Genomic DNA, 129,831 nt, shown 5'->3' with positions numbered 1-129,831 from the left:
CAGCCTCCCGCCTCCCGCCTCCCACTTTCGATTTTCAGCCTCCCGACTCCCGGCTCCCGGTTCAGCCTCCCGCCTCCCGGCTCCCAGTTTTCCTGTATGCCATTTTAGGATGATTTTCCCAAAAATGTTAAAAATATCCATGGTGAAATGGATTTGCACCATTCTTATATAAAAAAAGTGTGCACTAGGTTCAACTCTACCTACGAACGAGACGATCCTATCGTCTACACATGGTCACCAAAATGAGGTGGGATGAATTTGAAAACGGAAGTTAGGCCAGGGCGGAGTAAGTAGTGGCGGAAGTGCTCATAGTGTATTTGTTGCAAACTTTACCGCCTTTATTTGTTCCCGTGAACCACCGTATTGGTTGCAAATTCTGCGCATATATCTTTTTCCGTGTTTATTACCCCTCTAACGGACGATAGCTTTGTCAAAAATGCACCAAAAATTACCCCCATTTTTCCACGTGAAATCGGAATCAGCACCCAAAAAATATCAAAAAAAAATACAAATCGATATTCCACTTTTCTTTCAAACGAACTTCAGGATCAAATGAAAAGCTATATCTATAAAGATTCAGAGTGTAGATTTCAAAAAAGCCGATTTATGTTAGAATTATCGATGTCTGCATAAAAGATCTGCTACTAGGAGGAATGTCCTGACAGGTCAAATGATTATCATTGACGACCCTAAAACGACATTTTATTAACACATACCCAGCACCTATTCTGTCTAAGTCCCCCCTAAGTACCTCTCCTGGGTAGAATTTTACCCGGTGGTTAGTTATTATGCTTATTGATACTCCCCCGGGGAGTAGTGGGGTTGTCTAGCAAAGGGAAAAAATAAGATCCAACTGAAACTTTCTGCAGACCTTCTCTATAGGATGGTTATGCCTCAGGAAAAAATCCCACTGGTGGAACATCCTTTTTTTGGGACATTCCTAAGGGCAAAATTTTTTGAAAATTTCAAACTCATTTTCAGACATTATCAAGTATACCATTCGAAAGCTCTCGAAAAACTATATAGAAGACTTTTAAACGGGTATAGCCGATTTCATTACCTAACTCAAGATAATTCACGCAGAAGATGCTATATATGGTCAATTTTAGACCAAAATGTGGCGAAAAGTGGAACTTGCGCATGAAATATCTCGAGTTAGGTAACCGTTTAAAAGTCTTCTATATAGTTTTTCGAGAGCTTTCGAATGGTATACTTGATAATGTCTAAAAATGAGTTTGAAATTTTCAAAAGATTTCGCCCTTGGGATTTTGCCTGGGGAAAATAGAAATTGCCCAAAAAAGGAATGTTCCACCAGTGTACCAGTGGGATTTTAGGGGATTTTTTTCTGAGATATAAGCATCCTATAGAGAAGGTCTGGAGAAAGTTTCAGCTAGATCTTATTTTTTTCCTACAAACAGCCTGTATTTTTGTAACACGACCACACTAGAGTCGTAGTCAATATCACGCAATTCCGAGCAAATAAGAGCCAAAAAGGGATTTTTGACAGCTTTAGTTAAGACGCAGAGTAAAATATCCAGTAAAGTTTACATTTCAATATAATGTCTGCATTAAAGATCTGCTACTCGAAAAATTGTCCTGACAGGTCCTGACCGACAAATGATATTCTAATTATTCACGTCTTAAAACGTCTATGTAGTATTTATTTCAATCTTACATTACATAAGTGTATATTGACTGCCAAAAACTAATTTCTCGAGTTTCCAATTACGTTTATTAAATTTTGACAAAGATATAATGTGAAAGAATAAGGGAACTACTTTGGAACTGAACAAGTAGCATGGTGACTAAAATTCGAATCAACTGGGGAGGCAATTTTAGTAAATTTTGGTCCCCCCCCCCCCTAAACACGAAAATTTTGGGGTGTTTTCTCTCTCTTTGGCCGAAAACTGCTAAATCTAAGCTGTAAAAGAGCAAATGGGCGCCGAAATTCGGAAGCGTTGTTTTGCGCCCTTTGTATTCTGGCGCCCCCAAGCAAATCAGCTGCTGGGGGGGCACATGACCGTATGTGCAGACAAAACTTGCGGCTCGAATTATATCTGGTACCAGATGTGGAAATTTGCTACGATGATACGCTTTACTCTGAAGGTCAGGCAAATTTTATGTTAGTCTGAATCGCAGACCTCTATAGATATACTTCCTATATCTATAAGAAACTCTTTTCGCTAGAGGATGTGCAGAAGCCTAATTTCATATTGGCCCGCTCCTTTAGAACTTTAGCGTAAATCAGATAACATTTCGAAACGGGATCCTTATTTTGTTTGTCTCACTTTTCACACCTTAATGGTGCGCTGTCTCTCTAAGGCCTATTCGTGTTCGCCTATCGCCCTTTGCAGTTAAATGAAAAGCTGTCCCGTCTAAAACATTTAGAGGCTAAGCTCCAATAATTCACGAAGCGAAAGTATTTTTCAAGTTTGATTTGTATCCGCTGACGCTCTCTAATTCGAGATTCTACTTTTCAATAAGTTCCATCATTCGATAATATTGAAAGTTACCGTGAAAAGCACAGGTCGAAATCATATATCGACGCTGTGCCGACGAATCGAGATTCTATTCAGAGCGCAATCAACGAAGACAAAAGTAACCATGACGACCATTCAAAATTATGGATGAAGTTCAAAGTTGATATTTTTATTCCCGTCGTTGAAAACACAACTAAAAAATATCATCAATGCTTTTTAAAAAGAGTCAGTGATAGAGAATCATAACATAAAGTCTGTCTATTATTTCGATTCAATTAAAGTGACATTTCCATAATTAACAGTTTAGTAATTACTGTTATACATTTGAGGATCATGTAAAAGATTTCTTTCGAAAGAAACTCACTTCGATTACACTTGGAGGTTTCTGGGGAATTCGTAAATAGTAAACTGCATACTGATACAGTCTGCTAGACATTAATAAGGTAATATTTGCTCTTCATCTTTGATCTTTTTACAGTGTATATTGACACATGCGCGATACAATTTCTATTATTGGTCTTCAGAGGTTAATATATTCTTTGAAAACTTTACCTCTGATACTCAGGGTAATTGAAAGTCATCGTCAACAAGAAACTCATAAACGACGCTCAACTATTCCCTAACTCGATGAAAATCCAATTCCCTCTGAAAATCGAATTAGAGAGTGTCAGCTGTACATAAATTAAGACGTGAGATATCGAACGTCCGAACATATTCTGGCTAATATACAATTAATTGGAAACTTAATGATTGTAATACTTTATTACGTCGATACGATAATTAATTCTAATTAAAAGTCTCGCGTCATATTCTTTATGTTTTAAAATTTATGACTAGTGGTCCAACCTTTAAGATAACTTGCTATTATTGCAAGTATATGACAGAATGCACGAGCTTTGTCTTTCCTAGATCGATTTACATTTAGAATTCATAGTGTGGTACAGTGGAGTCTCTATAATTCGAACCTCTACAACCCGAATGTCTCTTTAAATCGAACAAGTTTTCTCGTGGTTCCTTCAGTTAAAAATGCCTTATAAGCCAATGTCCATGACTCGAAATTTTCTTAACTCGAACAAGTAGAAGTATGTGTTATCCCCGTGCTTGTTCAAGTTATGAAGATTCAACAGCGTGTATGCGTACTTTGCCAACTTGATCATTGCTCATACACGTTTTTTATAAGAACATCCAAAATTTTTGAAGCTTTCGAATGTTCTTAACTTTTTATTTTTTTAGCCTAAAATTGTTCTTAACATGTTCTTATTTTCACCATTTTTGAGTATTTTTTGTCCATTTTCCTAAGAAAATAGGTGTTTTAGGGCCCACAAAGCCTTAAAATGTTCTGATCGAAACCTTTACAATTTTTTTACCACTTTCTGATTGTTTCTCTTTATTTTTCTAAGAAGTTTTATAGTCTGCAAAGCATTAAAATATTCTTAACTTGATATTGTTATTTTGCCCATCGAAGCCTTATGTAATTATAAGGTTTGCTCTTATAAAAAAACGTGTAATCACGATTTAGTCGATCCCGAATTTGCTGCAATCTATCAAGCATCTATACTCTAGAAAAATTAGGTCCCTGTCAAATCAACTCTGAACAGTGGTAAAAATGACCAAAAGTCGACCCTGTCAGATATTTCCGAGGCCTCTCCGTACCCCATTTATCCTGATTAACCTAACAAGCACTTTATAAAGAAAAATAACATTTGCGCATATTATTTTAGCCATGATTTCTAAACGAAGATTGTTATGGTGATTTTATGAATCACATGCCAAACCATCAAACGCAGATCATTTAGTAAGTATTATACGCTATAAAGCAAAATCCTTAGAAAGATTACTCTTAGGTTCCAAATAAACAGGGGGATTTCAATAAACGGGGGAAGGATTGTAAAATTTTCGAAATTCAATTAAACGGCGGTGACCTATTTGCCAGGGGGGTTGGAAATTGTACTTCTGAAAACCGAAAACCCATAAATAAATTAAGGCTAAAATCAAGCTATTTAGAGCAAAATAAGGGGTCTTCTTATTGACAGCTGAAAATATTCTTAAAAATTAATAAAAGTCCTAATAAGGTCCGGGGGGTTGGAAAAATTTCAAAATATTAATTGTCATAATTTAATGATCTCATAGACTTTCAAAGGCTATAAATGTCCAATATTTACTAAATTTTACCAAAAATCAAGCCTGTTTGAATTTTTTGCATTTCTTGCTAACGCCATTAAAATCCTATTGAAAGATGGCCACCGAAAATTGGATTCCCGAAAGCCCCCTCCTTATTTTAGTCCCCCAATCGTGAGTAATTTTTCACCGTTCGACTTTCAACATTTACTTTTGATATCATATACTTCTAGTACGGTAGTTCCTTGTTATTGTTGGGTGGGGAAAATTTAAACGAAAAAAGGATCATATTTTTATGAGAAACCACTAAAAATTGACAATATTTTATTGCCTGTAAATGACTGTTATGACAAAACTAATGCATTTGATCACGAGAGAAGATGATGATTTTGCAGAATATATCGAGATGAAAAAATTCCCAGAATAATTACAAAAATGATGATACTGTAAGATTTTTTTCTTATCTCTTAAATACCCTTTTAAATGTACCAACCCTTTTAAATGGAGAGGTAATCCAAAACTCCAACCTCAATAGATCTATTGATAATAATACTTTTATTACATCAGTAAAGAAAACCATTAAATCAATAAATTACGAACTTAAGTACTTGAGACAAGAACGGAATTACTCATCGTATACAAAGAATTAAAAAAAAACCATTCTGGAAGCCTCGTTCTCAAGTGACAATAACGTAATAGTCAATTTTATGCATTACAAAAGGCAAGTCTCTTCCTCGAACAAAAATTCCGAAGCCTCATTTCTATGTAGGAATGACGTTATCCTATTATTGTCTGCTTTACAAATGGTATGGCTTTTCTTTGATTGGAGATTCTATAGCCTCGTTTTCAAACAAGAATGACGTAAGGATTACCTCAATCAAGGAGTATAAATTTGGGTCCTCGTACTGCTCAAATCATTACAGAGATAGATCGATTCTGAAGAAACTAAGAAGTCAAAAAGATAAACAAACAAATTCGAAGAAAAGGAGGAGTTTGTATGAACAAAAAACTTTTCGAAGTTGAAGCTGAATAAATAATCTTTGTTGTCAGAACATTTCGCTGCATCTAAGATATTGAACGTTTTTATTTGGATACTAACTAAATCAAGCGACAGAAAACAAGGTAATATTTCGACTCTAATTTTGAATTTTGAATTGACTCCAAACTATGGGATTGAATTCAGATTACACCCGGGGGGGGTACTAGGACAAAATGGATTACGGGGCTGCGCCGCTGGTCAGGGTACCTTTTTCAACCTCCACGGGTCCCAGGTAGGGTTAAAATTCTGCATTTTAGAGGTGAAAGTGTTGACAAAATATATTCTAAACTTGTGAAAAAAATCAAGAATAATTATTTTTGTGCATTGGAACTAATGTTCAAGCTCTATCAATCCTTTTACCTAAGTAATCCAAAGAAATAAAATTATGACGGATTATTGTCGTTTATATGTTCATGTTTTTCTAATGGTCACACTTCTCCTTTGAAGTACAGGACCGAACAATTATCATTGATAATCATAGAACTGTTATAAATTACAGCTAATTGAATTGTCAAAATACAATTCCAAATTAATTTAACAATAATTTTTAGGAGTTTTTGAAAGCTTCCAAGTCTGTTGTTGTATCATAAAGCAACCGTAGCACAAAGATAGTGTTAGCTTCTGCTCATCCTCTTACGAAAAAGTTTTTTATATAAGGAATTAAGCTTATATAAGGTCTGCAAATTAGACTAAGGTACTAGATGCTACTATGCGCAAACCAGTGCATACCATCAAAAAGACTTGTTGATTGTATATTCAACTGAACAAGTATGTATATGCATACAGTTAGTATATTGAAAATTAATGTAAATGTAAATTCATGTTTTACACCATATTCATGTATACCGTAGATAATTTTATTTTTCGTTTGATTTCCAGATAAAATGGGAAGCGACAAGGATGCAAAAAAGGAGCCAACTGAAGCACAAAAACGTGCCGCGAAAGCGAAGAAAGAAAAACAAATGAAAGGTTTCATCGCCCAATGTGTTCAACAAAACCAAAACGTGGAGGACGAGGAGAGACGTATCCTGTCAATATTACGTCAAGGTGGACTCGATTATCAACCGAATCCTGATAACTTACACGAAGCGGCGAAAAAAGGACTGGATCATCAAGTCATTGCGATGTTGAAGAAAGGATTTGGCGTTGATACGTTAGATAAAGACGGGAATACGCCGTTGTTTTACGCAAGCGAAAATGACCGTTTCCAAACAGCCGTTATCTTGCTTGATTATAAAGCTAACGTAAACCATAAGTCAAAACATGGCTTCACGCCGTTAATGTACGCCGCATGGAAAGGCCACGTCGATTTAGTATCATTACTTATAAAACACGGCGCTGACGTTAAAGCCGTCAACGCAAACAACGATACGGCGCTACATTTCGCCGCTTTATGTGGGTTTTCTATGGTAAGCTTGATTTTACGTCAAGCGGGAGCTGAGACAGACCCTAAGAACAGTAAAAAGAAGAAACCATTGGATCAAGGAGAAACATTTGTTAAAGAACTTGAATTAACTCTGACAGAAAAAATCCCGAAGGACAGTTCGATTGAATTTCAAGAATCGAAAAGTCTTTTTGGTATCAGAAGGGTAGCACGGGAAGTAGCAAAATATGCTGACTCATGAATGAAAAAAACTTTATAGATTTTTTGATGCTACAAACTACTGTAAACTTCTTGTATGCATTGTACTACTGTAGTATATTTTATTTTCACCCAATTTCTTGTTAATATTTATTTTTAAAATATTTTCGTCGGAATGCGGGTGAAGGAAAAATTTTTTTTCTTTCTATTTTTGATAACTTAAGATCATTGAAATGAAATTTTAAAGATAACTTTAATGTACAAACAGTATGAAGTAAGCCCTGAATACTAATACTAATAAAGACTATTGAACCCTAACGATCCTTTTCCCGAAGCACCCCCTGCCCGAAGTTACGGATCGCTTTAATAAAGATTAAAGTTTAAGATTAGAAGAAATTAAGCCGTCAATCCGTCCAATCGTCAAGACATTCTTAACTTAAAGGACAATAACATAGTGAACATTCTTTAAGTACACGTTTTTTATAAGAACATCCAAAATTTCTGAAGCCTTTAGATGTCCTTAACTTTTCCAGTTTCAAGCCTAAAAATGTTTTTTTAACACGTTCCTATTTTCAGCATTTTTCCAGTATTTTTGTCTATTTTCCTAAGAAAACAGGAGTTTTAGAGCGCACAACGCCTTATTAAAATGTTCTTAAGATTTTGGCCATGGAAGTTCTTTCTTATAAAAACACGTGTAGGCTCTACATGGAACACCGGGGGCATCCCAGCTGACACACAACGTTGTTTCAACGTTCATCTAACGTTATATAGACGTTGTGAACGTTAGATAAACGTTTAAACAACGTTGTGTGCCAGTTGGGATGCTACTCTACACGTTTTTTTTTATTAGAACACCTAATATTTGGCTGAGCCTGGATGTGCTTATTTTTTTAGAAATTTTCAGCCTAAAATGTTCTTAAATGCGTTCTTAATTTTTCAGACTACTCTAAATCGACAATATCATGCAAAATAAAGAGCACTTAAATTGGTAAAATTTGAACAATACATATTTGACTCTTGATTTTAGAAAATTCATTCCTAAGTTCAGTTAAAACCGCGTGAAAAGAGGAAAGAATTGTAGTTTCTTGTCATTTTTTTCCAAACTGAGGCTGGGCATGTTCTTAAGATGTTCTTAATTTTTGGACGAATTTCAGCCTCAATGTTCTTATAAACTAGGTTCTAATAAAAAAAAAACGTCTACCCTACTTTTCTAAGTCACAAATCTTATATCCAATGAGATAGGGTTTAAAGGTGTTTAGAAAGTGCATATTGCGAAGAATTTTCTTCTGGTGGGTGACAATTTTTTCTCCAATTTTTTGCCCCCTCCCTTCAAACGGCACGCCGGTGCCCCATGTTATCGAAGAAAAAATTGGGTTTCTGAAAGATTAAACTCATAGTAAAAAATAAGGGTACAAAAATTTTAATAAATCAAATTGTCCCAAAAACAAAAGCATACATATCAAGGACAGGTCTGCCATCATTCAGATTAGGTAAAAACAATTTCGAGGTAATTACTTATGTATCTATCAGTGATATTAAGCCAAACAAGAAATTTGAAATATGAAATTTATTGCCACTTCTTCATCGATACTATATTTTCACAAAAGTCGTCCACCAATATAAACTTCACCTCGACAAGAAATTTTAGCCAATTTCTTTTTAATTTTTGAAGGAAACCGATAAAAAAAGTTAGGTGGAGGTTTACCAATTTTTTCTATAGCTAGATTTTTTGACCAGGTTAACCTAGTCTAGGGTGGCCTAAAATGTTGTTTCTAAACTTTGACTTGGGGCACGGTCAATATATTCTTCCACTGAGGACTAAATTAGACCATTTTGGATTATTTTTCCAACGGGGAGAATCTAGTGACACAGGGATGTTGTTAGCAAGAGGGATAGTTTTTATTCCGAAACACAAGTGATCGCGTGTCACAAATTGGCACGTAATAAAGTTAATCCGGATTGAAATACCGTTCATACCACCTAGGCTTGAAATGAAAAAGAATGGACAGTATAATATGACACAAACAATTAACTGAAAGCCTATTTGACGGGGGTAACCAAGGAGATTCAAATACAAAATAAAAAGTGATAATTTTGAGAACTTTTGAAATATTCGGTTTCATTTCACTTTAAAACATTATCACAGTATTATCACAGTGAGACAAGTTTTTAGATCACGTAGGCGGCAAAAAAGACAAGATTTGCGGCAACAGGAAAAATTTAATCTTTTTATCATTCTACTTATAACCTTTCTCAGAAAAGTCTTTAGAGGTTTTTTTCTTTCACTGATGATGTAAGCACATTCCTTGTATATCAAAGATCAAGAAATTGGACTACGGGATTAAGTTTGAAGTTTGAAACGCAATGAATTTTCAAATGGGGGGGGGGTGGTTGGTGCATACATATCATGGAACCTAAATCGACACATAAATGATTTTCTTTTACCTTACATTTGCCGTTCTTGCACATCGCAACTTGTCTTTTGTTTGTAACAAAGGAAAATTGAACAAAAAGCTAAAACAATACATTGCCAGACCGGGGTTTTTTATAATGACTATGGATAAACCCCTTAAATAATACTTTTCTCTGAAATAAATACTCTCTATCAAACACGCAAAATGTAATTAAATATGAAAATATATTTACAAACCCAATTTATAATTTCATATATGAAAATTAAATATTATCTGCATTTTAAGCCTTATTATTATGGTGATAAATCATTTTAAGCCACTGATCATGATTAGCTCTGGTAATAATTAAATATTTTGCCCCTAACAATGTGATAACCTAACGACACTGTGTCTTGAAAATCATTGGAAACTTTTGGAATTCCTTTGAGAAAATACTAGTCTCAATTCTACCTTAGCAGAAGCAGAGACGCTAAAAATTGCGAGCACGTCGAAGGTTTCTGTCTTAAAAAGTAAAGCTTACATTGGGTTCTTCCAGAAAATGTCCGTACATGGGGGGTGGAGGTTATAGTGTCCAGGGGTAGTGAAAAATTATCAAAATTTGCCTTGTCCGGGGGGGGGGGGTAAATTTGCTCTATCCGGGGGTAATTTGGGTTGTCCGGGGGGTCAACTGATGCTTGTCCGGGGGGTAAACCCGTTGTCCAGGGGCCAAAAGTCACTTTGTCCGGGGAGGGTAAATCACGCCGAGGCCTCGGTACCTAGTGGAGATGGTTTTGGAGTGCAATTTTTACATTGAAATTTGAATGGGGATGAAATCAAAGTCATTTCTCAGTGGGGCTGAAATTGTAGGGTATTTTCCCACCGGGGACTAAATGTTGGCCAAATTTTCCAAGTAGGTTTAGGGTTTCAGCGGGTTTGCGACACAGGGGTGTGAGATATGTTATGAAAACCTGAAAAGATTATAGCAAAAAAATGCCTTGAATGATAAGTGCGTATCGAATCGGAATTGGAATTTTTTTATTTATTTTTGAAAAATCTGTCAACGGAGAAATAAATCGTAACGAGGGATTTTCTTTTCTAAGGCACTATGATCACAAAATCTTAAAATTACAAAACATTTTCTTTCTCATTTTCTTTTCGACCGTAGTCACGCGGTCAGGCGCATGCCACTAAATTATTTAATTATCCCCTAAACTCGACCTAATCCTTTTATTGACACATTTTCTATTGTCTATAGGTGCGAAAAAAAGGACTGGGACGGTTTTTCCGCGCGGCAATTGGCGGCTACGGTCGCATCATTCTCGATTCGAACAATACCGTGATTTCATCTTCAATTTTCTAGACTGCAACTGCAACTGATGTATTTGAAACAAAAAGACAGATTGAAAACCCCAACTGCAGTATAAAGATTCACTGAAAGGAACTTTACACCACAATTGCGCTATTCCCGCTATTGAAAGTTATCCTCAAATAACATATATTATAAAATTTACCTAACACAATAATTAAAATCTTACTCTTCGTTTGGAAGAGTCGCCCCGTCAGGGCGGTCAAACGCCACTAACACAATATTATCACCCCTCACAAAAAGTTGATTGACATGTCGTCTCTTGTAAATAATACCTTTCGTTGTCAAACGCCCTTGAATGGAGGGTGTAAAAGTCTCTCCACGGACCTTATTGATAAGTTCCCTTTGGCGTCGTTTCGCGACCTCTTGGCGCCACATTAAACGTTCTTTATTCTGTAATTTACTCTCAGAGTCCGCCCCTCCATCGCTGTTATTCTCATCCAGAAAGTTTTCCTCCGTATGAATATCTTCAGTGTCTTTTGTTTCAATTCGTAGCTTAGCGTTAGTCTCGTCGGTAGATAGGGTTTTAGTCTCTTTCTGACCTAATGGTAGAGCACCTTTCTCTTGATGTTCATCGCGCTCAAGCCAACCGTACATACGTTTGACGCGCGTTTTCAAGAATACTTCATTACTTTGTTGTCTTCGTTTTTGAAAAATATTGAGCTCAGAAACTGGTCGCTGTTTCTCTTTTTCGTTTATATCATTATCTTCGTCCTCGCTATCTTGTTGAGACGGTTTTAGAGACTTGAAGCTAGTCTTTGTTTCGTAAATTTTCGTCATACAGGCGGCGAGTGAATCGAAATCGATTTTACGTTCGTGTTTCGAATCTGTTGATTTTACAGCGATGGAATTCTGTTCTTGCGCAACATTTTGAACAGTCTCACCTTTCGATGAATCCGTAAACGAATCTTTCTTACCTTCAGTTAGATGGTCTATTTCCTTATCGTCACAACATGCCGAATCTTGCGCTTCTTTGTTGTTTATCTTGTTTCCACTAGCAACCTTCACGCTCGTTTGAGGTCTATCCATACTTAGTCCTGTAGAAACAATGATGGTAGAAAAAATGTGACGTGCCGAGTGCCCTCTATTCGTGAACATTACTTAATGTTTTATACTGAAACACCCAAAAAAGACCTGGTGATTGCCATTAATTTTGAAGTTAATCAATTAAGACTAAAGTCTGTATCAAAAGTATGTGGACGCTTTAGTTTTTTGACATTCATGCTATGTTAGAAAGTTATACATCGTTGGCAAAAAGTAAGGTAGACACACCAGCAAGATATACCTGGAGGCTAGATTTCAAGCCGCAGTAAAGAGGGGAGAGGAGGTTGTTTAGCGAAAGCATATGTCTATTGTTTCAATGACGTTATCTTTATTGCTTACTGTGTACAAGGGGAAAAGGTGGAGTTTCGAGAAGTTTTAAAAAATCATTTAGCAGTTATTGTATCTCACCTAGTTTTTGAAAGTCGCTTTTTCGTTGAAGGTTTGTCAGCTTCTTTTTCATCAAATCTGAAAGAAAGTATCCGTCTTGTTGGTAATGTCTGGGTACAGTAAAAGCTTTTGAAAAGTCGTTAACATATGATATTCATGACGTAATGTTTTATACGGAAGCGCCTAAAAAGGACCGGGTGTTTGCCACGAGTTTTATTGTCTAAATTCAAGATTAGTGGCAAACACCCGGTTTTCTTTGGGTGCTCCCGTACAAAACATTACGCCATGAATTTCACGAATTACCAAATTCCTCAAATAACCGCCGCCAAGCTCTTTAAAATTTTCAAGACTTAAGATGGGGAGCTATTTAGAGATCGGTACCTACTACGAAAGGTACGATATGTTATCTATGAATCCCCGCATTCTGACCGAGTTCCAACAAAACGCTTTAAAATCATGCAGAATTTAGAAGCTGTACTTACACGCTAGAACGGAAATTGATCTATTTTCACTACTTAAGATAATCAACAAAGCTAAAAAGCAACATTGTAAAATACCTTTCTTGGATTCATTTCGCTCTTCAAGTAAATCACTTTGAACTTTCTTCCCTTCTCCAAAACCAATATTTCTTTCTGTTTTGCGACTTTCCGATTTCATCGAGGCGTTTTCCACTTTTTTCGAAGAATTCGATTTCTGGTTACCCGATTCCTTCGTGAAGTGATGCGGATTTAGAATTTCTCGAGATTCGTCAATCATCGATGTGAGGTTCGTTACTTCTCGATTACTGGACGAATGCGATTTTCGATTGTCCTGCTCACTCGCTCTACTAAGAGAACTTCTATGAGGCTTTATAATATGTGATGATCTCGATTCCTGGTTTGTCGGTACCTTCTGTGCCTCGTGGCTTTTTGAGCTTTTCCGAGTCGCTGTTTCAGCATTTTCGTTTCTATTTGACGTTAAAGTAGCGGCAGCTGTTTCAGGTGTTTTATCTTTCACTTTAGGTTGTACGAAGAATTGTTCCATCACATTGATGATGTTTTCTGGTTCCATTTCAGTGGCTTTCTCTGCTGATGGTTTTGGTTCTGATGAGGGCTCTAAATAAATATGGAACATTAGCAATTTGTTCATTTTGTTGATAATTATCGTCTAGCCCTCGAAGGTATAAGACAGGGCAGCTACTCCTGAACACAATGGTACTAACTGATTTTGAGGTCGAAGAAATAAAATAGTTATAAACTTCTCAAGTTCAATGGATTTTTAGACAGTCAGAGCTTTTCATTATAAAGAAGAAAGATAGACTTGAATTTAGATAAATCATTTATAAAATGTGGTCCATTAGATAAAAAGTTCTGGCTAGCTCTTGATATATAAAAAAAGAGCTGACTGCAACTAAAGAACGAGTCCATTTTGAAAATTTTGTTTCTAAATTACAGAATAAATCTTGGATAAGAAATTTTCCATCGATAATTATCAAAATTATTTATCAACAAGTACTACTCACCTTGAATAGGTAAATCCTTTTTCCTGGAATCATCAGTTCTTTCCTCCTCTGAGTGTCTCCTTTGTTTTCGTTCACTTTCTTTCAAGTTAGCATTGGATTCGGAATCTGATTTTGATCGACGTCTCCGATTTTTCATTTCCCTTTGTTTTTCTTTCTCCATTTCAGCCTCAGATTGTGTAGAACGATTTTTTGAGGGAATCCTTGTGTCTCGTGGTCTAGAGGGTTGCTTTAGCGTTTTCGATTCTCTCCTTGACTCACAATGCTTCTCCGGGTTTATTGTAGATCTGCTATGTCGCGACTTGTTATTTTCTGTTTCAGATTTGGTTTCGCGCGATTTGGAGGACTTGTCAATTTCGCATTTCGAATCTCGTCTATTTTTTGTCTCTCGAGATATTAAACTTTTGCTTTCGGACCTCGAATAATTTGTCGTTGCGCGACTGGTATCCATATCAGATTTTGAAGGACGTCTGCTTTTCAAGTCCTTTGATTTCTCTGGTTCAAGCTTAGACTGTGCTCGGTGGCAGCTTTCATTGGACTTTTCAGCATTCGTTTTTAAGCTTCGTCGACTTTTCCTGGTTTCTCTGAAATCTTCACTTTCAGTTTTAGATCGTTTATGAAGATTGGAGTTGGATTCAGATTTTGAGGTCCTTGATTTTTCTGGTTTACTTTCGTTCTTAATAGATGATTTTGTTCTTTCCCTTTTTTCTCCATCCACAGTGCACTCTGGGCTTGGTTTTTCTATAAGAAAGCAATAGTGAAAAATCAATTTAAGAATTCACATAGAATTTGAAATTAGAAAAGTCTTGGAAGTCGTAAAACTCATCTTTTGGTTAAATTTCATCTGCTCTAATGATATTTTTCGACTAATCGAGAGATAAAGAAATAACTTAAAATTGCTACGGTTATTCATGATTGCGTAAATCTTCCGGCAATGCTGTGTATTTTAGATTTTATTTCTATTTCTCTACTAATAATACTTACCTCTTTTTGAGCGTGTAGATTTCACTTCATCTTTATTTTGGTCTTTTTCCTTATTCTCTCCCCGTCGAAGCCGTAACTTCTCCCGTAAATCTATCGGGGCTGAAGTGAGAAATAAAGTTATTTGTATACATCAGCCTCACGCTAATGCAAAAGGGAAATCACAGGGGTGAAAGAACCATCTCAATCTTGTCATGACAAGAGCAACAAATTCGAGATTGGTCGACCTTTATAAACCCTACATTCTGATAAATAACGAGATTGCTCACGAGAATTTTTAACCCGCGCGAGCAAACCCGCACTTGTCAATCATTTTTTAGACCTGTCAATCATTTTTTAGCTGCTTTTCTTTTCACTTGTGGTTCTGAAAAAAGTGATAATAGTTTAAAAAAACGAAAGTCGATTTTAATGCATTTTTTTTTGTTTAAAGTTTTGGAATACTGGATTTTCAAGAGAAGGGAAAGTCACGACTCTTGACTCTTGACTCTCCACCCACTAATAACCAACCTGATCTTTGAAATACTGTACTTAAGTCAAACTGCACTGAGGTGACACATTTTTGTTTCTTAAAAATATAACGGGAATTTTCATAAATATCAATAAGACCTCGAAAAAAACAAGAAAAAGTTTGGTCAATGCTGACAAAATAACACAAACTCCAACGCACCGTATAGGATTCGAACTCTCGAAAACGACTTTCACGGACCTACCAGTCCACCGCCTTCTCCACTCGCCCACTAAAGACACTTGAGGATGGATGAATGATAAAAGATATTATATCTTTATTTGCCATGACCTGTATAATTTTATTTACCCTGTCAAGGTATTAACTTCTTAAACAAATGATTTTAGATCATTTCCAATATGCGGAAGCAGATCGCTGATTCTCAGGTGATTTACAGGACTCTTTAGTGTGGGGCTGCTGCAAACGGGCTGTAAACCCTGTTAGTGCCTGTAAAATTAGAATTTCCATCTGGGGGGTTAGGACACTCTCCAATCTCCTTCAAGTCTCAAAAGACTGATGAGGAGAGGAGCTTTTTCTAGCATACAGTACCCATATACAGCAGACAGAATTCACAGAGCGTACACGCGCGGGCGATTAAACACGATCGCGCGGAATGCAGGTCAAAAAATTCCCGTGAGCAATCTCGTTATTTATCAAAAAGTTGGACCAAGCCATATCCACCATCTTTGATCGGCGTTTTTTTTAAAGGGGTACCCGCAAAGAAGCCTCTGTAGTGTAAAGACAAACGTCGCTACATCACTAGTGTACAAGCAAAGTAGATCTAGCGCTCTCGACGCGGGTACCACTTTGATAAAAATTCCGATAAAAAGATTTTTCTTGAGCGGGATTGAGAAACTGCCTCAAGGATTTATATTAAGCTCATTCATTGGTTGAACCCCTAGTTCAAGTAGGTAGACCGACATTTTAATACATGTAGCAATTTTTGTTTAGAAATAAATGTGATTCTTGCTCAGCCCCCAGGATCAAATAAATAACTTCCATAAATTTTAGTGTCCAGCTAATTAAAGGAAAGTGGAGGAAACTATATGAATGATAAAATTTTATAAATGTTTAATCAGTTTTAATCAGAATAGAAAATCTTTTTTTAAAGAGCACTTCAAAGTCAAAATAAACCACGAAAAGTAGGCACAGAAGCCCCCTTAAAACATATTTTGAAGGAAAGGAGTTTTGAAGAAGATTAAGTAAATCCTACCAAGTAAATAGTAAAAAGATCACAAGAGTCTTAACAAAAGTAATTACAGCTCTCAAGACTTTCTCATCCACTCTGTTCAAGTTAGCTTTTAATTCATGATATCCATGACGTAATGTCACGACACCCGATGTTTGCCACTAACTTTGAATTTAAACAATAACAGTGACAAACGACCGGACTATTTTGGCTGCTTCCGTATCAAATACTAAGTCATGAATATCATGAATAGAAGAGTTTCCCTTGAAAATATTGTAACCTCACTTACCTTTTCTTGCGTTTTCTCGTTTTTCGTTACTCCGTTCTTTCTTTACATCTCTCTTTCGCTCTTCCGTTTTCTCCTCCTTTTCACCACTCGCTGTTTTCGCTTCTTCCTTCTCAAACTCATTCTCATTAACTATAATTTCGATTTCCATTGAATCATTACGTAATGTTTCTTTACTGTTAGCCAATGAACTTGCCTTATTTCGGTCACACGGTTTTGATTCGTCAGTTTGATTGGTTCCTTTATGATTATCATCCAATGAGAAGGTTTCCTTTTGACCACGTGGTATAGATTCAGCAATCTGATTGGCTCCTTTATGAGAACTATCCAATGAGATCGATTCCTTTTGATCACATGATATCGATTCTTTAATCTCATTGGCGAAATCAAAATCAGTCTCGATTCCTTTATAAATATCATCCGCATCAAGAGTTTCCTCGTTCAAAGCGATCCCGGGTACATTAAACACCTCCTCGTCCAATATCATGTCTTCATTCTGGTCACATGACGTCTTTCGACCAATCGGAGGTAGGGGAGGCAACTCATCATCCAAAAATACTACCTCATTTTGATCACGTGATTCTAAATCGGAATCTTCGCTCGTCAGTTCCCCTTCTACTTTACTTTGTTCAATAATTCCGATTTCTTCTAGTTCAGGATCACCTGTTAACAAAATCTCTTTCTCGATGCTTCCGTCGATCTCCTCGATATTTTGCAGCGATTCGGAAACCATTGTTTCTCTTTTTGGACAAGTTTCATTTGATGTTGGAGTCTCTGTTTGTTGTAGAATAGCGTGAGCTTCGGTAAATAAACTTTCCCTTTGGTTCTCGTTGCTTTCAAATTTGATTTGAGAATCGTCCAATAAAAAAGCTTCCTTTTGATCACGTGGCACTGTAGATTGATCGAAAACCTCAGTTTCGTTTACATGTTTATCTTTGAGGTTTCCGTGTTCGGAGTTGAAACTTTCATTCTCGGAATCAAAATTTTCATCGCTATCTGAAGGCGAGCCTGGTCTACTGGTTGCAAGAAGTAGAAGCGTATTTGCTGCTTCATAAGAATGCTCAAATGAGAGGGAGTCATCTTCGTCACGTGACCTCTCTCCACCAATCAGATTTGACGATTTTCCAGTATGATGTGATTCTATTGGTTCACATTGGTCACGTGTTCTCTCCTGACCAATCTGACTCGATGATGACTGGCTAAACTGTAAATCCATTGGTTTAGAAGTGTCACATGCCCAGCCTTGACCAATCGTGTTTGGTGTTGATGCGAGTCCAACTAATCCAGGTTCTTGAATTTTGTCACGTGACTGATGCTGGCCAATAGTATTCCTTGATGGTTTTTTGACAGGAGAAACGAATGTTTGATCAGGGGAAGTCGATCTTTTTATCTCATACTCCGGAGTGAGCTTCTGAATATCTGATCTTAATTGTCTATTCTCCAGACCAGATATTGATTTTTCTTTTTCATTCAAGCTTTTCAGGCGATTTGCGATTGAATGGAATAAGAATTTACAATGTGTCTTGCTGACTTTTGATGACGAATCTTTTGGATTCTCTTGTTGTAGCTCTGTAGAATCTTTGACGTCAATTTCGTTGGAATTCTCTTGAAATATTGTCCTTGGAGGGATAGATGCTTTTTTAGGCTCACCATGATCGCTTTCAGTCTTATCAATAGATAATGGAATATTGATTACCTCTTGCAGTTTAATTTTTTCGCTTTCGATTTTGATTTCTGGACCGATTTTACTTTGAGGTCGATTTGAAATGTTTTCAGTGCTCTTTATGGATGATGGGCTATCGATTCGATCTTTAGATTTGTCAAGTGTAGATTCTCTCTCAAGTTTAAGTTTTTGGCAGGTATCATTTTGAATCGGACCAATGATCTTTTCAGTGTTTTCAATTGATGGCGGTACATCCATTTGATTTTCAGATTCAATATGCTTAGATTTTTCCTCAAGTTTGTGATCTAGATCATTTCGAGTTAATTCGGTTTTCTCGATAGACGGGCTTGTTTCTTTTCCTTCTTCAGTACTTTTGTTATGGACGGAATCGAGAATATTTTGAATGCTTTCGGAGGAGAGTCGATTCTTTTTCGATTTCTTCTTTTTCTTTTTCGGTTTTTTAATTTGGGTGGTTTCCTTTGAGTCTTCTTGGTTTAATAAAGGAGGTTTATCGCCTGACAAATCTAAAGACAAAACAAGAATACAGCAATAATATTTAACCCCCTTCCTCTCTTGTCCAGCAAGGTGGTGTGAGATATGAGAATTGGAATTATTGGAAATCCACAAAAATGCTCTTGATCAGTATAAAAACTTTAAAAAATCTTATCATACGTCACTGCCAACCCCTGTAGTAAAGCAAATTTAGTTAAAAAAGTAAGAATTATTGGCGAGGTTAACCACGAGGCAAGGAGATGGCTACATCTGTGCTGTGAGATTTCCCAATGTCAAAAATTTTCATTTTCACATTTTGCCTTTTAAAGGGTATTTTTTATCAAATTCGTAAAGTAGCGGAAAATTAGCAGTAATGGAAGTAAAAAGCCCGTTTTGAGAATTTAAGATTATGCAGTAAAAGTGTTTTCGCATGGACTTGATTCATTAGGCTGTAAAAAACAGTTGTAAAGAAACTGAGGTCGCTATTAATATTCTCATGTTGAAATCTATTACTTTAAATGAAGAAATTTTGGTGGGAATTTCATTTGCCGAATGACTGGACAAAGTAAATTTGATGGAAATTTTTGGCCACACAAAACGCGTTTAATGAACCTCTTTTAAGCCTGAAATAGCACAAATTTCGTGAATGCATGGACATTTTTCAGAAATTCTATTAGGCGGATAGCGCAAAAAGTAAATTTTGGCGGGATCTTAATTTAGCAGATTTCAGCTAAGTCCGCCAAATCCACCAGACTTTTTTCCGCAAAAATTTCTTCCTTTAAATGTATTGATAACGAATTCGACAACGAATGTGATACCTAGCTGTAGTAAGTTTCTGTTCTCATCCTTCTCGACTGCTGGACTAACCAATGAAACTTCTTGTTTTGGATCACGTGATGTCACATCTTCAACGTCATTGGTCGTTTTCTGTGGCTTGTCCAATGGAAATGTGTCCTTTTGATCAAGTGGTCTCGTATCAATTTTTTCATTGATAACCTTTTGAGACTCGACCAATTCTGTCGTTAATATCGATTTGTTTTCACATGGTTCCTTTAATACACTTTCACTGGACGTTTTAAGCGGTTTAACCAGTAGAATTGTTTCTTTTTGATCAGATGTCATTTTTGCTGGGTTTTCATTGGTCACATCATGAGATTTGTCCAATAGAATAACTTCATTTTCAACACGTGATTCTTGAGAGTCATCAGAAAATAGGCTCAAATCGAGTTTCGAAGGTAAAGGAATATCGAGAAGTTCTTTACTATCGAAGGATGCTTTGATTAGTTTGACTGGTTGCAGTTTTTGTTTGTTGGCTCGTCGTTCAGGTTTCTCAAGTTGCAATGTTCTCGTTTCCTTAGGTTGCAATGTTCTCGTTTCCTCAGGTTGCAATGTTCTATCGTCGGGTAATTTTTGAGTTGTTACGGATGGTTTAATACTACGTTCTATAGCTATTCTCGATTGTTCGAACAATCCCTTGGGATGAAGTGGTTCATCATTTTCTACTTTTTGTTTTCCATCTTCTAAAGTTTGTTGTTTTTCTTCTAAAGGTGTCTTATCAATGAATGACTTCGATTTATCTAGAGTTCCTTGTTCGTTCGGTCGTTTGTCATCAAGTACTCGTTGCTCCTTGGTAGAAGTTCGTTCCTCGCAGAGTGGTCGTTTTTTGTCCAATGAAAGTCCTTTACTTTTTAATGGTCGTTTTTCCTTTGGAAGTGATACTTTATCCTCGTTCGACAGTTGTTTCTCAGTATCACACGGTCGTTCTTTTAAATTTTCTTCTAGCTGTGGCTTGTTAGAATGTTCCATGTGTTTCTTTTTGTTAGATTGGTGTGCTTGAATTGAGAAAGGCATGTCAGTATTTTTTTTCTCCGTAGTACTATCTTTCTTTGGTTTCAATTTCGAAGTCTGAGAATATTTCTTAAACACTTCTCTTGGTCTTAGCCTCGGATCAGGATGAAGAGGATCCAGGCTCAATCCCCGTGTAAAATCCATTGCTTGAAGTTCAAGCGGTATTTTGTGGAAAATCCCTTTTGAATTCTTTAAATTTGCTTCATTAGAGCAATCTGTTTTATATGTTTTCTGAAGGTTCGAGTTTCCCGTTTCAGTGTCCAAGTTAACTTCCTTGTTGGAAGGTATTGTCACACTGTCCTCAACTTTTGTTTCTTTGTTAACCGTTAAAACTTTTTTCGTCAACGAATCAAAGTCTATGCCCTTTAAAACAGACCATATATCATTATTAGGTTTAGCTTCTTGCGAAGGATCGATTTCTGAAGGTTGTTTCGCGAGTTTATCGACATTCTTGTCCTTTCTATGACTCCGCGGATCTGATAAGATGTTTTTGGTAACATTTTGGCATTTGTTAGAAGCGTCTTCATCTAAAGGTTGAAGAACAACGGAACTTCTATTCTCTTGCGAACTTTTATCAATGTTTCGGTTGGTAAGAGTGTCATTCGATGTGTGTAAGCGTGGACCAGTAACAATTTCTGGTTTGGCTGATTTAACTATGTGAGAAGTTTTAACAGCAATATTAGAATCCTTATCTATGGTGGAGTCTGGGTTTTTATCGACTGTTGGCCCACTTACGATTTTTCGTTCTTGTTCTAATGGCTTATTGGTTGTCATTGCTGAGTTTCGGTGAAGGTTGGCAAACAATGTAGGAGATGATGTATTTTGTCGCAAAGACTGCGTTAGTTTCTTCAGATAATCCTTGACACCTCCACCAGAACAAGGTTTCTTTGTAGCGCCTGTAGACGGTTTGATAGGCTGAGCTGTTTCAGCGAACGATTTTAGTTGACACTTTTCTTCACGTTTTTTTAAGACTTTTTTTTGGTATTTCTTCAACGGTTCGCCAACCATCCATGTTTCTAATGTATAGACTTCTTCCACGTCAATCAAAGCCTAAAACACATAAAACTCTTTGATAAAATCTATATGTGTACATAAACATACTGTACTCACGGATGACTAAACAAAAGTTTACTCAAATATCAAACGCGCCAAAATCGTAAAATTTCGGATACCTTAAAGGGCTCTGACCATAGTGAATTTTTAATATTTGCCACTTACAAAATATAAAGTTCTAGAAAAGAAAATGAAGACTTTTGCGAAGAAGAGTATTTCAACTTTGAAGAGCTTAGTTTCGGCAAAGAAAAAATATTTTGAATTTTTTTTTTGCTGTATATGGTGTATCTTTTATCGAACTAAAACTATTTCTTCGGAAAATTTTTCTAAAAGCTTATTTGCTTCAAAATCTTGAAAATAGTGCTTTTTGACCCGTTTTCCATCCCAATTTTTCATAGTTCAACAGCCATAACTTTTGATGCATTAATTTAGAAAATTTTTCCAAAAAATGTAAAACAGTTCAATTCTTTGCGGACAGTTTTAAAAAAAATTCGAAACAAAAAAGTTAATTACCCAACACTTTTTATAAAAGAAGGTGATGCAACGATGCAACATATTATTAACGTCTTTTTAAAGTTCATAACGTCATTTTTGCAATTAAATTCTTAATTACTCTTAAGGGATTTGATTAAAAAGCAATTTATAAAGGCAATTCCAAGTGTTAAAGAACCTAAAACATAACTTTTATGTTTACATACTAAAATCAATTTTTCGACTATGGTCAGAGCCCTTTAAATGGATTAATTTTGGCGGGGATCAAATTTGGCCAAAATTTCTCAAAAATCGGCCACTCGCCAAATTAAATTCCCGCTAAATTTAACAAAAAGAACATTATGTGAATAATCAAACCTTTTTAGTATATTTTATAGTAACTTTCATCCATTTTAGTGTCACCAAATTCCCAATTCGCCAAATTTTAAAAAATCCCCAGCAATTTTTACAGAATTGATCAATCGGAATTAAATCCCCGCCGAAGTTAATCCACTTAAGGAAGTTCTGCGGTACAGCCACTTTAAAATAAGTTAAAAACCAAACTGGCAAAAAAAGGTTTTGTTGAACAGTTTTTATGAGTAACCAGATTGGTTCATATCTCGAAATATTCGGTAATTTGCTTTTTCAGCAAAAATATTTTCATTTGACTGTTGAGCGAGCATTAGAATTATAATAACTGTAAGTAAAGGTTTCCATCCGCAGCCGAGGGCGACCTTTAAACCCCTCCTTTCCTTAGCTATCTTCCCAAATTAGGAAAGAGTGCGTCTCCTCCCCTAGTTTACCATTGAACCCACCTTAACTTCAAGCGTTTAGTATTAAGATGAGACACCAAGTGTCATTTTCTAAGATTTGGCACGAGTCGCAGAACCAACACTCTCTTAACTTTATGCGACAGCATAAAGGAAATTTTCAATTCATACATAGCCTGTTAATAAGTACTCCCGGGTACCTAATAGACAGTGTATTAGAAAAAGCGTGGGCTTGGAAAAAATCTCAAAACTTAATAAGTGGGGTTGGAATTAAACGCTTTTTTTTTATAAGAATGGTGTTTTTTCATTTCATCATGGATATTCTTAACTTTTTGGCAAAAATCATCCAAAAATATTCTTACGGTATTCTTAGGTTAAGATCGAAATTGCCAATCTACAGGTTAAAATGCCTTTAAAATGGCATTCTTAGGTTCAGTTGCTAAATTCCATGATGGTGATATTCTTACCATATTCTTAATTTTTTGGCCATTTTCATCATGGACATTCTTATAAAGTGTATTCTTATAAAAAAAAAAGCGTGTAGCAGGGGGTGTTGAGTTACACATCCTGGACTAAAAAAAAGAGCTCTATGTTTTAAAATCTTACCAGGTTCATATGATGGTCAAAAGCAGCAATATATCCAGTCAAACAACCACGTAAACCCTTGTAACGCCTGACCCAAACTTTCGCTTTGATACCATATTGCATGCAATCGTGAAGGACACTCAATGGACCATTTGTGGCACCTACAAGAAAGAAAGAAATCCTGGGGGTACTGGGTTTGCCAGGTGACGCGTTGGCGCCTCCTGACCCTGAGTTTTAAAAATCTGGAAATTTTGGGTCAAAAATCGAGGCAAAGGGGATTTTAGGACCCTTTTAGGGATTTCTTTCTAGCATTTTAGCTTCTTCAGGGACAAAAATCGAAATAATCACCTTCCATTTTTTGTAGAACATTTTTCCCTCTTCCTCTCAATTTCTGATTAGTATCAATTTGAGCTGAAACATCTTCTTTAATAATTTTCTGGAAGGCTTCCCTTCTTTTGGCCTGTTTGCCAGTCTTCTTTCGCTGTACACCACTTGGAGGTTTCTTCGGAGGTTGTACTCGTGCACCAAGATTGGTCTCAGTTGTTTCCAGATTTTGTACCTTATTTCCAAAGGTTAAATCCTGTGCATAAAAAATATTTAGTTTTTAGCAACAAAAATCTAGAGTGAGATTCAGTCTAGTCTGTCCAATACTTTTTTGGTATAACTTTGATTCAACAGCCCCCAAACCGCTTGTATTATTCACTCTATAATAAATAATAAACATAAAATAGAGCCAAATATTCCAAAGCTATAGTTACAACATTTTTAAAATAGGATTTGGGTCAATTCTCTTCTCATAAATAACCAAACCTATAGCATATGGAAAATCAAAAGCTTCTATAGAAATTTCAGGCCTTCTAGCACATACCATCAAGGATGGAATATTTGATTGTTTTGTCCCTCGTTGAGATATTTCATCATCTTTATTCACTGCCACTTTTTGACGCTTTGCATTAGGCATCATTTTGTTAACTTTTTTATTTTCTGAGTTCTGATTCAAAGCAAAAATATTATCAAAAGAATTACGTTTTAAGCTGGTTTTTAATTGAACTTATTTTCCAAGCAGGATGAATTTTTCTTGAGCTGAATTTTGACTTGACGTAAAAAATACAGTGAGCATGCGTATTGCCTGAAAAATTAATCCTGTGTCGGTGGAAAGTAGGCTCAATGAAAAACCAGCTTAATGTAAGTGTACTTCAGCTGAGGGTGAGGTATTTTAAGAAATACATATTTTATTATTATTTAAATCAAAATTCTCCCACACCATTGGAAAATATAAAATTTTGCCCTTTCAGAAAAATTAAAATTGAGCAAGCTACGTGCTAAATGGACCCTCCTGATAGAAAATAGAAATAAAAACATAGAAAACATGACAATAGTAATAAGGAAAATACAAATTAGAACATCAGATAAAATATGAAGCTAATCACGAGAAATGCTCATTTTCCCTAACAATGATAAAAAGGGAATTCCCCCAAATAAAAAAGCCGATTTTTACGGCGAAAAGATTTTTCCAAGGGTGTATGAGAAAAATCTAGAAATGTAAATAAAATCTTTTAAGGCTGACCCAACGCATAGTGTGCGAAGGGGTTCAAGGTCTGTAATTTGGAGGCTCGGAAAACACGAGTTAAAAAACACGAGTTAAAAAACACAAGTTACAAAAAACACGAGTTACGTTAAATGTGACGTCATCAATGGGAAATTATGACGTCACAAGTAGATAATTTAACTCGTCAATTTATGGTGCACCTTAAACTGACGAGTTAAATTTTCATGAAACCAAGTTGGTCAAAAATTCTAAAATTCAGATTAAAATAGGCATACATTCAATATATTATTGAATTGAAAATTATATCTCAGAGAAGAAGTCATTGCATTGTTTTTTCGCGCGCGTTCTATTTTGTGCCAATCAAATTGCGTCACGCATTCGAAAGATTCGAAAATGTTGCAATCAAAATCAGAACAAAAAGTTATTTGTGACTTTGGCAGACTTTGGCAGTTTGGCTTTTGAAAAGAACACATTGAGCTTTTCAAAAAATAAAACCTATAATTTTTACTCTCATTCTTGAAAATAAAACTTGGGAATGAAGAAAAGTTGTAAAATTAATTAAATTGAGATTCGATTGGAAAGAGGTATGTATGTAGAGGAATGGAATGCTTTGTTTGCTTCAGTTTTCGCTGTAGACTTTCCTACCCTCGAAATTCAGTTTTCGAAGGCAGCCTTTATTTATCTAAACTTTATTCTTATCAAATGGTGATTCAATTTTGGATATCAAAAACTCCCAAGGATGACCAGTAAGTTTTTATTTGATTGAAGATGAAAAATGGTAAAAAAAGAATAAGTAGGAGTAGCTATAGCCCTAGACAATTGTCGGCCATTTGTACGAAAAAGGGATTTCTTTTTCAAAGTTTTTCTGATGCTATTTATGGTCAACTTTTACCAAAGTGTGGCGAAAAGTGGAACTTGCGCATGAAATATCTCGAGTTAGGTAAGGAAATCAGCTATAACCGTTTAAAAGTCTTCTATATAGTTTTTCGAGAGCTTTCGAATGGTATACATGATATTGTCTGGAAATGAGTCTGAAATTTTCAAAAAATTTTGCCCTTGGGATTTTACCTGGGGAAAAAAGAAATTACCCAAAAAAAGGATGTTCCACCAGTGGGATTTTAGGGGAATTTTTCCTGAGGTATAACATCCTATAGAGAAGGTCTGGAGAAAGTTTCAGCTAGATCTTATTTTTCTCCTACAAACAGCCTGTATTTTTGTAACACGACCACACGACAACTTCTGTCTCAGTTAAAGACTATAGAATATTATGAGAGAAAATTACCATTCCAATAGTTTTAAACTAAAAATAGGCACAAAAAATAATTTAACCACCATTTTAGAATTTTTGACCAACTTGGTTTCATGAAAATTTAACTCGTCAATTTAAGGTGCACCATAAATTGACGAGTTAAATTATCTACTTGTGACGTCATAATTTCCCATTGATGACGTCACATTTAACGTAACTCGTGTTTTTTGTAACTCGTGTTTTTTAACTCGTGTTTTCCGAGCCTCTGTAATTTGGTGCGCATCTTGCCAATGTATGGCAAGCTCTTTTTAATTGGAAAAAAATCAAAAATTAAAAATAGAATATAAAGAAAATAACTTGAACAAAAAAAAGTCAAAATTGACACGTCTCTTTGTGAAAAAACCTAAGTATAAAAAGAAAATCGATAATGAGTAAAGGCAAACTGAACAATTGAAGCTGAATTAAGTTTTTAAAAAATATTTGTCTAGTTTGAAAGAAAAATGTAAAAAATTATCTATTGCAATAAGTAATAGTACCGAGTCTAAAAAAGAAATTGAAAAGATAGAAACATTGAAAACATTTTGTAGGCGTTTTTAGCTAATCAGATTGCTCATATTTTCATGTTGACGATAAGTCTTCTATTTACCAGCATGCCAGAAAATTGATATGGTCTTTAACAAAGTACAAAGCAAAGTGATGAGCTTGACTCAAATATTTCAATTGAGAGTGTGTATTTAACTTGAATGCTTTTATGATGTTCCCAACCTAGCATGAAAATGATGGTTTCATCTTAAATTTGTTAAGATTTTTAAACTCCTAACAAACTAGATGTTGAATGAACCTGCCTGATGATGAAAGTTAGATAGCAATAGGGAGAAAAATGAAAACAATCAGTCAGAGAATATCTAGCAGTATAGCCCTAACTACTCTTCATATAAAATTTACAAGATAGACATATTTGGACTTTGTACCCAAGGCTGCACACAAGCACTTTTAAACTTTGTATTTTTCCTTTTTCTTGCAAAAGTTCCCACTGAAGAATCAGATTCTAGTTTTCATGTTATTAGATGCTGTTTTAGAGCTTTAGAGCAAGCCTGTAAAGTGTTAAGCAAAAATGTATAACACATTAAATTTCATCATTAATTGTTGATTATCACATAGAAAGTTCTGGTTGCAAAAATCAGTTTTATTGACAATTGAATCATGCTTGAAAAAAACTAATGTTAACAGGGGGGTCAGTACTAAAATGTAAGACATACATGAGTACTAAAAGGATTTTCGCTAATTTTTGACATACCCCCACCTATTTTCCGAAAATGTTATTTTAGTACACATGTACTAAAATTATTTTGAGCAATTTAACATAGATACCAATTTTTTGCCCTTTTACGGCTTTAAATTTACCAAAATGGGGTCATTGTTACAAACCTAGTCGAATTTCGTGCATCAATCTGCAAAATACTATAATTTTATTACTAAACCTGTGCTGAACTGTACATAAAAATATTTTTAAAAAATATTTAAAAAATTGGAAAAATTCTGAAAGATTTCTGAAGATTTTTTCGTCCCACAAGCGAAAGCGCTATATCCTTTACTTGACTCACAAGCAAAAAAATGTGCCACAAAACTTCTAAAGGGATTCATGAAAAAATAACCCGGCACTTTTTAATAAAATTAACATTTTCAAAACCTATAATATGAGAAATTGCCTAAAATTTGAGCCATAGATGAAAAAAATTGAGCCAAGTCAACCTTGAAAACTAATTTAAAGATCAACTTCTCAAGGAAAAGATCTACGGAGAAGACGGAACCCACCTAGATCTGCACATTGCTGTATAGACTACACAGACTCATTTACATGTGAGGAATTATTTTTACTTTAGTGTATAAACTAGCCCTTAAAAAATCGAAGTGCTCTCTTGGGAATTGAATGACAAAGTTTGGTTGGTTGATATTCTGGCTGCTGCACGTTCGCATTGGGTTATTTTGTCTCATTTTAAGTTTACAAGTTTTAATTGATGTCTTGGGAACTACTTGAACTTGACAATTAGTGGAAGTACTTCGATTTGCAAAGCGTGTGACTTTACGTCACCACAGAACAAAAGAAAATAGCAAAAGAACAAAAGAACTACCCATTGCTACCATTTCGTATCCATGGGGAATCGTGATTTTACGGAATGGGGATCCTCATATCGAATAAAGCATCTTCTGAAAATTTTATTCTTCTCCATAAATGCGAAAATGAAAAACAAAAAAACTTTCGTTTTCTAATTGTCTTTTTAATTTGCCATGAAGTGTTATAAAATTCCTTATTGAACGACACACGTGTTCTCCTACTAAGAGGTTTAAAAATAACGTAGAAAAAAGAAAATGTGAAAATCGATTACAAAACCTACGTTACAACCACGGAGTGCTGACTTTTAGTTTTAATGACTTGTTCTCACTTGTTAGGTTTCCGTTATAAAAAGAAAGTCGTTATTGTGAACTTTGAACAGGCTTAAAATGGAGGTGTATTTCCACTAACTGCTTGATTCAGGTAACTCTCATCCTTGTTGTTGCAAATACATCCTGTAGATGACTGGTGTTGGTTGTTTTTTTCTGAAAGCTTCCTAGTGTGACTAACTGGCTAATACGCATCTTTGTGCTTGTGTTTTTCCAGCATATTTCGAAACTTTTTTTTTTAATTTGGGCTCTGTCACATTGAGCATTTACTACTGTGAGTGGTCCTAAATCTGACAGCCTTGCCTAAATCCGACCCCCCCCCCCAAATAACTGCTATAAAAAAAAAGGTTCTATGTTTACAAACATTCCCTCTTCAAGTTGAACAATAAACTATTGCAAGCACTCTCGAAACAAAACATCTACTGGGTGACCCACGAAAAAGTATAAGAGTTTGGAGGGTAACTGTGTCCGAAAAAAATTGAATTTTAACTAAATTCTTTTTTCGTGGTAAAGAGGAAAGGCAAACTTAAATTTTGATGTATCATTTTTTTATTTTGGAAAAGTAGTTATCGAGATATGGAGGTATAAAGTCAAAAGTCATTATAAAAAACTGTTAAAAAAACGTCAAAAAAGACATTATCAAATTAATTAATTAACAAATAAAAAGAGACATCGAGTGAGGAGCATATTTTGATTTCTTTTACCGGGAGGATTCAGAAAAGAATAACAAAGGTTGACAATTCTTTTTGCTACTTTTGGTACTTTTTATTTATTCTTAAAAGATATTACTTATTTTTTTTTTCAAAGAAATAAGCAAATGATCAAAGGAAAGATGTTTGTTCTGATACAAATTTGATACTGTCTTTTTTGACGTTTTTTGACTGTTTTTTATAATGACTTTTGACTTTATACCTCCATATCTCGATAACTACCTTTCCAAAATTAAAAAATGATACATCAAAATTTAAGTTTGCCTTTCCTCTTAACCATGAAAAAAGAATTTAGTTAAAATTCAATTTTTTTAGGACAGTTCCCCTCCAAACTCTTATACTTTTTCGTGGGTCACCCGGTAGTAACAAGATGACTATAATGTCAAGATGTCAATTATAATGTGATCAAAAAAGTGTCAGTTGTAAAAATAATTACCGTCAACTGCTCCAACTTGGGACTATCTTACGCAACATGGGACGGCCATTCCATCACCATTTCACTGAACCTCCAAAGTCATTTGATTTGAGTTCAATGAACCGGGTATTAAAAAATACACGATTTCTCTTTCACACCGAGTAGGCTTTTAAATCGAAATATGAAAAAAATCCGTAGTAGTGGAAAACACACGCGAATGTGAGCGTTTGACGTCACTCGCGCGGCAAGTTACACACTCGCTATTTGTTAATCTCATCGGGCGGTAGACGGTTAGGCGGCGGGCGTTCTCTGAGTCTCCATTCGGCGTCCGGTCATTTTGAATGAAAACAAAAGTTAAAAAGGGTGCGCTATCAGTGAAAGTTATCGTGACATGTTATGACAGAAAGTATGATTGATAAACTTGGTGGAGTTATCAAAACAAATTTGTTGTCAAAGAGATTTAACAGTAAGTGAAATATACAGGCCAGATATCAACAAGTCCCATGTTGCGTACACTTGTCCCAAGTTGGAGCAGTTGACGGTACCTCTATTATTCTGAATCTGTCTGAATCTGTTGCTCCTGTTTAAAACATTAACAATTTTGTAATAAAAAATTATGTTTTGTATAAGAAGCAATTATTGTTATTTGGTTCAATTGGTTCAGTGTATAAAATTTCGCAGTTTAGTTGACACTTTGGTATCTTCATTGCATCACAGCGAAAGATTTGTTTTTATTTTAGTTTGTATCTACGAAAGACCCCATCAGATTTAGGCAGGGCTGTCGGATTTAGGACCACTCACGGTATTTTGTTCCAAGAGCCAATCTCGAGAAAAGCTGTATTAGACTACTCTGTACCACAGTGTATCTCACGTTTTTCGCTTTGTAGTACGTTCTGTGTGCATTGTCTGTTTGATAAAATTTTTCCCGTACGGAGACCTCTGCGATGAAGTATAATTTTAAAATAAAATGCCAGCGAAAGCTACAAATATTGTAAACAAAGGGATGGAGTCCATGATTGGGGGCCACTTTCTAAGCATGTTTTGGCTGTTTTATTAATGTTTTTGAACCAAACTAAATTGTCTAAAAGCTGAGAAGTAAGGAAGACATATTCAAAATTGTCTAACAAATTTTTTTTCCCATAAACCCTGTATTTTCCATGTAGTCCGCCAAAGAAAAATATAAACATTTTTTACAAAAGTTATGCCAAGAAAACAAACTATATCCACTCTACATAGATCAAATACCGTAAAGGTAATACTAAATTTGAACATGAAAACATACCGAGATACTGTGAGTATATTTTTTTGCAAAGAACTGAAGTTAAAACCACTTTAAAAACAAGATTCCAATCAAACAACTTCTCTCTCACGTTCGTGAACTCAAAGATCCAAAATATAAACAAAAAACATTCGATTTGTGCAAAAAGAGTTATTTTGCAATGGAATGTCTTCATTTAGAGCTCTCTTTCATTTCAATTATCAAGAAGCCAGTTTTGTTATGCTTGTTATGCCACTATTTTTCAACAAATTTCTATACTTTCTGACAATTCTGACGGCCATTTTCTCTTATCGCCTCCGATTTCTTGCAAAACTTCAACAACACCCCATCGCAGCGGTTGGTTTGAAAAATCTCAAACGAGAAAAGACAAGGAGAAAAGACAATGACAACAGATCCTCTACGGCAATGAATTTTGAAATTAGTCGTAGATATTGGGTCAGATTGGGTCTGTGTACAGACAACTATCAGACAGACAGACGGACACAGGTTAATTTATAGGACACTAAAAACTACCATAACTTGGTCTAATGTCAACACCCCTCCTCTAATTCTGACAACCTTTTTATCAGCTGAAATTTATAGAAATGTTAAAATTTTTTTTCTTTGCTTAGTGGTCAGAGGAATAATCCTTTTTCAATCAGTGATTTAAGCTTTCATATTATTCCTTGCTCTAAAGAAGGGTGTCGAAATTAGACGAGGGATGTTGATATTAGACCAACTTACGGTAGTTGACAACTGATAAAAAAAGGCAAATTGCAACTGCTCCCTAGCAGTATTGAGTTGTTCCAGAAAAAAATTTGATATAGGGGGGTGAATGATAAAGAATTTTCAGATAAAAAAAACCTATGGAAATCCTGTCAATTTTTTAAAGTGCTATGGAAATTCCACTCCATTTTTTATTCAAACCCCCGGGGGGTACTAGGATTGATGGGTGTCGGGTATGTGCGTGCCAGACCTCTGGACCCTTACCCTTAGAGAGACTGAATTTTGGTGAAAAGGTGACCCTTAGAGAGACTCAGTGTAGAAAAACCCAACCCTTAGAGAGACTTTTTCACAAAAAACTTCTATAATGGGCCAAAGAAATACGATTTTTAAAAGAATTTCTCCAATTTTCGAAAAATTTCTCTAATTTTTTAAAAATGTTCTCACTTTTTGGACTTTTCACTTTTCTTTGACCCGAGTTTGTGAAAAAACTGACCCTTAGAGAGACTGATTTTGACTTTTATTGTTTTGGTAACCCTTAAGGAGACTTTGGGAGGGTGAAAAACCCTACCCTTAAGGCACGCACATACCCAGCACCCATTTTTGCCTAAGTACCCCCCCCCCCCCGGGTTCAAACCCTCCTTGAAAATTCTAGCTACCTTAAAGGAAGAAATTTTGGCGGGAACTTAATTTGGCGGATGACCAAAAAAGTTTTTTCGGAGGGAATTAAATTTGGCGGATAGCTAGAAAAATTAAACTTGAAGGGAATTTAATTTGGTGGTTGCAGGATAGTTTTGGCAAAAATGAATATGCAAATTACGTAAAAAACTGCAGGTTTTCCAGCTTTAGAACATTCAAATCATGAAGTAGCACCCCAAAATTAAATTGTCAAAGCTTATTATTCACATCATCACCAACATTTTTAAAGCGTTTTGAGGGGGCATAAAAAGGGGGCGGACGACCCTGCCTATGCCCCGGACAGTCCGGGGTTTTTTTGATGCGTGCCCGGGCAAGAGCAGCCACCGGCTAGGAAGAATGAAATATCTGTTCTTGAGGTCCCTTTCTCCTGGAAAAAACTATCTGTTCTGTATCCTGGGCTCTCCTGGATTATATCATCTGTTCTGGGGAAAAATGGGACTCCTGGAAAATATATATCTGTTCTCTAGAAATATTATGCTCCTGGAAAAATATAACAGCTATTCTCTAGTAAAGTTAAAATGCTCCTAGAAAAGTAGACCTTTTAAGAAAATTATAAAGCTCCCTGGAAAAAAATCTGGCATCTGGTTGTGTTTTTCACAATTTAGCTCCTGGATATTTTGAACGGATTGTCCGCTGGAAAATTGTATGTGTTTTTCTTTAAAATGTGCTCCTGGATTTTAAAAACAGATGTCTTTAAGGCAACCCCTGGATTTTACCTGTGTGTTTTGAGGAAAGTCTCGCCTAGATTTATCCATAAAATTTTCTTTCCTGGAGAAAAAGAACAGATATTTCAAAAAAATCTGCCGGCGGCTGCTCTTGCCCGGGGTCCGTATTATTTGTTTTTGAGAGACTACCCCGGACGCCCCAGACAGCCTGCGCGGTCGCTTTTTATAGAATCGCTGACCGCGCGGGCTTTTTTCTAATTCATTGAAATATTCTTCCGTGGACAAACGCCGTCTTCCAAAAGATCTTGTAATGTCCTGATTTTGGCGTTTCGTGTGTGAGGCCTGTATTTGAACCTTAAATCTCAAGCGTGGTTTGTTCAGCAATCACATTCTAAAATCTAACCGAAAGCTGAAAAATGGATCCTGATCAGACAGAGAAAGGTAAGTAAGGTAAGATTTACCGTCATCCTCAGCTGGTCAGGATCTAGTCAAATTAGAACGTTACCGTCTCCGTCGCTGAAAAACACATATACATAATCTCGGAATTTGGGCGTGAGGGCGTGAGTTTTAGACCTGGATAAAATGTCAGGGGGTTTAAAGTGTGCTCGGCGATATACGTCCGGGGTAAATTTATGGCGCAAAAATTGGAGCCCCGGACGTAGGTCCGGGGAAAAAGTTATTTTTTTCAGACCCCAGACATTTGCCCCGGACTGTCCGGGGCATAGGCAGGGTCGTGGGGGCGGGGGCATGGGGGCTGGCTGACATGCTAAAAAGCAAGAGAAGGATGAACCCCTTGTGGATCACATTTTGATATACATCACAAGATTGTTTTTTAATAGATTGATTCGAATAGAAAGTGAAGTTGAGGTTATCAAAATTACTTTTCTATTTAAATTTACAAAACAAAACCAAATTTTTGTTTTGATATGAAGAAATCACATGATTGACTTTGGAACAACTTCTTCTTTATTTTTGCTGTGTTGCTGCTTTCCCAATCTGCTGTTACCTGAGGAATGTACGAGTGGTTTTTGTTTCTTGGGCCATCCTTTATCCTCTCTGCTTGTTGCTTGAACCATCCATTTTCTTGAACCTCCAACGCGACTAATGCGGGAATGCTGATTTCCCGCCATTATATATGTTCACGTGACCATTTTGGGAGGGCGTTAAGTACGGAGTTGCAAATCATACTTAACAGTTCAAATTATGTATCACGTATAAAGGCCAACTCTGCTTTCGCATCAAAACATTTTTTTGTGGCGGGATGGGCGCAGATGGGCGTTTTCAAAATGGCAGTTTTCATCAGCAGAAACTTTTGAAATTTTTGTAGGTACCTCACATCATCATCCTTCTTCACAAGTCTTTGGTTTGCATACTTTCAACTTTAACCACACAGATTGACAGGTTTAGTCCCGTTCAGTAGTATGGTGGGTCGACCAAAATTCGGGCAAACTAGGGAGGCAATTCTAGAAGATTTAGATTTTTTTTACACCCCTGTTTCAACCTGCTGCCTGTTATTGTATTAAACCAGACCCGATCAATCGAACTTGTCGAACAATCAAACTAATCGAACTCCATCGAACAGTTAAAGTTCTATTAAAAAAAATAATCGAACTCTAAGATTTTTTAAAAGATTGTGAGTGTTCGATTAAGTAGTTCGATCAATGGGTTTCGGTTGTTCGATCCAGATCAGTTCGATAAATCAGACGCCCGCGCTCGATAGGATCGATCATCAGAACGGCTCGATGACGGATCGATATGTGATCAATGAATGTATTACTTACCGTGAGAGTGGGTAACTTGCATCAGTGGAGGCTAACATCAGTTTTTAGGAACATTTGGCGAGTTCCTGTACGCGGCCGCAATCAAAAAAATCATAACAACACTCATTTAGCTCGTTGGTTATCCAGTGTCTATAATAAATTCTTGATTTCACATATGCCAATATCTGATTAATTTATTAGTATTTATTTTACAGACTTAATAATATAAAACGAGGACCAGATAATTGTGGGGGGCGTACGAGGTTTTGAATTACCGCCATCCCGACCATTTTTTTGAAAATTACCGTTATCTCGTCCAAAATTTTCGAAAATACCGGTCCCGCTGTTTTTCCCATAAAATTCTAAGGACTAGAAGTAAAAAAATCGGCAAAATGGAATAGGATGTGTATGAGGTAGATCACTATTTTCGTATTTTGTTTCGATTGCGAAAATTTACATTACATTTACTACCTTTCTAAAGAAAAAAATGCACCGGGTGTCCCAGAAAAAAGTCCGGACGTTTGATACGATCCTTCATCCAGAGTATTTTCGATGTTGTGGGTTCCGGATTCAGCTATCTTTCAACGTTTTCTTCATCATCATCATCATTGAAGATCAAATTGTCGGGTTGCTCGATGTTTCTGCATCTTGACAGATGCGCCGGGTTTGGCCATTGTCAGATGTGCTTGTTTCGTCTGGGTCCCAACTCTTTGTATACACTATGACTTCGCGATCTTGCATCTGCTTGCGTGAGATAATGTGCAAGTTACCATCTTCGCCATAGTTTTTCTGAGTACAGTTCTCTGACTACAGCTCTCGGTAAAGTAGCCCAAGTTTGCAACGATTTTCGTTTTTTTTATTGATAGAAACGAGGGATCTTTTTGAAGAATGGAAAAAGTGAAATTGAACTGCTTCAGGAGGTGGATACCAACTACCTTTTCGACTTGTAACGTTTCAAATAAGGTTTTTTTATGAAATGGTGTAAGATCCTTATTTTTTTGGGAGTTTTTCGCGTTTTTTCACCTTTTTGCTGACTCCTGTGACAAGCTTTTTTTATAGTCAGTAAAATTTTATGTACACTCTACGTATGACTTTACCGAAATACCGTTGTTTTTTATAACAATTATCTCATCCCGGACGAAAAATCAGGTGTTTTACCGTCACCGTGAATCTTGCAAAATACCGTTTCCCGAACACATTTTATCGTTTTTACCGCTTCCCGGCCCTAAATTAGGCCTTATCCCGAGTACCGCCAGATCGTACGCCCCCATAATTAAGCACAGAATTTAACAATATTTTAACGACGACCTCGACGTTTTCCACGACGACCCATGTTTTCAACCACGACGTGTCTAGAGGAAATCTCTTTGATATGGAACGACGGCCTCGATGCTTCGGATTTTCGACCCCAATCCCTCCTGATAGTGAACATAGTCTAATTTGAAATATATCTTGACTGTGCAATTTGTGAATTGAGTTGAGGTGGAGTCTGCGTAGTCTGGATCGCTTTGCAGCACCCTCATACGGCTTGTTCCAGCTCGCACGAAAAGAAGAAATAGAACACGCATGCTCGGATTCCACAGGCTTGGAAAACAAAAATGGTAGACAAAGCTACGGATAAATTTATCAACTGAGGGACTCTGCTCTGCGAGGTATTCCGCTCTGCGATGGCTCTTTTTGCTTTGGTTAGTATTGGTTATACCATTTAATGGTGTTTAGTTCGACTTCAATAGTTAAGTTCGTGCTCTAAAGATTCAAAAGGTGAGGTGCTGTGGTATAGTGGTCATTGAACTTGGTTGCTGCACAGAGGCATCGCAGCAGACCAGCAGCGGCCGACTTGGCAAGTGAATAGACCTTCGCGCCCGGGTCAACCCATGCCATGTGAGGGGAATTAGGTAGTCAGTTTAAGGTGCTGACGGGGCGCTAATAGTAAGCGTCTATAGTTGCGAAAATGGGCCTCAAAGCCTCCTGCGCGACTCAACCAAATAGAAACAGAAATACACCGTTTAGGAGTCACGCTTATCTTCACGGTATTGCAGAGGCCGGTAAAAATGGTAGGTAAAAATGCGCACTTTTTTAGTACTGTGAAAGGTTAGAGGAATGTAAACATTGTGAATTTTTTTCTCTCCTTTAAAGATAATGATATGATTTAGATATTTGAACATGATATCAATGATAATTTTATACAGTAAGTCTCTCTTGAAAATTTCTCAAAAATTCATCAAGAGGAAAAGAAGTTATGATTAAAAGGAGTTCTTTACCTACCGTTTTTCTGCTATGTTTCCTTATGAGAACCAGATGTTTACCTACCGTTTTTTTACGGAGGAGAGTGAATTTTCCGTGGTCGCTAAAATCAAAACAATGGAAAATTGGCTGGATTGACGCGTGCGCAGTAGACACTCCTAAACGGTGTATTGAAAAGACAACTGAAGACGAAAAGAAAAATTCCTTATGAAACCAGACATCCATCTACTCGTGGCTGGATACAATCGATAACTTTTCCAATCGATGATGACAACCATGATCAAACAAAAGTCCAATGCAACAATGTGCAATGATACGATGGGTGGATTGGAAATCAAATTGATATCTAGATTCATCACAATTCATCATTTAGCCTGGATATCCAGCCCGTAAACTTTTTTTTGATTTTGATATTTCTTATGTTTACGGTCTGGTTTACCTAGATCGTCTGCATTCTCATCTGAGGATGATTATGCGGATATATTCTGATTGGTTGGTCCAAGCGAATTAGAGATCTGAATGGTGGCGCGCGTATAAAAAATTATGCAAGCCGACTTGAAGTGTACGCCTAAATATTTAGGTGGACCGCGCGGGCGATCAGCAAGGCGCATACGCTGCTTTGCAAATCTCCCTGACTTTTCTTCTTCGAAGCAAATAACAATAGAATATCTAATTATCTCCCTTGGGTGTTTGACCACGCATCCTTAATAAAAATAACAATAATGGTAGGGAAGAAGTGGGAAGATCAAAACATGGGAATTTTTAGATGTTCTGGTTGTTTTCTTTTCAATTACTTGCTTAGATATTCTTGTTTTAATCTTCTTAATGACTTGGTTGCATCGTGTAAAGAACTAAAAAGGTATATCTTTATTTTGCTTCAATTCTTCTTTTCTGTTTGGCAATTTGGTATTGCTGTTTTGGGTTGGATTTTGAAAAAAAAATTTCTCCAAAATTCACTTTGCCGACTTTGCACTTTTTGTCTAAACAGACTTTCCACCACACTGTCTATATTTTATGTTCAATGCTGCCATTCTAAATTGATTTATCACTGCAGGGGTACCATCTTGAAATTATGCATGTCATTATGTGCATATATTTATTTGCAGCCATGGGATTCATGCAGGAAAATCTGTCAACAGGGGTTCACCTGATTTCTAGGTGAACCAAGCTCTATAATTTTAGAACTTTGTCTGGCTGAGGTAAAACTTATTTTTTCTAAAATTTTGAGCTTGGATATCCAGGCTATTCATCATTCGGTGAAGGACCCTGCCGACGCACCGGACTGTCCGGTGGCAAAAAGTATATTTTCGCTACACCGGACGCAATAAGTCCGGTGTCAGTCCGGCGTTGCATAGAGGGAATTTTGGATGCCGGACATTTATGAAACAAAAAATTAAGAAACACCGGACGCACCGGACTGGTGGTCATGTCCTGTGTTTTGATTGTCCGGTGGGAAAAAATATCCTTCCCCGACACCTGACATCCGACTTCCTTAAGTCCGGTGTAGAAATTGTCCGGTAGTTAAAAAAATTCTCATTTTACACCGCCACCAGACTTTCACGTGTCCGGTGCTCGTTAAGTTTGGTGCGTCAGCAGGGTCCTTTCGGTGAAGGCTTCTTCATAAAGACGAAAGACATGTACAGTATCTATTTTTCGGATCCAGCATGCGGGAATAGTGTCAGGACCTGCAGATGACCTGGTAGGGTTGGGTATGGATGTGGTTACATATCAGATTGGCTAGGAATTGGGTTATTATCAGTTAGGGTTAGAGTTGGAGCTCGAAACAAACACTCTTTTGGTAAGTCATTCAGTAAGTTAGAAAACATAGAAAATAACTCACAAAGAACCAGAAAGTCAAAAAAACTATGAACAATCAGTGTAGCTGGAACCTCGATATTCCAGGATTAGAAAAAGCTATACCTGTTATCTTTTTTCTTTAAAGAATCAACAAGCCATCAACATTGATAAATTACACACATTTCCTTAGAAACTTTTAAAATTATCTGCCATTATGACTTTCTTGAAGCCGTTCCAAAATTAACCAGTCGGGTTAGGTATCGGAACTCCTATGGGAGTTCTTTTCCGAGATTTGTAAAATAGCTAAGTCGGCAAAAAAAACTTTTCCCGGGGGTGTGAGGAATAAACAGAACTGTTATCATTTGTTTTTTATTTAACCATATTTAAATTTGCGCTCCAAAATTTTAATAAATAAGTTAATAATATTCAATATACTATTTGTGACCTCCAAAGCGATTTGGAGTACATTAAAAATGAGACCGGTCTTGGTGCGGACAGATCGATAAAATGTGCGGCAAAAAAGCGGCGAAACGATTTAAAAATGATACCTTTGTATCGGCCAGAAATCATCCAAAAATCTTCTAAAAATCCATTCAAACGCACTCGATCGGTCACTAAAGAGCACCATTTGAATAAGTGCGGTCATGGTGCGGACATTTTGCTGTTCGAAACGTTTGCTGGCAAACGAAAAATCGTAACAAACAGCATACATTTTACGGAAGGGTTTTTTACATGACTGTTCGCCGATTTTATAACATTCGGCAAAATAAACAAAGTTGAACTCAAGAATTCACATGTGAGCATCGAACATTGAACATCGCAAGTTCTTTTTGTGTGTCCAGAAACAAGTTGTTGTTTTGCTTGCTTGAACTCGAGGCTGAAATTCTTACGGCAACTGGAAAAAATATAAACAAACGGCGGGGACCGCACCATCGTCTGCTTCAGTCGGCGGGGACCGCACCATCGTCCGCTTTAGTCGGCGTTTTGTACGCACGGACCATACGGTACTGTGCGGTCTTCTGGCTGCTTTTTTCAACTTTTACACGCACAATTAACCAGTCGGAAAGCGGCACGAGCACGACCGCACCAAGATCGGTCTCGTTTTTAATGTACTCCAAATCGTTTGGAGGGTCACATTTGTATCTCTCAGAAAATAAACACTTACAGAACGACATAGTTTTGCACTTGGACTACCCCCGTGTTTGGACCATTCTATCGTGGGCGCAAAATAGGGCGAAAACTAAGTAGCACCCTCAGTGCAAGATTGCCGCCTCATCTTTATTCGCCCGCACGAAAACGAGCTAATCATTTTTTTCTTGCGCGCTCAAGGGGAAAAGGAAAGTGATCGATATTCTTTGAAGAAAAAACATCAGAAACAAACCGAAAGACCAAAAGATTTATTTTGTTGTTGAGAATCGATCCTGTGAAGATGAAAAAATTTCTGCTATGAGTTTTTTTCGGAACGCTGAAAAACTCTAATTTCGATCTTCCTTAAGGTAAAGAGGTTGCGAGATTTGGGCTAGCGAGGCAAAAATCGCTAAAAAACTGGTAAAATCGTAATCCTCAAAAATCGAAGTTCCAGCCTCAATGACAAGAGACTGGAAAGTACGAAATAAGTCCAGATCTGTCTTTCGTCTTTTATGAAGAAGCCACAACCTCATCATTTGGCACATTCATGGTTATTGAATGACTATGGTTATTTGACGCTTGGAAAAAGTTATCAATTGTATCATGTGGCCAAGCAATTCAGTCAGGAGTAAACTGCCTTAGATGGGAACAAAGTTTTGATTTTAACCCTTGGTCTTGGCACATAATTTGTCAACATTTTGAAAAACATATTGGAAATTTCAGATTTTTCCACCAAAAATCTAACTCTTGCATCAAATTCTCGCTTTCTTCAGAAAATTGAAGATGGAAAAGCCTAAGCTATGATTACGGATTGAAACAAATGAAGCTGAAGGGTGAGATTTTACAGCTGCCCGTTGTGCACACGCTTCGACTCCAGAAGTCAGGCAACTTTCGTTGACGTCAAACCAAATGTTTAATTTTTTCGTGAACTTTGAAACCTTCGAACTTTTTTTCTATGTATGCTAAAGCGTTCCGGTTTTTACTAAAAGAAAGCCGATGATCTTAGCTTTCCAGGGGTATACAGAGGGGGTTTATCTAAAGAATCCTGCATTACAAAAAGAACAACATATTTCGTCGTCCACAACCCCGACCGAAAGTGACCGTACCCCCCATAGCGATTCATTCCCCTTCATTCATCAGGGGAATTAACTGCACGTGGTCTAAAAGAACAACAAATTACACAAATGTGTGTTACAATGCAGGATTCTTTAGAGGAACAGACTGATAACACTGTGGACTCGGGCTAGACAGCCAATTGGTAAAGTGCCAAACGTTTTTGCAACATTTTCAAAATTATTTTACGACGAGAGAAAAAAATTGCGACTATCGATGAACAAATGTTTCTGGAAATGTAGGGAAATGTAGTTGAAGGCTGAAACTTTGTATGTTTATTAGAAAAAGGTTGAGGAATTCAAAAATCACAATCGCTAATTTTAGTTCTTTGATATAGTTTTTTTCACTTTTTTGCTTCCTTAGCATGGGAATGTCCCAAAAAGAAGTTTATATTTCTGCCAAAATGGATTTTCTTTTCATTTGGGGTTTCTCCTTTCAGAAAAACTTATTCTTTACTTATAACTTTTTGGACCTACCTTGGAGGTCCTATAAATTAACTGATGTCCGTCCGTCTGTTCGTCCGTCTGTTACCAGCTTTTCTCAGGATTGGCTCATTAGTTTTTTCTAATTTTTGGCACAATGATGCAAAATGGTAATGCCCAAAATGTGACGTAGCCTGATTTTCAAAAAAAAAATTTCCCTGCCGAAAAAACAGTTTTTTGGCATTTTCGCGAGATTTTATCATTAGTTTTTTCTGATTTTTTGCTTAAAGATGCGTATTAACAATGCCCAAAACATGGTTTAGTCCGATTTTTGAGGAAAATTTTTTTCCGGCTTAAAATGTCATAAATATGCTGGAAATCGTTGTTTTTCTGGATTTTCATTGGACTTTTTCCTTATAATTAGTTGTTTTTTCATTCAAAAACATTATTAATAGCAATGCCCACCATCAAGCATGTTTTATTTTCAATAAAATATAACCATTTTTGAACCTGGAACTATTTAAAAATTGCCGGAACAACCTATTTTCGCCCGAAAGACAGTATTTCTTGAATTTCTTGAGCTGTACTTTACATTTTTTTATGAAATTTTGCACACTGATGCAAAATAACAATACCTAACCTGATTTTTTGCAGAAAGATGCGTATTCGCAATGCTCAAAACATGACCGAGTTTGATTTTTCATGGTGTCAGCCCCCCCAGAAATCTGAAGGGCATCTAGGCCAGGTTAGTAGAGGGGGGCTAATGCCTTGCAATTCTTTGGGGTTACCTATTCATTAAGGGTACCTAGCTGTCTTGATGGAGGCTCTGGAGGCTGGTTATATTTTCCAAATCAAATATTTCAAAATATTTCAAATTATTGATTTTTTTTTACCCCAGCACCTAGTTTCCCATCCAATTTCTTTTTTGTTTCCCATCACGCCATCTTTTGCTATATTTTTCTAATGTGGTTGTTTTGATTTACAGCCGCCATCTTTATAGCATAACAAGAAAGCTTATTAGCAGGCGTTCATGCGTGAGCGCTTTCCACGCTATCATAAGATTTTAGGAATGACAAAAGAACAAAAAGTGTCAATTCAAACATTTTTTTTGGCTGAATGGGGGTACCTAACTCAAAGCAATTTTTCAAGGGGACCTAAATTGCTGGGGGCACCATGCTCAATGGGGGCACCTGAAAAGTGGGCTGAAACCATGTTTTTGAGAAAACATTTTTTCCGGTTGAAAATGCCGGAAATCGCCGTTTTTGCAGATTTTCATTGGATTTTTTCCTGATATTTCTTTGTTTTTTCACGCAAAATCATTATTGATAACAATGCCAACCATCAAATATGGTTCAATTGTCAATAAAACTGATTTTTGATGCCGGGACTTTCTAAAATCGCCGGAACAGCCGGATATTGCCGGAAAAACGGTTTTTCTTGAATTTCTCGAGCTTTACTTTATTTTTTTTCATGAAATTTTGTACACTGATGCAAAATGGCAATACCTAAAATGTGAGTAGCCTGATTTTGGAAAAAAAATATTTCGGCCAAAAATGCTGATAATATGCCGTCAAAACCGGTTTGTTGCCATTTTGTTGAGATTTCATTAATCGTTTTTCCCGACTTTTGCACAAAGATGTGTATCAGCAATGCCCTAAGTGTGGCTGATTTGGATTTTTGAGAATCATGTTTTTCCGGCCAAAAATGCCGGAAGTATGCCGGAAATCGCCGTTTTTGCAGATTTGAATTGGGCTTTTTCCATATATTTCTTTGTTTTTTCACTTTAAAAAATTATTGATAACAATGCCACCATCAAGCATGATTCAATTGTCAAGAAAAGTTTTGCAATTTTGCAACTAGAACTTTCTATTTCTTTTTCCCTAAACCCCTCCCCCCCATCAACAATCAACGATGAAATTTGAAAAATCTTCTGGAGTTGCTATGTTCCAAAAAATATAACAATGGAAATGGGTCAATCCGTTCAGCTGACCAAAATGACACAAAAATAACTAAATGGCCTGTCTAGTTTAAATCTCAAAAAGGAACCGTCAACTGCTCTAACTTGGGATTGTTTGATATCTGGCCTGTAACTTCACTTACTGTTAAATCTCTTTTACAACAAATTTGTTTTAATGACTCCACCAAGTCTACTGTATCAATCATACTTTCTGTCATAACATGTCACAATAACTTTCACTGATAGCGCGCCCTTTTTAACCTTTTTGTTTTCATTCAAAATGACCGGACTCCGATTGGAGAATTAGAGAACACCTGGCACCTAATCGCCTATTGCTCAATGGGATTATAACAAATAACGAGTGTGTAACTTGCCGCGCTAGTGACGTCAAACGCTCCATCATTTTGCCACTAATTTGATCTTCTTCGTTCCAGCCATCAGCGTATGTGTTTCACTACTGATTTTTTGCATATTTCGATTTAAAAGCCTACTCGGTGCGAAAAAGAAATCGTGTATTTTTTAATACACCGTTTATTAACTCAAATCAAATGACTTTGGAGGTTCGGTGAGATGGTGGCCGAATTGCTGTCCCATGTTTTGTCAGATATTCTCAAGTTAGAGCAGTGTTGACGGAATAGATGAGCTTTTCATGGTAGCCAAACAGAATTGCCATAGTTTTTACCAAAAAAAAATATATTAAAGGTCCAATTCCAACTTACTATGATGTAAGGAGCGGATATAAAGTAAGATATTGGCGTAAGTCAAAGCTTTTCAAGAAGAGTGGAGCCACCGCCATTCGAGCGCCCGATTTCATTACGTCAGGTTTAAACGCACCACCTCGCTCTCCCTTTTGACCACCATATAATGACGTAGAGTGTAAATAGAATATAAAGTGCTTTTAATTCATTATTAATCAAATTTGTCAGCTTCATTTGCAATATTCCAACAATTTTTTTTTTAAATATTTATCCAATTTAAAAGGAAATGGTTTATAATTGCATCACTTCATAACATTATGAGAAGGGGCGTGTAGGTGTTATCTGCTGCACTTTCCACCAGTATAACAGAAAAGAATGTTACCAAGCTTTTAAAACCTGCAGTTTTTGCATAATTATTTACTTTTGCACTTTTTTGGGTTTCCAGGTTTGCTAACCCTCATCCATCTTTTTTTAATTTTGAAAGCTATATCCAAAACATTAAGAGGGGCTTGGCCAAGATGACACTATATCTGGCTTATAATCATATTGCCTTGGCTAGAAACACCAATGATTTCAAAATATACGTTATGTTAGTGTTAACTCATTGATATCTTATGCAAGTTTAAGCATAAAACATATTTTTCTTTACTTTCAGTCATAAAAAATAACATTGAAATAAAAATGATAGAAGGAAAACAATTATTATGTTAAAGGTAAACTCATTTTAAATATATCCTTATTATTTATCGCTTCACCAAAATTGAAAAAGAATTTATTAAGAATATTTCAATCTTTTTTGAGACTCATTACTAATAATTTTTCAGGTATTAGTACTAGTAATTGCACTTTTTGTTGTTTAATGACAATGGACAATTAATCGTAATCTAAACCAACATAACGAGAAAATTGTAATTTGTTTGGGTCCTAGGATGTGGTTCAAATTACAATTTTATCCTTTTTACGAGTATTGTAAAAATTGTACAAGCAAATTGTGACAATTCCTAGGTAATTGTCAACTATTATTGGATGCAAGTTGGTTGTCCAAGGGAAGGTAAAGTGTAACCTTGAAAAAATGAGAAATCACTTCTTACAAAACTTAAATTTAGAAAAACTATTGACTTCAAAAAGTAGCAATGTCTTCTTTTTGTGATTTGTTTGAAAATCAGATAAATACATCAACATTGTATGGACTTGTTAGGAAACTTTTTTACAAATTAATCCTTCTCGTCCAATTGACGATTATCTCAATACAGTACAGCAAATAGAAGTAACTTTGCCTAATGGTTTTATTTTCTAATTGCGGATTATAATCATTATGTATGTATAATATAAGACTGCTGGTTACAGCAGACAATCTTTTATTAATATGAAAAAGGTTTAATAACATTCATTTTTCAAGGTTAAAAGTATGTGTAATAAAGAACTACTGGTTACATTTGTTTAAAGTAAACCTTCTTATTATTAAAAGTTAAAAGATTTAAATATTCATTTTTCAAGGTTTTCATATCCTGTTTATTGATGCAATATCACAAATATGCCACTGAGTGATCCAACAGGTTATGTAATTTTCGAAGCAGCCTATGCTTATGACCCAGACCATGCTGATGAAATCCAGTTGCGTATTGGTGACAGATGTTGGGTCCAGAAGCCATGTGCAGAACCTAGAGGGTGGCTTTATGGTTTTAATCTGAGCACAAGAGAGACTGGTCAGTTCCCAGGGACATATTGTCATATTTTTTCAGCAGATGCTGGGCCGCCACCCATTCCTCCAAAGCCCCAAGGTAAAATTTATATCAAAGTTATTTCTATCCATGTCTATCAAAATTTGAAAATAAGTGAAATTATTTTACTTAAAAGCAAAAAAATTAAGTCTTCTTTACATTGATTAGTCTGAGTATATCTTTACTTATTTAGCAATAATTTAGTTTTAGATCCTCAATTTTCTTTCTAGACAAAGGATTATTTTCTTCATTGTTTGTTAATCAAAAATCAGGAAGGGGGGGGGGGTTGGTACTAAGTTGTGGGGGCCAGTGTCGGGTGGTGGTCTGATAATGTAAGTAAAAAACAACTTTAATTGAAAAAACATTTTTACAACTTTGTATCAAGGGACTAAATGGTGGTCTCAATACCGAATATGAGGCATTAAGTTAGTATCTGGTATACTCAAAATCCTGCAAAATCACAAAAGATTTTCTTTAACTTTCTCTAGACTTATCCAATTTTTAAGAAAATGCAAGAAAATAAGTTGAACTTGAAGAGAATTTTAATCCAATAGTTATACTTCAGTAGCTTCAAATTATTTATAGGCCCAATTGTAGACATCCAGATATTCATTCATCTAAGGAATAAGTGTGTCAAAAATTTCAGCCAGATTCAGGCTGCCCCAAAGTTTTAGCCTCGTTTTGGCGAAAAACTCATCTCCAGGCCCCAAAAATCAAAATTTTTGAAAAATGGAAAAAACAACACATATATTCACCCAAGGAACATGTCCAAATTTCAGCTAAATAGGACAATTTTTTAAGTCTTGAGGCTGCCCCAAAGCTTTAGCCTTGTTTTGGCAAAAAACTTGTCACCAGGCCCCATAAATCAAAATCTTTGAAAAATGAAAAAATACCCCAGATATTCACTCAATGAACAAGTTTGCCAAATTTCAGCCAAATCCGACAATTTTTGAAGTCCCCAGGTTGCCCCGAAGTTTTATCTCCTAGCTATTCTTATTTTTTATTTTTTCGAGACTAGTTTATGGTAGTTCTTTTGATTTCTGTGACAAGCTTGTTATAAATTAATTTTTATTTGAAACTTTATTTATTTTGATTTAAAAAAAAATTGGCTTGAAAATGATATTTGACTTGACCTAACTTGACAGGAATTTTTCCTGAGATATTAAGGGTGGTACAGAGTGGTGTGGTATGTTTTTTAATACAGTGTTGTAAAGTTTTTTAGAAAATTTAAAGGAGGTGTACCAGAAAGTACCATTACTAAAAATTAAAGGGTGGTATAACTATTTTGAGGGCAAAAATCAACTTAGTAGAGGGTACTTCATGGTGGTGTGTCATTTCTCAATGGTGATATCAAGATTTTTCCGGGTATTAAGGGGTGGTATACCTATTTAAAGGGGTAGATTCAACTTAGTACCAGGGTACTAAGTGGTGGTGGTCTCAGATAAATTTTAAAAAACAAGAAAGTACAACTTTTCGGCACTGGTCCAGTACCACAACTTGGTACCCCCCCCCCCTGAATCAGGTTATCATTTTTGCACAAAATGATTTTCCCACATTATTAACTATTTTTTGGCATTGATAAGCATAATTTTTTCTTTTCTTTTTCAGCTCGACAAAACAAGATTGTGTTAAATGGACACATGCTCCAAAGGTTCCACAACACTATGCCAATATTTTGCGAAAATTGTAAGTCTTATTTTTTTAATTTCACATGGTTTTATGTCTAGAGTTGTATTGCCTTAAAGTGCAACACTTGAGATATCTCTTACTATTTGCTGACACATCGTTGATTATTTTTTTTGCAAATCTAGGAAGCTGAAATAAAATGTAATAAAATTGAAGATTTTCTAAACTAACTATGTTTTAATCACTCATTTTTTAGGTTACGATTACATTTGGGGGTCCAGTTTTGATTGTATTATCTGTACAGGTAAGCTTTGTAACATGTTTTCTCTGACCTAGCAGGACGTTGGTTAAATCCACCTTGGGCTCTGTAGCTAGATGTTTTACTTTAATGTACAGCCACTATCTGAAAAATACTTACAAACAAGTGTTGCGTGTTTGAAACATTAAAAAACAATACACCTTTTCGATACAACACGTAGTCGTGCGGTCAGGCGCCTGCCACTTAAATTATTTAATTATCCCCCTAAACTGGAAATCCAATCTTTTTTTGACACATTGTTCTATTGTCTATAGGTGCAAAAAAAGGACTGGGGACGGTTTTAGTGGGATAAAGCAGACAAAAAATGCTCGTGCGCGTGGCAATTGGCAGCTACGGTTGAAAAGGTGTATTAATTTTGTGTTAATTTCATCTTTTTATTGAAAAATTGATTAAAGAAAGTTCATTCATTTATTTTTAGGGTGTCACTTAGCATCACATACTAATTGTCATAAGTTATTTGAAGGAGGTGCTGGGTGCCCTAAAACAGATGCACAAGTCAGAAGGGTTCCCGACGAATACAAGAAGGTAATAATTTGAGAAATGAAAACAAAACCTAAGCAGGGAGCTGCTTCCTTTTTTCTTATCTTACTAGTACTACACCCTTGCCTCACTGCCCCAGTGAAACTTTTTCTCCTACAGACAAATCTTGATGGGGTATTCAATCCAAGGTTTAAAAAAATATGGCACCAGTGGGATGGTTTTGGAGCGTAATTTTTAAACATTGAATTTCAAATCGGAATAATAATCAAAGTTAATTTTTTAGTGGGGCCGAAATTCTAGGGTATTTTTCCCATCGAGATAAGATTTTTGCCAAATTTTCCAGTGGGGTTGGAAAGGGGGTCAGTCAATTTTACATGAAGCTCTTAAGTTCCGTTCCTCCATTTTGATTATTTACGTTTCCATCAGTTGTTTAGCCATTCTAGGCCCTAAAATCGATTGTTCTCAAATAATGACATTCCTTTCTATCTTGCAGCCTTTTCATGATTGGACCAACAATGATATTCTAGTATGGGTACTTGCAGCCCATCTGCATCCGTACCTACTTCAGATAAAAGCAAGCAACATTGATGGTTTTCGACTTTTGAACATGAATCGTTCTCAACTCCAGGTATGCATTTATTATGATAAAATATTTTTACAATTTGCTAAGACCTTATTAGTTACTTGAAATATTTTTTGCTATCATAACTTTAAATGATTTGAAACTTTTAATTCTCAGAGAGCTTTCTTCCGGAAGTTCACTGGGAGTGTTCATAGTTCTTCAGTTCAGATTCCCCCCTAAGTATAAAAAGGGAGTTTTAAGCAAAATATCGAAAAATCTGGGAGAATTTGTCATCCTTAGACTATTTTCTCACTGAGATGTAAAACCTGGCTGTGACCACTTACACTGGAGATGAAAATCACTGTTAACAAATTTCTCTTTTTTTCTAGACATACGGAGTTGAATTTGAGCCACATCAAGTGTCATTCTTGGAATGTATAACAGAACTAAAGACACAACCGAAAGAGGTAATAGTGAATATATAAACTACCATACATATCTAACTGAAGACTGCCTGTAATGGCATGGAACTCTGAGTATCGGATGAATAAATAAGTTTGTCTTTATTCTTGAATGATGTATAAACTATACCTACCATATTACAAAAACGTCTCCTTCTTTTCGCTCAAAATCCGCCAAATATAATTTTTCCCGCCATCCACCAAATTAATTCTCGCCAAAATTTAAATTGCTGTATTATTTCCCCGAATGTTTTTAAATTTACATTTAGGGCCTTTAAAAATAGGTTTTTTCTTAATTCAATGGCTTTTTTTAGACAAAAATGTCCTTCATGCCCCAAATTGAATTCCCGCCAAATTTAATTTTTCAAGCCATTCGCCCAATTGAATTCCTGCCAAAAATCCTTCCCCTCAAGGTAATAAAAGGGTAATGCGGAAGAAAGGTATGCTTGTACGGGTTATTTAGAAGATAAAGTTTTGTTAAAAGAGCAGTCTTGAAACACAACCTTTTTTCTTTTTTTAGAATTTCACGAATATCGATCTAAGGGAACCACCTCAACACATTGGAACACACAAAATGATTGAACACACCTTTACAACGAGACAACAGTGTAATTACTGCTACAAAAATATGTTCGGTATTATTCGACAAGGCATCATGTGTCTGGGTGAGTTTGTTTTGGTTTTGATGCTGAATGCCGATTTTTATCAACTTTCTTTACAAGAAATTATGTGTATGTATGTGAATTCGTTTTGAAGGCAAACGCCGATTTTATCAACTTTCTCTGAGAAAACTCAGGCAAATATCAGAAAAAACAAATGATAAATGCATATAAGCAATTCCCAAAACATGGCCAAGTCCGACTTTCGAGGAAAATTTTTTTCCGGCCGAAAATGACGGAAATATGGCGGAAATCGCCGTTTTTGCAGATTTTCATTGGATTTTTTCGTTACTGAAGTTATTCAAAGTCGTGAACAAGACAAAGATTATTGTAAATCTTTTCTTTTCTTCTTCTTCTTCAGATTGTGGTGTTCAATATCATCGATCATGTGCAGTATATTGTGCTCACCCGTGTCCTGGAAATGACGTCACTAGGTCCAGGAGGGCCTCACATTCACACGGTAAGAAATTTTATGAAGTTTATAGCTTTACAGCTCAGTAAAAACGTTGACCCCAACAAACATTAGGAGAAATGAAAATGATACTTTTAATTTACAGTTTCTTCTTAAGGCCGCTACCCACTCAGCATTTTATGTTCGGCGAACAAGGCGCATGGCTCGGGCGCTTTGGTTGCTGAACGCTTTTCTCATTCCACTGATCCAAAATAAAGGGGAGATGTGCTGCGCCTTTAAAGAATGGTAGAATGTTTGATGGACACTCTGATTTTTAATTTGGGTTACATCCTCAAAAGAATAACATGACATCTCCTTAACGACCCTGCCGACGCACGGGAATTTACGAACACCGGACACGCAAAGCCCGGTGTTGGACTTGAGTCCGGTGGGTCCGGTGCGCAATATTTTTGAAACACACTATAGCCCGGTGTCTAGAAGTTCGAAAAATTACCACCGGACTAACACCGGACAAAAGGTTTCCAGTGTGGCTGAGGAATACTTTTTGGCACCGGACAAAACACCGGACTGTCCGGTGCGTCGGCAGGGTCATTCTCCTTAACCTTGAATATTCAAGGCTACTAAAGACACAAGACTCTTTTAAAATAACATAGAGGAATAACAATGGTCGATGTTTGTCCTTCAAAAACATTCAGTACCTCTTTTTGACGCCAACAAATCAAACAGAAATTTTTCATTTTAACGTCATTTGAATAATTTTACTCGAATAATGATTTTTATAATGATAATGATAATAATAATATATTTCCGGCATTTCCTAAATTTACATTTGGCACTTCGCCTGAAGAGTCTGTTTATAATATATATGGAATTTCTAGAAAAATTATGAAAAATAACCTGCTGGTATACTGAGGAATAATATTGAAGGGCCGTATAAGACTTAACAGGTAGAAACAAAGTGCTATGCTATGCTAGTATGATGGAAAAAGTTACTATGATGGGGAAGTACTATGGATTGAAAGTATTGTAAGGTAAAGCTAAAAAAATCGGTAGCTAGGCAAAAAAACATGTATGAAATCGATTGAGCGTGCTAGCTGAGGCCATCTAATGTGTGATAACAATAAAACTTTTTTTTTACTAACATGAATTGAAAATTGATTGATTGATTAATTAACATATACTATAAATGCTAGACTGAACTAAAGGTTCCGATATATTGGACAAGGAAAAGGTGATTATGGGCAATAGAATATGGAGAGTTTTTCAAACAGATTATATTGCTTCTAGTATAGATCCTCAAAATATCCTACAATTAATATATCATGTATACATGGTCAAACTTCAGGATTTACTTTTATTTTGGATTCTTCAGTGTTCAATTGAAGTTAAAACAAAACAATGAGTATTTATTTATATTGTGAAGATCAGAGATCGGACCTCAATGAAAACAAGTGTTGGAAATACTAAATAAAATAAAAATGAAACATAAAAGAGACTAACACATAGAAAAAGTGTCTACTTAAATTGATTTGATTTTACTCTCGTTCAAATTCTCTAATTTTTCAAAATCGATACATGTGTCGAATACTCAATAACTTTCTTAAATAGAGTCGATACGCGGATAGCCCAGTTATCTAGATCTTTTAGACAGTCTTTGGATTTCCAGCCGGCCTGACTATCTATGGTTTGAACAGAATTTTTGATGGGACTCGAACCACGAAGCCTTGGATTGCGGCGCTGACGCCTTTGACCACTTGGCCATCGCTCCTTATCCAACGTTTTCTAAGCGTTTTTTGTTGAATGCTTCTTTAGTGTTCAAACGAGGTCGAAATAAAATGACGAATAATTTGTATCCATACAATAAAAGGAAATGCGTCATGTTATACAAGACAGTAACAATTAGGATGATAAAGCTACGGTTGACCATAGAGCGTTGCGAAAAATAAGATGCCGTGGCTGCAACGAAAACAATGAACGATATGAAGGACGAATAAATGACGTGGTTTGTTTCTTGAAGACGTGACGGCATGTTACGTGCACGAAATCCTTGTATACCGTTGCATAAAGAGAGAACAGCGGCTATCAATAGCTGTATGTAAATCATTATATTGTTACTACAGTACGTTTCCTTGGTTAGCGTTTGATCAAAATATTGCTGTTTTACGGTCACTTCAGCATTGCCAAAAGACGTGATGTGCAACAGGGCGTTTATGATTAAAGCTACTAGAATAATGATCCATTCGGAGGCTTTAGTCATTAGAATCTCCGTGCTGGACATTCTAAGTTTACTGTTAACAATCATGTATAGTTTCTGAGATTTTGAAATGTTGATCGAAAGTGTAAGACTGAAAGCCATGCCAAGGAAGATTTGCCCTAACAAACAATTTGTTGATGTCTTCTTGACGAAGATGGGGAGATTAGGTAGTAGGAAAAGTGACAAATGACTGAACAACTGGATAGCGGTCATTGTTCGATTGGCAAGTTTCACTATTGGTGTATCGCGTTTGACCAAAAATGTAACCATGGTTACCAATGTCAACAGTGTTAATAAACCTGAAGGGATTAGTACTAAAAGCATGACTGGGTTTCTATAGTCCAGTTTGACTTCGGTGAATGGATCAAAGCAGGTTGTATGGTTCTTGTTAACTGTATTAGGGTACAAACACGGGATACATTTTTCATCATTTCCTGGGAGTGGTTTGTAAGTGGATACCGAGCATTTTTGGCAATTCCAACCATAGCTTTCCGTCCATTCAGGTTCTGTATAAAACGAATGGACTAACTGATGACCAGGTTTGCAATACGGTTTAGTATATTCACATTGTCGATTATACTTCAGAGCCTCCGAAGGGTCGAACGTTTGGCCTACTTTTAATGACTCGAGGTTGATGTTTGAGATGTAGTACAGTCGTTTTCCAAAAGGAGATCAACTGTAATAACGTTTCTTCTCGGTCCATTATATCGATCATAGTCTTTTCAAACAGTTGTTTGTAGAATGGATGATTCACGACAAATTTCACAATGTCGTACGTCAAAGATTGGCCCGGCAAATTCATTTGAATGAGTTCCTGAAAGGCTTCGTTTTTGAAGATGAAATTATCGAAAAAAAACTTCCATCCGTCATCCAAATAATCCTTTTGCGCCTCCTCTATTATTATGCTCGGTAATCGGAAAGCATACCTGAACAGGGAGTTCAATTGCAAAGCGCCTTGGAAATTGGTTAAAATGTTTTCACTGTGATATTTGAAGGTCGAATCCCAGGGATTTCGATTTAATTCCATATCATCAGATATGGCAATCATTGGGAGATGGAAGAATCCTCCTGAGTTGAAAGATGGTAGATCAGATTCGACTGTAAAGGTATGATAGGAGTTCTGGTAGCTAGGCAAGACAAAGAAAGTAATTTCGAACTGACGAAGTAGCGTCATAGCGTTATGGATTGCGCTGCTATTGGTAACGTCAATGTCTAATCTTTTGTAACAGTCGTGTGGATTCAAATTGATGTATAAACACCATTTCTGCGAGGATGGTTTCAATTCACACAACTCCCTAGTTGATTTTCCTTCACTCGTCAATGTTAGATTCCCCATATTGAGATTCAAGAATGCCGCATATGTGACGTTCATCTCTTTTTTAATTTCAATAATGTCCTTATGCATTTCGAGACCGAAGCCAGCCTCGTAACTGTAAATTGAGTGTGAATTTTCACCGTAGTATGCAGGGTAAATGGGTTTATCTGTAACACTTATCAATATGATTGATTCTAAAGGGAGAATCAGGGCGCTTAGGAATCTGGTCAAATGATAGCTGAGATAGCTAAATATAATGATCCTTTTGGTTGGTGTTTGCCAAACTTCTCCAACGTTTTCACAATTGATTTGATAATATGTTCTTTCATCTGTTGTCAGTGGTAAAAAACAATGTCGGCTAGTATTCTTGTGCTGTTTTGAATGTCTTTAAAGCAAGTATGGACTGCTGCTGAGAATCTGTTTTGCTCATTGCGGTGTAACTCAAGCATCGTATCTCTGTTTATCTTGGCATTGTGACATTCGAATTCGTACCCCTTTTGGCAGTTCGTTGTTGTGAATAAGCCTAGAAGTTGGATCTTGTAACTATCACAAAAAACTCCAGACCGCCGTGTTTGTAACCAGTATGAAACCAAAATGATTAAAAACCAATGTTTTAATTCCATCTTTGTTTGTTCACTATGTCGATTTAATCAGGTTACAAAACTCGGGTCTGATGAAATGACAAGCACGTTTTTATGATGAGCGTACTAACACCATATACCAAAATATGTATGTTTTCAACTGCCTGCACACAAGCCGAAACAAATTTTATTGATCCATACGAGTCATAAAAATGATAAGTTTTTGATAACGCTGAGTCAATGATAATGCAGATTTGTACCTTTGCTTTACGGAGTATTGTTACAGTTCAATCTACCTTTTCTTTCTTTCATGTTTTTGTAAGTGAAGTTAATCCAACTGCAATCACTGCAAAAAATCATTTCGAGTTCAGACAAGTAAAACTTTCTTAAAATTCTTTTAAGATTATTTTTCTAATGTCAAGTATTTATAAAGAAATATTTTCTTGTGATGATAAAATATCTTCTTTAGTTTTCTGGAATCAAGAAAGAGTTCATCATAAGTTATCGGTAACAAAAAACGCTACTATTTATAAGAACATAATTTACTTTGGGGAAAAAAAGAAAAAAAAATCACTATAAAAACATATCATTTAGAATTTTAAAAACATTATCAGAGCATTAGTAGAGTAAAAGTACTTGGGAGTAGACCACGCCCATAGATCTTCTTTAAATACCACTGTCTCATTCTTTCCCATATTCCTCCATTCATCTAAGTTAAAATCGTTAGGCTTATGATACTTTGCGCAAAGTAACGAAATTCCGTTGAAAAGTAAAACCCCCTTTAAATTTGACACATCCTTGAAGATTTATTCCCAGACGACACATAGAAGTGTTATTTTGTATAAATACACATTTAAATTTTAGAATTTTTTTAAAATTGTAGAAAAGGTATACTTATACATTTTCATGCACTAAACTTGACTTTTCTTCAACACGGGGGTCACAACGGGAAGTTTCTAAACATCGACCAGAAATGGTGACCAGATAAATTAGGGTTGTGGAGTTTATCTGCCCTCTCCACCGTAGAGAATGTCTTAATCAAGTCCTCAGTATACTAAAAAGTGACCTTTGAAGTAACCAGTCATTTTCTTGACAAAGTGACACTATTTGACAAAAATATTGACAGGGTCATTAAATATGATGTCTGTAAGTTTTGTTATACCGAATATTTTAATTATGTCCCTTAGTATGAATAGATAGAACTTGTCAGTAGGAAAAAATTGGGAAGGCCAGTTTTAGAGATATGAATCTAATCAATTATTCTATTGAATGCTGACAAAATGACTAATTTCGACGGAAATAACAATCTGATGATGAAATACAAAGCTTCTGAAAACAATGCGTACCTGTATAAATTAGATTGTTTCGTAGAGGTCAATAGACCTGTGAAATACACATCTATAAATTAAAAAAATTAAATTAAATCAATGTTAAAAATTGTCGCTGATTATTTTGGGTGCTGATAATACAAAAGGATAGAAATTGGCACCATAATCAAGCTCCAAGAGAGTCGAAATGGTTGTTTTACGCACTGGGCATGCGTCTCTAAATTGATGAGGCAGGGGTGAGCTTACTCTTCAATATAGTATATTCAAATGACAAGGTGAGACACTCTACGTTGGAGAAAGGGAAAAAAAACTCGATAACACAAATTAATTTGGTCGCAGTAGAAAGTGCGAACGTGTTTGAAAAGGACACGCGAACACGCATCTGCTTGTAATGGGCCATTCCATTTTATATCCATACAGGGGGGTGGACGAACATTTCCAGGGGGTAATTCGAGCAGAATTTCCAGGGAGTCTAAAAGAGTTTTTTTCATTTTTTCAAAGGGTAGAAAAATATTTTAAAGTTTCCGGGGGGCTAAAAGACTGATTTTTGTTCGTCCAACATCACTTTAAGGTATGAAAATAAATTTTCCAAGTGTATTTTTGCAAATTATGCCATTTTCCAGGGGTTATCAACACAATTCCAAAAATTGTTTTTTGACTTGAAAAGGTTCGTCCACCCCCTGTATGAAAATTTAATGGAATGGCCCAATGAACACTTCGATGGCTGTCACAAGCACTCAAACACCAGCTTATACTAGACCTCACTCTCTACACACGCAGTAACGTCTCTTCCACTTTTTCGAATGTTTTGAACCCAGGTTTGTTTTCGGGCTCCAAACATTCGATTTTTTGACGTCACTTTTAACTTTCCAAGCTCCTGCAGTAGCTAAAATAATCGAATTTGCGTCAAAGCACTTGAAAGTCTTCTATTTTTCAGAAATCGTCAAAGTGGAACTCACTATGAAACAGGATGAAAAATCCCGTTTTTTTTTCAAATTCATGTTATGCACCATTGCAATGTCTTCTAACATTACGTCATGGACCCAATAGCTGATTGGTTGCAAATGACGTAAAATCAATCAATACGTCACTTTGAACCAATCAGCTGTTGCGTCCATGGAAGACATTGCAATGGTGCATATCATGAATACACGAAACAAACATATTTTAAGCGTATATAGCGATTAAAAATCAATCGCACAGATTAAAATATATTCGAGACTATTATCAGAATGTTCAGAATGTTCGAAGCGATTAAAAAATGTTTCGATTAAAAAATGTTCCGATTAAAAAATGTTCACAGTGATTAAAAATGTTGCAGGGTATTAAAAAATGTTCGATGTAACCAAAAAGTTTTGAGGCGATCAAAAAATGTTTGAGGTGATTAAGAAATGTTCGAGGCGATTGAAAAATGTTCGAGGCGATTGAAAAATATTCGATGCGAGTCTGTTTAAAGCAATTAAAAAATGCTTCAAGCAATAGAAAAATGTTCAACGCGATGGATAACTACTCCGTACGTACCCCTCTCTCATCAACTCTCCATCGCAGCAGTCGGTTTGAAAAATCTCAAATGAGAAAAGACAATGAAAACAGACCCTCTACGACAATGAATTTTGAAGTTAGCCGTATATACTGTGTACAGACACCTCTAAAACTGGATTTAAAAAAGTTGAAGAATGCAAGTCTGTGCTTCATGTCAGATTTATAGGTTATAGACACTGAAATGGAGGTGAATTTTATCTTGGCGTAGTTTTTAACAAGGACATGACCTAGAACGAGTAAGCCAAAAGAGTCAGAAGCAAAGCTTTTCTTGTCTTAAATAGAGTAGAACGAATTTCATCTCTTCTATTAGATGATACTAAAAAGTTGTTAGCCAACGTTCTTGTCATTCCTTATTTCAATTACTGCTCAAGCTCTTGGAGTGCTATGTCAGGGGTTTGTACCTTTACGGTGTGACAGGATTGGCCGTTTTTTAGTACGGTTACTGGAACAAAAGTCATTCGTCGTGAGCACGCGAACGGTCAGTCATTTGTCACGAATGGTCTACCCGTTCGTCGCGAACGCTTTTCGAGAGACTTTCCCTCAAAGCGTTCGTCACAAACGCTTTTTAGATTTTGACTCATTCGCGAGGAACGCTTTATTAGGGAGGCGTTTGTCACGAATGCTTTATGATTTATGACGAATGCCTATAAGCGTTCACAATGAAAGCTTTGCTTCTGAACGAATGTGCGAGCTCAAGCAATGGCCTGTTATGCCTGTAAATGCTAATATTTCCCCAACTATATCCTGAGTAGCCTGAGTGTGTTTCCACTCTGGATTTGATACTCTTTTCATTTTTTACTTAAAGGGCTACATACAATTCACAATATATATTGTCAGGTAATATATTGACACTATGTTGCTGAGTGCCGACAATATAATGAAAAGGAATCCGCAATATATTGTCAGCTTCTAACAATATATAGTTGGGAGAAAGAAAATTCCCTTTTGTAATATAGCACTTGTTGTTCGCTACGTGCATTACGGTCCGCAAAATATATTGTCGAATATTGCTCGTTAATATATTGTGTAGTCTATGTAGGCCTTTACAGCCTCTCCATCGCAATTCTGAATATAAACTTACACACAGGGATGCTTTAAAAAAATATTTTCAAACTGATTATTCTAATTTTTCAGATCCTTCGTTCTGTTGCAACTTCAACAGTGTCGAAATACCACCCGTCATGGCCAATTGTATCACTGCCGTCACCAATGCGGGACTTCACACTAAAAACATATACAAATCGAGCGGGCCATATGAAGGTTACAGAAGTTTAAGAGTGGCTCTCAATCAAGGTTTGTTATTTATGAACAATAGTCAGTAGCGTAGCCAAGAGGAGCGTAAAATTTGTGTAGGAAAGCAGATTTTTATGACACTATATCTTTTTGGACCTACCCCGGTGGGGTGGAGGTCCTATAAATTAACCCATGTTCGTTCGTTCGTTAGTGTGTTAGTTACCAGCTTTTCTCGAGATTGGTTCATTAGTTTTTTCTGATTTTTGGCACAAAGGTGCATGACCATAAACCCTCGAATGTGACGGAGCCCGATTTTCGAAAAAAAAAATTTTTGGGCAAATTTGGGCCAAAAAACGGCTTAAAAATGGGTTTTTTGGACTTTGTGAAAAATTGGATCATTAATTTTTTCTGATTTTTAGCATGAAAGTAGGGTACAATCATAGTTAAAGCTTGGCTCAAGCAGATTTTTGCAAAAAAATTTTTTTGGCTCAAAAAGCGCATTTTTATCTATAAGAACCACTTTTAATAAGAAAACATCAATGTTCTTAGCCATATTATTATTATTATTTTTATTAGTTTTTTTTACGATGAAAATGTCACGGTGGAGGGTAATGATTTGAGTTTTCTGTAAACACTTATTATTTTTTTGGCTGAAAAACGAATCTTTATCTATAAGAATCACTATTTATGAGCATATATCAATGTTATCAGCCAAATTGTTTTATTATTATTTTTTCTAACAGAAGAAAATGTCACGGTAGAGTGCGACGGTTTGAGTTTTCTGGAAACCTTATTTATTAAGCTGTGCATTTTTCTGATAGTGGTTTTTATAAAGAAAAGCGCTTAATAGCTTTTTTATTTCTTTTTCAAAAATCTTTTTCAATAGTGTTGATAGTTTCTCTCAATAGATATGCTTTCATTTTCTTTATTTTTTTTTGTATTTTGACCAGTTATGTCTTATGTGTTTCAATGTTCACTGATTAGTTTGATAACCAGGTAGGTCCATAAAAGTCGCTTGTTATATTATGAATAGATAATTACAGTCTCATAAAAATCTGCTCTCATACACAAATTTTGCGCCCCTCTTGGCTACGCTACTGATATTTCAGGCCACCAATAGTGGTGTTTTGCCAAAGTTATGTTTTATATTTTTTATGGTGAGCCACAGGGTAGGACATAATGTCCCTTGGGTCTCAGAAGTAGACCAGGTTTCCAACCAATAACATCCTGCATTTTTAAACAAAAGAAAAACTTTCTTCACTGCTTCGCTGCGGGATCACAAATTCTGAGAAATTCCTCTGCTTAGTCAGGATAAAAGCACGTTCCCTTTCTATATTAAAAGATATTAAAAGAGAATTGTTTTCATTGTATCTTTTCATCTTTCTATCTCTTCATCAACAGACTCAAGGAAAGTGAACATGACGAATTGGAGTGACCCACTTTCTGCAGCGTCCGTGTTGAAAACGTTTCTTTTGGAGCTTCCTGAACCTCTCATCCCTTTCGATTCTTATCCTTCCTTCCTTAACCTAGCTTGTAAGTATCACTGATCTCTAACTACTTGACTGGATCGGGCTTCCGATATAAAATAAAGCATGTCCAGTTTTAGAGCTGACTAAATCTCCGGCTTCTTTTAAATTCTGGTCGCCAAAAGCGATTTAAATGTTTTGAAATTCGAACGTTCGAAGATCACTTCCGCTTGGTATATTCTTTTTGTGGTATGCCTCTTTTCTATTTAAATTTGTGTCACGTAAAGGAATAAGAAAGCAAACTTACGGTCTTGTGTACCGTAATATCCAATTACGAGTCGACAATTCCCATTTCAAACATTTTTTCTAAGAATATACTAAGCTGAAGTGGATCTTGAGGTCGATTCCCGTCCCATTATAACAAACCAAACCTGACCATGGGAAAGGCTGACAGCCTAGTAAATATTTCAAAACTACATCATTTCATAACGTCACGAGAAGGGATTTGTAGGGGTTGCGATTCTGACTTGCATTAGATAAACTGTTTGGCTTGCAAAGTTTACCTTATTACTTTGAATGAACGCCCCGGGCGCTTATTAAGTTTTTGGATTTTTAGGAAGGAGCGTTTATTGAATAATTTAGAACCGAGGTCACTTTAAAAATGTGAATTGGAACCTTATTTTGCCTTTTAATTAATATTTGACTATAAATATGTCAATTTAGGGATATCTAGAAACGGGTCGTCATCAGTTCGAATACTAAAAGAAAACGATTATTATCGTATATCTAAGTTGTTTCTTTTATGTTATTCTTCGTTACACAGAATTTGTTTCAAATAATTGCCTCTCCTAGAGGGGGTGTTTATTTGAGGGGCCGTTCTTTAAAAAGTTTTCCTCGAAGGAGAGGTGGTTATTCGAGGGCGGTGGTTATTCAAAATAATACGGGAAAAAAACGTGCTACACAGGCAAATACTTCCAAAACGTACTACACTATATTTAATTTAGACCTAGTAGAAAATAAAGCAAAAAGTAATGGAGGGAACAATTATATACAAACGAAATCCCGTAACAATAATCGCATTATCATATAACGCCAATACTACTGTATTACACGCATTATAAACGACTCCAGTCTAGTGTCACACAGGCAAACACTTCATGGCGTAAGCTTTAAAACCATTCTTTCTTCCTTTCTTGTTTAGATTATGAGCAGTGTGCAGATGACGATGTTATGGACATGATTCACCGACAACTACCACCCTCCAACAGGGAACATCTCAAACACCTCATACAGCATCTTATCAAGTACGTACTGGGTTGTCTCTTACAGTGGTTTACAGGCCCGCAAATGAAACTCCGGCGAATTAATTTCCGTGAATTCTAGATTGCACTTTACTATAATTGTCCTTTATTCGATGAAAATCCAATTCCCCTTAAAATAAGAGAAGGTAAACTGTATTATTAAAAAGGCGTGTAAGTTAAAAGCACTACCGTATTACTTCGAATAAACGCCCCCTTCTTTTAAACGCACCCCCCCTCGAATAAACGCCCCTCCTAAAGGGAAAATTATTTAATAAACGCCCCCTCCTTAAATAAACGCCCCCTTTGAATGAACGCCCCCTAGGGGAGGGGCGCTTATCAGAAACTTGTGACTTTAATACTTTAGTACCAGTATTGATTGGGTTTGAAAAGGAAGATTTTAGTCATTTCTTGTAACCAGAGCAGTTTTCCATGCAATTTTAGCCGTTGAGCCAAAGAAATTTTGCACTAAAATCCTGACAAAGAACTAATCCAAAGGGAATATTTGCTCTAAATATTCGACTTTAAGCTAAAATAATTTAATAAACGCCCCCTTCTTTTAAACGCCCCCTCGAATAAACGCCCCTCCTAAAATCGAAAAAAATTAATAAACGCCCCGGGCGTTTATTCGAAGTAATGCGGTATCTGTTCTGTTTTTATAGTGTGGCACAATACAGCAATGAAAACGGAATGACAATAGAGGAACTCGCCAAAGTGTTCAGCTATCTCGTTCTCAGACCTCGCGAGAAAGATGGAAAGTAAGTCTCCATTATTGATTGTAACTGGCCACCGATTAGCCCCTGTGGATAGAATTTTGATTAATGCTGCTTTATAATCTCATAAACTAAAACAAGACTCTAACGTTCAGTCTACAAAAATGTTTTCGGAAGTCTATTTCAAAGAATGGGTCTTTCTTTAATTTGAAGAATGTAGTATAATTATCATTTATTGCTCACATCATACTTTGTCTGTATATTTTCTGTTGGCATTTTGACGCCATTTTCAGCAATTCCAATATTTTCCATAGTTTGGTCAATATTTTTAGTCGGTTGCCTTCTAAGTCTGTCTCAATGATTTATCGTAGCTCGAAGGGCTAGATCTGCGGCCTTTATCGAAAAGTGAAGCAAGTTTTGGTAGGATTTCATACCAAAGAAATCACGTGACAACAAGCAATTTCACTGGTTTGAGAGATGCAAAACAGCGTTTGCCGCCTATTTTTTTTATCTCGCTCTCCGAAAACAATTAAAATGCTAGATCCTATCCATCGGCGCGAAATTTTAAAAAAGTCAAATTTTTGCTTCACTTTTTTTTGCTGGAGAAAGCTTAAAAAGTTGCCTATCTAGCCCGTCGGGCTTTAAAGATCTGTGGTCTGAGACTTCCTAAGAAATTGGTGGGTTTAGAGTCCGCGAAGCCTAAAAATATTCTTAACTTGCTCTTATAATTTGTTCTTTATATTTTGGCCATCGCAGGCTTATGCTCTTATATCATTTTTTCTTATATGAAAAAAGTATTATAATTCAGATTTAGTGTATTTCATTTGATCCGTGTTCATTTAGTTTCAAAACCATTTATAAGTAAAGTAATAATTTTTTGACCTACTTATTAATGGGTTGATAATACTTTTAATGGAGTTTTGATTAATTACTCACGGTTTCTGCTAGAAGCATTTTATCATTAAGATATGTAATACCTTTTTAATGGAGTTTTAATTGCTTTCGCTTTCTAATAGAAGTATGGTATAGATACCATTAGCATAAAACTTTAATCTACTTATGAATTCTGTAATCGATTAAAGAGTATGTTTGAAATCATACAAACTCTGGTTGTTTTTTCATCGGTTGACTCAAAAAAACTTTGATTTGAACATATTTACTAAGCGATCCTCAAGGCCAAACAGTTGAGTCCAATGTTATTTATCTTCCATTGGGTCTTATTAGAAAGTAGTCAGACTCTAACTTAAAACTTTGAGGTTTATTTGTTAATTTCGCTTAGCGAAAGTATTACGATAGCCTTCCGTGTGTCTGGCTGGCGAGACATTTTTTAGGGCGCAAATTATGGCGTGGGCGTTTGGCTGCGGGCGTACTACGGTAAATATTCTAAAGGTGGACTCACTCCCAAAGATAAAAAGTGATAAAAAACAGGGCTTTTCTTAATAAATAAAATACGCTAGTGCAAGAAGTGTAACCAAGCCTTTGTAAACATTCATTGTGAGAACTTTTTTTAATGGCTGCTTGATTTTGAAACTTGCTGCTGCTGTATAAATTTTTATCATATTTTCTGGTCTTTTGTAGAGTGTTTAAAGAGGTTTAATATTTGTTTACTACTAAGTATTTTATGTTTGTGTAGTTAGTGAATGCACCAATAAATTGATCATGCTCAGTATCCAGTAAGTAGTACAAAAAGAGTTAATTTTCCAAACAAACAACAACATTATTAACCCTCTCTTCTCTTCTTCACCAAAACTACAAACAGCACAGGTATGATCTTTTTTACCTTTTTTCACCAGATAGTTATGTGTTAATAGTGAAACTAGTTGTGACAAACAGTCAGTTTTAGCAAGTACCGTGAAGTCGGGTAACTTGCATCAGTGGTGGGTAACTGGCACAGCCATCAAATGACTGACCAATCAAAGCAGCAAAATTTCAAAACAAATGAACTACGCAGCTCCGCTTGCAGCTCTAGCCTACCATTTTTGTTTTGGTTTAACTTTGTATTTTAATGACCAAATGGGTCATTCATTCATTTGAGGGCTATGCGTATGCAAGTTACCCGATCTCACGCTATTTCTTAGAAATCATGTCAATTGAAATTCAGCAACCATTTTTGTATGATCGAAACGACCCTGTCTAGACACTGCCGTACATTGTCATTGTACGGTGATTTACGGTGGGTAAGGTGGGGTGTACAGATAATACAGCAGATTTCAAATTAACCTATTTTCATCGCCGCAGATCAGATCGCCGTACAAAGGACATTTAGATCCAGCCCCACCGTACACCACCGCACAATGTACAGCGGTCCCTCGTTAATGATGACAGTTTTTTATCCGATGAAGTTTGATTGGTGTTCGATGAGTTTGATTAGTAAAAGTTCCAGCTTTTCCTCCCCGATGGGATGATAGATATTGGCTCGCTCTTTAAGCTTTAGCGCGGGTGTCTGCTAATAAGCCTTCGGAATGTAAAAAGAATGGGCAACAAGGTAATAAATCAAACTAATTGAGCTTCAATCAAACTTCACCGATCTTGATACACCTTTTGCTAAGGATTTTCATTTTGAACCATGGTACGTTGTCTGTATAAGATTCCCATTTCCGCACTAAGATTCTTGTTACTTTTCTGGAATCTTTCCCCTATATATTTTTCACAGGATAATCGGCAAGAGATTGGGGAGGGTTTGTTTAATGGGATGCAGTTTAAAGCAGTTATAAAGGAGTCAAAGTTTAATCTCAAGGAGTATTATTTCTTTAAAGCTTAAAGTTGGCTAGTTTTTACCCTGCAATTTTCTAGTCCAGAAGCTGGAGCTAGAGCTCAACTTCACTCATTTTTTTATAAGCATAACGTTTATAAGCATACTGAAGCTCAAATTTCCAGAAAAATTAAGCATATGCTAAGCATACCTTGAGGCTCACCCAAAGAAATTTTTAGAATCATAATTTCCCAAACTTCAGAAAATAACACAAGAATGAAGAAGAGAGTTACAAACAAAATTCGAAAAATTGGTGATTTTATTTTGTTTAATCTCTTATAAATAACACAACTTGGTCTCTTGAGAATGTACACTATCTAAACTTACATAATTTTTTTACCAAGCATAGGGTTAAGCATAATTTGAGTCTCAATATTGAGATTTACTTAAGCATAGTGAGCTTCAGCCGAAATTTACCGTATGCTTATAAAAAAATGAGTGTCCTCAACTGCTTTTTGCCTTTAATGGGCTCTTCCAGAAAATGTCTGTACATGGGGGTGGGGGAGGGTAGTAAAAGATCTACAAAATTTGTCCTGGGCCTTGTCCTGGGGGGGAGTAAACTTGCTCTCGATGGGATCAACTGATGCTTGTCCGGGGCGGGGAGGTTAGACCTGCTGTCCGGGGGATCAAAAGTCACAATGTCCAGGGGGGGGGGTTCCAAAAAATGTTATATCCTTCACCCCCCCCCATATTCAATTTTTTTCTGGAAAAGTCCAATGATTTTGATGGTGGTGGGCCATCATTCATATCAGAAAGCGAAGATAGTATACAACAGATTTTTCTGACTAGCCATTTTTCTCAATTTTAGATAAATTCTACTGTTTATAAAAAGAAGTTGATATACACGTTTTTTTTTTATAAGAACGTCAAAAATTTTTGAAGCCTTCGGATGTTCTTAGTTTTTTGGATTTGAAGCCTAAAAATGTTCTTAAAATGTTCTTATTTTCAGCATTTTTTGAGCATTTTGATGTAATTTCTTAAGAAAATGCATGTTTTTAAGTCTCCAAAGCCTTAGAATGTTCTTAGAATGTTCTTAAATTTTTGGGCCTCGAAGCCTTATGTTCTTATATAGTTTGTTCTTATAAAAAAAAAACGTGTAAACTTTACGCAAGTAAGAAGTCTTTATCACAAGTTCCTTCAAAGCACAAAATGAGGTTTCTGGCATCAAAGAATGAAAAGTTCATTTTTTCTTCTTTGTTTTTAAAAAAATTTACAAATTATTTTTCTCAAGTATATTGCAGTTCTCTGAATTATTCTGAATTGAAAGATTTTGTTTACGCTTTATAGAATAGAATTCTTTAGTCGCATTTTTAAAGGAATCTTTTTTTTAATGGATTGAGATTTTTCATTAAAAAAACAGGGTATCTATGACCTGTGTGTACAATACATTGTGTATATTTTGTGTAACGCTTCATTCAAAATGCATAATGCTGCAGGAGTCACGTATCACGCGTCTTCGTCGTTGATGTTCAAGTATTATGCGAAATTTTCGACTTTAAGTCGTCTTGTTTTAGTTTGAATAAGTAGATGCAAAGTTGCAATGTTGCAAACTGTTGAGATGTTATAACTTATTATTAAAAACTTTTACAGAGAGGTTATTCAATGAATTAGCTTTTAGTTCAACCTGGTTCAACCAAGATTATGTTTGGCTTTAATGAGGAGAGTCAAATGTCCGAAGTTTCTTTCTTAGTCATCTGTTACTTAAATTAATGAATATGGAAAAGGACTAGTCCCGGAAATATAATATTTTATACGCATGTTGTTCTGTTTTTTTTTTCTCATATGAGTGCTTTTTATTTCATGAGACATTTTTTTTCGTCTCTTTTTTAACGCGATCTTGCAGCAAAATACAATCTGTGACTAAAATTGTGGACTTTCCTTGGAAAATCCCTCCCCCTCCTAACATCAATGTTGATGAGAGGATTTTGTGGGTCCGGTGGCAGCCCTCAACCCGTCAACATTGATATTAGGGGTAAGGGAATTTTTGCCCCTAAATTTTGACGGGTTGAGGGCTGCCACCGGAAGTGAATTTTTGCCACGATTGAGAGTCAGAGATGGTAGACTATATTCCTTAGACCTTAGTATCATTTTTTAGATTTACCCAAAGTTACACGTAAAAAAACTTTTATTAATAACTCTTTATTTCTTGTTTATAGAATTTTCACCGAGAATCTTGATATCCAGATACTTGCTTTCATCAGGATGGTGAGAGCGTGCGAATCTCACTTCGGTGCCACCTCGCTGGCTGAAGGTTTGTAAAAGATTTTAGTTTTTCATTATACGGTCAAAGAGAGCCTAACAGAATTTTTAAGCAAATATTTTTTATTGCTAACAACCGAAAAATCCACTTTATTTAATATTCATTTATAACTATATTCGTTCTTCGCTCAGCCGTCAGAAAGGATAGATGTTTATTTGGTCTTTGTTCTGTTCTAGTTTTAAACTGAAACTGGGTCTATGACACTGGGGGATCTAGGGTACCGCATTTCTGCTTACACTCTAATCTCAGGCAAAGGTGGAGTATAGTTCAAATTGATCAGAAAAAGCATTAGTCACTTATCAATATTTTTACGGTATTTATTTCTCGGTAGATTTCGACGAATCGAAATGGCTATGGCCCGAAGCAACACGGTACGTATCTTTTGAAATTTGTGTGGAATTTTCAACCTTGTGCTCCTACTTCGAAATGAGAAAAATGTCGATCTCTGAAACAAAGAGTTTTGACAGAGGATTCCATGAAATTTTTATCGTAGATCTGATCTGAAATTCACTCTGAAATTTGGAGGAAATTCAATCATAGATTTATAAAGCCCGAAGAGCTAAATTTCGTGCTTTAAGCCATCACAGGCAAGAAAAATTGAATATTGGAAAAAATATATTGTTGCTATTGTTTTCAAAAACACCGCGAAGCTTCTGATTGGTCAAGCGCTGAGATACTATTGGAATGTCACGTGACCTAGGTAGGATTTCCTACCTAACCTCGGCACACTTTTCAGCAAAAGTACGCCATCTAGCCCTTCGGGCTTTATAAATCTATGAATCCAATGATATTATAGCCTGTACTACCCTCTCCCCATCGCCCACGGGCGGTTTTTGCTTTTTGAAAAATCTAGATCCTACGCACATCTATTTTGGCTAGATTATTTCTATGTTTCGCCAGTACCAACTTGCTGGTACTGAATGATCGAAAAACAACTGAGCAAGTCAGAACATCTCTCGTTGTGGAGTCTTGTGAAAAAAATAGCGCAGACATGGAGTGGTGCCGTATCGTACGCGGTTCTTTCCGGCGAATAGGCAAATGCTCTCAATTCAATCATGTTTTAATACAATAATAGGTAGCTTTCTTCTTTTGCCCTTACAGGAAAGACGTCACGATGCGTTTGAGTGGCACGCCTGACGGATCGTTTTGTATAAGACAGTCGGAACGATGTAGAGGCGAATGGACATTAACAGTCAGGTAATGTTAGTTCCTAATAACTGTCTTAGTAATCTCTTGATAATATCTTAACCTGAGGCTCACATTGTTTCTACTATGTTCTTTATGGTTTGGCCAATTTATCATTATGCATACGATGAACCAACTGTCTTTTAGTTGAAAGTGTTCCGAGGGACTTTAGTGCGCTTAGGTTTGAAGAAAGGATTCATGCGTTTTACCTAACCTATTTACTTGACAATCTTTCAGGAAAGAGGGTCGCGAAAGACTCATTCGTATCATACAACGGAACCAGAACGGCGCCCCTTGTTTCGGCTTCCGTGAAGAACTTCTCAATTTCGGTAGCTTAGAGGACTTGGTTTTACATTTCCGTGATAATTCGCTGGAAGATTACAACTCCAAGTTAAACATCAAGCTACTGCACCCGTGCGGGAAACCTGACCAATTAAATGTAAGTTTAAATCAAAATGTTCTGGACTAAAAGTTCAACTTTCGTTTTAAGGGTATTTGACAATACAGTCAACTCACTCTAATTCGAACTTCTCGAACCTCTATTATTCGAATCTTTCTGTAATTCGAACTTAAACATTGGTCCCCTCAGGCTGGAAAATGGTTTGAATTACTTTTTGTAATTCGAATCTTTCTCTAATTCGAAGGAAATTTTTGGTCCCATGAAGATCGAATTAGAGAGAGTCAACTGTATCATATTGGAAATTATCAATTACTTTGATTTTTTATGATGTAAACGATACTCCTAGTCTTTAGCATCTGCAATCGGCGCCGAAATAATTGGCAAAAAAGGGGAATACACCTTTTTACGGTTAGCTGATTCGTATAAAAAGTCACCAAAATTTCGAGTAAACAAATCATCTCATTGACTAGCAAAAACTTAAACAAAAAAAAATGCTTAGAGTAAGAGCACAGAAAGGACGTTTTTGTCATACTCTGCACATTTTTTTGTGCAGCCTCTTAGACCAAATTCATGAATATAGATTACATAATTTTGTTTTTTCTATTTCAGATAACAGAAGGTCAACAAGACATGTTAGTGGACCAGGCGAGATACGAAGAGTTGGTGGAGAAACTCAATCACATCAAATTCATGGAACTGAAGCTCGAAGAACAACAATTGGTTGGTACCCCAGTTGGCACACAACGTCGTTTCAACGTTTATGTAACGCTCACAACGTCCATTCAACGTTAGATGAACGTTGAAACAACGTTGTGTGTCAGCTGGGTACCAGTCCTTATTTTGTTGTTTTTGGAAAGGAATTAAGCTCACAGCTGACTTTCTGCCCTACCTATTCTGATTGTTAGAGTAGGCAAAAAGTGGGCACTAATTTGGCAGTTAAAATCTTTGCTTGAAAAAGATTGAAAGAAGACATTGCATTGACGTCAAAAGAGGGCAATGCATTGACTTTAGACAGCCAACTTTCTGCCAACTTCAATTCGCAGTTAGAATAGGCAGGGCGAAAAGTGGGCCGTCTAAACTAGAGCTTAGGAAAACAGAACACACATACCAAGGCCTGTGTGAGACAGTAGAAGTATTTGTCCGTCCAAAATTTCAATCTTTCTGAAAAGTTCATAGATGGCAACATTAATATGGGGTTTTTGGGGATTTTTTCGTTAATTCTGTGGCGGCGCGTCTCCTTCTATTTGTGAATGATTTTGAAGTTCTCATGAAAAAAAGAGTAAATTCTAAAAGATGTCTTATCTTATTTTTTACTTTTTTTCCCACCATATAGGCATTAGAAGAATGTAAAACGTTAGTAGAATCGCAGACAGATGTGGTCAACTTCTTGGAGGAACAGATGGAACTCGCTGAAAGGATCAAGAAAGAAGCTCCCACTAGTGATAAGTCAGAGTATGTCTTTTAGTTGGTGTATATGTGTCACGTGTCTCTATCAAATGGATTGAGACCACGAAAAAACAAAGGTTTGATTTAGCCGACTGTGTTAGTAATTGGGGAGTTTTGGTAATTCTATTAGACGAATCTTGTCTTTCTATATCTCGAACTAATTCTCAGTTGCCTGCCAAGAGGAAATACTTGTAAAATACTCTCTACAATTAAATTCTCTCTGTAATTCGAACAAACCAAACTTCCCGTTCGAGTTTGAGAGTAAACTGACGAAAAAAACTTGTTGGTCTATTTTTCAACTAATTTTGCGGACGTCCAGGTAGTTTAAATATAAAATAGAACACTTTCTTTGTGTTTTTTTTTACTGGCGAAAAATTTGTAATTAGAACATCTCCATTATATGATGAGGCTATTTTGTCGTTCTAGTTTTCAACTAAGGCTGATTAATGGTTATTCATTTCTTATAATTGTGGGCAACAATTTCCTCTTCTTTTCTGATACAAGTCATGACCGATTTATTTACAATCTTTAAATTCGACCCCCTACAACTCAAATGTCTCCTTAACTCAAGTTATTGTCTCTTCAGTTGATAATGCCTTGTAAACTATGACTAAAATTACGTTTTATGGAGATTTATGGAGACTGCATTGTATTAGCCCAAGAAAAGGGTTAATGTATACCGAGTTTTTAAAACGTTTTTCAATATCATAATTTTATAGTTTGGAGAACAGTATTGTGAGCATGAAAGAATTTTTGAACATGGAGAAAGCGAAATGGCACGAGATGGATGATATGTTGACCAAACTGAAGCAAGAATGCGACCAGATCAGTACACAATTGACGGAGTTGAGTGCAGGAGTACCTGGACTGACAGACGAGTATAACCAATTGGAAAGGTATTACAGTGTATAAACCCAGCTGGCACACAACGTTTTTTCAACGTTTATTTAACGTTCACACAACGTCCAAATAACGTTATTTGAACGTTAAAACAACGTTGTGTGCCAGCTGGAAAAAGTTCTTCCGTTTCAGAGGGATTTCCAACACAGTAAAGTATATAAAGGGACTATTTCGTCTCAAAATTTGGTATAATTCACCAAAATTTAAAAAAATGATAATGCTACTTTGCTGTATAAAATCCCTTTTCCGTCTCAAACAAAAATCCTTGCTTTGACCACTGTATTAATTTTGCTTTGAAAGATTTCCCCATCACCTTGTCAAGGCCTTGTCAATTTTGTGGTCATGTTAATCGTGGTGAACTTTTATAGATCGATAGAGTCGATATTTTAATATTGATAGCCACGGAAAGAACTTCTTATTAGGTCCACGGGGAAACGGCTCGGCTATCTATGAACTGAACAGAACATTGGGCTCTTCCAGAAAATGTTCGTACATGGGGGGGATGGAGAATATATTGTCCGGGGGTAGCGAAAAATCATCAAAATTTGCCTTGTTCGGGGGTAGATTTGCTCTGTCCGGGGTAATTTGGGTTTCCGGGGGGTAAGCTGATGCTTGTCCGGTGGGTAAAACCTGTTGTCCGGGGGGCCAAAAGTCACTTTGTCCGGGGGTAAATCGCTGAAAATCTTTATATCCTACACCCCCCCCCCATATTACAATTTTTACTGGAAAAGCCCATAGGAAGGAGACGATTACAACGAATTCAGTCATCTTAACGATATTCCTTCTTTGTAAACTGGAACCCAGTCTCCCCTCTTAAAGGTGAGAAAGGTGTATTAAATTATTTGGAGCATACTCGATTTCATTCCCACTCTTTTTCATTATATGGTTGATTGTTTTGTTTTAGATTATTACAGAAGAACGATCCGAACCTGTTCGCAGAGAAACATGGGGAAGACGGACTCGAAGAAAAAGACATGCAAAAATTCGAAGTGTAAGTCATACCATTTGTTCCCTACATAATTCAATAACACTTAAGCCTACTACAAGCTTTTCGCCCGTTCCTCCCATCTTATAAATCTTGACATGAATTCAAGATTAGTTTATGGTGACATTGAATGACTTGAGTTTGACAGTTTACAAAAATGAACCAATTAAACGTTGGAAGAACCCGTCAATCACGCGATCAATATAATCTTGTAGAAAATACTCCCTATGTTGTCATCTGATAACACTTGACCCATATTTCAGATGAACGACTCCGTTTTTCGGCAAGCAGAAAATCTTTGATTGAAAAGTCATTGCATGAAGTTAACAGAAGACCTCGCTGATTGGCGGCCGTGTTCGCAAATGAACTCTAAAGTAGAAGCGGTCTAATTTCCCAGAGGCGAGAAATGATAGTCGGAAATTGACAGCTTTTAATGTATCAGCTTCGAGTCTGGTTCAATTGCCCTGCGCTGAAGCATAAAAGATGTTTCGGTTGGACCCCAATCCCAATCCCTTAAAATATAGGTTACCAGACCTCTCGCTGCAAAATCCTTGACGCAATCTGGGGAAATTCCATAATCAAAACCTTGCAGAGCTTTAGCGTGCCGAAATTAAAATTCTTTATTTATATTGTAGATAAATTTTCTGCCAACTTTCGTTGAAAATGAAGAAGACAAGGCAGAAAGTTGGCTGCCTAAACTAAAGCTTAAAATTTAATACGATGACAGGCCTTCTGAATATTTATTTGGTTTTAAAGTGTGATGTCGTTCTCCCTACAATTTGCTTACACCAGCATTTTTAAACAAGAGAAATAACAACTTTCTCGTCTTTTGAGAAATTCGTTTGTTAATTCTGCTTTGCCAGCATAGATGAGGCGCACGTCCTTTCTGTATCATAAAAACAGAATCAATATAGAGTCTTCACAACTCGAACCTCAATAACTTGAATGTCTGCTTAACTCGAACATGGTCTTGGGTCCCTACCAGCAACAAAGCCTTTTAAACGCGTTCTTTATCACTTGAATTTTCCATAACTTGAACAAATCTACGTTCCCCGTGATTGTTCGAGTTATAGACGCCACAGTATCTCTAATGGCCGGTCTCCACTTGCGCGCGCTGCAATCGCACTTTTTGGCTTCAATCCTTTTTGCTTGGAAAAAAGATTACGTCATAAAAATGTAGCGCGCGCACGAAAAAAAAGTTGAACACATTTCAACTTTTTTCAACCGTTACATCAGATCGCGCCAATGGAATTGCTTCAATTTTCTTTTGACCAATAGCCACAGTATCTCTAACTCTAACTTTTTCATCTCTACATTTCAGTATTTACGACACAGCGGAGCGCTACATTACCAACACAGACTTACAAGACAATTTTTGGTTATTTGACACAACGAATATGTAAGTCAACCTCTGTCGATTCAACTTTATATACGGAGCCGTCCACATAGTACGTACACACTAAGGGGGGGGGGGTCTTCTCAAAAGCGTATGCTTGCGTACAGGGGGAGGGGAGGGGTCAAATGTCAATGTACGTACGCAGAGAAAAATCTTTCATAGCCCTATTTTGCTTGTTTTTTTCAATTTTTACGCTTCTTATACGCATCAAGGAAAAGAAAAAGTTTCTTAATAAACATTGAGTTTCATGTATGAAAAAAGGTCTGAACCAAACGATTTGAATTAGAAATTTTCTTCAACCGAGGGGGGTGAATGAAAAGTACGTACTTACCAGGGGGTATAGCCATTTGCGTACAGGGGGTACTCGATTTTTGACAATTGAGTGCGTACGTACTATGTGGAGGGCTCTTACCCTGACCATATCTGCTATATCCGCAATCTTTGCTCGGGTTTTTTGAAAAGTGGTACCCTAATGGGAGCACTTCTCGATGTGGGTCAATTTAAAAAATTCAATAAAATTGTGCGTTTAAAAATCACCCGCATTGAGTAGTGCTACCATTTAGGGTACCGCTTTCGAAAACTCTGATCAAAAGCGGTACCCTAATGATATGACTACTCGATGTCGGTCAATTTATAATCCAATGAAATTTTCCGTTTATAAATTATTTTCAAGTTCCACATTGAGTAGTGCTACCATTAGGGTACCGCTTTCAAAAGAAACTCCGCTCAAAAATTTTGCTTGGTCAGGATCGAGAAAGTTTGTCCAGTGTACAGTATATAAAGGTCAGTGTTCGATTCACAATCTAGGCTTTTCTTGACCAGAGTTTAGTCTGAGAAAAGATATCTGCCTGCCTGTTACAAACCTATTCATGGTAGACGTATTGACTGATTTTACGTCACTTACAGCCAATCAGCTGTTGGACATTGCAGTGGTGCATAGCATGAATTGTGTAGCCTGGAAATTACAGTGTTGCTCAGGTTCTTCACCAACACGAGGCTACTATTAATATTGATTAATATTGTTAGAGTGACGCTTCCTATGCTAATTTTTCATTATCGGATTGATTAATATGGTTTTGTTCTTCTTCATCTACCGGCGCTACTTAGCTTAGCTAAGCCTTTTTTTGAATTTCTTAGACCACTTTTACACGCCAAGGTTCTGTTTGGTTGCGCTCCGAAATTAAGTGAAGCCATTTTATTGTTTAAGTTCAATTTGTACGTCACTCCTAATCAAAAAAACTGAATAGAATGGCTTCATTTCGTTTCGGGACGAAAGGGAACCTATTCATGACATGCACCACGGGATAGTCTTCTGAGAACTTTTAAATTTTTTCACCCAATACGTCACTTAAACAATAGAAAAAGTGACGTATTGGGGGGAACAAAAACAGAAAAGTTGCATAATTTCGTCAAGTCATTGCAGTGGTGCATATCATGAATTCAGTTCTATTGATTAGGAGTGACGTACAAATTGAACTTAAACAATAAAATGGCTTCACTTAATTTCGGAGCGAAACCTTTGAACGTGGCGTTAATTTCTTGTTTCTTATTCTCTCTCTGTTCAGATCAAGAGACAGGGCAAGAGACATGTTACAAGGGAAACCAGATGGAACGTTCTTTGTGCGCAGCTCGAGTAATTATCCATATGTCATCTCAATGGTGTAAGTAATATCTTATCAAGTCAGATAATAAACCTTTTCATAATACGTCACAAACATCACTTGCCTCGTATTCAATCAATTTCCATGGTGATCATGTCCCTTGAGACATTGAATGATATTTTAAAATATCATAAAATTTATAAATAGAAAGTAGTTGTAATAAAATCCGCTTTGAGTTAATCACCATGGCAATAATTTCAAAACGATGCAAGTGATTTTCGTAAAGTGATTTATGAAAAGGTCTATTACCTTATCAATGAAAAAGGTTAGCTTGTATTAGGTTAGGATAAGGTAAAAATCAGGTTGAAAATAACTTCCTTGGTAAAGGCTGGCCATAGATATACCCTAGCCACAATGTAATCGATTGGTAGAAATGATGTGTAAAACAATAGGCTATCCCTAAAGCCTTGGTCTTTTATGGTAACTTTTTTACCCAGGGCGTTATATGTGGGAGCAATGACTTTAAGGATACTCAACGAGGCGATAATGTTAAAATATTGAAATGTGAAATAATAATTTACGCTAGCTAAGATTCCCGTCTCAGCATGATCTCTCAAATCATTTTTATGTTTCATTAACAGGCACAACGGACAAATTAAACACATTCCTATTCTTCAAGATCCGAACACATTTCATTATGGTTTCGCCCCGCCGCACAATATTTATCCGACTCTTGCGTCGCTTATTAATCATTATCATAACCAATCGTTACGTATGCATAACCGTACGTTAGATACTACGTTAGCGTTCCCGTACGGCTTCCTTGAACAAGAAGAAGAACCTATTTATGATTGATTTTGGGAGACGTCAATACCAACTTGATTGTATGAAAACGAGGTCGGAAACCGCTTTTACAGCTTTTAAAAAGAGGGTATGGAGAAAACATTTAAGCAAATAGCGGCTTTTTGTGCGTGACGAGTTTGGGACATGACAGATAGATGCGTTTTTTTTCTGGAAATAACATGTCTGTTTTGAGACAGGGTTGTAAGTGTCAATGATCTTTGTTTTACACCTACTGTACCTTGCTTAAGTTGCATCTGTCATCAATTTCATTCATTCATTTGTCACCATTTGTTGCATTCTTGTTGATGCCAAGAGCTGATGGTAATGTCGGAGATGTTGAAGTTCATTCTAGATTTCTTGAATTATGATTTGGTTGTCAACGTAACAGTATTTTTATATGGAAGCGAAAAAAAGAAAATTTTATTTTCAAAATTTTCTGATAATTTTTATCGATGGAATGGGAAAAACGAAAATCGTTACGTTATCAATCCGAAAATTATCAAAATGGGTATACACGAAGAAGACCGCATGGTAGACGTCAGAAAACGATATGAGATAGTACTGTTGATTATTTCTCAATCAAGATTATGGTTATAAAACACCTTAGTGGTAAACACTTAATTACAATATGATTTCTGAGCCTAAATGCAGATAAAATGATAAATTACAATAAATTTGGCAACACAAGTAGCATTATTTGATATGGTTTTCGATTGTAATCTCGATATCAGGGAGCCATTCAGGTGACCTCTATGGAGATATTATTGGGATTTGCTCGAAGCTGTTTGCTTGGGAATCTCTATTGAAAAAAAACGAAAATCTTTCGAATTATTGTTCTGCCCAATTTTTGAGGTATTGTATTAAAATGGATGCTATAAAAGTATTCATTCTTTTTCTTTAAGTTTTAATTTTGTTTGTATTTTTTACTTTTAAATTATTAACTTTAACTAACTGACTTCTTTTGAATCGAATTTAAATCACCTAAAAAAATACTGTGGACACTCGCTAATTCGAACTTTTATAATTCAAACTTATTCTCACGGCCCGTCCATTGAGTTTAAAACCCGAATGGCTAGAGGCGGATCTTTCGAGAAAAATTGAAGCCACTTATTTCCCATCCAAAATGCGCATAGAACGCGCCGTAATCATGACGACGGATTGTATCTAGCGGTTCATTTGTTTTTGAGGGCTGCATTTTTTGAAATCTAGCGATAGATTTTAGTTTTAATCCGGCGTTTGTGTAAAAACCATGCGCGGGCGTTCTGGATGGGAAATAAGGGGTTTCATTTCCCATCCAGGAGTGTCGAGTCAAGTCAATAGTCCCGTACATAGGGAAGAATACCCTCTACGATTCGAGTCTTTCAGTACGAACAATCATACGAACAATCTTAACCTCCCGCGTTCAAGTTCGAATTTGCCAGAGTCCACTGAACAATGGTCGCACTATCTCATTAATTTTTTTGACAATTTCAATCATTTCTTATTAATTGGCTTTAAATTAACTTTAATCGGCTTTTAATTAATTATTTTATACGTTAAAATTTTATTTCCTCCACTGTTTTTATGTAAAACATCCAATTTTTTATGTATTTCACAGGATTTAGATAATTTTCAGATTTTTTTTGTCACCATTTGTTATTATATTATAAATTTTATCAGTACTTAAGTTGTTGTTTTTAGAAGCCGGGTTAGGCATAAGGGTAGTGTCAAACTTTTAATTATCCAAATCGGTTTTATTCTTTAGTTTTTTTCAAGCAAATATGAGTACACGTTTTTTTATAAGAACATAAGGCTTCGTTGGCCAAAATGTTAAGAACAGGTTAAGAACATTTTAAGGTTTAACAGATTCTAAAATACCCAATTTCTCAGGAAAATGGACAGAAATGCTCATAAAATGGTGAAAATAAGTTTTGTCTTAAACATGCCCAGCCTTATCTAATCAACTCAAATCTTTAGTAGTGGGTATGTTTTTCTAAGTCGAATCCAGAGTTCGTTTATTCACGCTGGTCCGATGCCGTGCTCAACTAAAACTATGTACGGTGTGTGCGCAGATCTTTACATCGTAATTAATTTTCTTTTGTTTTATTTTGTATAAAATGTGGATTTTATTAATTTTTTTTTGGAAAATACAAGACTTTTAAAAAATTAACTTTTAACGGAAAGCTTTGATTTTACAGGAATTGATTTTTCAGATATAAGCATATTTTTATATCAAGGCGTTGGGGAAATTAAATAAAAAACGGTTGACGTTCTCTAATTCAACGATCTTCTATTGGTTGTATTGGATGCTTTTCGATGAAAGTCCAGCCCTCTTGGAAATCGATTTAGAGAGCGTCAACTGCATAATATTTTTGACACTTTGATCAAATTTTATATGGCCAGGAAGCCATTTATTGGAAATGATGGAACCGTATTTCGGTCCGAACTATAAATTCTTAACAACGACAAAATAGCTATTATCTTAATATATTTCGATAACGATTGTAGCTTATCCATTCGCTTAATGGGCCATTTCATTTTATATCCTAACGGGGTTGACGAACATTTCCAGGGGGTAATCAGAGAAGAATTTCCAGGGGGTATAAAAAAGTACTTTTTCATTTCTCTTAACACTTTCTCATTTCTCTTATCACTTTAACTTTTCTTTTCTTTTTAGATATGTAAAAATCAAGAAAAAATAATTCAAAGAAATAAAAAATCAAAATAAAATCAAAATGTCTGATTTACATCTACCAGAAAATATTTGCACTGTTTACCCATCAAGCCATCTAAGTGCTATCAATGGAGGGATCAATAAACCACATCAATGCTCACAATGTTCAATGACGTTTGTCAATACGTCAAACTTGAAAGTCCACATGCGGATGCATGTTGGTAACAAACCTTTTATATGTCACATTGATAATTGCAAAAAAAGATTTATAAGCTCTTCAAATCTAAAGGTTCATATAAGAAGTCATACAGGTGAAAAGCCTTACGAATGTAATGTTTGTGGTAAATTGTTTTCCCATTCGGGAAACCTGAAAACTCATCTCCGTATACATACGGGTGAAAAACCGTACAAATGTGATGTTTGTGGTAAAACATTTACCAATACAAGTAACCTTAATAGCCACGTCAAATTTAACCACGAAGAAAGAGAAGAGAAATCAGTATGGTGCACGCAATGTGGAAAGAGGTTTGCATTTCGATGTAATCTTAAAACGCATATGCGGGTACACACCGGTGCGAGACCCTTCAAATGCCCCACTTGTGAAAAAGGCTTTATCAACAGTAGCAATTTGCGGGTCCATCAGATGAGTTTAGGGCATTGAATCTCTTTTTTGTTATCTTTTTATTGTTGATATTTATTATTTTTTTCCTGTTCATAGCCTTGATATTCAGACCGATTTTTTTTTAAAGGATGTTTATAATTTATGGTGTGTGGTTTACCTAGATCTCTCGCATCTAAGAATTTAGTTTCGTTTAGATAATGTTTTTTTTTTTTCATTCTGGATACTCGGATTACTTTTTGACTTCACAATTTTATATTTTTAAACGCCCTTGGGGAAAATCATCCTGAATTATTCTTACGGTATTCTCAGGCAAGGATCTAGTATGCAATACATACCTCAAGCTAAATTTGGCATTTTTGTGGCTAATTTCATCATATAAATATTCTTATAAAGTATATTCTCATAAAAGAAAAAGCATGTAGTGCAAAACAGGGAACTGAATCACTCTTTTAGTACCGTGAAAAGCACAGCTCAAAATCATATATTTACGCTGTGCCGACGAATCGAGATTCTATTCATCGCGCAATCAGCGAAGACAAAAGTAACCATGACGACCATCCAAGATCTTGGATGAGCGTCATAGTCGATATTTTTATTCCCGTCGTTGAAAACACAACTTACAAAAAGTCATCAATACTTTGTAAAAAGAGTCAGTGATAGAGAATCATAACATAAAGTCGGTGTCGGGTATAATGTAAATGACTAAGGCGAAAATTTTTTCAATCTGCGGAAACGTTTAGACGGGGGTATGGTGGTTCCATTTAGACGGGGGTTCTGTTATTATCAGTTAGGTAGGGTCAGGGTTGCTAGTAACGGCTTGTCACTGTGCCGGGTGCATACTCGGCGCCTTGGGCCCCCGCAGGGTTGCTAGTAACGGCTCGAATTTCAGTCAGGTTAAAAAAGGGGTACTTTTACCCATATTATAATAACATTACCCCCGTCTTTTTTGTCATTCTATAAGTATTTACAAATTTTGTGTTCTGCTGTGCGAGTGTGGCTCAACGGATAGCGCGCTGGGTTTCTGATCAGAGATCCTTTCATTTGGTGGTTTCGAATCCCGGTCGGGTCGATATTTGGAGAAAGTTTGAAATATCAAATTCATAGAAAAGTTAGTAGAAATCATCAGAAAACAAGTCTCAGAAAGTCAGAAAATAGAAAAGGAGATACGAGGAGATGGAAGATAGGAAATAGAGAAAGTAGAAAAAATCCTGGAGAGTCATTTACAATATTTCGATTCAATTAAAGTGACATTTCCATAATTAAAAGTTTAGTAATTACTGTTATACATTTCGGGATCATGTAAAAGATTTCTTTCGAAATAAACTCATTTCAACTACACTTGGAGGTTTCTGGGGAATTCGTAAATAGTAAACTGCATACTGATACAGTCTGCTAGACATTAATATGGTAATATTTGCTCTTCATCTTTGATTTTTTCTACAGTGATTAGATTGACACATGCGCGATAAAATCTCTATTATTTGTCTTCAGGGGTTACTATTTTCTTTGAAAACTTAACCTCTGATACTCAGGGTACTCTTTTAGCGGAATCTTGTATTTTTGATTGGTATTTTTTAAGTTATGTTATGTTAAAAAATCTATGCTCTAACACTCTCCATCTTGTCGCCCAGCTGGCACACAACGTCGTTTCAACGGTAATTGAATGTTCACAACGTCCATATAACGTCAACTGTACGTTGCTACCACGTTGTGTGCTAGCTGTTGTAAGCGGTTTAGAATGTGCTCAGAATCATTTTTTTTGTTTATTGCAGATATAAAAAGAAATGCTAAAAATGATATCTTAACTTTCTTATGAGAAATAATTGTTGCGAGAATTAATTTTAGCGAGTAGCTTAAATCTTTGAGATGATGATTTTGAAAAATTTTAATTCTGGCGAATCTCAGGGTTAAGCTATTCTGCCTATTCATGATATGCACCATTGCAATGTCTTCTGACATTACATCGTGGACCCAACAGCTGATTGGTTGTAAGTGACGTAGAATCAATCAATACGTCACTACTTTCAACCAATCAGCTGTTGGGTCCGTGGAAGACATCGCAATGGTGCATATCATGAATAATTGGGAGTTTAGAATAAAAATCGGGGTGATATTAAAATATTCATGACAAAAAAAACGAATTCGCTAAAATTAGTTCTCATCAAAATTAGTTCCTGTACGAGAAAATTCTTTTATTTGAATGGAGAAGATAGATGCTGGTGGTTGTTGTTATTGATGATAAGATAGAAGAAGAAAGTGAATAAGAAAACAAACAAATTGAAGGTGAAGAGCAAAAAAGGCAGGCAATGAATTCTCTAATCGAGGTAAGTGAAACAGTTCTCCCATAAAAATTGTTTTTCTATTTGTATGTAATTTGGGGAAAAATAGCCCGCGCTTATTTCGAAATAGGACAATAGTTAGCTGTACACGTATAATATTTGTGGTCAGGAGTAGAGAGATATGGATGGTTCTAATTCACGGGATGGTTCTAATTCACAGAAAGTGAGTGACACTCCAGAACGTGAGTGACTCTACGTCATTTTTCCTATCGGAAACACCCGAAAACACCGGAATTTGACCAATGAATGTTACTAAAATTGCAACACATGAGTCAAATTCAACACCTCCAGCACTACCTAAAGTGAGTGACACTACAGAATAAGTTCTAAGTGGTAAATAATTTTCTATAAAGGCCTTTTTAGTCTAATCATTCATAAGTCATAAAAACTGAGTACATTGTTGACAATAACACCATGTAAAGGATTTGATATATAGGTAATTTTATCAGCAACAAGAAACATGTGCGAAATAGCAACAATTCTAATTAAAAAAATAACCTTAATAAGTCTTATTTTTAATTGTAAAAGATGAATTTGGAAACGTCTTCAAGGCATTTGATTGAAAATTCTTTAAGCGTTTATTAAGCTTGGACATTTTTTGAGGTAAGCAACACTGCTGCAAGTGTAAAAATCGAGTCAGGTATAAACAACTCGAGGTGTTAAAATAAAATTGCATGATTTCTAAGCAAATCAAAATGAAATTCTCAAAATGGAAGAACAAACGAACATTAAATTTTGATGTTGAAAACGTTACTTTGATAAAGACAAGGAAGAATTTTTTATCATAACTCAACGACCCAGTGGACAACATTTGAAGTCCAAAGAAAATTCGTGAAGGAGGCTCGGAGGAGTACCCAGAGTCAATTATATTACTATTGTCCTAGCCACTGGAAACGAAGTGTTCGTAGAAGATGGTTTTTCGAACTTCATGAAAGTTGTTAAAGAAAGGGAATAAAAGATATGTAAATATTTAGGATTTTAGAATTGTTTAAATGAATGTAAAGATGCTCATTATTATACAAACGAATGTTTTAAGTTAATTTCTCAATAAATGAAAGAGTAAATGAGAAAAATCTTATTGCGAGACTGTATGTTTTATGCTAGAACTAGTTGAAACTCAAAACTATAATCCAAAAACCCTATGTGACACTACTTTGAGCTAAATTCGTAGAGGCAATAAAAAAAGAAATAAGAAAACAAAAATATTTATTGCTCGATGGTAATATATTTCTAGCTTACAAAAACAATGTTATCATTTACAAGGATCAAATCTCATTCTTTCATTGTATCATTTGGAATTTGTCGATTAATTAGAAAGCGACGTTTTTCAACAGCGAAATCCAATGCTTCTTCAAAGTCCATATCTTCCTCATCTCTAACCCTTTCCAAAGTTTCCATCACAGATTTATGTGTTTTATCCTTTTTCATTGCTCGAAGAAAAAGGATCTTGCATTTATAAATCTCATGAATTGATAAGTCAGTCTCTTGACATTCGTTCAACATGCTCTCCCAAATTATATTAAATGTTTCTTCATCACCTTGAGATTCTTCACTATCACTGGACATGGACTCGCTGTCTGTAAAGTCCTCATCAGACTCTTCTTCTTCTTCTTCCTCTTCTTCAGATTCCTCAGGGTGGGCCTTTGCAACATGTCTATTGTAATTGCTTTTATTGGAAAAGGTCTTTTCGCAATCGTCACATTCATACATCGTGTTTCTCCCGTTGATTTTAAACTCATTTAAAGAAGTAGCGCCTTTGCTTACGAATTTATATGCAAAACACAAGAGTAATCCGATATCGGGTTTCTCTTTAGGATCCTGGTTTCTCTCTAAGATCTTTGTTTCTTCAAGGTTATCTAGACTTTATTGGTCCACGTTCGTTTCTTGGTCCGGGACCAGCTTGAGAAATCTAGTCTTACTTGATCCTCTTTTGGGACTCAGTAGTCCTATACCTAGTGTCCTAGTTCTTGTTAGTCTAGACTGGAGTCGTTTATAATGCGTGTAATACTAATAATACCAATACTAATAATAATATACGGGATTTAGTTTGTATAAACGACTGGAAGAATCCGGTGCTCCAACTGGTTGCTAACTGCTATTTTGCTATTTTTCTTTGGGTTTTATTCTTCAATGAGTTGAATTGGATCATGATTTTTGTGTGATTGTTACAAGAAATGGTTGATAATGAAAGTTTATTATTAGTCTTTCCTGGATTTGATGCTTCGTTTGGTTTGGCATGAGAGATGCACTCTTCTCTTCTATTCTTGAAAAACAGGACATTTTATCAACTTTGATCATGCTAGGTATACTTCAAAAATTAAACTGCCTCACTTTGTAGACCGTCCTTTCCGCAACAGTTAAATTGCAAATTTAGCAAGACGATCTGGCAGGGGTTTTATTGCTATTGGCTTAAAGGTCTTCTACTTTACATGTGCCCCCATGGGAAATTCAGTTTAAGTTGGCACCTGGACCGTCATTTTCAAGAATTTGAGTCCAAAGTTGAAAAAAGCCAATTTTTGGCATTTTTTCAAAAAAGTGCCCTTTGAACTGAGACTGAAATGTACCATTTATAAAGGGTTCTATCATTACAGTGACTTGATTTCATACTCTAAAGGTAGGGGAAGGTAAATTTTTATATGATTTTTTTCCTTCTTTGCTTCTAATAAAATCATATGGTATTTACTTCAGGTTTCATTTATGGCTCCAAATTTTGTCCTTTCCGCAACACTTTTGTTGTTTGGGTCAGAAAATTGTTTCTACTGTTGCTATTCCACCCAAAACAGGTTTTTTTTAAAAGCTCTTCTATCTAGCATTGACAGAATCTTTTTTAATTTTAAAAGGATGCTGTACTTGATGATCTAGAATTCATACATCTTTGGATGTCAATAAGCCATGGTCCCAAAATCTGTCCTTTCCGCAACACTAAACATTTGTACACAATTTTTTTCCATGGGGTGTTGGGGCTTGAATTCTTTATTCAGTTTGCTAGCATTCTTATAAAGAAATTATTTTTATAAGTTTGGTTTCTGAATGTTGTGTTGTCCACAAGTAGTCAAGGTTCAAACATGATGTCCTTTCCGCAACACTAATGTCCTTTCCGCAACACTTTTTTAAAACTGAATTTCTGAGTTAGTTTGGTATGTTTTTTCGATGTATTTAGGTTTTTTGGACTGCTTTTAGTTCTTCCAATGTTACCGTGAGAGGTCCTAAAGCCGACAGCCCAGCTTAAAGCCGATGGGGTCTTTCAAAGATACAAACTAAAATAAAAACAAACCTTTCGCTGTGACGCAACGAAGATACCAAAGTGTCAACTAAACTGAGAGATTTGATACACTGAACCAATTGAACCAAATAACAATAAGTGCTTCTTATAACAAAACATATTTTTTTATTGCAATATGCACAACGTCATAAATGACAACAGTAGTAACAGCATCATAAAAAGTAATAAGATGTTTTGATTTTCCAAAGCACACGGAAATATAAAAGAGGTCTGTGTACGAGCGTGCTCATTTTGAAACGTTACGTAATCAAGCCTGGTTTCTATTACTTTATACTGGCATTTGGCTTGATTGCGGGTATAGGACTTTGTGTAAGGATACATATAGACGACGTATATTACATTATATTATATATTACATGATAAGAATACAAATAGACGACGTATATTACAATTATTATGTATTACATGACACCTTGCTCCTATTCTAGTAAAGATAATATATGTCGTCAAAGAGTATATACACTTAAATGAAGAGCTATCCGATTGCGGGCCTTCCGTAAATAAACATCCGGACTTATCGGTGGTAAAGAGGGCGTTGATAGTTGCCGCCTCATTGATTCAATGTTTGTTATTCAAATTAGTGCTACCGCATCCGCCCTTTTTTCAACTTCGCGCCATTTTTACAATTTAGTCTGTTTGTTTCTTGATGGAAACCAGTCCAAGTTGTTTCGTATTTTTCCCGCACAAGTCACTTTTATTACAAAACTGTTATCATTTTAAACATGAGCAACTGATCCAGAATAAAAAGGTAATTATTTTTACAACTCGCACTTTTTAATTACATTAAATTGACATCTTGACATTACAGCTATCTTGTTAGATGTTTTGTTTCGAGAGTTCTAGCAATAGTTTATCGTTCAACTTGGAGAGGGAATGTTTGTAAACATAGAATTTTTTTTCATAACATTTGGGGGGTCGGAATTAAGCTGGGCTGTCGGCTTTAGGACCTCTCACGGTAATTCTTTTAACTTTTCATTTTTAACTTTTCAAGACATTCTTTCATGATTTGTAAACATCAATTTTGAATGGAAAACGTTTGGCGTGCAGAGATAACTTTTTGTAAACAATCAAATATGAAATTTGATGTTGTGATGATAGTTCATTTTCTAAAGGTTTTAGCCTAACACAAATTGTTTCATATTTAAAAGTGTATCTTTTTCTTTAGATTAGATATAATAGTAAAATGGGTAAAAAAACTAGCACAGAGAGATCAAGAGAAAAAAGAGCAATTATTTATCAGAACAAAAGGCTACATGGAAAGTTAAAGGATCAAGATCGCAAAAGAAAGAATGCTGCAAACAGAAAGGCAGCTTAAGACAGAAAATCTAACGAGAATGAAGTTGTTTAGGGTTGTTAGGGTTAGGGTTAGGGTTGGAAAAGAAAAACTATAGAGCAAGACAGAAAGAGTTGAAAAGGTTGCAAACCAGAACTGATAACACTTTTCCCACTCCACAAAAATCTATTGTAAAGAATAAGATGAGACGCTTGAGAAGATCTTATGAAAAAAATAATACAAGCACCGGTGAACAGTCATCTTCATCAAATAATGAACGCTCCTCTTCTTCAACAAGCTCCAGTACCCAAAATGAAGCTGTGGAGCCCAAGTCCATCTCAGAAGAAGAAAGTAAAATCTAAACTGGTGCATGATGGTCTCCCAGTTGGGCTTTAACACCAAAATGAGGCAAGAGCTTGGGGTAAATCTTTTGAACGTTTCATTTAACTCAGAAAAGGAAGCTTTAACTGAGTTACAAGAACTAGTAAGAAAGTTTTTTCTACGAGATGATGTCTCACGTATGTGTACGGATACAAAAAAATGAAGAAAAACCCTGCAGATCCCGACGAGATCCTGTCCCTCAGATATCGTTTGTGTTCAATTTCTTCATTATTTGAGAAATTCAAGGCTGAAAACTCCAACGAGTGCAGTTATCATATTTTTCACAAAATTGCCTTTCAATGTGGTGAAGCCTAACCCAAACGATTGGGGAACCTGTCTTTGTGTAATGTGCTTGAATCCCGAAATAAAACTTGAGGCACTAAGCAAATTCACAAAACGCACTGACATAATATGGAATGAGTAATGACACTATGGATTATCGCAATATTGATGAGCTTGTCAGAAAAATTAAGGATCTTAACTTCAGTGCGCCTATTACATTTTCAGAATGGCAGAAAATTGAAACCACGAAGAAAAAAAAAAAGAAGGTTAAAGAAAGTTAGCCGTAAAGTTCTAGTAACTTTAAGTTTCACCAAATTCAAAAAAAGACTTCTCAACAAATTGAAAATAATGCATGACCACAAGTCTCGTGTTCACTCGCAATACAAAGCATTTAAACTTGCAAGAGAAGAGGCCCAATCTAAGTCTGACGTTATCACCATTCAGCTCGATTGGTCAGAAAATGCCAAAATGCGACAAAGCCGTGAAGAAAAGTCAGCGTATTATCATGAAGATACAGTTTGCCTTCACCCAATGTACATATGGTTCGAAATAAGCAGATATTCTCGTTGCGCAATCAGTGATTGCACTGACCATAAAGCTCCTGCAGTCACGACAAGCATTCAACCAATTCTTGATGAACTAGTGAAGACTGGTGCTAAGAAAATAAACTTTATTTCTGATTCGCCAACATCTCAGTACATAAAAAAAAGCGTGTGCTGGTTATTACATTCATATTCTGAATAATAAAATTGATATTAAATGGATTTGGCTTGAAAGTGGACATGGTTAAGGTATCCCAGATGGCATTGGGGCAACAGTAAAGAACATCTTATCATTCAATCCAGACCAACCAGTCTACACCGTTCACGATCTTCTTATTCTGTGTAACCTTCAAGAGTCTGATCCCTCTAATTTTTGTCCTTTCCGCAACATTATTTGAGAACTAATTTATTTTATTTAGGAATACATAAAAAGTCATACTTATGATTTTTAAGCAATTTAAAAGTGTAAAATTGAATACTAAATACTTTAAACCATGAATAATTGCTTTCTTGACAATTTTTGAAAACAGTTGCATACTTAAAATTTCAGATTATGTCCTTTCCGCAACAGTTTGGTAAATTTTGATAGTGATAAGTAGTTTTAAGAGCAGAAAACAGTTGTTCTAAGTTGGTAACCAAGCTGGTCTTTATTTTGACCCAGTCTTGATGTTCCCCATTCAACAGGAAATTTTAAATGAGCTAAACTTTGTTTCAATAATTTCTTAACAAAAATTGATGACTCTACGAGAATGATAAGGAAAGACTTAAAATTATCAGAAATCTTTGGGGCAGACTTCAGATTCAAGAAAGACAATACTATAACTAACTTTTTAGGGCAAAATATTAGTTCCTAAACCAATTTGAAATTTGGCATTTTGGTACCCTGTTGCGGAAAGGACATGTACAACTTTGAGTAGAATCGCCCGTGTGTGAAAAGCAACAAATCTCAACTTTAATAGGGTGGACAGGCCAAAATTTCACCCTTAATTTTTAGAAACCAAACTATAATTTAATTTGAAAGTCCTCTTACCTTTATGAGAAAAATGAGGGGTCATTTATTAGAATTGATTAAGTATTCCCAAAGTTATTCCATTTTCAAAACACAAAAAAATCACCTTTTCAAAGAATCGCCTCCTTACACCACGCCAGCAAGAAATAATTTTCGGAAGCACCAGATCATGTTCAAAAATAGTGTGACATTTATTAGTGAACTCAAAAATATAGTATTTCTTGAATAACTTGAAAAATATTTCAAATATAACGTTGAAATTTTATATGATGATCGGTATTTACACAAAGAACATATTTTGATGAAAAAAATGGTAAAATGAGTAAAATGTGTGGTTCCAGGTCCAAATATGTCCAAATATGTATTTTGTCAGCCACCTCAAAGGAGGAAATGGTTTGTTTGAAAATGACACTTGAATCGGTAACTAGAGGTATCATATTATCTCAAAACAGATAAAAGTGCAACATTTTGAAACTGGTTGGTTTCAAAAAGCCACCAGTGTTGTCAGCCACATAAACGACTCATAGCTTATCTTGAAATATCTTGTAACCTAGTAAGCCACTTAATTTCGCTCCAAAACAATTGGAAAGGTTAATCATTCTACTTATCCTTGGTGAAAAAATAAACGGTTAGCCACCAAAAATACTCATTTTATTAACATAATTGTCAGCCAACTTTGAAAATGTCACAAAACAGGCCTTTATTTTTGAACACGATCACCAAAATCGCACCAAAAATGGCGGATGAAATTTAGTCTTCCGTGTGGCGGGGTTTGGGGAGTTTTGCCGGTACGGTCTGAAAATCGGCCCGATGACTGTTAAACTTTAGCTTATCGCTAATGAGCTGGAAATGATAGCTAAAAACAAATTTCACCACTAGAAAGCTGAAATCCTCAGCTTTCAGATGGTGTATGCTGCTTACATGAAAAAATCTGCAATCTTGTTGAAAAATTGCAATTCCTTCTATTTTTTCAAAATTCCAGACAGCCTTTAGGTTTTCAAATAAAGCAGCATGTGATAGATTGTAGCCTAATCTTACCCTGGGTTTGCTAAAAAAACCGCGATTGAAAAGATGAACCAGCTCAATAGCGACAGCCATTTGTTTCAATGTGGGTCGAGAATTTTCCGGTGCCGTGGTCAGCGCTAAATCGCGTTTTCACCTTGATGTCGAAAAACATGAATATCTTTGGAAAGAAAATAGATACCTGGATGCAGTTTTTTTTACTTGTTTCCCTGATAATTCCTGATTGATTTAAAAAAAAGAATGAACAGATTTGGATGATTCAAAGGTAAGTACTAATGCATTGAAGTTCATTTTTGTAAATTCTTCCTCGTTCCGCGCAAAAAAACCCGACGAGTGCGCACCCTAACTTTAAAATGAAAATGGCATAAAACGAAGACGAATGGCATTTTCATTTTCTCATTAGAAGATTCTTTACCCACTTGAGAAAATTTTTCTCTACGGGTTAAAATTTTGATCTGTGCATTTTTTTATAATCAAGTGTAACATTTTTCCACTCTGTGTAAATGCAACGGGTTGCAGTGATATCAAGTGTATTTGCACCGGGCTTTTTTGTCACTTTCGTTTTCGACTCGTTGCATTTGCAGCATGTCAAACCCTCTGCAAATGCAAGGATTTCTGTGACTGCCAGTCGTAGATCAAAGAAAAAGCTAGAAAATATGTCAATAAAAACAACAACGGTGGAGTGCAAATTAGCGTTTTGAGCCAATTTTTCTTCATTTTGTTATACTTTCTTATTTTTTTATAGTATTTTTAGAAGGAAAGTACTTTTGGACTTATTTTGACATAATTTCAGTGGTTTATAGACTAGTTTAATTGACAAATCTTTATTAAAAATATTGAATTTAGGCTTAAAATTATTGAATTTTGACTTAAAAACCCAGCAAAGGTGGGTCATTTTTCAGAATATTTAGCATTTTGTGTTGGATAAAAATGATACTAAAAGAAAGATAGGATTTCCAGTTGTAGATCAAAGAAAAAGCATAATTTCAGTGGTTAATTATATGGTTGATTACATTTAGCTTAGATTTGTAAGGGACGAGCGGGGCGATAAATCCGTAATAACCCATGTTTTCATCCATGATTTCAGTCCCCCCTTAAAACAGAAATTTACCCCTTATCCATTTCCCCCCCCCCTTATCTTCCAAAATTTATTAAAGCTGCCCCTTAAAAGGTACTCCCCCCTTAATTTTCACTCCAATATTTTAATGTCCCCCCTTAAATTTTAAATGTTTCAAGTTTGAAGAAATGCAGCAAATTTAGAGAATATTGTGTATCATGAGTACGGTTTTTATCAAAGCAAATATTTTTCTAACAACAAAATAAAAGATCACTGCTATCATATATTAAAAATTTTACAATGTCTCTTATGAACAAAATATAGTAAAGCTTCTCACAAAATAAACAAAATATACATTACGGCAAAAGCCGTTTTCCGAATTGCGCTTCTTGTGTTCCTTTTTTGCCTTTTTAGGGGCTGGTTCATCATCTGGAGCAGCTTTTTCATTATTATTAGTTTTTTAAAAAAAGTTTGTTATCATACTAAAAAAAACAGATTACATAAAAGAATAAAAAATAAGTCATTTGTCATCTAATTTAAAAAACACTAGAATTGCAAACCGTGTGAAGTAGACAAGACGAACAAGACAAACAAGAGTAGCAATGCAAAAAACAACAATTTTTCATCTTTTTTACCAACAGCAAACATAACTTGTAAACCTTGATAAGAATCTTATGAGCAGCTAAAAAAGTTTATTAGATTTTGCAATTTTTCTACACCATATTTGTAAATATTTCTCCATAACATAAATCTGACAAAGCGAACATAAAATATAAACAAAGGTTTGTTTTTAAAGAGATCATTTTTTCAATTTCAGGAAACATTCGATTTTAGAAAACATTCGATTTTAGAAAACATTCGATTCTAGAAAACATTCGATTTTAGAAAACATTCGATTTTAGAAAACATTCGATTTTACAAGATATTCGATTAGATTTTAGAAACATTCGAAGCCATTCGAAGCCCTAGCCCCCCCTTACTTCAGATTTTCCAAAAATTTGACCCCTTAAATTAAAGCTTTTTTCAAAAATTTAAGTCCCCCCTTATTTTAAGGGGGGGGCTGAAACCATGTAACCCTGCTTTTTTGTAATCGCCCTGATGTAAACAAGAATTTCTATTGGTTGAAAAGTATCGTACGATATCTTCAGAGCATTTCGATTGGTTGACAAAATATCGCACAGAGTGTCAATCAAATGTTTTTTATAGTTTTGAATGTTTTTATAAGTTTCGAAAAAAAACAAAAAAAAACGATTGATTGTTCTTCAATTCTTTTTTTGACCATATAATTAACGTGGGAATAACATGGTATTCTCGGGTGATTTTGGATTAATAACCCCTCGTTTCATTGAAAACATTTCAAAATAGCCCTCATTACGTTCAGGCTATTTTGAAATGTTTTCAATGAACCTCGGGGTTATTAATCCCAAATCACCCTCTAAACCATGTTATTACTAGTACTATATAGACTAGTTTTTGACAAATTTTAAGAAAAAATATTTTTTTCGCCAAAATCCTCCAAGATGGAGTGAAATATTTTTTTCTATCATTCTATTGACAGCATTTTGCATAAAAATGAAATTCTAAATTCCTTTACTTTGCTGACAGTAAGCAGTTTTCTAAAACAGGTAAAATTGAAAAAACACCACGACGGAGTGCAAACTCCCCTGCCTTGTTTGCAATTTTGTCTAGGATAGACTTTTTAAGACCCGGGCTTCCATAATCAGCATAAAATTTCCGTTCCAACAATGTATAACAATCCCATTCACCTTCTGGGTTGAGCAAAATTGCTATTTCTCGATTCTGCTCCCAGACTATTATGTTAAAACTCTAGATTTCTGAAGTAAATTAAAGCACAAAAATCATTTGTGGTTTTTAGGATTTTGCTGTGAATTCCACTTATATATTACCAAATATTTTGACTTTGGTTCTATTTAACCAACTTCATTTAAAAACTTTCATGTCATACAATTTTAAATTCATTCTTAACAGTTCTGCTTGTTTAATGGTTTTTTCTATTTTAGATGAAACAAAAATAAAAAATAAATAAATAAAAAATATTGGACTGTTTGATGTAATCATGGAGAGTTTACAAACTGTAAGAAATACAGGTAACAAAATTTTACATTTCTTTTCAATAAGTACAGTAATTTATAAATCAATTAACTCGATCAAAGTCAATGTTATCGACACTTGTAAGGTAAAATCGTTAAACCTTTTTCGATTTGTAACAATAAAAATGAACTATTAGAACTACTTCCCGAAAGTGTTCCATAGACAGTGGTGGTACTACACAAGGTGTAGTCTCGTAAAATTGATGTGAATTTTACATAGCTTTCCTTCATGATAAAGATTCACACTTATTCTTAATCTAATTTCAGTTGTCACAATTTTTCTTTTTTTTAGAATGTTTCAATTAAGGAAATAATTTTTTTGGTTAATATTTTTTCATTCTCAATAATACATGTTTTTTATAAGAGCATCCACAATTTTTTAAGCGTTCTGATGTTGTTAACTTTTTGAAATTTTAGCCAGAAAATGCTCTATTAACATGTTCCTTATTTTCCTTATTTTTGGCCATTTTCCTGAGAAATTGGGTGTTTTGGAGCCAGCAAAGCCTCAAAATGTTCTTAAAGGGGAACTAAACATTTTTTTGAAAATACCTAAATCACATCACATACTTCCAAGAAACACGTTCAGAAAGTAATTGGAAAAGCTCTTACTTTTAGTTGATAGAGAACCTTTAACTTTTTAGTGTAGCCATAACTTCTTATCCATAAATGGTTTAACCAAGAGACAGAATTCATTAAAAAGCCATTTTTTAGTGGAGTAAAACTATGTTTGAACTTTCGAAAACAAGTGAGTGAAAATGATTTTAGAGTCGATTGAAAAAATTGAACTTTTTATTGGAATAAGCTGAAAACCCCAAATTTAGTCCGCGTAAAACTGAATCCTTCCTGAAATCAAAAATGATTTTACTATCTTCCTATTATTTCTTGTTAACAAAATATCAAGCTTTAAAGTTGATGAATATACACAAAATCCATAGAAAATATGAACGATATGACGTCACAAACATGTGTAAAGCGGGGGTTTATTTTAAACAAATTATACGTTTTTTAAAGAAGATATTATACAAAATAGGAAAGGCATTGAGAGTGGAAATTATATTTTTTCGAAGTTATACAGACCAGGAAAGTTTTAAAACTTTCTTGGTTATACTGTGTTGTGTAGTTCTTGCAGACAAAAAAAGCATGACCTCAAAAAATGTTTAGTTCCCCTTTAACTTGTTTTAACAAAATAATTTGGTCATCAAAGACTTATGTTCTTGTATAGTTTGTTCTTATAAAGAAGTTTTATATGATTTTTGGTTTTAGATGACAATGTTGGTGGAAGTTTGATTTTCGATGAAGTGGTCATCAAAATTGAACAGGAAGATTATGAAGAAATACCAGGTTTAATATCATATTTTTAAATACTACTTTAATGGGATAGAATTTTGCGGTTGAACTCATCTGCGAAATGATGGCATTATTGGGAGACAAATTTTCACAATTCTGTGCCTTCTGATGCATTTTTGTTGTTGAAATACGCATTATTAGCCATTTTTTAATCCCAATAGACATTAAAAAAGTATTTTATTGGACATTTTTGTTTAACAATATTTTGCAGATAAGGCCTTTCTAAATTTCCATTTGGACTTAATTTCGCAGATGATATACCCATATCCACAAAATTTAATCCCCGCGAAATTTTTATCCCAACAATAAGTACTGCAACAATTAAAGGTTTTATTTTTACATTAGTGTTCCCGTTTTTATAGACATATTATATCTATATCGGGCCGGTGTCTCTTATTGTTGTATTGTGTTCGATATCGTGCTGAATAACCAAAAAAATTGTTTTTCATTTCCTCTTTTTGAACAATCTTGTTCCACATCTATGTCAATTCAATGTGAAAAAGCTTAATAATTTTTTCAAGAAGACAAGATTATTTTTTTTACTAAAAATCCTCTTTTGCCTGAGCTAATTATTTTATACCATGGGGTTTAAAAGAGCTAAACTTGTAGAAAAATCATGGTTTCAGCCCCCCCCTTAAAATAAGGGGTGATTTAAAATTTAGAGAAAAACACAAAGGGCAAAAATGTTAAAAACTGAGAAATAAGGGGGGACTTGGTCTCAAGGGTCAAATGGAAGCCCTTGCTACTTGAGGGGGGAGTAATCTTGTTCCTTTCTGTTCCAACAGCTGATATTTCTTCGTCACTTTTTTTCATTTTTACCTCATTCTAACATTCTAAAATAATTTTGTTCCTGCTGTGTCCCGATCTTGCAAAGCATCTAAGGCTCCAATCACATTTCAGCTATGGAATTTTCTATTTCGATTCAAATGTTACATTCGAAAATATTTTTGTTTCCTTGGTGTGTCATCATCCTACACTACATCTAAGGCTCCAATCACATTTCAGTAATAATGGAATGTCCTGTGATTCGAAAGTTTACATTTTAGAAAGACATTCAATTTTTCTGTTCTGCTTCTATATGGAATAGTTTCCAGTTTGAGGAGAAAACAATTTTAGAAAAGTGTATTGTAGGGATTTTTCCCGGGGGGGGGAGGGGGTACTACCCTTGTCGAATGGGACTGAAATTCCAAAATTTTCTCAAATTTTCTACTTTTTCCCCAAATTTTCCAAAAATAGGCACCCTACGAGGGACTGATTTTTCTATTTTGGTGTTTTTGCGACCCTACCTGGGACTCGTGGAGGTTAAAAAAGGTACCCTGACCAGCGGAGCATCCCCCTAACCCATTTTGCCCTAGTACCCCCCCCCCCCGGGGGGATTTTTATACCAGGTATATTGTTTATTGCAGTTTATCATACTCTACTAATATTTTAAATTTGCTGGTTTAGAAAAGTATATAATGATAAAAAACTTTTTCACAAAAGAAAGAAATATCAGTAGAAGAGCTTCCTATAAAGATGGAGCTGATGCTGATGCACCACAAACCAAGAAACAAAAAAATAAAAAGCGGAACCCAGAACTAGGGTTTTCCCCCGCAATGTGTTTAAGGACTAATTTCTTGCTTGTCTCTACACCCCAAAAATTAAGGGCATGTATACATAAGAGTCTTGCAAATTTAAGGGGGGAGTAAAACTTAAGGGGCACCTCAAAACCATCTTTAAGCTTTAAGGGGGGATAAATTGATAAGGGGTGATTTGTGTTTTAAGGGGGGACTCAAAATCATGGATGAAACCATGAATGTAAAATATATTGCAAAAATGAGCATTTAGAATTTTAGATTTATACCATCTTTAATCTATTGAAAATGTAATTAAGCTTGAAATCAATACAACCATAAACTAGATTTAGAACGCCATAACTTTAAGTAATCATATCTTTTGAACCAATTACCCAAATGTAAAAACTAATACATAAAAATTTAAGTTAACCCTCCTTTATTTTGATAAAGCAAAGTCAACCTTACAGTTTTTGAACCAACCGATATAGCATAAAGATTTAATGAAAGCATGATAAAATCTTTGTTTAGATAGCTACTGTATGGAAGAAAAGGAAGCTAGAAACTACACTGTTTGTGGGAAAGAATTTACAGCGTCAAGTCACTCGAACAATAATCTTCTTGTTCAAACAAAAATGAAATCTTTCAATTGCAATATTTGTACAAAAGAATTTACACGACGAAGTAGTTTTATAGACCATTTCCGGATTCATACTGGTGAGAAACCTAACAAGTGCGATGTTTGTGGTAAAGGATTTAATCAATCAGGTAATTTACAAACACATCTTCGTATTCATACTGGTGAAAAACCTTACAAATGCGATCTTTGTCATAAAGAATTCAATGATGTGCGAAATTTCAAAAGACATCTTCGTATTCATACTGGTGAAAAACCTTTCAAATGTAATGTTTGCGATAAACAATTTTCAGAATCAAATCACTTAAAAAGACATCTTCTTAGTCATACTGGTGAGAGGCCTTTCAAATGTGATGTTTGTAAAAGGGATTTCAGATATGCTGCTCATTTGAAAGAACATTTGCGTACTCACACTGGCGAAAAACCTTACAAGTGCGATGTTTGTGGTAGGACATTTACGACATCAACTACTTTGAGGAAACACAAGATTATTCATAATAGCGAAAGACCGTTCAAATGCGATGTTTGTGAAAAGAGTTTCAAACGGTCAAGTTATTTGAAACGACATGCTTTTATCCACACTGAAAAACCGTTCAAGTGCGATGTTTGTGAGAAAAGATTTTTACGGTTAAATTATTTAAAAACACATATTGCTTCGTCTCATAAGGATGAAAGTCCTCCAAATACAAACCTTGCGGAGAAGGATTTGGAAAAGGAAAAGTAACAACATGTTTATTTTTGCCTTGGAAAGTCTGTGGTATATGTGTTTTTTTTTTTTTCAATTACTTGAAAATTATATATTTTTATATCGTATTTATCTTTATTGATATTTTTTGTAATAGTTTAATGCCAATATTTTGTACCTGATTATTTTTTTACTTCATACAGTCTCAAATTGCAATTAGATTTGAGGAATCAAAGTGGAATTCTTCGAAAACATTCCATCAATTTTTGCTGAATCATTTTTGTGTTCTATTTATATCTGAAAGAAAAATTAGAAAACCTACAAATTTTCTCCTTTTTTTGTAATTAATTGCGTAACGTCCCTAGATGTACATTAAAATGTACAGTTGATGTAGGTTGATACTCTCTTATTCGACGTTCTATTATTCGATACGCTCCATTATTCGAAAATATTGAAAGTCATCGTCAATAAGAAACGTCAATAAAAAATTTTAAATAAAAAATTATTAAAAAATAAAGGTTGATATGAAAATCGTAATACATAGTTGAATGTTTTAGTTACCCATTTCTTAATTTTGTGTGTTTATTTTCAGATAAATGAAATTTGTAAAAATAAGAAAATACAAAGAAAATACAAAGAGTTTATCAATTCCATTATGGTGGAGAGTTATTTTGAATCAAAAGCAAATACAGTAAGTTCTTTTTCTAGGTTTTGATAGTTATTGAATGTAGTTTTTATACGCCTTTAATCTGAAGTTGGGGGAGTTACATCCTAAAATTCTCCATAAAAAGAAGGTGGCTGGAAGTAAACCACTTGTTTCTCATTATTAATTTACATGAATCTTTGGGGTACTTAAAACTCTTGGAGGGACCTAATATTTGCCCGGGACCTAAACCGTTCCATAGTGTATATAGGTAGAACACTCAGATACGGTACAGTATGGTCGTGGGTTCGATCTCTTTCTGGGTCATACCCAAGACTCTAAAATAATACTTGATGACTCTGTTTAATTGCTCAGCAGTAATTACTAAGGATTTCCAACAACTTTTTGTAATTTTGAATCTTATTCAATCCCAGTCGAAAATACTACAGGTATATCATGCATACAACATTGCAATATCTTCTAACATTACGTCATAGACGCAACAACATTCATTGCAATTACAAGCGTATTTTACGTCATTTACAACCAATCATCTACTGGGTCGATGGCGTAATGTCAGTTGACATAATGGGGCATATCATGAATACACCTGAAGTATTTATGATTGGGTTAACTTGTGAAAGATGCTACCGCTAGTCCACTCTGCTACCATCCCTTAGCGATTTTCTTTTTATTTAGATATTAGTGGTAATATTTTTTGTATTTCCTCCAGATTAACAACCCAAGCTGACTATCGCGATGTTTCGACCAGTACATGTAACGAATCTTTTGTATTATGATGAGTGAACTAACCTTTCAACTGCAATTGAACTTTGGACATCACCTTGTGGGACCCCAATGTTTGGTAAGAATAAGTTCAGACAGAAACAAGTTTAATTTTCTGGTCTGTAAATTACCACAACATGAATAAACTTGAGACACCCGCTCTATCAGCTTGAAATTTTGCCGTGACCTGAGAAATCAATTTCTGAAATTAAGTAAGATTTGAAAACAATCTCATGTTTGATTTACGATCCAAGAAAGCTCCTAGAACATTCTGGTCTATAAAATAAATTCGAGAAAATAAAAATGATGGCACAGCTTTTGAAATATAAATTTTGAGGCTTTTCGTATTCTGGTCTGCAAAACATTCTACATTTTCTTATCGGAGCTCCCTTAAAAATAAAAGCTGCCGATTTTCAGTATCGCCAGGGTGACATAAGTAAATTGATAAGGTTAAGATTATTCTTTTAAAAGTAGTGCACGGTAAAACTCTATAACATCGATGTTTTTAACTTTACCATTTTCAGGTGCACATGCTGAAGTTTGATGTAAATTGCTCTTGGCACAACTTGAGTGCGAAATGGGACACTGTCTGTCTTGGTAGTTTGATGGACGATTACAGATTGTATAAATGAAATGTAATGTTGATTGCAGCAACCCATATCACGTGACCTACATCTCCGATATATGACTGATGGATAATGATGTCACCTTTTGAAAAATCAATTTCTCGTTTGAAATATGTATTGGGTCTCTTTTTTGGTGGTTTGACTGATGGTGATTCATTGTCTGATTGCATGGTATGAAATTTATGTTATTGAACGCGTTTTAAAGGTTTTGTTTATCAGTTTTAATCTATAAGCTTTTTGATGTTGAATTGACACGGAGCAAGATTGGTCAGAAAGAGGAAAAACGAAAAATATTTTTGCTTATATCAGGACAATAAATATTAAAAATTTTCGTCCGTCGGCCCAAACCATTGTGGCGCCTCATTAGTCAGTATATCGTTGCCCTATCACTTTCAAAGTGGAGCCGTGGCCCCTGTGAATCAATTTTTTTGGTGAATTATCTTAAAACGTTCTTTATCTGTAAAAATCTTTGACTTGTTAAGAACAGGTTGTTTTGCTATATCATCATTGACGCATGATCTCTCCCGTATTGTAGATTTCCAATAGCAAGGAGACCCAGTCTTTTTAACATATTATTGACAATATTTTTACATTTTACTCCAGATCAATACCACACCTGGCGCTGATTCTTGCAACGATTCATGCAACAAATCTTTGATTAGCAGATTTTCATTGCACGTGATTAGGTTGAGTGTTTGAAGTTGGATATAGAATGTAATGGCTCGTTCTTGATGTCACTGGAGTGCAAAATGGTACACACTGTGTGTCTTGCAGTTTTATTGGAGGGTTACAGATTGTGTGGTTGAATGGTATGAAATTTATATTTGATTCATTGAATGTTTAGACCGGGCTTTTTTTAGATTAGACCCCCTACCATAAAATCATATTATTCATAGTTCTGTTTCTGTTCTCAAAGTTCAATGTTATATCAAATTAAATGAAAAAGTTTCCTTCAGCTTTAGGCACTGAAACAAAAGAGAAAAATAGATGAGACTATTGATACACGCTTTTTTTATAAGAATACTTAGTGTACTTTGGATGAGGGTCAAGTATTCTTAAAAAATTGCCAAAATTGAGGGTGAAATATGCTTAACGTATTCTTACTTTTTTAGACTTGACTTTTTTACAAACATGAGAAATGATCAATTTTGAGAGTTTTGGACTTTTGAATGAACATTTGGAGCTAAATGTACATTTCTGCCTCAAAGTTTAAATTCAAGTCTAACAAAGGAAGCAGTTTTTTCTGTTAACCAAATACAAAAGGACTGTATTTTTATCAAATCTGAGAAACTCACCCTAGAGGGTATTCTTAGGGTATTCTTACGATTTGGCCAATTTTCACCCTAGTATTCTTATAGAAGATATTCTTATAAAAAAAAGTGTATTCCGTCAGTAATCGACATTTTGACCATGCCCCATCTCATTTCCTATATCGAAATGCTTCGAAAAAACCTAATAAACATTCACGTTAAGGGGCGAAACCTCATGCGACCATTTGGGAGTGCCTTAGGTTCCCCGAGTTCTTGCGCCCTTCGTATAGCAGCTCCAAATATCGGCCGCTGGGGGATCACTGCAATTTACGAGAATTTTTTACTCTTTTAGAGAGTCGATTTCGTACTTTTAGGACTGAGACTCAACTGCTGTTCTATGGTTTTTGTACCCCTGTGAGAGACTTTCAAGGTTGTAAAAAAGGGAAAAATACCCGATTTATTTGTTCTTGCAGCCGACCTTCCAACAAGTTTGTTTAAATTTTATTTCCGTTGTTTATTTAATAATACATTCTACCCTTTTTCTAGGAACATGTACAATACTGAAGTCAAGTGTGAATATGGATGGCTGACGCTGGTTTGATTGAGTAGTGGTGTGAAGTGGAGTGGTTGAATATTGATCAGTGCTGCAAATAAGGAATTTCAAGTTGGCCGGTGATTACTCAATCAGAAAGCACTAATAATGAAACCATCAAAATTTCACGGGAAAAAACACACATATTAGCTTAAAAATGGCCAGTGATTACCGGTCACTGGACGTTATTTGCAGCACTGATTGATCGTTTATAAATTTCATCAATGCTAGAACGTGGTGATGGAATATCCAATGTATGTTATGGCCTTCCATAATTGCTTGGTGAATGGTGGGATACGCAGACAACTTGCTCCTTTTGGGTGATGCTCGCAATGCTCGACGATAAGTTTAACAGTAGTCCTTCGTATTAGTACTGAATTTCTTTCTTATTAAATTCACTCGTCACTTGAGAGTCATTTGAATGTTGTCTAGTTACCGGCGACTGAGCACTTCAACGTTGATCTTTGATCGTTTTTGTGCCTATCAAGAAAAGCTCTTCAGCTTAAAATAGACAGGGACTTCCTCGGGTCAGGGTTTCATTGATAACATTCAAGAGGTTTTTCAAAGGCCCTTGCCAAGCCGTTTTGAAGTGATAGGGTGAAAGTTCTGGGGATTGTTAATTGTTGCTAAGCATGGTTAAGCGACGAAGAAAACTTTTACTACTTGCACCTTCAAAAAACGAAACGCTATTTTATTGGATAAAAACAGGTTATGAGGAGCCATAACGGTGATTTCATCAAAAAGTGAGAACCCCCCCCCCCCCTCTGCTATTTGCTATTGCCACTATAGTATAGTATTTGGAAACATACTCAATAAATCTCGACAAAGTTGAGTACCACCCGCTAAGGCTATGGAAGTGTTGATACATTTTCACGGACTTCTTTCGAATTGAGTTAGTTATTAAAGGGTTTTTACAAAATGTTGGCTCTTGCGATTTCCCTTTTAAAGGCAACTTTAATAGATATTGATAAATTTTACAATTATTTATGAAATTTTATAAATTTGAATTTTATAATTTTGTTGTCGGTATGGGCTTTTCCAGGTGTTTCGATATTTGATGAATTTTGTTGACACTTTTGAACGCCTTTGAATATTCTACCTCATTGTTGATGTCTGGTTGAAAGAAATCTTTTGAAAGTCCAAAGATGTGAAGTTTTACTAAAAAACATCTCTCTCAGGTTGCAAACCTATTTTTTTTTAATTACAACACCCCTCTCACAGACCCGAAGGAATTTTTTCAGCTAGTGGGGTTAAAAATAACGGACTGAAACTCGATGGGGATTGATATAAATTTCTACCCTTTATCATTCTGGAAAAGCCCTTCCACTAAGATATCAACAGCAACCTATATTTTTTTGCTTAACAGACACTCTATCCTATCCGCCGAACGAGAGGTGAAAGAGTTGCTCTGATTACGAAGCTATATTGATCATAGTGACATTCTAGATGGACTGGGTACAAGGGAAGGGAAATAGTAGAAGTGTCACTCGCCATTTTCTCGATGACTAATACTTGGATATTTTTGCAGACTATTATTTTTTAACCTTTGTTTTTGCTTCTCATCTAGTAGCCGTTTAGACCTCAATATTTTATTTTGATCAGATACCTTTAACAGACAAAACTTGAAAAATATTTTATTTCTAAAGTGAGATTCGATAAAATGAATCTCCCAGCAAAAAATACTGTTTTGGGATAGGGAAGTTTTGTCTGTTAAGGGAGCACAACAAATGTTACTTAGCAGAATAGCTTGGACGGTATTTGGATAATTTTCTTTCGGGACGCCTCCTTCGAAATCTTAAGGTTCAGAAACTTTGAGAAAGGGTCTGTTTCTGATGATTTTGTGATGGGACCGGGGCGAGGATGTACATATTGAATACAAATCCATTGGATGGAATTTTCACTAATGATTTGACCTTTCTCTGTGACCATTTACTTTATGCACGGTTGTTTATTTCCTCCATCAAACTTCATAATGATTGGAAAGGTTATACCTATAAGTTGGTTCTTTCCAATTTCGCGAATTTAAAGTTTGCCATATATTGCAGCGGTCAGATAGCTAGTACAGAGCATAGGAGTCCACCCTACTTGAGTTATTTACCACCCTTACCCCGAATTTACTTTAGGGTCCCACGACTCAAAATGTCAAAATAAAATACTTCAATTTTTTTCCAAAAGGTTTTTCGTGATGTCTTTTAAATGGTGGTTTTCGACTAATTGTGATACACCAGTGAGGCTTTAATTACTCAACCTCTTTATATCAAATATCTCCTTAACTTTTCTAAATTTTTCTTGTCCCTTCAGTTGACAATACCTAAAAAACCAGTCTCGGGGACGAAAATATGTGGTCCCTTTGCGTGTTTTAGGGACTTACCCTTTTCTTTCCTTGCCAACCTTTCGAGTAATTTCCTCAGAGATAATGACCAAAAATGTAATGCTAAAAACGTTGCATTCTACCAACTTTTTAAAAAGTCTGCCTGAAACAGTTTTTGGCCTGAATTTCAGACCCAAAATGTTTGTCGAGTCAACCTTAAATACTTACACGGTTATTTTCTAACAATTTCCATTTAAAGAACCTTTTAATTACTTACATGTCTACTTTTTTTGTATATAAGCATATGTAGGCTTAGTTTTTGGTACCTAAACAATGGCTCTATTGTTTAAGAACAAAAGAATGCTAAACATAAAGTGAGTCTAGTATAAGAGGCAGACACTTTCTTATAAAAAATACATGTATTTATTTTTCCTTTTGAATGAAAAGCTTCCCCTTTTATCTAGCGAAGCCTTATTATATTGGCCTTATAACGGTTTGTCCATACCGTCAGGAGGGAGGCTCGACCACTTTGCACCGTTACGCGCTCGTTCAAAATTACAAGAAAAGACCCCTAACAACAATCCACAGAAAATATGCCAAACTCATTTCCTTCTTCCCTTAGCTCTGTATAAATGCTTTCTGACGATTAAATAAAATTAACCCTTGCACGAGGTTTGAATTGGGAAATTAAAAGTGTTTTTACACTGCAACACAACCAAATTTCTCAAAATTTACAACCAATACAAAATCTTATCTAAAATCTCTGTCAAAAAGGTGTGCAGTGTTTTTATTTTTAGTCATAATCTTTCCAAGCATTTGTATGATAAAAAGTTTGGTATCGTTGGAAAGATATTTAATGCGGATTAATTTTTCTTCATTTTCTTGAACGAATTTTTGAAAACAAATTAGTGGAAAAAAATAATCAAATATCTTACCAACGATACCAAACTTTTTATTATACAACAAATGCTGGGAAAGTTATGGTCAACATTACTTCGAAAATTTTAAGGGAAGAGCTGCATTGCTATTTCAGGATTTAAAACAAGTTCTTGAAAACTTTGGGATTCTGTTTAAAACCCCCGAGAATATTTCATACTAACTAAAAGTAAGTTCCTGTCAAAATTGAAAGAATTGTTGCCTTTTTTAAATGATTTTTGTTTTTTACAATATTTGCCCATCTGCAAATTCATTTAACTACTTTTCAAATCTGCAGAAGTTTTAATCTTGCAAAAAAAAGCATCCGACTCAAGTATAGTAGGTCTTTTCGCTTGAGTTTTCCTATTGAATTATTTTGGTTCTGTTACAGTTTCTTCAATTTTTTACCTAAAACTTTTCACAAAACGATTGTTTTCGCTTATTCACAAAGGCGTTAAAATTTCTTTCAAAAACAAAGTGAAAAATTACAGTCCGTTTACTATCATATGAATAATGTTTTTTTTACAAATAGTCTTTTTACAGATACCTTAAGGGAAGAAATTTTCGCGAGAAGAAATTTTCGCGGAATTTAATTTCGCGAATTTGGGCGTAATTAAGGTAGTTGAAAAAAAAGTTTTGCACTTGGAAATTCTTTAATGAAAATGAACGGACTGTAATTTAACACCAAACCATTCCGGATTCATGCTTTCGACTCAAATAAGCGCAAAACAAAAATATCCCTTAAATTTTTGTCCCTCACATCCACGTGTAGGAAATATTAAGATTCATTCCAGTATGGATATTACTAAAAAACAAGAAGCCTTAGCGGCGTGAAGGCCCAGCGTGTGATTTCGAGCTTCTGAGCAGATTGAATTAATAATTTAGATTTTTGTTACTTAGCCTGAGTCTTGTTCAGCCCCTGGTTGGTTTATGTTATGAACTTTCTGACGTTGTTGCGTGCATCTATCAAAGTCCAACCTGGAATTATAGTTCTTATATACTGAACTTCAAAGCCGACAATATTGTTTTGAAACTGTCTCAAATAGAATGCTTTTAAGTATTCTTCTAGATCACTTACAGTGTTAAACTCGAGTAAGACTGATGTTCCCGTAATACCACCAATCATACCATCTGAATTTCGGCTGTGGGAATCGAAGACATAAAAACTATTGTTGCCAAACATAAATGCAGTACCGTTGCCACATGCTAGAAAGATTCCACAACTAAAAGTAGGAGGTGGTCTAATAAAACCTCTGCTGTCTTCATTTAAGACTGACACAGTCACAGGGGTACGTTGAAATTCAATAACATCGTTTTCAATGCTTAATTGGGAAGGCAGCTCGGTCAAATCGATGTATTCGTTAGTATAGCCAAGACCTCTGTATAGGTCATTGCCTAACCTTAGTATAATATCAAGATCAGACCTTTCCCAATCTCTTAGAAGTTTTAAATGAGAGTATAATATCGCGGATGTAGACATATACATACATTGAGTACCTGCTTGGGGACCAAATATGTCTACGTTCCCTTGATTGTAAGATGCACGGACTACCTTGCGCAAATTGACAGGACCAGGATTAGTTTCAATATCACCATAGGTTATTAGAACTATGCTTAGATATAGCGTCGCAAATAAAAATGGGGCCGGTTTTAGAACCTGGGAAATGCCTTTGCTGGAAAAAGATGAGTTTAGAACTAGATGGCGATAAATGGAACGGAGGTCTAGTTGCCGGGTACCATTAAAATTGCCTATTGAAATTGGATATGGATATCATGATTTCTCACGAGGTGTCGAATGAGGAGTATAAGACGAATTAAAAAGACGTAAAATTGTTTTGTATATTTATTTCAAATATTCAGTGAGCTGAGTAAGTTTAGTTCAGTAAATTTTGATAGTGATAGATGCTGAGTAAGCTGATAGTGCCGATTGAGCTGATAGTGCCGATTAAGCTGATAATGCTGAGTATAACCCCTCACACAGAGTGAAGGGTGGTCTTGAAATCTGTAGAAAAAAAAAAAAAATTTAGTAAGATGTATATTGTACGACATAAAGGTGATAGGGTGGACATCGAAAAATTCTTTTGTTCCTGTCGCAGCGTGTCTTATAAGTACCAGGCGGGCGGGCGGGTGGTCGGCAAAAATGACTTATCTGATATTCCAATGGCATATTGGCAGCCACCCACGCTGAAGCTTTTGAGGAGCGGACCTTCATTTTTATTGAATTTTGATTTCTCGGGTCTTTTTACAAACTTTCTAACCCGGCTTTTTAGAGAAAAGAGTGACAAAAGTTGGGAACCAGAAAATTTTTTGATGTCCGCTGGGGCTGCTACCATTATTAACTTAGATTATTCTAGAAAAAAATTTGAATCATCATCTGTCACCCCTTATTGTACAAAAGATTTGACTTTTGATTTGGTTTTGAATACCTTAAGAGTATAAATTAATGCGGGGCTAATTAAAAAAATTGAATCATCATCTGTCACCCCTTATTGTACAAAAGATTTGACTTTTGATTTGGTTTTGAATACCTTAAGAGTATAAATTAATGCGGGACTTTATGCGAATTTGGCCCAATTCGCATTATTAAATACCGCAAAACTTAATGGTTAAATATTTTGGTCATTCGCATTAATTCATACTCTTAAAAAAGGTTAATTTAAGACTTAAAATAGTCTTGGAGGAAAGAAGTTTTTCAGCTGCTATTGTTTTATAGCAAAATAATGGGCTATTCCATTTTTTAACCATTCACGGGTATTGACAAACTTTTCCAGGGAGGTCTGAGCCTTGATTTTCCAAGGGCCTTTTGGTTATTTTCAGATTTTCCAAGGGGGTTATTAACCCTTTCCGGACGCACGGGCCACTGGGTGGCCCATGAATCGTGTTCCTTGACCTATATGACGCACGCCCATAGCTTTGTAAAAGATTTTAACAGTTTTTGCGCCAAAATACAATAACATGGTTTTGAATAATGATTTTGAGATAAATTTCCCGTAACCTGCAAAAAACCGCTTTTCGATATCTTGTTTACAACAAGAATTATAAAGTTTCAATGTTTGTTGCAAATTTACTCAGGCTAAATCTGTAAGGGAAAAATTGCTCAAAAATTTGGACAAAAAATCACTTTACTCAGATTCTTGGAAAGCTTATGACATGAAATTTTTTTTACCCGGTCAGTAATTCAATTCTCTAAATCATATTCAAAGTTCAAGGCGTAAAGCAAATGCCTTTTACTCTATTTCTTTATTCAAAGTCAAAAATTTTGCCTTTCCGAAAAAAAATTTACCGATTTTTCGGTCACGTGACCAGGTGTCAGCCATATTTAAAAAATTTTTTTTGGTATTTCAAAACCCCTATTACATGTGAAAAAAATTAGGTATTACTTATCGTGATTTCTTTTATCAATCACTTTCTATTGCAATTTTCGTAAAGTCAGTCAAAAATCGAATTTTTGTTTGCGTCATATAGCCGTGAAATCATGCGTCCGGAAAGGGTTAAAGGTTTCCAGGGGGTTCTCTCCTCCTAAACTGGCATCAATAGTCACTTTCCAGGCCCTTTTTCACAAAATTTCACCTTCCAGGGGTGTTGACTCCTAATTTCCAGGGGATAGTTTGTTATCCCAGTTTTCCAGGGGGGTTAGTGAAAAAAGTTCGTCAATACCCCCTGTACAATTTTTCTTTGGAATAGCCCAATACTATTCTTATAAGACAATTAAAATCATCCCAGTAAGTACTAACCTGGCCTCGAACACCAGTGATGACAATGGATGGAAATGATTCTTCTCAGAAGTTTTCGAGAGTTGACTTTCAAGCTGAAAAAAAACAAAAAATAAAAAAAATCAATTCATTGAACTCAATCGAACACCAATCACCAGACGATCTCAATCGAACGGAATCAACGATCGAACCAGTCGAACCAAATCGAACGCAATTCGACAATCGAATTTCAATCGGTCGATTGCGTTCGATTTGGTACGATCGTCGATTGCGTTCGATTGAAATTGTCTGGCAATCAAAAAACACTAATAAACTGGTTGTCAATCCTTGTTTAGTTCTATCAGCCATTTTCAAAGATGCAAGGACAGAATCTGTGTTTAAATTTTTCTGTCTTGCTGCTGGTTGTTGCTTAAGCGTATATCAATAATATGTTCCGTTTGCGTTATAAAATATCCCCAAATCCAGTCAGTTGGCTCGATCATGTCAGTGAATTTCAAGTTGATAATTTCAATGAAGGTGGACGAAAAAAAACTTAAATGGGACTCAATGTGGCAAAGTGTTTGCCGCAAGCAAAAGTTGGTAATGCAAAGTATCCCAAAATTGCATTTAGCAGACACAAAAAAAAATTTCATAATGGCGGGGCATCATGAGAGAGCAATCAGAATACAAAATAAACAAATTTCAAAGGCTCACAAACCAGCCAAGGACTTTTTACCCGCGTTTTAAACTCGTTTCAGCAATGTTTATTCTTTACACTTTCATTTTCAAAATCTGCTGAACGCGCATTATGGCTTGTGACGATTTCCTTGCGTAACATCATCTGTGCTGTGGTGTGGTGGGTGAAGTGAAAACTTGAAGCGAATGGTGATGTAGAAAAGGGCTTGGCTATTCAAAAAATTTTCTGACATTGTGATTGGGCCGACTTGGGATTTATGTTTTGAAAATCAGGCAACGTGAACAGAACATATTATTGATGCATGATGGTTGCCCGACACAAATTTTTGACTTGCCCGATCGAGCGCCTGTAAGTAAAATAGCGGTTTTTCAGACAGTCACTGGTTGCTCGATTAAGCTACATACTGTATGTAAAACGCACAATGTGCTCTACTGGCGATCTTAAGTGAAAGCTTTTCCACCAGAAGGTTACAAAATATAATGGACTTCTTGAGAAAACAGTTTTAATCAAACTATAAAGCTAAACTTTCGATTCATTAGCAACAGTATAATAACACATTTACATACCTTGCAGCTTGGATAATTCCAATAACAGTGATAGCTGATGAATAATATGAAGAATTACTGGTCGATCAGCAACAATATGGATATGATAAAATATTAATATGGATCAAATAACAGCAATCGTATGTAAATATTTATAAGTGGCAAAACGTGTCTGCAGTGTGAATTTTAGACTGATTCATCAGGATGTCCTAAAGCACAAAGTCGTTGAAGAAACAAGTTCATTCCCAAACTTCTTCTTCATGTTTCCAAGGAAGGAGTCGAAGCGCCTGGTGTTGAAGTTGTAAATGTAAAGAGCGCGAAAGCTTACAAAATAGAAAAGAGAGTGCAAGGAGCAAACACAGCACGGATAGAAGTGAGAGGACAGAAAAACAGAACACGGCACGGACTGCGGACAGACAGGACAGGACAGACAGACACACGGAAAGTTCCTCTTGAAAGGCCCCTTCGCAAGCGCGCTGGGCCAATTAACGACATTTTTCGGGGAGAAAAAATTGAAAATTCCTTTAAGCCGTTGACTTTCCCCGCAATTGACCAAATTTACGATTTCGGCCGCTAAAATTCCCAGAATTAATTGGTTACACATTGCGAAACATAAACAAAAACTTTTAACCTCTTTCTATCTTTCACCTAAATTCACGTATCGAAAAAATGCATATTACCCAAAACCTGGAGATGCTTTCAAAATTAAGGAATGCTGATGCGCTTATAAGAACCAATTAAGGTAAAACTTATTCAATGTTTAAGGATTCGATGGAGGAAATAAATTTCTGTGAAGTTACTGTAAATGGTCGCGTAGTAAAAGAAATACCGCTTATTTTCCTGTACACGTTTTTTATAAGAACATCCAAAATTATGTGTTTATAAGGCCTTAAAATATTTTTAACTTGCCCTTAATTTTTCGCCCATCGAAACCTCATATTCTTACATAGTTTGTTCTTATAAAAAAACTTGTATTGTGCATTTAGCTACTCAGATTTTTCGGTGTCGTTATAAGAGCAAGGTCAAGACCAAAAATTATTCAAGGACGTTTCGAATAAGAGAAAGTTTCAAATCATGGTGAAATTTCACACAATGGGTTTGTAAGTCAAACAGTGCCGTGTGCCTGGCCCCGCTATCTCTGAGATGGAATCATCAAAAAACGATCCTTTTATCTAAAAGTCTTTGAATCGGAAGATTTCGGAGGTTGAATCACGAAGAATTTCTTGAAATACTTATTTGAGCTATTCCGCAATTCATGCTATCCATGACGTCATTTTGCAACTAGAAATGAGCATCACTGCTATCTTTTTGGCCCGACAATAAAAAATATTAGCTAGACCCCCGGATTTTTGGCCAGTAAAATGACGTCATTGATCTCATGAAAAGTAAATATGTTTGTTGTGCTAATTTGGTCAAAAATGAAATATTGAAAATTAAACGTCTATGACAATGAAAAGTAAAGACAAGGGTATAGAAATAATGACTTGCAAAATCTACATATTCAAATATTAGTTCATCGAGAAAATGGTGATAGCATTTCTGCTTTTCCTTTCCTTTGTCTCAGTCTAAGAATGTTCACTAGTGCTAGAAAGGCTTTGTTTTCGGAGAGCTCGAGTAGCCTCTCAGGCGGATAGGATAGAGTGCCTTTTTTTGTATTTTTTATTTTTTTTGTATTTTTTTATTACTTTTTTTTGAAAAAATAAAAAATGTTTCTTCAGAATGACTTCACGTGTTGTGTTTATTTTTTTACGGCGATGTCTTTTACCGTTAACTTCGACGTGTGAGTGGTCGAATGTTATGATACCAGGTTACGTACTGAGCTGAACCAGTTGCTAACGCATGGTATTTTATACTCGTTTAGTTACAGATCTTACAGATCGGATGTATATACCATCCCGACACTGACTGACGATGTCGGAATACCACCCACCTCGCTTGCGACTCGTTTACCTTAGAAATTCTTCGTTGATCTTTTCTAATCTTTTTCGAATTTGATGCTGACACATTGATTACTCACGGTGTAGATTCTCAGACATATTTTCCGAATGCGTCAGATGATGGTGTTTGATTCCACGATTGGGTTCGAACCCACGACTTTGTGATTAGAAGTCTGATTTTCTAACCACTCGGCCACACTCTCTGTCAGTAATCTTGAGCTAGGTTGGGAATACTCGAGCCATTCACCTGCGGATTAACTAAGGTTAAAGTGACAAGTTTTTATCGATGAACTTCTTCGCCAATATTTTCTAATCTGCTTCTCGCTCACGGCCTGAGGATTATTTCAGTGTGTTGTGTGAGGGTTCGAGTGGGTTTGAGCTCGCAATGTTGAGATTTGTAGTCTGACGTCCTAACCACTCGGCCGCCGGCTTTGATAAAATGATTGCGCCTACTCCTAGCTTAGTATTGCAATATACCTATTCCTAATAACTTCTTGAAATCAACCAAGAGCAAAGCTCAAAGTTCTCCTTAATCGATCTCCCTTAATCCTTTCACATCACTTAAGATTCACCGCGGGGTGGATTTTTAGTCATATCTGCCGATAATGACGAATAGTAATGTTGGGTTCCACGAGTGCCCTCGAACACACTGAATTATGATTAATAGTCTGACGTTCTAAACCACTTGGCCACGCTTTACTGTAAGTAACCTGGATTTAGGTTGACCAGTTCATCGATCAACTCTCAAGACATACGAGTTGATTGAATGAAGATGGGGAAACGCTTCTTTTGTAACTCTCTACGGACTACAATCCGTGCCATAATATATTTGCACTTTTGGCTAATTTACGATTTTTCGAAAATTGAAGTTCGAGCGAGAATGTCAATTTTAGGCCCTCGACTTGATTTCATCGATTATTTGGATCTGGGAGGGATTTATTGGTTTGTAGGCTATATTTCAAGCGCTACTGGACCATTTTTGAACTTTTGGATCCTCAGATCCTAAGGTCCTAAGTTTTATGTCTAGCGTTAAAACTCAGAGTTAAAACTCTACCCTTCCAACCTAATTTAGAGCACTTACAAATCGATTGTGGTTTCAAAACACCCCGGTGAATTTCCCTTTTGTGCCAAGTATTTTGTCACTGATTGTAGATAATCAGCACATCACTATCACTACACAAGAAATGACAGGCGCTATTTTGGCAAGAGACCCTGTCAGATGGTTTAATCATAGTCATTATCAGTCAGTTTGACCATCATTACAAAGACTGTAGTCAGGCAAACATTTTGATGAATTATTTTGTGAGCCTGCCAGATACCTTACAGCTTGAACAAGCAACATGCTGAATGGACCTACCTGATGATGAAACTTAGATAGCAATAAGGAGAAAAACAATCATTAAGAAAATATAGCGCTTAGCGAAAATGTATTAAATGTCATCATTGATTGTTGATGGGGGGGGGAGGGGTTTAGGGAAAAAAGAAATAGAAAGTTCCGGTTGCAAAATTGCAAAAGTTTTATTGACAGTTGAATCATGCTTGATGGTGGCATTGTTATCAATAATTTTTTAAGTGAAAAAACAAAGAAATGTATGGAAAAAGCCCAATTCAAATCTGCAAAAACGGCGATTTCCGGCATTTTCGGCCGGAAAAATCTTTTTCTCAAAAATCGGACTCGGCCATGTTTTGGGCATTGTTATTAGGCATCTTTGAGCAAAAAATCAGAAAAAACTAATGATAAAATCTCAAGAAAATGCCAAATAAACAGTTTTTCCGGCATATTTCCGGTATTTTCGGCCGGAAAAAATTTTTTCTCAAAAATCGGACTCGGCCATGTTTTGGGCATTGCTAATAAGCATCTTTGAGCAAAAAATCAGAAAAAACTAATGATAAAATCTCGAGAAAATGCCAAAAAACCTGTTTTTCCGGCATATTTCCGGCATTTTCGGCCGGAAAATTTTTTTTTCCAAAATCGGGCTCCGTCACATTTTAGGTATTATCATTTTGCATCAGTGTGCAAAATTTCATAAAAAAATATAAAGTACAGCTCGAGAAAATCAAAAATACCGTTTTTCCGGCGAAAATGGGCTGCACCGGCGATTTTTAGAAAGTTCCGGCTTCAAAACTCCGTTCTATTGACGATTGAACCATGCTTCATGGTGGGCATTGCTATTAATAATGTTTTTGTGTGAAAAAACAACGAAATATAAGGAAAAAGTCCGATGAAAATCTGCAAAAATGACGATTTCCGGCATATTTCCGGCATTTTCAACCGGAAAAAATTTTTTCTCAAAAATCTGACTTGGCCAAGTTTTGGGCATTGCTAATACGCATCTTTGTGCAAAAAATCAGAAAAAACTAATGATGAAATCTCGAGAAAATCCCAAAAAACCGCTTTTTCCGGGACATTTCCGGACCTGGCGACCGGAAAAAATTTTTTTTCGAAAATCGGGCTCCGTCACATTTTGGGTATTGCCATTTTACATCATTGTGCAAAAAATTAGAAAAAACTAATGAGCCGATCCCGAGAAAAGCTGGCAACAGACGAACGGACGAACGGACGAACGGACAAGGGTTAATTTAAAGGACTACCTTAAGGTAGGTCCAAAAAGGGATCCCGAATTAGTGTCATTTGTCAAACCACCCAATTTACCACAACAACTCAATAACATGCTGGCATATGAATGTTGGCCAAAATGTTAAGAGCCACGTAAGAACATTAAAGGCTTCTGAACACGGAAACACCTAGTTTCTTAAAAAACGAACAGAAAACTCAGAAAATGGTGAAAATAAGAACATGTTAAGAACATTTTTAGGCTTAAAACTCAAAAAGTTAAGAGCGTCAAAAGGCTTCGAAATTTTTAGATATTCTTATAAAAAACGTGTAGCAATGAAAAGGGAGTGAAAAATTTGGAGAATTTCTCTTTGTTGATTTGACGTTTCTTCTCTTTTCTTTTCCTCAAAAATGGCAATCGTAATATTCGCTACAAAATACGAAGAAATTAGACATGAAATCTTTGAAAAATTTTACTATGGTATTACACACTTTTGGAGATAAACGTTGCGGGCCTAGCTTTCAAATAAAGTAATTATATAAAAAGTAAAACAAAAGAACGTTTTAAGTTTGATGACCGCAAACGCTTGCAAACGTTAATTATGTCTGACGGCGTTGAAGTACCGTAGCAGCGAGTCTTTGAGAATACGAGGTTCGCAATCATTTTATACATTTCGAGAAGCCCAGCTGGCACACAACATCGTTTCAACGTTTTCTGATATTCACAACGTCCATATAACGTTAGATAAACGTTGAAACAACGTTGCGTGTCAGCTGGGAGAGTGCTTCTAATAATGTCACGAAATTCAACATTCTTGACCGAAAAATTTCTTGTTTATCCTATCGTATGAAAACTTCAGGATATTGCGGTAATAATAAATTTTCGGAAATTTTAATGTTAGTTGTGCTCTGTCAGCATATCCATATCATAAGAAAGAATACATCTTTATCCTTTTTTTTCGTATCATTTAATGAAAATTTTCCTAATTTCTGAAGAGTCTTTTTCGTACCAAGAATAACCATTTGCATCGATGAACTCGACTGATTGTTTTTCCTCGATTCAGTATTAACTATTTATAGCGATTTGAAAGCAATCGTCTCCAATCAACGGTTTCAACTTTAGTCCAGTCACGTGATAATACCATCATAATCCAGCTCATTGATTGGTTGACATGAAACCTGCAAAAAAAATATGTAAAATTATGTAGGTACTAGGTTCCTAAGACGCTGCTATTTAGTTTTGACTTTGTAATGTAATCAAAATGCTCCGTTTATTTTCAGGAAAGGGAAGTAAAAGTTTATAACTTAAAATTTGTAATACAATTGACTCTCGCTAATTCGAACTCAAACAGGGAATCTTATTTGTTCGAATTACAGAGAGATTCGAATAATAGAAAGTATATTTAGAATATTTATGAATATGAATCTGCCAAAAGTTGACTTTCGAAAGTGGACTTGAAATACTTAAGTTCGGAATTATAATACCTTATAAGAATGTTCGAATAAGCTAGAGTCTACTGTATCTTAGGAAACAGTCCATTTTCGAAAGTCAACTCGCTCCTTTTAGCAGAATCGCGAGTCTAAATTCTCGCAGAAATTTATGACAAAAAATAAAGAAAGAAATGTCTCACCAAGAAAAACTTTGAGCTTACCATTATTTTAGCCGTGAAAGATTTTCTTCTAAGTGGTTTCTGATGTATCTCTTTTTTTCTGAACATTTTATTTTTACTCTAAAGCGAAAAACAAAATGGAAATAATCAGAGAACGTTTGAGAATTTTTTTACTCCAATACATTGAAACGGGACGATATTGGCTATCTGTTAAATAAAAATAGTGATAGAATTACGTCATATACATATCTAGTAATACATATAATTTTCCTGATGAGGGATTGAGCCTATAAAAGGACTAGCAACAAAAGTTTGGCTTAGTTGACGTTTATGATGCCTAAAAATAGTTAGAAAAATTATAATAAATATTCAAAAAATCATATTAAATTTAACAGACATCCTCGAGTTGCGAATGATGAATGCATGTCCCAGTTTTGATATAAAAATAATATCCTAACACGAGAACTGAGAAAACTGAAACTCGTGAAATACAAAATTTCATGTTCATGTTCTTCTTGGTTTTATTTTATTATATTCAAAATTTACAAAAATATACAAATTTAAGTTTTCCTTGTTTTTCAGTGTCTTTCTATTTTTTGTCACATGTGGACAGAGCTTTCTTTAAGGGGCTAGACACATTTTGGAAGTTTTCTTGCATGTCCACTTTGGTCTTGTCTTTGTCCTTTGTTTTGTTCTGCATTTTACATACAATTCAATTTTAGAATAATTTATATAATTTATGCACAAAAAATAATTTATCTATTCATAATTTATTACATATCCACTTTGTTTTTTATAATTTTTGTCCACTTTAGTTTTTGACACAAAACCAGCACTTTGCTTATTGTCATCAGTTGTCAACTAGCTTTTGAGGAGTTAACATCACTCTCAACTTTCAACTGAACTCAACTCAACTCAATTCAAGATGGCTTCCAGTTAACTCTTAAGCTAAGTTGGGAACATCAATCAGTATTCAATTCAAATTAAATCTCAATTTAAGCTCTCAAGCATACTTTATTCAAGCTCTTCATTTTGTCTAGGATTCTCACCACTACATTTCCTGGCATGCTGGTAAATAGACTTATATTTTACATTTTTCTTTCAACTTAGACTTATACTTTCATAGACTTATACTTTCATACACTTATACTTTCAACTTAGACTTAAACTTTCAATCAATATCAATTTTCTTTGTACATTGCTGCTAGAACTTAGATTTTTCACAAAGTAGGCGTGTCAAATTTGACTTTATTTTTTGTTCAAGTTATTTATTAGTCATTTATTTTTTCTTTTGTATTCTATTTTCAGTTTTGAATTCTTAATGAATTACAAAGAGCTTGCAAAGAAATTGGTGCACACCTTTATAACAAGTTGTGATTCATGGTTTTAGGGCTGTTAACGACTCAATGATCTTACAAAGTCATCAATTTCTAAAGAAATCCTAGATGGTTGTGGAGAAATCCTCAAAATATAATTCAGCAAAAACTTTAAGTTGCAATGAAGATTAATGGAGAAAAAAAGACCGAAAAATAATCAATCCAGGGTCTGATTTATCATATGTAGAAAATGTTAAAAAAACAAAGAGTCATGATATCGTATAGTACCAACATAGAATGCAACCCCCTGGCTCTTAGGGGGTGGGCTAGAACCTAAAGTTCTGGCTGGGGGCTCTTTTTCACTAAGATCAGGGGGGGGGGCTATTTGTTTAGGTCTGTTGACTGGGGGCTAACCTAACAACTTTTTCCAAGAACTTAGAAATTTTTCTTTGTACATTTTGGTATTTTGTTTGTGTAATAATGAAGTCGTATTATTGACGTTTGTTGATTAGAATTTCAATTTTTTTTTTGTATTTTGGTAGGGGGCTGTCTATTTCGAATTTTGGTGGGGGGCTAAATCTCAGGGGGGCTGAACCTTCAGGGGGGGCCTTAAACCCCCTCTGCACTCTATGACCAATGTTTACGAAAGTATGATTTAAAGTCAACAGATTCGGTAAAACATTTTCCACAAACATCTAAACATTTAAATATGAAGGTAATAAAGATAGATGGAGAGTAAACGACTCAATAATGGCCTAAGTGATCGTTAAATTCTTTTATAGATAGATATGCCCTCCGATGCATCGGAATGGGTCCTACCCACGATGGAGTAGGAATCACAGCGCAAGCAGACATTGCAACCCTGCAGATGCGAGCTGCCACACCACAATGTCTGGAACATCTACCCATACTCTTTTATCAGAGTTATGGTACCCAATTCCCCTCACATGGCATGGGTTGACCCGGGCGAAGGAGTATTCACTTGCCAAGTGAATCGTAGTACCACGGTGGGTATCGAAATCGGACCTCCTGGACAGAAGTCGAGCACGATAACCACTATACCACTACGCCTAATTCTTTTATAGTTTCATTCAAATCGGTTTTCTTTGACTGGCCAACGGATTAGAATAGGTGGATTAAGAACTCATAGAAAACACTCCTCGTTAGGTTATCAAACTTTTTTACGAGTTTGCTAGCAATTAAAACTTGATAAGTTGTAAAAAAGTTGTAAAAAATCATTACTTTCAACATTTTCATTGGTCATTACGTATCACGTGGTACATTTTAAATAAGAAAATGCACTTTTTTAGCCCTTTCTATCCAATGCAGAAATTAGCCAAATAATTTGAAATTTATTTTCCTAATTCTAAATACAGTCTTCTTTCACCAGTATGCAACCCATTCGTGACCCATCGATAGTTTCTTAGTTATAGACCATACGCTAATTTTCACTTATCTGAAGATTGCCATTAACAAAAGATTAAAAATTTACATTAAAACTGGTCTAGCGTTTGTTGATGCTAAAACTTAAGTGCAGGATTTAAAATATTTGCAAAATCATCAAAATTGATCGAATCATAGGACAAATTCGTTTTCGAAACTGTATAAATTGGAAAATTGTTCTTATAAAAACAATGAAAAAACTAAACGAGGAGTGCGCAGAGTCATTTACAGATTTTTCTTGTAACAATGAGAAGACAATGGATCTCTCTTGGGAGCAACGAGAGAAGTTAATCCACCTATTCTAATCCGTTGGACTGGCCTATCATTGGAAGCAAAAAAATCCGAAATGTAAATTTATAAGAACTGAAGTGAGAATGTTATCCTGATTGAAATAAACATATTATGCAAAAAGTTCTTGTTCAAACGCGATACAAAATAATTTTCTCAAAGTAAGGTTACAAAAGTTCTATGATTTCATATTGATGTATTTTTGGGCGAAGACTGTACTAATTTTGAGAGTTTTAGCACATTTTCCTTGAAAGTTTCTTCATTAGAAATCTTTACGTCTAAAAAAGAGAGGGCTTTTTCAAATTCTGATGGATGATTAATTGAAAGGTTACCTGATCGTAATATAGAATTCTTTTTGAAATTTATCGATGATTTTATAAGTGGGGACCCTTAGAAATATAGGATTTTGTGCTTGATACGGCAAGCTTTTTCTTATTTTTAATCAACAAAGCTATTATCTCATAATAGAGTTGTTAAAAATCAAACATATTTTTATCCAGTTTTTTATGAACTTAAATATTCCCACGAGTGCACATAAAATTGATCACTTTTTCCCATTACAACCAAGGAAACGTTTGCTTCCGATGATTAGGTACAATGAAACAAAAGGAGTTAATTCTCCATCTATTTCTTATTAACTCTATGCTTTAAACAAACTTTTGCCTTCAATTCATCGTCTTGCCAATGCAATCTTCAAAAGAAAAATATTGAAATGCTCTCTTTTCAGTATAGAGTTTGGCGATATTGTATGGTAGATACCTTTCCACAAACATTGCAATCGCTAGATTTTTCTCTTGTGTGGACATTTTGGTGCCTCTTAACCTCGTAACGTGAACTAAATGCTTTCCCGAAAATCTTACGTTGAATCTCAAGATGATTTAAGTTGTGTCTCCATAAATCGAACGCTGAACAGAGGCTCCTCCCACAAACATTACACTTGACTTGTATGGCTTTTCTTTACTGTCAAGCGTTTTATGTTTTTGCGAAAAATGTACAACTTTACCACAAACATCATCTTTAACGGTTTCCGGTAACCTGTTGTCCCATTATCTTCATTTAACTTAATTTAGTTAGAGGAAGGTCAAGGGTAATCTTAGATCTATTAATAAAAGGAAGCTTGAATGATTAATACAATATCTATTGCTATTTATGAAATAAAATTTAAAAGAATTTAACTATATCTAGAATTATAAAAAATATAAAGAAATTTCTAAAAATCTTGGTAGTTGCCCAAGAAAAGGCTAACGAAGGAATAATAGATATCAAATGTCTGTGGATTTTTAACATACGAGTTGCGAGTTGGTCCTACGAGTTGCGAGTTGCTATCAAATATGCGAGTTGCGAGTTACGAGTTGCTATTTTAACCAAATAAAAGTGCGAGTTGCGAGTTGAAAACTTCACGTTAAGACATCAAAATCGCGAGTTGCAGATTAAAATCGCGAGTTGCAAATTTAAATCGCGAGTTGAAAAATCAAAAGTGCGAGTTGCAAATTAAAATCGCGAGTTGAAAATCAAAACTGCGAGTTGCAAATTAAAATCGCGAGTTGAAAATCAAAAGTGCAAGTTGCAAATTAAAATCGCGAGTTGAAAAATTAAAAATGCGAGTTGCAAATTAAAATCGCGAGTTGCAAATTAAAATCGCGAGTTGAAAAATCAAAAGTGCGAGTTGAAAATTAAAATCGAGAGTTGAAATGAAATTTTTGTTTTCGTACTTTCTTAGTTACATGAATTTCGCATTTTTGCAGTTTGATTATTGTCTTTATTTTGCAGATATACGGTATATTTTGATGGTAAAGAAATATTTTTTAGACCATCAAGCGTCTGATCTGAATGGATGTTTTTTTGTCATTTCGAAAAAGAAGTCATTGCATTGTTTTTTCGCGCGCGTTCTATTTTATACCGAAAGATTCGAAAATGTTGCAATCATAACATAACAAATATTTGAGTTATTGTGATTTTATTATTAAAAAAACTCCGGTTAGTGTAAAACGCAGGTCACAGGTCGCAGGTCACAGGTCGCAGGTCACAGGTCGCAGGTCACAGGTCAACAAAGTGCAGACCGGAAAAATAAATAAGATCATAACATATACATAACATAACATTAATACATAGCGCATTAAATTACAAAAAAGTAATACATGCTATTTAGATATTATAAAATGACAATTGAGTAGAATATTTTTACATAGTGACACTTACTTACAAAAATAAAGACAAAATCATAAAATACGATGCCTAGCAAAACAAAAGCACGAAAAATATTTATTATACAAAATGTGATGTGGATGGTGTGAATGGATATAAAATGGCACCAAACAGCAGCTTGCAAGGACCCCAAGAGAGTGGTTTTAGAAGGATGGAACTAATTAATTATTCAGTTATTATTTTAATGTCTTAATGACAATTTTTGACAAAAATATTAACAGAATCATAAAATATGATGCAAGAACAGACAAAAAAACGAAAAAAATTTATAATACAGAATGTGATGTAGATAGTGTGAATGGATATAAAACGGCACCAATCAGAAGCTTGTGAGGTCCCTAGAGAGTGGTTTTAGAAGAATGAAACTAATTAATTATTCAATTGTCATTTTAATGACTTAATGACAATTTTTGACAAAAATATTGACAGAATTACAAAATATCATGTCTTACAAGAAAAACAAACAAAAATATTCAGCATGCCGAATGTGATGATAACAATATGGCTGGATATAAAATTACACCAATCAGAAGCTCGTGAGTTCTCTGAGAAGGTAGTTTTAGAGCGATTTGTTTTATTATATGTAACCATCATATAACATTACAAACATTACAATATGTAATATACCTGTTATACGTATAATATGGTTTCAAATATTTTCTGGTCTGCGTTATACACGGCGCAAACCGCGAAAGATCGATAAAAGCACATGGTTGAATTTTGATGTTTAAAATGGTTTTATATGGATGAAATTGCTTGAGAATTATGTTTTTGATAATTCTTTGTGTTTTCCAAACATTTTCCTCTGCAATGACATTAATTAGAGTTAACCTGTCATCACTGACCTGTGACCTGTGACCTGCGACCTGTGACCTGTGACCTGCGTTTTACACTAACTAAGAATGAAGTAAAATTTTAAAATTTTATAAATTTAGATTTGATTGAAAGAAGTATCTATCTATGTAGGGGAATGAAATGCTTTGTTTGCTTCAGTTTTCACACACAGTAGACTTTTCCTGCCTTCGAAATTCAGTTTTCGAAGGGAGCCTTTACTTATAAAAACTTTATTTTCATCAATGCGGTGATTCATTTTTCGACAGCAAAATTTGGAGATGAAAAATGCCCGAAAGAAAATGAGTAGAAAACATATCCCGTCGGCGGTGATTTGTAAAAAATGGATTTCTTTTTCGAATTTTCTTTCTTCCATGCCATCGACACTATCAAATTCTCTGCAAGCTTTTTTGTGCGTAACGTCAATTTTCACAAGCAAGATTATTTTATATAAGTGAAAGTGACGGTTATAGATATTTATAGCTTAATAAAATACCCTACATATATTCATGTATTCATGCATTGAATTGGTGATCTATTTCTATTGATTTTTTTTAGTTTTGAAATAACAAATCAAGCGAAAAATAACTCGAGAATGTTAATCGAAAATTTAAAGGAACGCTAAATAACTCGATAATCTACAGGAAGGAAAATAACTCAAAAATTTAAAGGACCGAAAAAAAATCGAGAAATAACTCGAAAATTTAAAGGAAGGAAAAATACTTGAGTTAAAAAAAAGGAAATAACTTGAAATTTTAAAGTCACGGAAAAAAAACGAGTTACGAAATTTAGAATGATGTCATAAAAGGTACAAAATGACGTCATAACTTGGTTTTTTCGTAACTCGGTTTTTTAACTCGAGAAAAATAGCTCGGGTTTTCTGAGCCTCTATTTTAAATGCTCCTAAAAGTAGATCTTCCCATTAAACATTTTAAAGGGTAGAAATTCTAGGTAGGTAGTAATTCTCTATTTTCTCTTGCTAGTAAATTTACTATGGATTGCTCCACATCTGGGTCTATTCGAAAAACCATAAGCGATTATTCAATCAAAAGTGTCCGGATAACATGGTGTTAAATTTGTTGTATAAGTGTAGTCGGTCGGTGTGTAAAACAGTGCTTACGGTGAGGCGCCTTGAATGGGCAGCCTCATTTTGTTCGAAATGAACTTGCGTCGCAAAGGCCCAGTGGATCGGTGAGACGGGATTGAGGTCAGCAGATCTCAGTGTGCAGTTCCACTGTTGCGATAAAAGTGTCGGGATTCTCAAAGTAGCGCAAGGACATGACAGAACGAATGAGAGCTATCGAGCTAATGCTCACAAAAGAACGAGTACAATTTATTATTTCCAATCTAGGATTTTCTTGTTGTTTTCCCGAGCGAAAACAGCAATTCTATCGTAGATATTTATTATACCACCTAATAAGGAAATTTTAAGATTCGAATTACACGAGTTTCACAGTATAAATACTTTTCATATATCAGCTTTTAATCTTTCGATACAAAACTTTTCTCCAATTTTGAACCTAGACATGTCGCCCTAACGACAAAATGCTCCACACTCGCGATTTTAATTTGCAACTCGCACTTTTGATTTTTCAACTCGCGATTTTAATTTGCAACTCGCACTTTTGATTTTTCAACTCGCGATTTTAATTTGCAACTCGCGATTTTAATTTGCAACTCGCACTTTTGATTTTTCAACTCGCGATTTTAATTTGCAACTCGCGATTTTAATTTGCAACTCGCACTTTTGATTTTTCAACTCGCGATTTTAATTTGCAACTCGCGATTTTGATCTGCAACTCGCGATTTTGATGTCTTAACGTGAAATTTTCAACTCGCAACTCGCACTTTTATTTACTTAAAATAGCAACTCGTAACTCGTAACTCGCAACTTGCAACTCGCATATTATCAATTCACAAATGTCTAAGCTGCTGAGTTTCAGATCACTTTACGACGACCAATAATAATTATAAAAGCCAAAAGAATATAACAAAGAAAATTATTGATGAAAATTATAACAAATTGAATGAAATTAATAAACCTAATAGAAAAGTTGGTTAAGTAAGTGCAAATCGAAACTACCAATGTTCACGAATGTGCAATTGAAATTCAACAGAATCTGTAAAATATTTTCTACAAACATCACATTTATACGGATGGAGATCCTCCTCTTTAGAAGTAACATTGGTTTGTAAATCATCTTTTTTATCAACAAGACAATTTCCACAAACATCAAATTGAGAGGGTTTCTTGGTATGAAGTGGATAGCGATATTTTATTGTAAACACATTTCCACAAACATTGCATTCACTGCATTTCTTTTTTGCATGAGTATAAAGGTGCTTCTTCTCTTTGTTATGAAGAGTTTCATGTCTCTTTAAGGTATATGCAGATTGATAAACTTTTCCACACTCATCACATTTAAAAGACCCAGCATGAATATTAAGATGTTTTCTCAAATAAGATGCAAGGCGAAAGACTTTCCCACAAACATTACACTCGTATGATTTGACTTCGATGTTTTCTTTTTCTTCAAACATTTTACTTTCTTCAACGAGTTTGTTTTCTATAAACTATAGGAGGAATCAAATAATTTAATGACTAAAATATTTTGAAAGCCATTCTCATAATAAATTATAAGATTTTTCTAGACGAAAATACTGGTAAAATTATTTGAAAATAATGAGTAGAAGATTCGAATGAGGAAATTTGAAAAATCTATCTAATGGAACCTAATTTTAGCGCATCAGCAAAGTGACTTTAAATCCACAAATCTCTAAGGGGTCATTTGTAGAAATTGCAAAACATTTTGTCATTATTAAGTAAATACATTAACAAAACATCACATTATATTCAAGTATTTATGAATATAAAAGTAAGGCAAACATATTACATAACAATTTTCTGATACAAAAACAAATTTTGCGTTTGCCGAAATACAAAACAGAAAAAGATTACTCTTTTTCCACATACATTGCATTCAAAAAATAATCCAATACCTCTCCAAGAGCTAAGTATCTTTAAATACATACCAATTGCCAACTTCACAATTTACCATTATTTCATTCAATATAATTTTTTTTAAAGTTTATCAAATATTATTTTTTGTTACTAAAAGAAAGGCACGATTCAAATTAAAGCTGAAATAAAAGAAAAACTTCAAAACTGGTACCAACATTGAGTTTCTTACAAAAGGTTTAGTGAGACAGGCCAATGAGAATATACTATGACTAACATAAACTGATTCATTCTCGTGGACATTTGAAGCACAGTGTTACAGCAAAAAATGGTTGAACATGGAGATCAGCGAACTGAAAAAATGTAAACAGAAGCGGAATAAAATACAGTAGAACCTACAACTAGCGGAAACCATCAGGGAATATAGTTAGTGGCTGCTAATTAGAAGTGTCCACGTTATCAATTCTGTGATCTAATTTTGGTGAAAAGTACTGTTAAGGGGTTTAAGTGTGTAAAGTTTTGGTCCTAAGTGCATTTCTAGAGATACTAAGCATGGAAAAACAAGAGAATGATTATTCAAATGCAACAATTTAGTTTTTATGAATCACAGTAGTCTTTTGAGGTCCCTGTAATTTATCATTTTTATGATGTAAGCAAACTCGTTTACTAGATAAAGGGAGCACTCCAAAAGTCTATAAGTATAAGCAATTTGTTCAATGAAACTCTAAAAATGTTTAAGAAATAAATAGTTTGGATAAATCAACCCTGTATAATTTTTTAAGTCTGTGACCAGTTTGACCATCAATGTCCGCTAATTAGAGAGAAAAAACTATGGCAATTCAAACTCCAAATGTCATGTTTATGCAATCATCCAAACTAGAGTTATTCAAGAAACAAGTTTTGTTGGCGTTAGCATTTTTTGCTTTTTTCCTAATATCTTTTTTTGGTGTAAAAATTATTTATTAAACAGTCAGTCTAGTGATCACTCCAATACGCTTCTTTCGATGTTTGAAGTGATATGATTTGACAAGTGGCAGCTGGTGGCAGTGGTGATAAAAAATTACGGTAAATTTGAACGTGCCTTAATTTGCCTGAGCATTGAACCTCAGAATTGCGCCGCTGAGACACGGCATAATGTTGTCATTCACAAATACTTATATAGCATGTAATTTACAGACCTTAATTAAAACAAAGCCCCCAGCCCCCTACAAGGATCCCTACAGGATCCTATATTATGCTTAAGGGTATGAATGCCTCTAAAAAGGTCTTCGGCATTACATTGTGACTCTCAAGCTCAAACCCTGACCCTAACTGATAATAGCCAAATTCCCAGGTTGTCCGCATATTGAAAAATTTCACTTGTATCCATCCTGAAGTATGATATCGTCAGGCAACCTTTTACTACAGCTATATTCACATATTCACATACTGAATTTGAAAGATCTTCTATGTAGCGTTTTTTTTGCAAACTACAAAAAACTGATTTTTGTCTCGCTTTTGCGTAGACAGGAGACCTGCCCTGTATCTTTATAATCTGATATATACAGGACGAGTTAAGAGCTGTGAGACAGATTTCTGGCTAAAAAGATTTACAGTGGGAAATTCGCTGTCCTCACTTACTAAAATAAAAACCAAATTTCGGAACTTCTGGAATATGCGCTTTCTTTAAGAAAGTGTGACCACTATAAAAGAATAACAAAATTTGATTGGTTATGTTTTCAACCCTTATAAGAATCTGGGAAATTCAAACCATGCTATATATTTTGCCATTAGTATTTAAAAGAAAAAATCATATAGCATGGATCTCCAGGCTAACCTGCATCTAGCTGGGAGACCCGTCTAACTCTGTTTGTGTGATTTTGAAGTACATCATTTAGTTAAAAGGAATGATAATGTAGAAATAACAGAGTACCCAGGATATTTTTGTAGATGCCAAATCTGGTTGCAGAATTCTATTGGCTGTTAAAAAATTGTTGATATCACGTGATATTATTGTTTTGATTGGAAGTGCGTGAACCTGATTGGCTAACCTTATAGACGGCTTTTTTGGCACAAAATTCAAACCAAACGTAAACAAATTCAAACTGGGTCAAAAATACTCTTAATGAGAAGCTTCTGATGGGATTTTTACTTAGGTGTTGTAAGTTTGAATAGAGAGTATGGATCCCCAGGCCAACCTGCATCCTACAGTTAGTCACACTAGTGTCCCTCCAAAATGTGTATCAAAGAGAAATGCTGCAAAAGCGCTATATCGTTTATCTGACTCCCAAGCAAAGAAATGCGCCGCAAAACTTCGAGAGGGATTCATGAAAAAATAACCCAGCGATTTTTAAGGAAATTAACATTCTCAAAAACTATGAGAAATTGCCTAAAATTTGAGCCTTAGATGAAAAAATTTGAGCCAAGCCAACATTGAGAACTAATTTGAAGATCAACTTCCCAAGAAAAAGATCTACGGGGGAGGCCGAACCCACCTAGATCCGCGCACTGCCGGATAGGCTATTTCCTATAAATTTTTCCGGACCTCAAACACTGACCCATTTACATGTGCGGAATTGTTTTTACTTTAGCGTATAAACAAGGCCTTAAAATTGAAGCGCTGTCTTGGGAATTTAATGACAAATTTTGGTTGGCTGATTTTGGCTGCTGCACGTTTTATTTTGTTTCAAAGTTTTAATTACCGTCAACTGCTCCAACTTGGGACTATCTTACGCAACATGGGACGGCCATTCCACCACCATTTCACCAAACCTCCAAAGTCATTTGATTTGAGTTTAATGAATCGCGTATTAAAAAATACACAATTTTTCTTTCGCACCGACAGTCAAGAACAAGTGCAAATTAGGATACCTTCGGCAATTTTAGGCTCTGAACGGCAGATTATTAAGGATGTTAATTTTCGAGGAACCCGCCAGAGAAATTACTTGAAATTTTGGTCAGTGGTGCAAATCTCAATGAAGAAAAGGTTTGCATAGTTTTCTAAACGCGAATCGAAGCAGTAACCTCAAAAATTCAGGTCAAAGTGTCTGCTCTCCTATTATTAGGATACAACTCCCTAAGTAGAAGAGATTGCTGACAGGTTTCCTAATTTGCACTTGTTCTTGACTGACTGAGTAGGCTTTTAAGTCAAAATATGAAAAAAATCCGTAGTGGAACACGCTCGAGTGTCCGGAACAAAGAAGACCAAATTAGTCAGTGCGTCACAAACCGCCATGTAAACAAAATTCAACATGTGTTTTTGATTTCCCAAACATTCGTCTAAAGCGTTCACTTCCACGATAATTTATGTAAATTGCAATTTCGGTCAGTCCACAGTCGCCTTCAACATATACACGTGTTTTTATTTACGTGACCGAAGTGTCTACTAAAACAATCCGGGGGTAAGTGGCGAAGCAACACAGCAGATTATTCGTAAAGTAAAGAAATATCTTTTGGCATTGACAATCAAATATAATACATTATATTATTATTTCCTTAATTCAAAAATCTAAAATTCATTTTTCATTCGCGAAAAAAAAACAATAATGAATTAATATTACATACTAAGACGACCCCATTTTTTACTCTCGTTTAATTTCCAATCTCAGAACGTGCAAAACGCCCATCCGCCAAACATCCACCCAATCAGCTTAATTTCACTTTAATTGTCCTTTGACTTTCAAAGATAGCATTTAAAAATTATGAATTTATAATAATTACAAAAAGCAAAAAGTTTGATACTTCATCAGTGAAATACTCAATAAATTCCTAGTTTCAATTTTCAGTGGGCGTTTTTCTAGGGCTTCGTTTATCACCCCAGGCAAATGTCTCGTATTGGGGGTTCTAGTCTTGACCCCTAAGCCTACGCGAGATTGAAGTGTTTGGGTAAACGAGACAAAACTCCAAAAAAGCTGGTGTTTTGAAGCGCTTCTGTGCGATCGAAATATCGCTGTTTGTGACGCACTGTTAGTGGCAAAATGATGGAGCGTTTAACGATACTCGCGAGGCAAGTTACACACTCGCTATTTGTTAATCCCAATCCGCAATCCCTAATTCTCCATTCGGCGTCCGGTCATTTTGTTTTGAATGAAAACAAAAGTTAAAAAGGACGCGCTATCAGTAATAGTTATCGTAACATGTAATGACAGAAAGTATGATTGATAAACTTGGTGGAGTTATCAAAACAAGGATTCATCACTTCGTGCTACAGACCTACTGATTCCAATCTTCTTGTAGCTACCAACATTTGTAATGAAATCAAAGATCTGAATAACACATTCAAAAACTCTCCACATTGGTTTGGTGGTGATACAAATCTTCCAGATATAGACTGGAACAATAACACTATTGTTAGCAATAATTACAAAAAGAACATCAGCGAAGGCTTCCTCGCGACTTTTGACGATTGTGGCTTAGAGCAGCTAGTCAAGTTCCCTACACGTCAGGAAAACACTCTTGACATCATCGCAACAAATCGACCAACTTTTGTCAGCAGAATAGCCCCTCACCCAGGTTTCAGTGACCACGAAACAGCTGTTCTTCTTGACATGGTATGTCATCCTATTCGATCCAAACCTAGCAAACACAAAATCTTCATGTGGAACAGAGCAAACATTGGGTCCATCAAAGATCAAATCTCTGCTGAAATTGCTGAGTTTACCACTACTTACAACTCTGAATCCCCTGTTAATGACATGTGGAAAGCCCTCAAAGCTCTTATCGAAAATGCCATGCTATCCGTCCCTTCAAAATACACATCAAGTCGTTATTCTCAACCTTGGATAACACAGAAATGTAAAAGGTTATCTCGGCGAAAGAAGAGGGCCTACAAGCGCGCCAAAAAATCATCAAAACCTGCAGACTGGGATCGCTTCAAAAAGCTAACAAACGAATGCAGGAAAGCTTGCAAATCAGCATTCAATAACTTTGTCAAAAACTGTGTAAGCCCAGATGGGGTAAATAATCCTAAGAAACTGTTTCGATTCATAAAATCTCGTAAATGTGAAAATGGTGGAGTAGCACCCCTGCGAGACAATGGCAGCTTACACATTGATAACACCAAGAAAGCAAACATCCTCAACAAACAGTTTTCAAATGTCTTCTCCATTCCTGACAATCGAATCCCACCCCTGCAGGGTCAAGCGAATACACCCATGCCAGAAATTAATATCACAGAACCTGGTGTTCGGAAACTCCTCAACGATATCAACCCTAACAAAGCTGCTGGTCCAGACGGTGTCTCATCAAGATTTCTCAAAGAGTTTGCTGACCAGATATCTCCTGGTCTTACCTTAGTGATGCAAGCTTCACTCAAACAGTCTTCCATCCAGATGACTGGAGGCATGCCCTGGTTGCCCCTGTGTTCAAACCTGGTAAATCCGACAAATCCAAAGCCTGTAACTACAGGCCTATCAGTCTTACCTCCATATCCTGTAAAATTTTGGAGCATATTTTACACAGCAACATTATGGCCCACCTTGACAACACCAACATTCTGACAGATAGCCAGCATGGTTTCAGGAAACATCGGTCATGTGA

At 35.5% G+C, this 129,831-nt stretch overlaps 5 protein-coding genes and 2 long non-coding RNA genes across 8 annotated transcripts; 4 read left to right on the top strand and 3 right to left on the bottom strand.

The window, feature by feature from the left end:
- The first annotated feature begins 5,519 nt into the window (after positions 1-5,519).
- LOC136815210 (ankyrin repeat domain-containing protein 27-like) lies at positions 5,520-7,526 on the top strand. 2 transcript variants are annotated; one of them, XM_067071655.1, is made up of 2 exons: positions 5,520-5,720; positions 6,517-7,526. In XM_067071655.1, exon 2 carries the CDS (start codon positions 6,522-6,524, stop codon positions 7,260-7,262), a length of 741 nt encoding a protein of 246 aa, XP_066927756.1. In that variant the 5' UTR covers positions 5,520-5,720; positions 6,517-6,521; the 3' UTR covers positions 7,263-7,526. The 2 variants fall into 2 exon arrangements, with proteins under 2 accessions (XP_066927756.1, XP_066927757.1); XM_067071656.1 differs by lacking the exon at positions 5,520-5,720 and adding an exon at positions 6,244-6,405.
- A 3,538-nt stretch (positions 7,527-11,064) lies between these two features.
- On the bottom strand, positions 11,065-24,737 carry LOC136815208 (zinc finger CCCH domain-containing protein 13-like). The gene is made up of 10 exons (XM_067071654.1): positions 24,619-24,737; positions 24,099-24,330; positions 23,772-23,911; positions 19,842-21,921; positions 16,872-19,055; positions 14,892-14,990; positions 13,911-14,648; positions 12,967-13,503; positions 12,431-12,487; positions 11,065-12,015 (listed from the first exon to the last, which is right to left on the bottom strand). The coding sequence occupies exons 1-10, from the start codon at positions 24,712-24,714 to the stop codon at positions 11,144-11,146; spliced, it is 7,035 nt and encodes a 2,344-aa protein (XP_066927755.1). The 5' UTR covers positions 24,715-24,737; the 3' UTR covers positions 11,065-11,143.
- Positions 24,738-45,232: 20,495 nt separating this feature from the next.
- Positions 45,233-77,122, top strand: LOC136815207 (phosphatidylinositol 3-kinase regulatory subunit alpha-like). Its single transcript, XM_067071653.1, has 24 exons — positions 45,233-45,292; positions 46,077-46,360; positions 47,909-47,986; positions 48,183-48,230; positions 48,664-48,770; positions 49,219-49,353; positions 49,677-49,754; positions 50,269-50,413; positions 50,769-50,867; positions 58,974-59,132; positions 60,474-60,605; positions 61,740-61,842; positions 62,499-62,594; positions 67,458-67,552; positions 67,893-67,932; positions 68,663-68,758; positions 68,984-69,185; positions 69,756-69,866; positions 70,480-70,598; positions 71,312-71,488; positions 72,397-72,483; positions 73,799-73,876; positions 75,439-75,534; positions 76,116-77,122. The coding sequence occupies exons 2-24, from the start codon at positions 46,114-46,116 to the stop codon at positions 76,327-76,329; spliced, it is 2,742 nt and encodes a 913-aa protein (XP_066927754.1). The 5' UTR covers positions 45,233-45,292; positions 46,077-46,113; the 3' UTR covers positions 76,330-77,122.
- Positions 77,123-92,800: 15,678 nt separating this feature from the next.
- On the top strand, positions 92,801-97,307 carry LOC136815204 (zinc finger protein 723-like). Its single transcript, XM_067071652.1, has 3 exons — positions 92,801-92,889; positions 94,156-94,233; positions 96,324-97,307. The coding sequence occupies exons 1-3, from the start codon at positions 92,859-92,861 to the stop codon at positions 97,151-97,153; spliced, it is 939 nt and encodes a 312-aa protein (XP_066927753.1). The 5' UTR covers positions 92,801-92,858; the 3' UTR covers positions 97,154-97,307.
- Positions 97,308-97,710: 403 nt separating this feature from the next.
- Positions 97,711-101,280, top strand: LOC136815206 (uncharacterized). Its single transcript, XR_010847692.1, has 5 exons — positions 97,711-97,805; positions 98,491-98,622; positions 99,068-99,340; positions 99,773-99,978; positions 100,966-101,280. It is a non-coding gene; the product is annotated as an uncharacterized lncRNA (long non-coding RNA).
- Positions 101,281-106,067: 4,787 nt separating this feature from the next.
- On the bottom strand, positions 106,068-109,388 carry LOC136815205 (uncharacterized). The gene is made up of 3 exons (XR_010847691.1): positions 109,193-109,388; positions 107,972-108,045; positions 106,068-106,239 (listed from the first exon to the last, which is right to left on the bottom strand). It is a non-coding gene; the product is annotated as an uncharacterized lncRNA (long non-coding RNA).
- A 14,046-nt stretch (positions 109,389-123,434) lies between these two features.
- On the bottom strand, positions 123,435-123,896 carry LOC136815266 (zinc finger protein 878-like). The gene has a single exon (XM_067071709.1). The coding sequence runs from the start codon at positions 123,894-123,896 to the stop codon at positions 123,435-123,437; it is 462 nt and encodes a 153-aa protein (XP_066927810.1).
- Positions 123,897-129,831: the final 5,935 nt, after the last annotated feature.

Source organism: Clytia hemisphaerica, unplaced genomic scaffold, assembly GCF_902728285.1.
Source record: "Clytia hemisphaerica strain Z4C2 unplaced genomic scaffold, Clytia hemisphaerica genome assembly, whole genome shotgun sequence".
NCBI lineage: Eukaryota > Metazoa > Cnidaria > Hydrozoa > Leptothecata > Clytiidae > Clytia > Clytia hemisphaerica.
This window is presented reverse-complemented; position numbering and strand designations above follow the sequence as displayed.

What these genes read in the sequence shown, in the direction of transcription:
- LOC136815210 (XM_067071655.1), top strand. Translation starts at nt 6,522, where the DNA reads ATGGGAAGCGACAAGGATGCAAAAAAGGAGCCAACTGAAGCACAAAAA.
- LOC136815208 (XM_067071654.1), bottom strand. Translation starts at nt 24,714, where the DNA reads ATGATGCCTAATGCAAAGCGTCAAAAAGTGGCAGTGAATAAAGATGAT. An exon ending in CAAATATTCCATCCTTGATG is followed by an intron (nt 24,331 to 24,618) that starts GTATGTGCTAGA and finishes TTTTATGCACAG; the next exon opens with GATTTAACCTTTGGAAATAA. An exon ending in ACGAGAAAACGCAAGAAAAG is followed by an intron (nt 14,991 to 16,871) that starts GTAAGTGAGGTT and finishes TTCTCACTTCAG; the next exon opens with CCCCGATAGATTTACGGGAG.
- LOC136815207 (XM_067071653.1), top strand. Translation starts at nt 46,114, where the DNA reads ATGCCACTGAGTGATCCAACAGGTTATGTAATTTTCGAAGCAGCCTAT. An exon ending in CATTCCTCCAAAGCCCCAAG is followed by an intron (nt 46,361 to 47,908) that starts GTAAAATTTATA and finishes TTTCTTTTTCAG; the next exon opens with CTCGACAAAACAAGATTGTG. An exon ending in GACATGCAAAAATTCGAAGT is followed by an intron (nt 72,484 to 73,798) that starts GTAAGTCATACC and finishes TCTACATTTCAG; the next exon opens with TATTTACGACACAGCGGAGC.
- LOC136815204 (XM_067071652.1), top strand. Translation starts at nt 92,859, where the DNA reads ATGGAGAGTTTACAAACTGTAAGAAATACAG. An exon ending in ACAAACTGTAAGAAATACAG is followed by an intron (nt 92,890 to 94,155) that starts GTAACAAAATTT and finishes TTTTGGTTTTAG; the next exon opens with ATGACAATGTTGGTGGAAGT. An exon ending in AGATTATGAAGAAATACCAG is followed by an intron (nt 94,234 to 96,323) that starts GTTTAATATCAT and finishes ATCTTTGTTTAG; the next exon opens with ATAGCTACTGTATGGAAGAA.
- LOC136815266 (XM_067071709.1), bottom strand. Translation starts at nt 123,896, where the DNA reads ATGTTTGAAGAAAAAGAAAACATCGAAGTCAAATCATACGAGTGTAAT.